This window comes from Saccopteryx leptura, chromosome 6, assembly GCF_036850995.1.
Source record: "Saccopteryx leptura isolate mSacLep1 chromosome 6, mSacLep1_pri_phased_curated, whole genome shotgun sequence".
NCBI lineage: Eukaryota > Metazoa > Chordata > Mammalia > Chiroptera > Emballonuridae > Saccopteryx > Saccopteryx leptura.
In genome coordinates this window covers 48,342,468-48,483,587 of record NC_089508.1, presented here as the reverse complement: position 1 = coordinate 48,483,587, position 141,120 = coordinate 48,342,468, and the positions used below count along the sequence as shown (strand labels likewise).

General features: G+C 42.0%; 1 protein-coding gene across 14 annotated transcripts; it reads right to left on the bottom strand.

The window, feature by feature from the left end:
* Positions 1-19,624: 19,624 nt before the first annotated feature.
* On the bottom strand, positions 19,625-133,000 carry TRIM9 (tripartite motif containing 9). Of its 14 annotated transcripts, none has more exons than XM_066342197.1 (14): positions 132,031-133,000; positions 72,226-72,321; positions 68,979-69,101; positions 54,190-54,300; positions 52,777-52,930; positions 46,344-46,388; positions 43,260-43,417; positions 41,339-41,477; positions 28,708-28,896; positions 26,198-26,239; positions 25,756-25,779; positions 24,609-24,912; positions 22,080-22,242; positions 19,625-20,130 (listed from the first exon to the last, which is right to left on the bottom strand). In XM_066342197.1, the coding sequence occupies exons 1-14, from the start codon at positions 132,850-132,852 to the stop codon at positions 20,068-20,070; spliced, it is 2,433 nt and encodes an 810-aa protein (XP_066198294.1). In that variant the 5' UTR covers positions 132,853-133,000; the 3' UTR covers positions 19,625-20,067. The 14 variants fall into 14 exon arrangements, with proteins under 14 accessions (XP_066198294.1, XP_066198298.1, XP_066198296.1 ...); XM_066342201.1 differs by having other exon boundaries at positions 24,663-24,912; XM_066342199.1 differs by having other exon boundaries at positions 43,260-43,405.
* Positions 133,001-141,120: the final 8,120 nt, after the last annotated feature.

Here is a 141,120-nt window from a genome sequence, read left to right as displayed (position 1 = left end):
CCAGTCGTCCTCCTTTAGGGAGGATAGTCCTTCTTTTGAAAGTTCCGTCCTCCCTCCAAGTGTCCTCCTACATGTCCTCCTTTTTGCTATTGGAAGACTAATTTGTAAATGTCCATATTTGATCAATGCAGAGTTGATCCATTGCGTGTGATGTGACTTATTTGTATCTAAATGAGTACTTTTTTCTTTTAATTATTATTAAAAATTAACAAGCATGTAAGCATAATTATAATATAAAATATTATAAATGTTTTATTATGCATTTATCATATTATAGTGTATTATTGTTGCAATGAATAAAATGTTTCTTTTATTTATGATATTGTTTTCTTCAATTTATTTTTGTCCTTTTCATTGTAAAAAAGTTGGTTACCTTACTGGCAAACGTTTATTGTACAGCTGTTTGTTTGCTGTGCCATTATTATTGTTATTTCTCACCTGGGAGGGGTTTATAAAAGCATCGGAAGGGATCTTGGAGTGTCAGTACACTTTTACCTATTTGTCCTGCCGCCCTTGTCAGCCCTTGACATTGGCACAGGTTGGATCTCAGCCCTCAGAAAGGAATTCCCCTGCGCTGACTCTCCTTTCATTTATTTTTTGAGGACTCAAACATTCGGTTCCCCGGCTCCTCAGACTCACATTTGCCTTGTCCAAAGCACTTTAATGAGCATCTGTAGAGACTGGTTAGTAGAGCGGGATCTTCAGGATGACTGGGAGGCAGGGGCTTTTACCTTGAATTACTTTTGAACGGAAGTGGGGGTGGATTGGGCAGAAAAGGAGGGTGTGTATGTGGAAAAGGAAGGGATAACTCACTGAGCCAGTTGCCTTGTTTACATGAAACAAAGCAGCCTGTGTTAATCTGCAGTACAGGCTGATCTTTGCACCGTTCACCTCCGGCTTTACTGGTGTTTATTTTTAAGTGTGGATTTTTTCTCCCCAAAACGTTGGCAAAGACAAACGCACGGTAGTTTAGGATGTTAGAGGCTTTTCTTTTCCAAGAAGTAGTATTAATCTATTATTTTAGAAACAGTTCATTGCCAGAATTGAGTTAAAATCTTAGTATAACTGACAAATAGACTTCACATGTAAAAATAAATTAAAGCTGATTATTTTGAGTTGATACATTGGTGGTGGAGTTGTTGTTGTAAAGTAGTGTACTTTAATTCCACGGGTTACGTAGAGACACCAAGGCAGGATACAGAAGAATTTTTAGGAGGAGATATATTAATAAGCCGGCTGCATATGACTTACACAGGGTATAGCTGACCCAAATCGTGTGTGTGCAAAATAGCCCTGCAGCTCGTTATATAGACTTGATCACACACAGGTTGGGGGGAAAAGGAAGGGGAACATGATACAATAATCAATCATTAACAAACTTACAACATTTGTCTATAGGATCTATAAAAAACATTCCTACATATTAAAACTTACAATGTAGCACAATAGTGATGCCATTTTACAAATCAAAGACATTCACAAATCTTTTAGTGTCTACCTCCTTTGTCTAGAGGTATATGTTGCTCTCAAGATTCCAGGAAGGGAAGAAGAGTTAAAATCAGTGTAGGATATGTAAACATTGTTTCATATTGAAAGGGAAAGGAAATTCTTCAGATAACCTTTATTCTTTCAATGCCTAACTTTTCCTCTTTAAAATGGCGTTGCCAATACTAAGTTTTACAGTTCTTTGGTACTTTACCACAGTGGGGCAGGATTCCTTGACTCAGGCTAAGTGCAGCTCTCACCATAAAAATGAAAATTAAGATCACATAGTCTGGTAAAATATCCAACCTCTTGTACTCCAAACTTAGGGTTTTAGACCCTAGGCCAGGGGTCCCCAAACTTTTTACACAAGGAGACAGTTCACTGTCCCTCACACCGTTGGAGGGCCGGACTATAAAAAAAACTATGAACAAATCCCTATGCACACTGAACATATCTTATTTTAAAGTAAAAAAACAAAATGGGAACAAATACAATATTTAAAATAAAGAGCAAATAAATTTAAATCAACAAACTGACCAGTATTTTAATGGGAACTATGGGCCTGCTTTTGGCTAATGAGATGGTCAATGTGCTCCTCTCACTGACCACCAATGAAAGAGGTGCCCCTTCCGGAAGTGCGGCAGGGGCCAGAAAAATGGCCTCAGGGGGCCGCATGCAGCCCGTGGGCTGTAGTTGGGGACCTCTGCCCTAGGCCTTTGAGGCAAAACTGAGATTGATCTGGGCCTCATGCAATACCTGCCACACAGATGACTTGCATAGGAAACATTTACAGGACACCCAAGGTGGAGTTTGGGGATGTATGTGGGGGATGAAGTGTGGCCATCTAGATGAGGCCAGAAATACCTTGAGTGAGAGTGGAACCACATCAATCTTAAAAATAACTAGGCCTGTGTGGTTATGTTAGAGGTGAGGTCTGAAGGAGAAGGTCCTTTGACATTGTTTTTAAAATCAACTTTTAATACCCCTTGGATGGTCACAGTGTTAAGCCAATTTTGAGCCATTCACTTGGTGTGAAATAGCTCCATCAGCTATTGATGGAAGAATAGGGTGGAACAGTGGAGTGAGGGGAAGGTCTGAGTAGATCTTACTTACAGGGAGACCTATGAGCAGCAAAAGGCAAAATAATGTACTGGCACTTTGGATGGGTTAAGGAATTAAGGGGTGCAAGAGAAGAGATGGAAGACTCCGAAGGTACTGGGCAGATAAAATATATTATGCTCACTTTGTTAAAGATGGTGCTGCCCACGTGGAAGCCCATCACCCAGGTGATGGTATTGGTTGCCCTTCTTGCTTGGGATGGGTTTGATTATATTAATGTGTGTTGGGGGCGGGCTATGGGCAGGCAGGTTCCTTGTAGCTTGGGGCTTAGTTTTAAGACTAAGCCTTTCCCACCCTTTTTGATGTAGGGTGGTATACTCTCATGAGGAATCCCATTATGCCTCAGATAAGTGACTTTGTATCAGAGACTTCCTTGTTTGTATATTGGATTAAAGGTTTTGGTTTCTACACTATAAAGTGGGGCAGACCGGGAGCTTGCTCTCTCTTGGTTCCTGAGATTAACATTAGAGAGGAGAGCAGAGAAAGGCCACATGGAGGAGAGGAGAGAAGCAGCCAAGATGGCGGAGTGCTGAAGGAGAAGCCAGTTTGTGTAGAGTTTGTGCAGGGAGAAGGAGATGGGGAACAGAGGTGAATAAGGCTAGTGAGCTAGAAACCTTTGATTCTAGGAAAGTTGGATAAGTTAGTAGCTTTGTGAGCACTGAATGAGTGGGTTTTGGAGCCCAGTGTGTGTTTTTACTTGCCTGCCAGTTGCAAACTAGGATTAAAGGTAATGGCCCTGGCTCCGTTTTTTCATTACCGACTGTTCGAATCAGATGCAAAACTGCATGGGCCAGGCTGCTGTGATGGTGGCCATGCCTACTGGCTTTACAGAAGGCAAACTTACTCTTCCTTAGTTTTGCTTAAGACATTTTCAAACAGGTGGATCTTAGCCCCACTATCTACGAGAAGTACTAAATTCTTGTTGGAAACCCAAGATAATGAGCTAATAAACACACTATTTACTTGATTCAGTACCTGGTCAGTGAGCCCACGTCCCTGACTTGAACATCTCTCAAAGGGAAAAAACTGAACTATAGATGCCCACACTATAGAATGTAGGGAGGGACCAGCCAACGCCGTGTTAAAGAGAACGTGATGGTACCAGGAGCTTTGGGTGCTCCACAGATCCAGTCTTAAATGATAATAAGTCACATGATCAGATAGTCATTCCCTTTTCATGTCTCTTTTAGTCTTTCTGTAAAGTCTTTGATGTTAGCATCCCTTTGACACTCATTCATCTATCTGTACTTTTAACAGAAAGCAGGCCCAGGTTCCAGACTCACTTCAGGTTCTAGCATCTACTTAGAATTTAATAACATTGTCTCCCCTTTATGATAAATGATACTTTTCCAGTTAACGTTTTGAAATAAACTTTAGTTTTTTAATTTTAAAGTTAATTGACTTAAAGAAAAATAATATAGTCTGAGTGGTACACGAACTGGCCAAAATGGGCAGTGTGTCAGTGTAACTGAAGTTTGGGAAACACAGCTTATGGTCTCCCAGGTCTGGTTGAAATCTGATATCAGCTTGTCCTGTGCTGGTCTGGGACACTGAGGACTAGAGGGATTAAGTTGCTTGACCAAAAACATTACCTTTAAAAACCTTTCCTTTCACCTCTCCCTGACCAGAAACACCAAAAATCTGTGATTCCCTGGGAAGGCATGAGGTAAGTTGCTCACATCTGTTTATACCGGCCTTTGCCAGAAAACCTGTGTTGTTTCTGTTTCTCATCTGCTTCTGCCCTTGGGCGGCTGTGCTGTAATGGTGCTTGTGAATAGCTGAGCAAGCGACCCAGACCTCTTGGGACAAGTTTAAGTGCCCACTATTGGAAAAAAAAAAAAACCCTTTGGAAAGTGTGTTAGTCCAGGTCTTCAGAGAGGCAGATCAGAAGATGGAATTAAACGTGCCAGGATTTCATTAGGGCAGATGCCTGTGGGAGAGAAGACAGGGAAGGAGCCACATTAGCCTGGGAGAGTATTGGGATATGATGAAGTGTGGCCCCCAGTGAAGGACAGCAGGGGGGAAGAATGGGAGCGAGCATCTCATACTGCTATGCAGTCCCAGGAAGCTCCAGCAAGACCCCTGGGCGGCTACGGAACCGAAGTCCGCCATCAGGGGAGTTCTCATGTTCTCTTACTCATTGGTGGGAGCATCCTGGAAGGCGTGGCTTCTCCACAAACATAGGAAGGAATGGGGGGGAGGCTAGTTATGCTCCCTGCAGGGGGAGGTCTGTGAGACCCATTCTAGTGGCCGGCACAGAAAGAACTAGAGAAACAAACATAGGTTAGCAGCCGCTGCGTTTCAGAGTTGGCCTTATTGTGTTGGCATACCACTTCCAGGTTCAACAAGTCTGCCACTAGCACTGTCCCAGGGCTCTGGCTTGGCCCCTACTATGCATTTCCCCGGGTAGTCCTCTCACTAGCTCTCTGAGGCAAGTTCTGTTATTCTTCCCATTTTACAGATGAAGAAACCAAGGCTTAGAGACATTAAGTAGCTTGCTCAAGATCACTTAACAAATATAAGTGACTGAAGAGGTTTTCAAATCTTTTCATATTGTTTTTCCTCCTCTGTAACAAGGTTTGGGATATGTTAACTAAACCCGGATTCTGCCTGCACCTCAGCTGACCTACTTACCTTGTTCACTCGGCTTGTTTTATACTGTTCTCTGGCCTTTTGGCCTACTTTTAATCAGTTCTGAAGTTCAGGGAAATGCCAGAGCTCCGAAGTGGCCCCACAAACAGATCATTTGCACTCCAGAGATGGGTGGTGAGCTTCCAGCTCAAGGAGTTAATTTCGGTACATTCCACACCAGGGGTCCTCAAACTTTTTTTTTTTTTTTTTGTATTTTTCTGAAGCTGGAAACGGGGAGAGATAGTCAGAGAGACTCCCGCATGCACCCAACCAGGATCCACCCGGCACGCCCACCAGGGGCCACGCTCTGCCCACCAGGGGGCGATGCTCTGCCCCTCCGGGGCGTCGCTCTGCTGCGACCAGAGCCACTCTAGCGCCTGGGGCAGAGGCCAAGGAGCCATCCCCAGCGCCCGGGCCATCTTTGCTCCAATGGAGCCTTGGCTGCAGGAGGGGAAGAGAGAGACAGAGAGGAAGGGGGGTGGTGGAGAAGCAAATGGGCGCTTCTCCTGTGTGCCCTGGCTGGGAATCGAACCCGGGTCCCCTGCACGCCAGGCCGACGCTCTACCGCTGAGCCAACTGGCCAGGGCCTGTCCCCAAACTTTTTACACAGGGGGCCAATTCACTGTCCCTCAGACCATTGGAGGGCCGGACTATAAAAAAAACTATGAACAAATCCCTATGCACACTGCACATATCTTATTTTAAAGTAAAAAAAAAACACAAAAACGGGAACAAATACAATATTTAAAATAAAGAACAAGTAAATTTAATTCAACAAACTGACCAGTATTTCAATGGGAACTATGCTCCTCTCACTGACCACCAATGAAAGAGGTGCCCCTTCTGGAAGTGCGGCAGGGGCCGGATAAATGGCCTCAGGGGGCCGCATGCGGCCCGCGGGCCGTAGTTTGGGGACCCCTGTTCCACACTGTGTATTTAATGTGTGAATCTGTCAATCAAAATTACTTACCTAGGCGCTGCTGTTTTAAATATTTAGAAAGATGACTGAGAGCCCGGATTTATTATACAATTGACTGCCCTTCGAATCTGTAGGCAGCCTTGCTGACCGCATTGCCATCTCTATAATTGTCTGTGACTGCGAACATTTGCTTGTTACGCTGAATATATTTGGCTCGTCTTGAAGCAAGTGGGTGTTCCCGGCACTTTCAGGTCCTGTCATGAATGTGATTTTTCTCATTAATACGGTCGTTTGACATGTTAGGTGTGGTCCAGTGGGAGCTCCTGAGAAGCCAGAAATATTTAACAACCCATTTTCTCCCTGCCTTTCAAATCACTTACAATTTTAATATGGAGTATACTGAGACCAGGGAATCACTTAGTGCCTTCTTTACGATGTCTGCAAATTAAGGATAATATTGATACTTTCTGTCCTATTCCTTCCATGAGATGGCTAAGCTCAAAAAATAAGTATGAGTAGACAAGTGCCAGGAAACATTAAAAGCATTATTAAGATGTCAGCTTTTGGGATGGGATTATATTTTGAAATATTTTGAAAGGTCAGTGTTTGACTTTTCTCCTGTAGTTTACTTTTTCCCTACCTACCTTGAGGAGCCATTCCAGCACTTGTGCTTTGACTCTCCGAGGGAGGGTGTGAGACATCCTGGGTTTGGCCTGCTGGCCAAGGTTGACATTTGGGAGACACACTATGAGTGAGGGCCAAGGGTCGGAGAAGATGACACAGTGGGTGCGGGGGGAGTAGAGATGTCAGTGGTCTTGGAGGGAGGAGCCTGGAGCCTGCCTTTCTGGGGAGGCCCGGGGAACCCTAGGTAGCCCGAGTACCTGAGGGCAGCCTGGGACTTTGCTCTGCTTTCTTGGGAAGATCCAGGAAGCAGCAGGACCCCAAGGAGAAGCAGCTGCTTGGTGGCTCTTAGCTGTTGGGTCTTAGATGTATTCTCAAAGACTCCCCGTGCCCAGGGAGGTGAGAGAGAGCCCTTAGCTGAACAGTGAGTGCTGAAGACTGACTCAGAGAATAATACCCAAGGGGAGAGGCGTCAAGCTCTGGGGCTTCCCACCCCCCACCCCACCACTTGTGCCTTGGTCTCCAATTGAATGGACCAATTGACTGAGATCACATGTTCCCCCTTTTTGGAGGAATGAAGCTTCAATTTAGAAATTGATTAGAAACTTACATATACATATAATAAAGCTGCATTTCTTGCACACCAAGTTGATATACCATTTTTATTTGTGTTAACTTCTGGTATTATTACTAACTGCCACAATGCTTGTGTTTCAGAAAAGACTTTCAACTTGTTATGGGAATGAATGAGGAGATGAACTCTGGGAAAGTTTTGCCAAGAGATATGACCCAAGGCTGACAGAGGAAGGGAGTGAGAAATGTGCTAAGCACAGGGTTTCAGCAGGTAATCTTGATGCAACATGCACTAGTGACAGCCTCTCTGTCACCTTGTCTCAGGGCCTTTGTCATACAGACCCTCGCGGGGGCTCACATTTTGACTGGCCCTTTGTGTGAGATTGATTTGTTGCAAGATTGATCATATAAAATGTATACTTCCCACACAAATATTATTGGGTTTGAGAATTTTGTTCCCTTAAGGAGTAAACCTAAGGAATCACAAACACTACCTCCTCAAATGCCAAATACTTCAACTCCTCTGAGCTATTTAATTGCCTAGCTTTAAAGCTCTAACCAGGAAGGTGCTGAGATAACAAGGGGTAACATTTATTAGCTTAAGACATATAATACAGAGGAAAATAGCTTCCTTTTCATTCAGTATTTTCAAAAACAGAGCCTGGGAGTCTGGATGATATATTGAAATGCAAGGCTTTTCTTTTTGCATTTCTTATTGTCTTAGGTGTATTGTAATTCATTAAACAGAGTTTTGCATAGCATAAGCTATCTCTGTTTTTCAAAGTCAATGTTTTAATTTACTGACTTATTAGAAAAATATTTGTTAAGCACCTACTATGTGTCCAGCATTGTTCTGGGTACTTGGGATACATCAGTGAACCAAACTGACCCTGAGTAGCCAGACACACTGTTCCCAGTGCCTTGTTTTCTGGGAACTGACTCCCTCCCCTGCCCCTTACTTAAGTATAAGTCCATATACTTATTGTGGGAGTGGTCATTTTCTAATCTGAACAAGGCTTTACAACCATGATTAAAGGACTCCCCGATGGTCCTGTGCCTGGTGAAAGAAGGACCTGGAAGTGTTGGCTAACTTGGAAATTCAACAAAACATCAGAGAGCCCCTAACTGTATACAAGTTACTGTGCTCACTGCTAATGGTACAAAAATATAAAGGCTATTTACTCCTCGACCCTCTTGAATAACAGTATCTTAGTTATTGAATCATTATACATTTCCAGTTTAAAATGAAATTTACTTTCTAATTTTCATAAGAAATTATCTTGCATGTTTGAGGAAGAGATTCAGTGTGAGAACTGCAGAGACAGGCTCACACCAGCAGGTGGAGGAATTTTTCATTTGCACTTGACATCTCAAGCTTTTGAGGGGTTTAGCAAAGGATGTGATCGCAATTTTAATTACAGCTTTCTTTCTTTGCACCGGATCTTTATGCACCAAAAACACTGTGAAAAAATTGCCCATGTTCTGAAGATAAATCAAAATGGATTATTCTCATTACTCTAGCCAGAGCATAAAGCAGATAACTTCTCCCTTTCAATAACTGGAAGAGAAATATATTGAAATCTAAATAAATAATTTATTCTGATATAGAGCATTGGTGAAATCTTAAAAGTAAACAAACAAGAAAAACCCCATGGGATTTTAACGCTGTTACGCTAGATTTGGAACACACGCAAAGCTGGGTCTGCTAGCGGCTTGGGCGTTTCCCAGTCAACCATATGAACTTACTGTAGCAGAGTAGATGGATCTCTGCACTGGTTTATCTGGGGTGTCTCACAGGTTTTCAAGCCTGTGTGGGCATGTTGGCAACCCGGTGAGGCATGCCTGAGCGAAGTCAGTGTGCCCAGGGGAGTTGGAGTCATCCGGAAGGAAGTCAGCCCTTGCCCATTGCTGGGGTTTAGGTATATACAGACTTGTCTAGCAGACTTCCAGCTGTTGGGTGGCTGCTGGAAGCTGAGAAACTTCTTGGGTGAGAACTCACCATAAGGGTAGAAAGAGTGTTGATTAGGTGAGCCAGGAAAAAGCCTTCATTGTCAGAGGATAGAGGCAAGTCTGGTTGGGGTTGTAGCAGGGCTTGGTTCTGTTCTCTGGTCTGTCTACCTAGCTAGAAGCATGTGTTTGTCGTATTGGACAAAGAAGCCTGTCAGTAAAAACTGAAAGAACTTTCTAAATGTTTTATTTTTTTATTTATTTTTTATTTTTTATTTTTCTGAAGCTGGAAACGGGGAGAGACAGTCAGACAGAATCCCGCACGCACCCGACCGGGATCCACCCGGCACGCCCACCAGGGGGCGACGCTCTGCCCACCAGGGGGTGATGCTCTGCCCCTCTGGGGCGTCGCTCTGTCGCGACCAGAGCCACTCTAGTGCCTGGGGCAGAGGCCAAGGAGCCATCCCCAGCGCTCGGGCCATCTTTGCTCCAATGGAGCCTAGTTGCGGGAGGGGAAGAGAGAGACAGAGAGGAAGGAGAGGGGGAGGGGTGGAGAAGCAGATGGGCGCCTCTCCTGTGTGCCCTGGCCGGGAATCGAACCTGGGACTTCTGCACGCCAGGCAGACGCTCTACCACTGAGCCAACCAGCCAGGGCTCTCACTAAGTTTTATAAGAAATACTCAGATCCCAGAAACACTGTTTTACCTTATAACATGACCAGGTGAGTCATTCTTGCATGTCATTCCTGGACAGCGTAGAGGCGGGTCTGGTGGAATCCCTGTGTTGTCAGCTGGATTGTGAGCATGTAGAGACACCTTCTGGAGACTTCCGGAAATGCAGGACTTGGTGTGCAGGGGTTGGAGGTTTGGGAAGACCAGGGACATTTATGTTGGATTAATGAGATGTCCTCTGACTCAAAATCTCTTAAGAACTAGAGAAAGAGTCATTATATACATACTATTAATCAAGTTCTTAGATTTATTGAATATTTACTAAAAGAACCTTAATAACTGTTATTCTTTTGATGTATAGGGTGGGACAAAAACTGGTGTACAATTGTTCATATGGAAAATAATACAACAGTTGACAAATTATACAAGAATAACCTCTGTGTTTTGCATACTCACAACTGCAAACCTACTTTTGCCCCACCCTGTATAAGCTCTTTGAAAAACCTCTTTTTTGGATAATGTTTATATAGCAGTAAAATATACTTACAGACAGATGTATAAATCTTAAGCTTGTATTAAACTGAATTTTTACAAATGAATAACTTGTGCAAAACCCACTCAGACTGCATTAGAGAACATTTTGAGCAGTCAGAAGCCTCTTGGACCCACTTCTAGCCACTATCCCATCCTAAAGGTCATCACTATCCTGAGTTCTAATACTACAAGTTACTTTCAGCTGTTTTAAACCTTGTATAAATGGAATCATACAGTACATCTGTTTTGCCTGACTCCTTTTACTTAACAACCGTAAGTTTCATTTATGCTCTCGCCGAACATCATATGTTTTCATTGTTGTCTCACAGTCCATTATACAAATGCCGCACCATTTTATTCTGAATAAATCCTGGGCATTTTGGTTTACTCTCCAATCCCCAAATCACTTAGCTTCAAGTACAGAGGCACTTTTCACTTAAGACTGGCCCTAGCTGATGTAAGTTAAGAAACCCTTGGCTGGTATGTGTGTGCGGGTTGGTAGTAGAGGAGAACTATGTCACAGCAGAGGAATGTCTTGAAACTGGATCTTGGGCATCATCGTGCATAAAGTCCATTAGGCAAACACTGTCAGAGGGAATTCCTTGCGAGCTATTTCTTTCCTTGGGTCCTATTCTGTTTTCCTGTTCCTGAAGACCACCCTTTTTAGAGTGTTTTTTCCCTACCTTTTCATTCCCTTGAGACCCTCAGCTGCAATCTCTGGGCTGTCAGGCGGAAAAGGAACTCCCTTAAAATGAACGAACAAACAAACAAACAAACAAATCCTGTGCCCAAACCCTATGCACAAAGATGAAATACTCGCATCACTGAAAACAATTAGCTCCATATTTCTCAGTCACAATTAATAGCCTGGGCTGGACTTTTCCTTTCACGTAGTCTGAGATCTCTTTAAAGCATTTTAACAAAAGAAGGCGGGGGGGAGGGAAATCCAGAAAAAAAGCAGTTTTCCCCAAAACAGTCACCTACAGCGTACTCAGTGCAGCAATGGCTGCAGTTCTGAAAATTCTTACCTTCCAGCCACCCTGTTCCTAATTCCCACGCCTAACTCCTACCACCCTTAGCGGCTGGCCTCTGATGTTCCCTCCTCAGCCCTCACGTGCCACACCCCCTCCGCTTGCAGCAGCTGTGGACCTGAACGGGCACAGTGAGAGTAAGTGGGTGTCCTCCTGGCTGCAGCAGGGCATAGCTGCCTGGGTATTAGTTTGTGCAGACCCTGTATTTCTAAGCTGGGTGCTGACGGACGTGGCGTGACCCAAGCATCCTTTTCTCTCCTTTCTAGGTGATCTGTCCCAAAGGGTGGAGTCTGTTTATTTCAACAAGTTCCCTTTGTATCTTGACCATGAGTATGTTTTGCAGTTCAGCCTTCTTTATTTTGACGTTAGTCTAGATTCTTTTTAGGCGCTGTAAAATAATGGACAGGATTTCCAATGCTGTTGAAACCCTTGTATTTTAAGAAGCTTGTGTGGATATCTTAGTGGGGAATTGTAAGAAACTGTATTAGAGATTTTACTCTGATAAAGCAATAACCCAGAAATTGAAAACTGAAACATTTGATTAATGAGGGGAATGGAAAAGAGATTGAGTCGAGTACGGGTCCTGAGGCATGAGGTAAGTTGTAGCTGTTGGAAGCTTTCAGTACTTTGGATACTGTATTTGGGATGAGAAGTGGTGTACCCAGAAAGGAAAGTGGGAGGGGACCGAAGAGACACTTTGTTTATTTTGAAATTTTGCCTAGAGTTGACTTTGTTCTCTATCCTCCAGGCTACCAGATGGGTAATAAAGCTTAGGGAGCCTGACCTGTGGTGGCGCAGTGAATAAAGTGTCAACCTGGAAACCCTGAGGTTGCTGGTTCAAAACCCTGGGCTTGCCTGGTCAAGGCACATATGGGAGTTGATGCTTTCTGCTCCTCCCCCTTTCTCTCTCTCTACTCTCTATAATGAATAAATAAAATCTTTAAAAAAAAAGCTTAGGGAAGAGAGCCTCCTTCCCTCAGCTGGGTGATCATCCGAGAGGGCCAAGGTCAAAGGCCAGGTTGCAAGAAAACTAGGTCTCTATCAGAATTTCTCCAGGTCCTGTACATAAACCTTTAAAAATACATGTATTTTTTAATTGTGGCAAGAATACTTAACATTAGATCTATTCTCTTGGAAAATTTTTGAGTGCACAATGTAGTAGTGTTGTTCACTACAATACAAGTACAGTGCTGCACAGCAGATCTCTAGAACTTACTCCTCCTGCTTAGCTGACACTTTATGCCTGCTGATTAGCAATTACCCGATCCCCTCCCCCAGCCTCTGGCAGCCACCGTTCCACTCTCTGATTGTATGTGTTTTATCATCTCCATGTTCACTACAGAATTATTCACACTAGCCAAGCTATGGAAACAGCTTCAATGTCCATCTGTGGATGAATGGATAAAGAAAATATGGTATATACATACAATGGAATATTCTTCAGCCTTAAAAAAGAAGTACCGTATTTTTCACTCCATAAGATGCACCTGACCATAAGACACACCTAGGGTTTTAAGGAGGAAAATAAGAAAAAAAAAATTCTGAACCAAATGGTGTGTTAAAATATTTAATAAAATATCATATTTTTTGCTCCATAGGACGCACGGGCATTTTCCCCTCCAATTTTTTTGGGAAAAAGTGCAACTTATGGAGCGAAAAATATGGTAAATGTGATAATATGTAACAATGTGGATGAACTTTGAGGACATTGGGTTAAATGAAACAAACCAGTCATATAAAGGCAAATACTGCATGATCCCACTTACATGAAGGATCTAAAACAGTCAAATACATGGATTTAAATCTATTCTAGGAAATGAGAAGACCTGTTTCCCTGTACTTCCAGACCAGTGTCCAATCCCAATTGATAACATCTGCTCCCTGCTGCACATGACACTCTGATGAACAGATGGAGCTGAGGAGCTTGACCAGTACCCAGTGCTGAAGGCATGTGCATAGGTGGTTGTGGTTGGTTTGCTCACACTTACACGAAACAGCTCATAGGGAGCAAGGGACACAGCGTAATATTGAAGAACACATGGTCCCTGTCTTCAGAAACCTCATATTCACAAAAAGTACTTTTCCAACAAAACTTAAAACTTGAAAAAAATTTAAGTTTGTTTTTGGAGAATCAACAAAACACACATAATTTAAAAATTGCGATTTTAATTTGTTACACCAAATGGACAACTTTGCATGCAAGGGAGGAAGTTGAACAGCTCATGGGGAGGGGGTATGTGTGAATTAGTGCTTCTTTGCTCTTTGGAGTGTAAAGCAGAACAGTTAGGAGTGAAGGCCCTAGAACCAACCTTTGGGGGCTCACATCCCAGCCTGGCACTTACCTGCTATGTGACCTTAAGCAGATTACACATACTTGATTTTTAAAATGAAGGGTAATAGTAATGCCATCTCAGAGAGCTATTGTAGAGATTAAATGAATTAATAAATTTGAAGTATTAAGAATAGTGCAGGACACATTGTGAGCCCTAAGGTAACAAGAGCAATTATTATTACTTGCCCTAAGCAACACTGGCGTGAACTATGCTTGAAGAATAGAAATCTTTTATAGTTATTCAAGGCCAACACCTTTTGTAAATCTTTTCCCCCTCTACATCCACACTGCAGACATTCAAACAGTGTGTATTTATATACTGACCACTTCCCATTGCAAAGATCAACAAGAGCTTAATTAAGAGGAATCCTGATGAGGTGTTGCGTCAGGCACTTCACATTATTTTCTGACTTAATCCTCACAATCACCCTATTTTGTAGGTATTATTACCTCTGGTTTGTGACAAATTAAGGCTGACTGAGGTTAAATTAACTTGCCTAAACTTGTATCTAATAAGTGGTTGACCTGGGCTGGGAACCTGGGTTTTTTGACTCAGAAGTCCACAATGAGACAGATATTCAGATCAGCAACATCCAAAGAATTATTATTTTTTCCTATTAGCTGTGTGGATCTTTATGTCATGTAAAAAAATTCCCAGTTCCATTTTGAATAACTTAGAGGCAGCAATTTTTTGTGTTTATTGGTTGGAAAAGATGTGCTAGGTAATATTGGCTGTGACTCCAGTTTCAACTTGGTTGTGGGAGCTCTGTTGTTTTTAAGCTAAATCGGTTGTGAGCATTTGGTATTCTGAGACGTGCAGTCAATACTAAAGAAAATTCCTCCTTCACTGTTTGCTGTCTGCAGAGATTGAAATTGAGCCTACTTGCTTCCTGCCATTTCTAAAACATTTGCCTTTGTAAAACAAAGAACACATCCTCGAAATTAGAGGCACAGACTCAGGAGCACTCATTCATTTAAAGTGTGACAGAGATAGAACCTGTCAACTTTGCTCATTTTGCTGCCAGCACCCATCCCTGCTTTTCTGGAAATGGCAGTCAGATTGGAAGCAGTGGTTGGGGTTCTAAGTCATGATCTTGTCCTCCCTTCACTAGGAGGCAGACACAGGAACCAAGCAAAGTCAGACCCTGTCTTTCTGGAATCATACCTTGAGCAGAGACAAAAAGACGAAGAACTGGGGAGCTTCTGTGAGGCCGGAGCTGGACAGTGGAAGGGATGGAACTGTGGTACCATTCCCTAGTTGCATGCAAATAAAATAAGTGCTCATTAGGGGCCAGGGACTGTTCAGAGTGGTTTATGTATGTTCTCTGATTTAATCCTCAGAAAATTTCTATTAGTCTCTCCACTGTAGAGATGTGGAAATGGCACGTGAGTTGTCATCGCTTGCTGCAGGGCACACAGCTGGCGCACCTTGGGGCCAGGACCAGAATTCGGTCCCTGCCAGAAATTGTGCTCTCAACTGCTACACTAGGGCTCTCAGGGGTGTCTGAAATGCAGAGTGCAGAGGTTACAATAGTTAGTACTCGGATTTAATACGTTTTTCAGCTTTCTTATGCTAAGCACTGTCACATGCTTTATCGCGCTTCGTGTCCCTTTCTTTGTGCAGAACGTGTAGAAATGCGTGGTTGAACAGACTGCCCTTATTAGAGAATTTTAGCTCTGGGTGAGAAGCAATGGCTTATACCTTCGTGCAGTTCCTCTCTCCAACATGGTTTCTTTGTCTTTATGGTTTCCTTCCTCAGACGCATTAAAAATCATGGTCATACATCAAAAGATGATGTGTAAGTTGATAAACAGGTAATTAAAATTCAACATTCAACCATGCTTATTAATGAAATTATTTTTATTATCTTCTAATTAGTAAAAAATTTTAGAAAAAAATATTAGGAGAGAAAAAGGGTAAGGTTATCAGCCACAATATTAACCCTTTTAGATTTCATGGTGTTTATTTTTACTTGGTGGGAGAAGGAAAAAAAATATGTGAACGAGATTCATAACCACAGGGAGTATGTAAGAGCTATTTTGAATTGCTTCCTTAATGGTAGCCAGGTCTCCTCTCTCCACCATGAGGGCTTTCAGGAAAGGGGCAGGTTAAAGTCCCTGTCAGAAAGGCAGACAGCAAAATGCAGAGGCATCGTCACCAGAAGGGAAGAGGAAGCAAGTCAAAGCCCTTCCAGTGACTGTGGGAAGGTGGGAAGGGAAAGAAAAGTTAGGGGCGGAAGGTCAGCTGCCAGGCCCTCCCACCCCTGGCTTTGGGCTCTGCCTCAGAGGACAGGTGTGGTACAATAGAAACAGACCGTTAGGTGTGGTGCGAGGGGGCTATAAGGAGAGTCTTGGTCACATCCAACATGGCCCCTCACCCTTTTAAAGTGTACAATTCAGTGATTTTTACTATATTCACAAGGTTATGCAACCATCTCCACTTTCTAATTCTGGGATATCTAATTTTATACCTGCAGCTTTTCTTAGCATAGCTGTGGTAGAGTGGAGCGGATAATAATTTCAAAGGACCAGACTGATGTTTCTGTGTATTTAATTAGGCGCTTCCATTGTTCACCCTCATTCCATACCCCACATTCTGTGTGTATCCAAAAAGCTGGTTCTTCAGATAAAGATGAGATTTAGGCAGCCTCGGTGACGTGTGATGTATGTCAGGCCTAAGGGTCCTTAAACACCAGCCTCAGTGGAAGGTGCTGGCACACATATTTGAAGAATATATGCAGGAGTCTTTAGCATATTCATATAAATTATAAAGTGGTGTGATCTGAGAACTTCTCTCCTTACTACAGTTTCCTTGATTCATAATCAGAAATCCTGATTTGACACCAAGCCCTCCTTTCATGTCAGTCCATTGACTAGACGGGCAAAAGATTAACGCACACATTAGAGACAGAGAAAAAGGGTCTCATTTCCAGAGAATGGCTGATGTTTGTAAATCACTTCATCACTCCTATGAGAAAATACCAGGAATCAGAAGTTCCATTAATATAAGAAGAGTAAAAAAAAAAAAAAAAAATAGCCAAAGTGTTCCATTAGGGAGTGAACAGAAGAGAGAAAACATGGAAGAGAGATGAAACCAGTAGAGGAAGAAGGGAAGAGCAGCAGGGTGGGTGGGTGGGTGGGGGTGATGAGGAACGAGAACTGAGCAGGAACCTGGAGGAGGCCAGGCAGCGGCTGCTCCCAACCGCCTCTCGCTCCGCTCCGAGATAACAACCCAGATCGTGTGCTCTTAGGTGATGTTTTTATTTTAATAAAAAAACAAAGGCAGTTTATTTTAAGAGGCCATTGACAATGTAAAGGAGATCAGTAATGTTATAATTATTTAAAAACAATCGTATTGTTTAGCCATCTGAATCTACAAAAACAACAACAACAAACAATTGTGTTATTAAACATACAGACATTCAAGGAAATGTTGAAGGAATGAGGTTTGAAAAAGTCAGGGACACTACACTTTGCAGTACAAGTTTTGTGGCTTCTTTAGGAGCAGATTTGTTCAAGTCGGTCCCCAATGGTCGGAGGCAGACCCCACCTGCATCTGTATATATAAGATTTCACAACTAAGTACTTCCAGGAGGGATGAATAACACGTGCTTTCAAGAGCTCTGGGGGACTTTCCTATCACACTTTACTGAAGAAACATTGCTTTGACAAAGGTGAATTGTCATTCCTAAATAGACAAAAAATAATATATTCTAAAGAGACATATGATGTTCTCTCATAAAAATCATTTATTGGCACAACAGAAATATCCATTTTTTCTAGTACAGTAGCTTTATATATCTATAATTGCAATTCTGTGTAAACTACATGTTACAAGTCACTAGAAATCTAATTAGTGGGATGAATTGAATAAAGAACAAGAGAGACTGTGAGTCTACAGCGGCCCAGCCATCGAGTCTCATTGGAGAGTAAATCAAATATCGAACTAGTGTTGCCCTGCAACAGAGTTTTTCTGTGGCCAAGAAAAACCAGGACAGACATAAACAGGATAGCACCCATTCAATAAATTAGGTCCACGTAACTAGAAAAACTATAACTGATAGAAATAATCTAAATCAATTAAGCATAAAAGTAAATAATTACCTATTTACATCTATTATTTTTTGCCAAAGCTTTGTTAGCTTTTATATCCTACCTCTTCCTTTTTTATTCATTATTCTTGCTTTTTTTCCATGGTGAATTTCTTGGGTCACAGGCAAATATTTAGACCACTAATCAGAACCACTTTCCAGGTCCTACATTTTCCAAAATGTCATGTCAAATGAAAGAATCTGAAGGGTAGCTTACATACAAATCTATCTCTAATTAGAAATAATAATAAGCATTATTATTTTACTATCACTCATCGCAATGACATACAATTTCATTTTCTTCCAAACAGTGTTTGAACTGCTCCAGAAAGTTAGGTTGTAAATGGCAGCAGAGCGGATGGTGGATTCTTCACTTGTTTTTTGTTTGTTTGTTTATTTGTTTGTAGGTGAGAGGAGGAGATATAGTGAGGCAGATTCCCACATGTGCCCCGACCGGAACCCACCCGGCAAACCCATCTGGGGCCAATGCTTGAGTACCAAGCTATTTTTAGCACCTGAGGCTGAGAGGCTTGGACCAACCAAGCTACCCTCAGCACCAGAGGCCATGCTCGAACCAATTGAGCCACTGGCTGTGGCGGGGTTGGGGGAGAGGGAGAGAAGGGGGAGAGAAAGGGGGAGAGAAAGGGGGAGAGAAGCAGATGGTCGCTTCTCTTGTGTGCCCTGACTGGGAATCAAACCCAGGACGTCCATGTACCAGACCGAGGCTCTATTTACTGAGCCACTGGTCAGGGCTGGATTCTTCACTTGTAGCAGGCACAGAGAGTGTACATGGAGACGAGTGTGTTTATCCTGAGAATGAGAATGCTGTGGACTGCAACTTACGACGTCCCATTACTGAGGATGGGTCCTCCTCCCTCTGGCCACTATTTTTTTTTCACATTCATTTTTAAGGCTTAGTATTACTGCAGTATTAATAAATAAGAATGCTGACACCATTTCTATCAAAGAAGGGCTCTGTGATGAATGGCAGCAGGTACCATAATTGAAATAGCACGGTTGAAAAGGCATTGAGCTGGTATGCTTCTGGTGCTGCGGCCAGAATATGTGGATTTTTAACATCATTCCAGGGGATTTAAAAGATCTTGCCAATGAGCTGTTCCCTCCGTCATGTATTTCCTTTCTACTTAATAACAATTTTTTGTTATTTTATTTTTGTTTGTTCTCCTAGGAGACTATAAGCTCCAGAGGGCAGAGACCACACCTGTGTATTCACCATTGCCTACAGTAATGCCTGGTCCATAGCAGGCTCTCAATTAAAAGCTTGAATTCAATAAACAAACCAAATTATTAAGTCCCCTGGTCTGCTTATGTCTAGAAACTTTCCAATTCAGTAACTGGCTTCTGGCCTGTCCTAATGACCCAGCTGTCCTGATGCTCCTACCCACCGTGAACCTTCGGGTAGCAGTGTAGCTGCTATTGTTGTGCTTCCATGGATGGTAAAACTTTTCAAGGCTACGTTCACTCTGTCCACCCCCCAAAGGTCAGCTGTGCAGAGCTACCGCTGCATGAAGGTAACAGGGCAAGGACATTGCAGGAGGTAACTGCAGGCTCCCCAGTCCGCTCCTTCCCCTCAGCCTTCCCCAGTCCGCTCCTTCCCCTCAGCCTTCCCCAGTCCGCTCCTTCCCCTCAGCCTTCCCCAGTCAGCTCATTCCCCTCAGTCTTCCCCGCCACCTCTGATACAAAGCTGAAGGAGAACGTCATCAGGAGACTTCCCTCTGGGCGGTGCCCGTTCCATATGTCATCAACAGCATGATCAGAAAGGAATCAAAATAGAACTCACCTATGTAAAAATTAAGTTCAATAAAAGCAAAATCGGAGAGTGGAAATGAAGTGACCTGGTGGGCTGTCTAGGTCCTTTGTTGGTTGGAATTGCTGAACATGGAAGCGAATGCAAGCGTTAGGGCAGGAGAGAGGTCGGCAGGGACAGGGGTGGAGCTGTGGGGTGGAGACCATAGAGGACCAGCTTTCCTCTCCTCCTCGTCCCTCTCCTTCTAGCTCTCTGGCATCCCACCGCGCTCTGGCTGAGCTTCTTGCTGTTGCTTCTCAGGCGGAGGTAAGAAGAACAGGCAGCTGGCGCCTCCACAGCCCATCCTTAGGCGATTGATGCTCTGCTGGAGTAGAAGTCAGGGACTGGGAGCCCCGTGTGCAGTGTGACCTGGGGGAAGAGACTGTGAGTCCTGGAGGCTCTGCGGAAGACCCTCACCCCTTTCCCCCATCCTCCTCCCCAGGACACGGTGGGTGTGTTCCTAATTCAAAAGGGGATCTGTCCACTTTATCATCTATTGTAGAACACATTAATGAGAATTCTAGTAGAACTCTGTCTGTACTAAGCACCTGGACATCATGGTGGGCTCCCAAATCCTGAAGACACTGGACAAATTGGTTCTCATTTTAAGATTCTGAGGATATTGTGTTCCTTATGACTGAAGACCCACCATTGATCAGCAGGTAAGCAAAGCCTGCTGGCCACATTCTAGTGATTACTGCTAAACCCACAGTCAGAGAACAGACGAGCAGTCAACCCTTCCATTTTTAGTTGTCCACTAGTTATTCCAATAGGATAAACCTTCCCTTTTGGGATTGCATAGATGATTGCCAGGTGTGAGGAAACCTGAGCACTTATGCAATTTCACTGGTTTCTGCCCAACCTCATACCTCAGTGGACAAGCTAGGACCAGTTCACAGAGGCCTGTCACCTCTCCCATTCTTGTTCCCATCTTCACTAGCCCAAGAGTCTTTAACTATAGATACTTAGAGCTAAAAATGTGGAAGACTTTGAGTGAGGTTTTTCTAAGGCTCACTTCTAGGGTATTTTATGGTTTTCTTTCTTCCAAATGTAGAGGCTGAACTTGACTGATTAGATGTCAGCCTCCCAGAAAACCCCAAGTAGCTGCATGAAGAGAGGAGGGCCGAGGTCCCTGCATTGCCATCACTTTTACTGTACAGCCTGATAATCAACCATGGATTTTTTTTTTTAATAGCACCCAAGACTGTGGTTCTGAATACAGGAAAAAATCACCTGCAGTGTCCTGAGCCTCAAGCCCTAACGATCTTAAGGGAACCGTTTGCTGAATGAGATTCACGGCTGACAAGGAGAGTTCCAGCTCAGGAGGCAAACGGCTGGGTGCACACGGCAGTGGCTGGCTGGGCACCCCCTCCCTGTACAGCTCTGACTGTCTCTCCCACCACCCCACCCTTAGCTGCTCCTGCACAGGGCCCCTTGGCCCTTCCTTGACTGTGTGAAGCCTCTCACGCCTCTGAAGCTTTGCTCTGGCTGTTTCCTCTGCTTGGAAAGCTCCACGCAGCTCACTCCCTCACCCACTTCAAGGCTCAGCTCACCTGTGACTGCAAGAAGGCCTACCTGCGCTGACCACCCTGTTTAGGACGGCAACATCCTCCCGGCCCCAGCACTTCTGATCCCCTTCTCTTACTGTGGGTCTTTCCTCCCTTTCACGTATGGCCTTCTAATGACTTGTCTGTCTCCTACAATTAGACTGTGAAGTCTATGAGGGCAAGATTGTTTTGTTTTCGCTATAAACAATACTTATAATAGTGCTTCACATTGTAAAGGCACTCCACAGATATTTGTTGAATGAACAAATGAGAAGAACCTATTGTTTCTATATACAATAAATCAGAAGCAATTAACTTTTGGGCTGGGACTGTTTTCCACCCCCCCCCCCTAGACTCTAATAAGAACACATAGAAGATGCTTAACCTTTCTGAAAATAGTGCAAATACTTCAGTCTTACACCTTCCCTTCCCCGATGCTCACAGAACTGTGTGAATCACTTGTTTTCACACCAGCTGGGTCAAGAGTTTCATTTCTACTAGAGATGAAACCAGGGCTGGGAGCAATCATTAGCAGATCATGATTAGAATCCCAGTTTCCCACTTGCTGTTAATTAGACTGTGTCCAAAATAACGCAGGGGGTTAGGCTGGTTTGGAAACAGGTCAGTTGTCAGTGCGATCCCTTTCCTTCCTGTCTTGGCCTGGCCCTCCCACCGCCAGCTTCCCTGTCTCAGCAGTGGAGTGACTCGCCCTGGGCGGCCGGTGAAGCGGGGCCCGCAGCAGCCTTCCACGCTCAGGGGCGCGGCGCTTACCTGCACGTTCCTGTTCAGGCTGACTGCCGGGAAGAACAGGCCCTCCACGTTCTCGAAGGCGATGGGCCCTTGCTGTTCATCGTTGATAAAAAATGTCAAGGTTTTTCTATTTAAGTCGAGGAGGACTCCGATTGTGGCCCCTTTTGTGATCCCTCCCTCAGTTCTGTGGGGAAAAAAAGCAACAACAATTGGATGTCACTTGCCGGTCATTCTAGAAGCTTCCCATTTGTATGGTTCAGCCAGTGTTTCTCAGCTTGTTTAAAGTAGCATCTCCTCAACCCCAGGAGCCTTTTAAAATAGATCACTCCTCCCTCATTACTCCTCCTTACGTGAAATTTTAAATACCACAGATATACTGTGTGTCTGCTTATGTGCTAGATGCATACCTGTGCTTTATAGATAAAAAAGGTAATATATTTTTGCTTACTCCCCCCACCCTCAAACCAACTTCCACTCCCTTGGGGGGGTACCCCCCTGTGTTGAGAAGGTATAGGTCAACCACGCTGCTCTGCTGTTGCTGAGAGTGAACTCATTCATGTAGGGTCACTACCCCTGTGACACAGCTCAGAAAACAAAGCACTAAAGACCAAGAAAGTTCTGCCCAAAAGCTATGTCATGCACTTTGCACGGAGGGTGTGAATTAAAGAGCATTTAATCGAAAGAGATTTAATTTAAAAACCAAGTTAAAGAACTTAAGCCAAACTTTGTGCCTGAGAAATTGGATTTGTGGCATGATGCTACCCATTACATAGGAAAACTCATTCCAGAAAGATGGTAATTTTGGACGTGTTGAGTTTGAATTGAGAAGTTGGAGGCTCTCTATGAAATGACAACATTGAAGATGTTGTCATTTACCTGTAAAGTAATTATATGGTCGGAGATAGGTTTTAAAGAATCTGCATTCAAATGGTATTTTACAATGAACTGTGTTTTATACTTCAATTGATGATTTCACAAAGGCCAGTAAGCATGGATGATCAGATTTGTCATTTCCCCCTCTTTGAGACGTAGCCATACTAAATTCCATCCTCATCCAGCAGAGCTCAGAAATGTCAGAGTGTCGCTCTTTTCCTCTGGCATGCAGAATACACACTACACAAAGTTGTTAAAAGACAAGCTTATAAATTGTGTCTTGTTAATTCACACCTTCCATGACAGCACAGTGACATGTAGTTCGCATGCAAACAGGCGTGTTCGGCTCTAAGGGTGTAAGTTTCTTTGCATAGTGTGACAATATCATTATTCACTCCTTCGCTCCGCAATAAAGAGGCTAAAAGGGAAAAAGTGAGCCTGGTATGTGGGGGATGGATTCCGACATCCCATTCCAGAGCTTTCCCCCTAAATGTATGTAGATCACTGAAAATAACTGCTTATCTGCATGCAGTAGGATTTGATATCAGGCTGAAATGGCATGTGCGTTCACTTAAGTGATAGTGAATAATGCACACCAGCATGGAGGTGTATAGAAAATATGCAAGGGAACAGGAAGTAAAGGCTCTAGGAGACCTACTAGCTAGAGGAGGGGCAGTGATGAGCAGTAAGAAAAGGCTGGAACAGTGCGGCCCACTATCCTACCATAGCCCGACTCACTTTCCTTTTGATTTGATTGACTTTTTCCCCTCAGAGACACCAGGGAGAATGTATCGTGGAGAACTCATTGAGAATAAGTTGGACCAGGGTCCACAAAAGACACTTACCTATCTAGAAAATTTGTAAACTACACATTTGAGGAAGAAAATACAAACCAAAGGAAAAAGGAAGTTTAGGGAAACTAATTGCAGTGTGGGCTAAATTATAATTGCTTACATTTTGGTGCGTTCAGCTTTAAGGAGGTAACTTTCTCTGCAATGCAGTGATTTGGTGGTAGAGGAAAAGCTAAGGAGATCACCATGTTTTTTCCTCTCAGCAAACTGGGTAGTCTGAGTTCGTACAATTATGAAAGAGTTCTCCAAGTACAAAGCTATCCAAACTGGCATCTGTAAGACTTAATTTATTAAATGGCTTCTATTCAGAGCAGCGGCATTGATAATGATCATAATAAGAAGAACAGTGGCTTCTGTTTTCAGGCACCTCTGATGTGAAACATTTTTGCATATTCTGTTTAATCTTGGGTACACTCTTGCATGGAAAAATATTATTATCCTAATTTGGTGGATTTAAAAATTGAGGTTTAGAAAAACTAAGGACCTTGTCCAAAACTGCTTTTCTGTAAAGGTTTCCTATAATGGCTATCTATGCATTGGGATTTTTCATTTCCAGCCATGGGTGGAATATTACAATGAAGGGCCTAGGAAAGAGCTCACATCTCTGCCATTATGCAAAAACAAACAAACAAACAAACAAACAAAATAAATAAAAGACCCACCAGGATGGGATCAGTTAAAGACTAGTAGATCTCCTGTGCTACCAAGTGAAGACCGCTTGCCCGACTTCCTTAGCAATGCCTATTGAATAGGTCTTTGAACTTAGGCTCTCGTTCTTAACCAGAAGCCAACGTGAAGAAGGCCTGGTCTGGGGGCTGCAGGGTACCTGTTGGTGTGCGAGTTGTTGTGCATGAACCAGCTCCGGTTATTGTCCACATACATTGCCCAAGCTTTGTCGTCCTTTCCTAACATCACATCCTTCATCACGTCCATGCGAGCCACGCCAAAGGCAGGGTCGGGGTGGTTATCGTAGCGATCCACAGTCAGCTCCCAGTAGTGGACACCCTTGGAGAAGCCGGTCTTGCCCAGCACCACCCGGTCATCGTAGCTACTGCAGGTCACAGTCAGGTTGTCATTGGAGAAGATGATGTCCGAGTGCGCCGAGCCAGGGTCAAAAGCAAACCAGGCCACTGGGAACAACAGAAGGGAACGGGGTTACTAAGATGGACCCAATGAACCCAACACCATAACAGACTCCTGGGCGGCTGAGGAGTGTGGTGGCCCATTTTCACGCTGCCATGTAGGAGGGAGGCATCCAAAGCCAGAGAGGCTGTGAGTGAGCCGACAGGGGCCACATCCTGGGAGTTGGTACTCTCTGCGCCCAGAGCAGACGAGGAACACATGAGCGATTCAGCAGGGGTTACCTGGCTCAGACTGCACTCCCCACCAGGTGATCCTGGAGTGAAGTGGCATCGATTTTGGAAGGTGCAAGTCCCTTCACCCAGTGACTGGCAGAACAGTACAGACATAAAGGGAGAGGGATGTGCTAAGATGCCTGTGTAACCCTGAGCAAGGAGGCTAGGATCTAGAGTCCTAGACAGAGGAGAGATGAAACACACCGTGAAATCAGGAAATACTCCTTCGGCAGAACTGCTAAATTCTGGCCGTTTTGAAAATGTCCTCAGTGCCAGTGAAAGCTCAAAAAAGCTGCGAAGCTCTCCGCAACATAAAGGAGCTTGCATGAGTGATTGTGACTTGGCCGTAAGACAGCTTGCTGCCTTCAGAACTTGAACATACAGTTTGTAGGTTACTTCTAACACTAACGTGTAAGATATTTTACTGGAGCAGTAGGTATTTTGGACATCAGGTACAGAAAGAATGATGTGCTTGTACACATTGTTATGCTCCGAGTTCTAAATGCTGCCTACTAATAACACTCTGGAGAGACGTCACTGCTGATTTATGGAACCTGTGAGTCACCTCACATGCACTTCGGTCTTTGCTATTTGTAACAGAATAAGGATATTTCATACCTGCCAACAGCTTTTTAATGTCAACTGTTGTCATTCCAAGTGAAAGGCATGGGAGAGAGAAATAGGAAGCAAAATTGACATTGATAAGAAACCACGATTCTTCTAATAGGCTACCACAAAAAAGGGCTCAACTTAAAACACTACAAACACTACAACAGTTGGTCTGATTACACCTTTACCCACATTTAGCGCTCATAAAGAGTGCTTTGCATTGATGCATAAGAAAACTGGTCAGAAAAAGTAATCTTCTTTGAGTTATAAAATTAAAACACAGGTATGTTTTCCATTTTTCTAAATATTTGGGAAGTGGATATAATGGGATCTGAATGACAATTAGACAATTTTATTGACATAAAATAAGCTACTGCCATTTATTTCATGAAGGAAATTGAGCATACCAATCACATAAGTAAAAGGTAACAATTACAATAGATATACTTGCCTAATTGAGAGTAAGGTGCAGACTGTGGCTCAAAATTGCATCCTACAAAGAGATACTACACATCAAAGCTATGAAATAACAACAACGTTGTTAGAAATTACTTGTATACACTTAAAAAGCACCAGTGGGACAGAGTCACCAGAGGCCTGATTCATGAAAACCAAAAGCCCTTTTTATGTCAGTTTACTTTGCTGAGTAAAGATTGCTCCTCTGCTTTTCTGGAATAAAAAAGTACCTCTTTTTCTCCATGTAATAAATCCTCCTCTAATAGATTCTATACTGTACAGCTTAAGTTTTCATCATCTCCCAAATTCAATTTTTTCCGTGTTAGGAAGGCTTATTGTTTAAAAATTAGAAAAGTTCATCCAATTGAAATGGAGAAAACACTGGACCTTGATAAAACTCCATTCGACATCACTTGATTCTATGCACTTCTAACCTGGGGTAGGCCTTTGTTGTGACTTGAGCCCAAGTTAAATGATATATATATGACTAAACGTGAAATGTAATCTATATGCTAATGAATGCATCTGATAATTATTAATAATGACATGAATTAAGTGTTATAAAAATGACCTCACCTCCTTCTTAGATTGCTTTATATATCAATCCTTCTCATCTAAGGGAGAGGAGGGGGAACAGTGGATGGTGGGGGTGAGAGTGGTCTCAGAGATGTAACAGAACCCACTGTGGAACTTTCCCAACCACCCCCTGTCCTTACGATGTGGATACCCCTCCCTGCCCCATGTGAAGTTGCATTGGGGTGGGGAAGCAGTCTTGTCTTACTTAAAATATTCAAAGATGTGAGAACTATGATTACAAATGGTGCCAGGGAAAGCTCTAGAAAGAGTGTTTTTAATGAGCACTTAGGGTATCCCCAGGAAGGATCATTTAATTTTTTTTTCAACTCAGTTAAGACCCTTGTTTGTCAATTTCTAAAACTGTTCAAGGATAGTACACTAAATTAAAATAATCCCAGAAGAATTAAGAAAGCAACTCAGAAAGGACTAACAATTGAGTTAAAGCAAAATTTAAAGGTTTTGACCTTACTTTTAGTTACTTTATTTTATTCTGGGATGAATTCACATACAGAGGAATCATTTCTCCTGCTAACACATGGAGTTTTAAAAACCGAATCTCATATCCAGCTTTGGAAATACATTTGTAGAATCTCAGTAGGGCTTTTAAAATGTTTAAATGAATCATGCCTTGAGCAAGTCCTTTTCAAAACAAGTTTTCTGAAATCTTTTTACACTACTGTAAACACACCCTCATACATTCAAGATTCAGCAGTACAACTAGAACACGGCTGTCAAACACAGCCATCAAAGATCCCCAAACCCACATTTCATTTTATTCTTGAGACAATATACATTACAAAGACCATTACAATAGTTCAGTACATCAGACACAAGGGAAAAGAATTCCATAACAAAGCATGTCCGAAAGCCAGTAGTGCACAGAGAAACAATAAGAAACGTAAAAACACAAAGGAAAATGTCATTTTAAAGAGAGCTTGAAGTCCCTGCATCCTTTTTGCACTGTCATGCTGTGGTCTTCTTCATTCCAGGATGTGGGATGAGCAAAAAGAATGAACTAAAAAAATAAAAGAAACCTTTGGAAATGTGAAATGTGCGTCACATGTATCCATGATTACAATATAGTCCTGAAGAGATCAAATAAGTTTGCATTCTAGATATTTAAAGGTTCTGTTTGCTAGACAGTCCACTGCATGGTAACACAAGTCTAGCTTCTCTGAAATTGGCCTGGAGCCCTGTCACAACCTGCTTGGCTGTGGGAAACTCTGGGGAGGCCAGACTTTTCAATAACTCAGATCTTGGGCCTGAGGCTAGTTCAGGGTATCTGATTCAGCTAGTGGTGGTCCCTCCCCTTTGCTTGGAAAAAAACAACAACAACCCAGTCTTGAGCTCAACTGTCATACCAGTGAGCACACGCTTTTACAGAGAAAACTTTTACTTTCTGCCCTCTGGTTTGCCTGCTTTGTATGCTGCGTTCTGCTGTTGGCATGTTTTGACTTTTATTTTTTCAATAAAGATCTCTTGAGTCTATGTTTAATCAGACCACTCCAGGCTGGATGCACTGATCCAGTCCCCCAGACACAGCTGGTTTCCTGGATACAGCAGGGTTGCAAACCTTCAAACTAAGGCCTCCACTCAGCCAAGCGCCTGTGCCGTGCTAGGCCACTGCATGTGATGACAGAGCAGGCTATCCACAGAGGTAGCAGCTTGTGCAAAAAGAACAACTTCACTCATCGCTTTCCAATGCCATTGTACACTGACCACAACTCAATGGTGGGTCCTCACACCACACAAACAAGAACGCCACAAAGTGCCATCATCCAAATGCCCCTTACAACGAAGCAGGCCACAAACACAGAGACTAGCTCATCCCCTTCTCCAAGCACATGAATGGCAAGACCAAAACAAGTATTTCAGAGATGCCTTCAAGGCACAGAGATCAAGGGGAAAGGTCAGAGGAGCTCAGCTCACCGGGTGCATTGAGAGACTGTAAGGAGGAATGCAAACTCAGCTGGTGGGGTGAGGATCGGAAATCAAGGTAGGATCTCCCGGGGAAGCTGGGCTGTAGATTAAGGGTGGAGGAGAAAGGACTCATTCTACGGAGCGGCAATCTTTCCGAAGGCACTGGAAAAGGGAGTGTCTGTTCTTCTGAATCTGTGTCTAAATGTAAGATCAATGCAAACTAGAGATCAGAAATCTGCCACTTGCCCGTGCACAGTCCCCCAAGACCTGCTTAGCAATGCATCTGTACAAAGTCTCATCCAGCCCGCAGTTGCCACAGCCATTTACTAAAACCACAGTGGCTTGGGCTAGGAGGGAATTCTTGGCAGGTCAGGACCCAAGACCAGATAAGAGGACACCACAAATGTCACAGACAGTCGTTTTCATTTCTCTCTATTTTTCTTGGTAGAAAAAGTATTCTGGTAGAGAAAGTTTCCTTTTAATTGAATATTTTTAGAGTTGAGTTTATAAACGTTAGAGGTAAATTCTACCCACTGATCACCAAGAGATTTCATACTTCACCCCCTTCAGCTACTTTTGAAGTTACTACCTGTCCAACAATAGCTTCTTAAAATAGTGTCCTCTTAGGAGGTGATGATTTTTACCAACTCTTCTCTGTTCCATGTTTTCTCTTTTCTCTCTGCAAATATATTTTCATTTAGACATGGATGAGATGATTTTTCTGTATCAGCACACTTGAGACTTGCTCAGAAAATCAGGCCTGAACAGGTAATCAGGGAAGGAGCCTTACTTTTGTTTCTGTATTTTGATCAAACCCTAGGATGGCACTTGAACATCTCTGGTTCTCTAATAATAAACAGATTGTGGGCAGTGGTGAGGTGCTTTGGTGGCAAAAAAATGTCTTTATTTTCAGATAGTCAGGTCTGGTGTGAAGATCACCATTATACCAGAGAAAGGACGGATCAATTACTCAATCTGGTTTTAGGAGGGCTTGTGAGGTATTTTCTCTAAATTACTAAAATCACTCCTTTCTCTCTTGTCAATAACTGGTTCTTTGCAGTAGGATGGTCTGGTTAGAAGTAGGTGATTTCCTAACTGGAGCCTTCTGAGAACTTAGTTTGATGGTCATAATTTAGGAACTACTGGTGACATGATGGTTAACAGTCAATATCCAAAACCAACAAGGAACTTTCTTCTCATCGAAAAGATCATTTTACTTCAGTGGCCAGAGGGTGTTGTTGAAAATATTTTTCTGGTTTGAGCCTGTTAGCATGCTTCTGCATGTTGAACACACCCTTTGCCCTGTGAAAATGCTACTATGGGTATGTTTAAACAGAAGTGACATGTTTAATCATGTGTGCGGAACGTGATTCTACTTGAGGGCTCAGAACAAGGGCATTGGTGGGTTTTAATTTTAGAATTGCCAAGAGTCAGCCTCATTTTCATTTCTGACCTTAGAATATTAAAGTTAGCTTTTTAGGTTTTAGCCTTATTCTTGAAGGGAATTTTTTTTTTTAATATACACTTGATCTCAGAAAAAAAGCAATACTACATATTTATGGTGTTAAAGCATTGTGGTCCCCACAATAATATATTTAACATTTTTTCTACTTAAACTTTATATGGTTTGGATGACTTGACATATGTGATAATTTCTTTTTTTCAGAAATAGTGAATCAGAAATAATTCCTGTTACAATTGTCTCAAGGAGAACTTAGATTTTTTAGTTTAATGGAAAAAAATTGAAAACCAGTAATATAGCACCACAAACTGCTGTGGGCTTCTTTTAGGGAGAGAAGGCATTTCTAGGGATATATGTCAGTAAAAGGTTTTTTTTATTAACAAAAATTTGCTTGCAAATGTATTTTTCACCAGGTGGTAACAATCAACTGATTATGTTGAAAATACTTGTTTCTTTAAAAATTCAGAGAAAGGACCTATATAGTAAAATTAATTTCAGAGTATAGTGAAACCCCAAGTAAACATTTGAAAACCAGTGAAGAGATATGCACTGAACCCAGACCTTGGGGAGCATAATAAGAACCCATCAGGGACCGTACTTACCTTTTCTATTCTCAGCACCAGGAAGAAACACTTAGAGTTGGTGATGACACCACTCTGTGGGGTGGGGGCCAATGGTAGCTATGGTTATTCATGGGATTAATAACTTGACACTAAAACAGTACTGTTTTTCTATCCTTTTATGTGGACTCACTGTTTATTGATGACCCAGCTTTCCTTGACTCCTCTCACTCTTGAGGTATGCCCTCTATTCAGGCAAGAATATTGAATAGCCGCATTATCCACCATCCATTTCTGTCTTTGAGTTTTTCCCACTTACGGGCTCCCGCACCCTACCAGCTGAGATCTTATCCCATTTTCTCTAAGCAGCTCTTAAGATTGTTTTTTTCTACCTTGTCATGAAAACTTCCCAACTGAATTACAAGAGAGGGAACATGGTCCACCTGATCCCAGCCAGACTAAAAAAAAGCAGTGCTTCTGATGCCCATCCTCATGAGCACAGAGTGCAGATGTTTGGTCAGTGGCCTATACAGGCCATCTCTGCCCCTTGATATTATCTTAAAGTGCAGAAATCTTAGAGGGAAGACACATCTTGGTAATGTCTGAGGAGCAATCATCAAACTTCCCCTTGAACTCGCCTGGGTGGAGAAACTCATCACCCCAAGGCAGCCCCATCAGTATGTAGTTATTGCTTATGTTGCTCTGGATATGTCTCTTTGGGAGCTCCATTCATTAACTGAAGCATTACTACCTGTGCCCACACACAACAGATCACTAAGTCTTCAAGTATTTGAGAGCAGTTACCAATCCCCTTAAAATCTTCTCTTTTCTGGGGTAAATAGAATCTATTTCTGATCTTCCTTCTGTGGTAAGGATTTCAAATCTTTAATCTCATCATCCCTCTGGACATGTTCAAAGACATAAACCTAAGGCAATAATACACTACTGGGAACAGTATTACAACTTCTTGGTTTCACCAAGTCACATACCTCACACCGTGCATGCACACAGCTATGCACGTGTACGTTTTGTGTTGTACCATGGAATGCAGGAAGTATGTACATCCCACGTCCTCCCCTCCCCTTCAAAGCACAAATATTGAGATCTGGAGAAGGCTTCTCAGCCATTGATATTCTATTAGTCAAGACAAATAGGAATGAGAAATGAGATTATCTATTTTTTTCTTCTTCTCCAGAATACATGATACAAAGCCATGTTTCGGTTCATAGCTAATAATCAGGATGATTATCACTAGTTTTTAATGTGTAGACCACTAGAGAAAGACAAGTAGCTCCTTAAAAGATTTTTAAGTTCTTGTCATATTTCATTCTGTGCAGTGATCCTATCTGCTGAAGAGCTTTGCTGGTAAAAAACAGGTTAGCAGGAAAAAGCAATGGAAAACTTATGTCAGCTGAATACTGGTGTGGCCTCTCTAGGCATATCTGAAACTCTGGGATGGGGACTGTGTTCATAATGCGAATGGGTCGCCACACACTTGCCATCAACTCTGTCTTCTTGCCCTTGTCTGGATTGCTTTCCCTTCTCACCTGGGATCGCTGGATTCTGGATTTGGGGGCTCTGCTTGAAAGAAGCCATCACGGATTAGCAAAGCAGAGTTCGGCTGGGTGATCCCACTTATTATTTACTGACTTTTGTCTTTGAGGTGAAAAAGAATATCTAGGCGGTACTTCTGTGTGGCTAACTGTATAATTCTTTTATCCATTAACTAACATTTATTGAACACCTACCATGGGCCAGACAGTGCATTAGAACTGAGTAGCTGGGAAGCATGAACTGTTAGGAGAGCTGACCCTCAGAAAAATAACAATTCAGAGAACATCTGTGTCATATTACTGATAGATTTTTACTCTTCTGGGAATAGAAATTCTTGACTGATTCCAACATATACAAGTACTAAAGACTTCCATGGATGTTATAGACTATTTTGGAAACATAAAGTACAATACTTGAGATGTTATTTTTGGGATTCAAAGAGGAAAGGCAAACTGACAGGGGTTTTCCTTATGACAGCGTATGCTAACCCAGCTCCTCTGTGCCCCTGGTAGACTTCTTGGTTATCTTCCTGTCTGGTAGTGAGTGAGCAGCATCTTAACTGAAGCAGCCCTCGGGCACTGGTCCAACAAGAGGGTTGCATTTCTGAGCACAGTAAAGCGAGACATGTCATTAGCTGCATGAACAGCATTCAAGGTGAGTTTCAGTTCAATTGTAAATCAGCTGGAAAAGGAGTTGCTTTTGTTGGGAAGATTTAAAAAAAGACAAATAAATGAATGAAGGAGGCTGAGTATCCTTCAGTGATCTAATAAGCATCCAAAGTCACAATTATGTACAACTGGTACATAATTTACAGTGGAAGGTAGTATTCTAAGCTTTCTTAAGTGTGGCATTAATTGCAGCTGAGATGTAAGGAACAAATACATTTTGAAACCTTGTAGTAGAAGAAATGAAACAGCTAACACCCCTGGGACAGGTGCATACTTTGTCACCAAGTCCTCCATTCCAACTTAGAATACCATGGCATTATTTATAAGGAACTGTCATCAGGAGAACCAAAAATTCCTATATTTCAAATAGATAAAAAATATTTCAAAGGACTAAACTGCTCCCCAGAGTATCAACCGCAAACCAAACCAGAACCAAAAATAGGGTCTGGATCCAATTCAGTCCTATGTAAAAATTCAGGAACTTCCCTGGGATATCACGCATGTGGTCAAAATGAAAAGGAGCAAAGTATCTCTCTTTTCTGGGCTCTGACCTATCAGCATGCCTCTTGCCTTGGGTTTTATAAAATTGACTCGAATTTGTTCAGGTATGATTTACCTCCCATGAAGATTTGTCCTGAAAATGCATATTCTTCTAACTGAATTATTCTGGGGGAGGCTTTTAGGCTCTAAGTCAGGAAGAGCAAAGCAGAGGCATAGGAAAACCATACTTTCCTGATGTGACCCTTATCAGATATTTCCAGGCTGACCTCTAAGACCCACCAAGACCCTTAGAGGAGAAAGGAACTGTCTACACCTGTTCATAGCATTTCTGAATTAGTTAACAGCTTTCAGTAGTAAATTTGAAGAGAGAAGCCAAGAAGAAAACCAGAGGGTACTAATTATTATAAAGAACTTAGAAGTCACCTGCTCTATGTCTATAGACAAACATCAATAACAACAAGACACAATAACAACAAAATAAAATCCTGAGAGCTTAAGGGACAAATCAGAGCCACATGGCCAGCTGTGGTGGGACAGGAGAGGGACCCAGGCAGGATCGAATCCTGTTGGATAAACTTTTGAGGGTGACAATGCTGTTGTTGCTCTTTTGTGCCTTGGAAATGTATAAAAGGTAAAATGTATGCCATAGGCCATAGGACACATACCAGTTGTCTCAGGGATGACCAAGGTTTGTGTAATGACTTAACATTCTCCAAACTTTGCACTATACTAAGGAGGAATCTTCCTTTTCTAAATAAAGTAATTCCATAGATTGTGGTGGTTAGGGTTTGAAAGGCAAACACATCGGACTTCCCTTTGGGACTTTGGCTACAGGGGGTGGGTGGGCTGCGGCATTCAGTCCCTGTTGTCTCTGAGATCAGATGAGGTTACTGCTTCTCTGGGGCTGGTGGGGGGGTGTCAGGACACCAGGGTTTAAGAGTGCAATACTTACGCTGGCCCCAAATGACTGTGAAATTTCTTCAAAGAGATTTAGGGCAGATGCATTGGAGGCCATTCTGGAGCTACATTCTGTCTGCACTGAATATTCTCTGGGTGATTTCCTTTGATGTGTGGGAGAAGGAGCTATCACATTAGAAGGGTTGGTGTGATGCTAAATCTAATGGGGCAAAAAAGCATTTTAATCTGTATGAATAATGCTTTCTATGTCCTCTTTTAGAAGGCAATTTCTGATATGTAATTTCAAGAATCCCAACCCTTCTATTGTCATTAGGTAAAACAGGCTTGGAAAGTGTTAGGGAGATGGCTCTTGTGGACATTTAACTAAGAGACCTAAGAACACTTTTTTTTTTCCTCCAGTGGTCTGAGCAGCTATTTGCTGAAATGCTGAAATTTACAGCCTTATCGATTGCCTGATTCTCTAATTATCACTGATTACTTTCTCCCCACTTTTCCTCCCAGTTGAGATCTGGAGGCCTGAGAGCTTTTGTGAATAAATAGCTCTGTGGTTTCAACATCAGCAGGGCTCCTAGTCCTAGAGCTCATTTGGTGTGGCCTTTCAAGGACCTCAAAGGTGGAGTTCCAACATTCCTTTTCCTTCCCAGGCAACAGAAGAGCCTGTCTTAGAGGAGGGCTTGTCTGGTGGAGTGCTCACCTGGGTGGAGGTGGGGACTAGAGGAAGTGCAGAGACATGAAAACAGGACAGGACTTGAGGAGGAGCTCGGATATTATGCTGGAAATGACAGCTACTTCCATACCTCCTTTTAAAAGCAAGAATGTTACTCTTTTCGATAAAACTCTCACGTAACTCTTTGAAAGCACCGAAGTCTTATTTCTGGCTGGGGTCTCTGGATGAACGCATGAGGCGCAATACAAAGCTGCTTCATTTTGAGAAGATGTTTCAAACACCCAAAGGCAGACTTAGGGTTGTTTTCCCACTTCCCTTCCCTTTGAGTGCGAACAGCACTGTTCTGTTGTCAGCACCAGAGTACACGGTGCTGGGCATTGTAGGCTGAAAGGCCTGGTCTGACATGTTACATAACTTTTCAGAGGCTCAATTTCCCCATGTGTAGAGTGGTATATAATAATAATAATAATAATAATAATAATAATAATAATACTTCCCTCTTAGATTGTGTGGTAGGTAAAATCATGGCATACTCCAAAATGTCCACATCACAATCCTGGAAATCTGTGACTGTGTCACCTCACATGGCAAAAGGAACTTTGTAGATGTGATTAAGGATCTTGACATGGGGAGATTATCCTGAACTATCCAGGTAATCACAGGGCCCAAGGTTATCACAACGGTTCTTAGAGAAGGAAAACAAGATGGTCAAAATCAGATATTGGGAGGTATTTTGCTGCTGGCTTTGAAGATGGAGGCAGGAACCATGACCCAAGGAACAGGTGGTTTCTAGAAGCTGGGAAAAGAGAGATTGGATTCTCCCCTAGAACTGTCTGAAGGACCGCAGCCCTGCTGGTACCTCACTGTAAACCCAGTGAAACCCATTCAGGATTCTGACCTCTAGGACTGTAAGGAGTTATACTGGTGCTGTTTTAAGCTGCTAAGCTTGTGGTAATTTGTTAAAGCAGCAATGGGAAAACAACACACGGTCAATCTGGAATGTTGCAGCAGCAGAACGAGTGGGAGGTGGAGCTCAGACATTAGCGATGGGTACAGAGCTGTAGTCTAAAGTCTATATAGCTGTCATGTCTCGTGGAATATTTTAATGGACAATGAAGAAAGTTCTTGGGAGCCTGACACAAAATGAATTAGGGTTTAGCATCATAGATTTTTGGGAAGATGGGGGACTTATTTTATATTGTGATTCCATAAAGCCTTCTGAGGTATACCTAATACCTCATTACCAAAGATAATATACTGACTTTTAAATGTGCTTTATGGAAATATTTCTAAAATGCATTATACAACTTCTTAATAAGAACATATGCCATAGAATGTTCTCTTTTGATTTTTTTGTCTGTTCAGTTTCTCCAGTCACCTCTCATGTTCAATGCTACCAACATCCATGACTCACTTCCGTACCAGATCCTTCTTCTCCCCTCGGATGTGGTGCCGCAGGGCTCCTCGTAAACGGGCCAGGAGGTGAGTGGAACTGGGTGTAAACTAAGAGTGACTGAGAACTGAAGGGGACCAAGGACTCTGCTGTGAGGATAACACAGAGCTTCTCTGCCTGAACTTTGTCTTTCTTTTTCCCCCAAGCAGAGGTCATTGTGACTTACTTCTTGATTGTAAGGTGACTAGCTAGATTGTAGGGTAGGTATCTCAGTTTTAGAGAGGTCAGGTGGTACCGTAGTTTTTAGGCGCTGAGTCAGATGCTGCGACGTTCAGGAGGGAGGAGGGGTAAAAAAGCCACACACCATATAGCAGGGACCTTGCCCTATGCACCACTGTGGTCCTGGGACCCAATCCTGTGCTTGACAACATCGAGGTGCTTAATTCATGCTTTTGAATGAATGCTGTCCTTCTCATAGTCACCTGAATGCAGATTTTGAAGTTTTTGCCTTGCATACAGTTATTCCCTTTGTTTGAATTTCTTTCTCTTTTCTGGGAAGTCGTCTCTCCCCTTTAGATCATATTTATTTTTCCCTGCAATATGTTGTAATGTATTTTATGTAGCTCCTAGAGGTAAAACAACCAGATTATTATTCCCATGAAAATATACTTTAAAAACCCTCTTTGAATAGTAAGTGAAATAAGTCAGAGAAAGACAACTACTGTGTGATTTCACTTATATGTTGAATCTAAAAAACAAAATAAACAAACAAAAGAAAACAGAAACAGACTCATAGATACAGAGAACAGAGACTGATAGGGGCCACAGTGGAGGGGACTTGGGGGACTGGGTAAAAATGTGAAGGGATTAAGTACAAATGGGTAGTTGCAAAATATTCACTGGATGTAAAGTACAGCATCGGGAATAGAGTCAGTAACATTGTAATAACTGTGTACAGTGCCAGGTGGGTACTGGGAATATCAGGGGAATATTTTGCAAAGGATATGACTGTCTAAGCACTACTATGCCATACACCTGAAACTACTACAAAGTCATATCGAATGTAAACTGTAATTGAAAAATAACATTTTTATTAGAATTTTAAATTTTAATCAGGTACAAAAATAACAGAAGAGTAAACCTACCTGTAAAGCCTTGCTAAAATCCTCTTTTAGGAACGTTTTTACTTTTAGAAGAGGCTGCTCATAGGTCAAAATTAAACTCTAGATAGTGGAATTAAAGTGGTGAAGAATGAAGTGGTTTGTACATTTCTGGTATAAAATCTATTTGAAAGCACAGAGCAAGGGCCTTAAGAATGTTCACGCTCTTTGGTCCAGACTTTGCCCAAGGAAAATAATCTTTACACACAAAGATTTGTATTAAAGAGTATTTATTGCATAGAGGAGGCAACAATCCCCTGAAGGCTGGGTGGGCTGCAGCGCCACCTCTGCTGAGACGGCGGCACTGCGGGGAGCACTTCCCTGGCTGGGAGCTGACGCCCGCCAGAAAGACCTTCTCTTTCCAGCCCATTAACAGTCTCTCTAAGTTATGTGACCTCAGGATTTTGATTCTTTTCTACTCCCTTTGGTCTATTTCTATTCTCTTTAGATTAAAGAAAAAGAAAAAGGTGCAGTCTGTTTAGATAGGCAGAGGGAGAATAGGGAAAAGGAAACAGAAGAAATGTCCTCTCCTGTCCTCATCCTTGTCTCCCAGACACAGAACATCTCTATGTACTAAGAATGTCTTGTCACATAATGTTTTTAATGAATACTCTTTTGCAGATGGTTTCAAAGACTGTAACACAGACATGATGGCTAATGAATCACTTTAAAGATATATACAAACCAGGGTTGTGGGCTGTATTTTCAAATGTTGTTGCCATTCTTAATTGCTTATAGTTATAACTCTTCTTAAATCAGGGTTACTTGGTTTAGACTACTTATTCGCATGACTGTTTTAGCTATGTCCCCAAGAACTCTGCTTTTAGGAAACTAACCAAACATGCATTTCTCTTTCCTCTTCTCTTTTAATGACGCATTCTTTATAATTTCCATTAAATTAAATTATTTTTTATTGCTGACCAATTCCCCTATACAAATCATGTCTTCCTGCTGGTCCCCTTTCCCTCTTTCACACTGTTTATCATAACTTGTAAATACGCAACTTTTTGTGTGTCTGTTTCTTTAAGGCCTGTCTTGTTTCTTAGGCAGCAATGGCGAGGTCTGCTTCCTACTCTGTACCCACAGCCGAGGACTCAGTGGGCACTTATCAAACACTGCCCAACCAAAAGATAAATCAATAGACAAATTTGTTTTTGAAAACAATGATGAGAATTTATAACAATGTGGACATAGGATCTTCCCTGCTAATGTTACTTTTAGGTTAGCAGAAATTTTGTGATAGTTCAAAGAGTATAAGTGATAAGTGACTTAAACCTCAGACTAAACGCATGTAAATACAGGTTTGACTTGCTATCACATATGAATTGCACCCTTATGTGATTAGACATTTTGTTCTGATCTTTGGAAAAGGAGTTAACTCTTGCTAAGATGAATGCAAAAGATTTCCTTATAGTAGAAAACCAAAAACCAACCACCATATCACCCCCAATAGCAGCAAAGAAAAAACAATCTCCAAAGCAAACTTTTCCAGGAACTATAGGTAATAATATTAATAAAGCTCAAGTTCAGTTAATATAACAACACTCCATTAATGGCATTTTCTTTCTCACTGATTTCTAAGAAGCAAACAAAAAAAAGATATAATTCTTTAATTCTATAGGCTTTCTGTATTGTTACAGATTGATTAAAACTTTTTTTTCCTCAAAAATAATCTATTCATTATATTTCTTTTTTTTTTTCTTTCTAAATCTGGTCTCACTGTTTGAATGAATTAGAATGAGGAAGAAACAAATAGAACAAACCAAAGTTATGGAGAAAGTATGTGTGTGAACTTTATTTCATCATGAGAAAATCACTTCTGTGCAGTAACAGAGAATACTGATATCTACACGATAATAAGGTTGTCTTTGTATTTAGATACATACCTTCTATTTGTACACAATATATAAAATTCATGGAGGAAATGATTTTCTACAGTACAGTTTCTTTGTTGGAAGAGGACTTGTTCCGTTAGTTTCTGTTAGAGAACGACCCCCAGTGCTGTGACTGTGGTACCAAGGATCGCAGTTTCGATTTTGTAATTTATTAGACACCATAATCTCATATGAACATTAAGTGAAAGCTAGAAACTACATCCTCCTGCAGGATGGAAAGAGAGATGTAAGTACTCAGGTTGCTATGCCAATAACTGAGTTTAGCAGAGTATGATTTCCGTGATGTGTTATGAATAGACATAGTTTTCCCGAGTAAGTCTGATGATGCCTATTAGTAACATTGCTGCAAATGGTCTCCCTGCTCTGACGGCATGCACCTCATCTTCAATCAGACATCCCTGTACACACATGGGAAATGAGGCTACCACCACGAAGGGCCTTCTGTATTGTAGCTAAGAACTTGTGGAGGGCTTTAGCGGTTAGCATGGTACTTTGGGAAAAGAGGCAACCACTCTCAAGCAGACAGCCCATCCCAGGGAGAAGCTGCTAAAACAGTAATTCCAGGGGAGGCTCTATCTACCCCATCCCTGTAACCCAAATAGAAATAGACTATGTGGGTATTTTTCCCTTCAAGAAATTCTTCTCTTTGAATAGCATCCCTCACAGATTTACGACTGTGCCCCACACATGGTTTTTATGGCCAGGGGCCTATCAACCTTGCTGTGGGATTTGAAATTGTGCTTGTTTTTAACCATGTGAATCATTTTAGGGATAATTGGCACAGGCTGAGGTTTGTGGGAAGTAGGGGGGAAAAAAGAAAATACCAGCATAGTTCTTTTAGCTAACATCTTGAATTTGACCCAAATGAACATAATTAGCTCTGCACAGGGAAGTTATGGAGAATGCCGGTGGTGTGGGGATGAACTCTACGATTAAAATCACACCGAGAAAGTCTGAGACTGCGTTGGCACCAACCACAAATACTTCTTCATAGGGTTAATTTCATGTGTTGCAGCTGCTTTTAAAATAAAAATGTTAAAAGCCTCAGAGGTTATACCTGGCCACCAAATTCAACTCTCTCTTCTGAGATGGATGGCATGGCTTGCCTTTGATGACCAAAATATTTAAAGTATAGCTGAGAAGCAAAAGTTCTCTAGAGAGTGACCTTTCCTGGTGGCTCAAGGCAGCCTAACCAAGCCTAGAGGGACAGGCAAAGATGCAAATGGTGAGGTAATGCGGAGTTGCTGGTCTCTTCCTGTCTGGTGCCCACAGGAAGCCTCAGTCCTGGTGCCGCCGGCCTGGGTTTTGGGTGTGAAATGGAAGCAGTCCACGCTGGTTAAGCCAGGAGTGGCCGACGGGCCCTCTCTGAACAGCTCTAGCACGCACACCCATTGGAAACACAGTCAGTCAGGCAAATCCACAGCTGGAGGGAACCTTGGCCCCACCCTCAGGAACAAGCAAGCACTAAACGGCAATTTAGAATCATTTGGGCAAAATTGGCAAATGCTGTGTGTGGTGGAGAATAGGAGCCTGCCCTAAAGCTTAGACACATTGGTCTCACACACCGGGGGGCATTCAGGCCTTCATTTCTCAGTTTCTTCAACTGCAGCTTATTTAGAGTGTTATCAAAGGAGGCCGGCGGCCCAAGCCATTTGAACTGCCACTGTGGACTCTTTGGTTTGATACATCCACATGCCATGGGCTCTCTAGCGGCGGGAGAGGCACAGCGGCCCTGTGCCCAAATGCAGAGCAAGTCATGGAAACACTGCAGAGCGTGGGCAGTGGTGGGGTTACCTCCGGCCTGCCAGCCACTTAGACGCCTCGCAGCTCTCGCTCTGAGGGATACTGCTGAAGGGCCTTACCCTCGGACGTTTGGAGGACCAGGGTCTTGCTGTACTGGCTGACGCCTGTTTTGTTGAAGGCCTTGACGCGAGCGTTGTACGTGCTGTTGAAGTGGAGACCATCCACGGTGCACATTGTCTCCTTTCCGACATACACTTCCTGGGGGTCAACAGAAAACAGGCCACCATTTAATGGGAACCCTTGTTAGGAATTAGGGAGGTAGTGTTTTTCAGTGGTGCTTTGGCATCAGCCTGATCTGGATTCAAATCTTGAGTTACTGGGCCATTTAATTGACTTCTTTTTAGTTTCAGTTTCCTCATCTGTGAAATGGTATAGTAATACCCACCTTATGAGGTTGGTGTTAGGATTTCACAAGGTCAAATGGGCAAACTGGCAAGCATAGTGCCCTGTATTTATTTATTTGTTTATTTAATTGATTGTGTTTAGAGAGACAGAGGGAGGGGGAGAAGGGGAGAGGTAGAAAAGAGGAGAGGGAGAGGGGGAGAGAGAGAGAGAGAGAGAGAGAGAGAGAGAGAGAGAGAGAAGCACTTATTTGTTGTTCCAGTTAGCTGTGCATTCTTTGGTTGTTTCCCTTCTGTACCCTGATCAGGGATCAAACCTACAACCTTGGTGTTTTGGGACAACACTCTAACTGACTGAGCTAACCAGCCAGGGCCCATAGTGCCTTGTATTTAGGATAGGCCTGGCAGTTTAGTGAATGGGAGTTGTTAGTAGCTAGGTCTTAAAAAGTAAAATTGGGTGTTACAGGTAGTCTTATACTTATTGTTATTAACATGGCATTTATACACTGTATTATACCTACAAGCTCTTTATCAGTGTGATTTGTAAAAAAAAAAAAAAGGTTTGAAAACATGAGGGTGGTCTCCATGCTGTGTTTCTAACTCCACTAATGACTTCAGGAACTATTATAAGATGATACACTCAAAGCCAGAGGAGTGTAGGTTTCCATCCCCGTATAGAAGGAAGGGGGAGGAAACAAGGAAGAGAGGAAGAATGACATTTCAGGGCTTAAAATAAATTCTAGCACAATGCATCTTTAGCATAGGTTAAGCATTTGCTTCCCTCTTTAGCTGTACCCTTTGCAACGTTATGCTGATGTAATGAGTAAAAATAATTCACATTCAAAGCACAGCCTTAAAACAACAACTCTTCTGTGGGACACGAAGAAGATTGGAGTCCGGGATGGCAGTATGCTAAGAATTTCACATGGATTATCTATATGACTCTTCACAATGCATGAGGTACATGGTATTATTATCATCTCCATTTTACCACGGAGGACGTGAAGGCTCAGAGAGGTGAGAAATGGGCACAGTCACACAGCGAAGTGGTGGAGTTGGGACCTAAATGCAGGCATTCTGACTCCAGAGCTCACAGTAGTGCCTGTACTCTCTCTTAAGAAGGATAAAGACTACCTCACCAGGCAGTGACGCAGTGGATAGAGCATTGAACTGGGACACAGAGGACTCAGGTTCGAAACCCTGAGGTTGCTGGCTCGAGCGCAGGCTCATCTGGTTTGAGCACAGTTTATCAGCTTGGACCCAAGGCCACTGGCTTGAGCAAGGGGTCACTCAGTCTGCTGTAGCCTCCCAGTCAAGGCACATATGAGAAAGCAATCAATGAACAACTAAGGTGCTGCAATGAAGAATTGATGCTTCTCATCTTTCTCCCTTCCTGTCTGTCTGTCCTTAGCTGTCCCTCTCTCTGTCTCTCTCTGTCTCTGTCACAAAAAAGAAAAGAAAAGAAGGACAGGACTGTTTCTATTCAGAGACTCCTTCATCTATCTTTGATATGGAACAGGAGAAAGGAGGCCGCAGCTGGAGGGCAGGCCCCTGCGGGTTGGCCTGCTCCAAGAGAGGGGGTATGGTTGAGCCTGAGACCCCTCAGAGGTAGCCGACCAGGAGCAGGTCCCCTGCTTACCCGGAACTGACCGCCATTGCCGTCATCCAGCTCCAGAATGTATCCTTCAGCGGGCACCATGGACAGAGGCGGCTGTTTCCAGGACAGTGTAGCGCTGTTGTTGTGGGTGCAACACTCCTCCAGCTGTAGGATGGGGGTTGCTGGGACTGGAGAGGAAGCTAAACAGAAATTAGTGTAACCCTGGCTTCTGTTGAGTTGCAAACACTTCAGTATCTTGGAATGATAAACACTCCTCTGATAAACCTGCAAGCAGACGAAGTAGCTAGCCCAGGAGTGCATGGGCAGGGGGGCGGGGAGGAGCCCTCGCAGTCTCCACTCCTGTGCTGCCTTTGCCCAAGTCCATGGTGTACTTCCTACCTTAATGAAAGGGAAGGCAAGTGCTCTGTTCTCACTCCCTTGAGCATCAAAGACATCATCCCTAAGGGAAATATTTTACACGGGGGATTGATTTCCAGTCCAGCCCATGGAAGCCTATTTAACCCACACCATGGCTGATAAATTTATCATAGAATTTATTCTGAGCCCTAAACCCCAAGTTTATAAACTTGGAATTGCCTATTCTGAGAAATATCTCTGAAACAACTACCATATTTCCCCATGTGTAAGATGCTCCTTTTTCTGAAAAATTTGGGGTCTAAAAACTGGGTGCATCTCATACAGTAGTTGTAGAGTTTTTTTACTTGCATTTCTTGCTTTTTCATGTTTGTTTTTGCGCTCATTGCTGTAGATGAATAAAACTTGAGTTCAATAACTTTATGTAATACATTTTTTTTTCAAATTTCAGGCCCCCAAATTAAGGTGCGTCTCGTACATGGGAGTGTCTTATACATGGGGGAATACGGTATATTTCTAAGGTCCTACCATTTTTTTTTAAACCAGTGATTCTACTCAAGGCCTTATGCATGGAAGTAGCTAAAACACTGTTTTGAAAATTTGGTATCAACGGACTAAAATGGTGATTTTTCAGTTTTGAAACTTCTGAGGAACTTGACATCATTCTTTCAAGGGAGCTAGCTATACCTTGAAAACAGCACTCAAGTCTATTCTTTCTGTAGGTATAGAATGTCAACTGTGAGCCTAGAGAGTAGTATGGGAGAAGACAGGGCCTGGCAGAGTAGGTCGAGGTGTCCTCACGACCTGGCGGGAGTCTGTCATAGTGCTGCTAGCCACAACATAACCCGGTCTGCACTCTGTGCCGAGTCTTCTCTATTACTTAAAACGGCAGATTAGTTGAGCCTTCAGACACACAGCCACAGAAAAGTTATGTAATGAATAATCCAAGTTCCTAAATATAAACTCAGTATATGTATCTGAGAACAATGTTTTTACCAACTGCTTAATATTATTTTTTTCAGCACCAAAATATGAATTTATTTTTGGAGCACTTGAACAACAGGAGAGCACAGTTCGGATCCCATCCAGGGACAAGCAGGTGAACAAATGCCCACTGTGGAACACCTGGTATGTTGTACCGAAAGTGGATCCTGAATGTCATGCATTGAATTAAATCTGTTCCTTTCCAGCACCCCCACCAAGAAGACGGTTAATTTAACAGCAACTTAGGAAACAGGTTGTGTAGTGGATGACCGAGAAAACAAAAGCAGCGACTCTACCATGAGAAATGTGACAGTGAAGCAGGTCAATGATCTTATACTTAAGAAAAGACTGTGATATGTTAGATAAAACCACACCTGAGTTACAGGATCAAACACAATTAAATTAAAATTATGACTGGTTAATTGGAGATGATCAGTTTAGGAAGGGACATCCTGTTTCCAGTGTCAATGGCATAGAGTTCAGGTGGAATTTTATTAGAGAACAAAGTCTTCTGTAGCCCCAGAAATCCTAGAAAAATCTGGATGCAAAGAAAAGGAGATGCATTCATTGCCTTGTCCCATAAAAAGACTACAGGACTGGATGGAAGAAGGAAGAGAGAAGACATGACTCCATCTAATGATTCTAACAGTCCTCTCCACATAAGTGGGCATCACTTAGGAGTTGTAATTAGAGGGTTAACTTTAGGTTATTATATATGTTAGGAACATACTTTGTCATTTCAACATTTTCCTCATAAAAAGAAAACATTTTAGCATATTAACTGTGGAGTAAACTATGACAAGTTTAAGCAAACCATTCTTCAAAGGGCTTTTAAAGACATGGAATGATTCTCCCTTGGGATATTTGCTCTTTAAAAAAATTTTTTAATTGAATTTATTGGGGTGACATTGGTTAATAAAACTACACAGGTTTCAGGTGTACAATTCCAATTCTATAACTCATCATCAGTACATTGCATTGTGTGTTCACCACCCCAAGTCAAGTCTCCTTCCATCACCCTCTATCCCTCCACATTCCCCCTCCCCCTTCCCTTACCACCCTTGCTCGTAACTGACCTTATTTCTTAGGGCTACCATAAATCAACAATTCCTAGGACTCTATTTTATTAGCTCCCCTATCAGTCCTCATTTTTCCTTTGTTCATGTTTCAGGAAAGACTACATTTCATTAATTTTAAAATCAAAGAATAAGATCACAATAAGAAACCAATAAGATGGTTTCAACCTGAATCATACAAATATTGCAATGTCTCTGATAAGAAACTCAAAATTTCTTATATAGATATAAGTATAATTAAAAGATTAATTGAAACACCTGGTGTCATGTATAATTAAAATATGTGAACTTCATTTATAAGTCCTCAGTGGATACACTTTAAAAGACCAAAAGTATAGAAAAAAGTCTAACCATTCACTAATCTTCAGATCTTAATATTGCCCCAGGTTTAAACAAATAAGCAAAAAACAGGGAGCGAGAGAGAGAGAGAGAGAGAGAGAGAGAAATTAAATGAAGGAACCTAGAGACATCTGTACGATTAAATCTATTTCTCAATGTGCTCAGAACTATTTTTTCTTTTTCATTATTTACCCCAAAGTGATGTTGCATATAAAAGGCAAGTGTGACAACATTCAAGCTGACATTTAAAAAGAATACATTTCATAGTGGGGTGTTATGTAACCCCATTTTACTTTATTAAGTATAAAATCAATGGTCTACGAGAATCCAAAGTATTTCCAAATTAATTTACCTTTTGTGTTTTGGAAATGGATAGCATCACAGTTCCTGGGCTGAACTACAAGAAAAAATGTTTTATTTAAACGCCTGTCACTGAAGTTTTCATAGCTATCTTAATCTTAACATTTTCATAATCATTCTTAGACATCATTATTTTTTTTTTCCCCTAAAGAACTAATTTCTCCTAGCTGATAAGAATTTAAACACCTGGCATTCTTTTAGCTGGTAAAATCAAGCTTCTGGCTCAAAGTCTCCTCTTGGATAGAAAGGGACAGCTGTTTTTACTGACTTCCTTGAAGAGACCTGGTAGAGCTATGGCTCAAAAATTACATTTTGTAACAGGGTCTTCTTATGTTTTAATTTTTTTTTTTAACAGAGACAGAGAGAGAATAAGAGAGAGGGATAGACAGGGACAGACAGACAGGAACGGAGAGATGAGAAGCATCAATCATTAGTTTTTTGTTGCACATTGCGACACCCTAGTTGTTCATTGATTGCTTTCTCATATGTGCCTTGACTGCGGGCCTTCAGCAGACTGAGTAACCCCTTGCTGGAGCCAGCGACCTTGGGTCCAAGCTAGTGAGCTTTTTGCTCAAACCAGATGAGCCCGTGCTCAAGCTGGTGACCTCGGGGTCTCGAACCTGGGTCCTCAGCATCCCAGTCCGATGCTCTATCTACTGCGCCACCGCCTGGTCAGGCTAATTTTTTTTTTTTTGGTAATTTTCCAAAGTTAGAGTGGGGAGGCAGAGACTCCCACATGCACCCAACCAGGATCCACCCAGCATGCCCCCTAGGGGGTGATGCTCTGCCCATCTGGGGCATTGTTCTATTGCAGACAGAGCCATTCTAGTGCCTGAGGTGGAAGCCATGGAGCCATCCTCAGCACCCAGGCCAACTTTGCTCCAATGGAGCCTTGGCTGTGTGTGTGGGGGAGATAGAGAGGAAGGAGAGGGGAAAGGGTGGAGAAGCAGATGGGCGCTTCTCCTGTGTGCCCTGGCTGGGAATCGAACCCGGGACTTTCACACGCAGGGCAGATGCTCTACCGCTGAGCCAACCGGCCAGGGCCTGTTTTAACTTTTAAGCCCATTCCAGTTCAGATTATATCTCAGATTTTTCATGTTCATTTCAGATTTCTCCCCTAATCCTTCAGATAGTGCCACCCAGAATTCCTCTGTGAAGGATAAGAGGAGTATGGTGAGGACATGTGAGGAAGGGAAGCTGGCCTCCCACTGTTGACAGGAAAAAACAATGACAGCTGATGCCTTTGAGTACTTACTGAGTGCATGGCAGTGTGGTGAAAAGTTTTACATGTATTCATTCATCTAATTTTCACAACAATCCCACCATGACTAGTACTGTTACCATCTCAACTTTGCAGATGAGGAAACTGAAACACAGAAAGGTTCCCTGGCTAGTGAGTGGCAGTGATAGGATTTAGAGCCAAGGTTACATTGCATCCTATGGTCTCTCCAGCCTGCTGTTCAGTCATAATGCACTAGAGGGAAGGCCCCACACCTAAATCCAAGGGGAATGTTCTTTTTGGTTTCCATATGGGAACGATAAAGCCTCCCAAGAATTGATGGCATGGATTAATGAAATATTTCGCTGCAGGACCTATGGTGGTTGGGAATGCATTTTACCGCCACTTTTCCTGAAGGTTCCTTTGTGAACTCTCATTTTTGGTTATGGTGGCTGGACAGTACAAATGGCATCTGAGGGAAGTTCAGAGGAATACTGTAATAAGCTATTTCTGCCAAGCTGTCAGTAGCACACTGTTAAGGATAAACACGAACACAGGTTTTGAGAGCATGCCTTTTAAGTCCCCAAACCATGAACCGATGTCATGCATGAACAGATTTCATGCATGAACAGGTTACATGCATGAATAGGTTACATGCAAGTCATCATGTGTACTCATTTTATCACCGCCAAACCCCTGGGCACACTTTCTCCATCGTTTCTATAGGAGAGTCTGTTCAGATCACACTGTCCTTGTCCATGACCTTGGTGCATACTCAGAGCTCTTACATTCAATATGAGTTGATAAAGATAAATGTGTCTTAGGTGAGTAGAGGCACTTAAGGGATTAACAGCCATTGGCCTATGCACTAAATAGGCTTGGTAGGGTGTTAAGTCATTATTTTATCCTCATTCAGAATGAACACACTGGGGTTTCATTTCAGCACCCTGACCAGTGAATCTTGGGATACTTTGTATGTTGTACTTAGACGATTCTGGGGTAATTTTTTTCTGGGCTGGGGTAGGTATCTGAAATCTAGTCTGAGCCAAGCAGCAGAGCCCTTGATGGACTAGGAAAAATATCTTAAAATTTCTTTCCTATGTCCTGGGAAGAGTTAATAATACCAACTTAGAATTAAAGAAAAACTTTAAAAAAAAATGAAAGAAAAAAACCCCCAATAAAAACAGAAAACAAAGCTTAATCTGTTGTTTTTTTTTATAAATGAAAAGTTTGAGAAAGAAAATACCACTCCCAATAGTCTAGAAAAAGAGTAATGATGATTTTCTAATCAAAATGCAATCAGAAAACATGTCATTAAAATTTAGGGACATTTGAACAAGAAAAGTACCAGCATTCTCCACTTAGATGTCAATTGCTTGGGGGTGATGTGAAATCAGAAAGAGCAGATTAGTTACATCCTTAGTTAATAGCTGTGCATTCTTGCCGAACCTTAGCTGGCCTAAATGGAAACATGTAAAAACCAATAACAGAACTATTTTCTTTTATATCAAAAAAAACCCCAAAAGGCATCTGAGATGAAATTTCAAAACCAGAGAGTTGCTAAAGTTTTGTTTCAAGACGTAAGCAGAAATTTTAGTTGTCCGTTTGAGTCATAACTTTAAATGCATATGTTAAGTAATTTTGAAACTATTTTAACTCCCTACTGTAATCCACAATTAGAAGACAAGTGGAACAATTAGAAAACATACTGAGGGGCCCAGACGGGGTTGCTGGGTGGATTCCCATCTGGGCGCATAAGGGAGGGAGTCTGTCTCTATCTCCCCTCCTCTCACTTGGAAAAGAAGAAGAAAAAGAGAAAACATATTGATTTACACATATTGTTAGTTTCACGATGGTCAGATTGCTTTAAAATGCTCCTTAAATTTTGGTCATTTATACATGGATTTTGGGTGTAGTTTCTTGAGATATTTTTATTGATAAACTGTGAAAGTGCAGTTTATTAAACTGACTAAAAATACTCTTAAAAAAATTAAAAGTCTAATACTACCCTGATGCAGTTGTGCATATGTTAACAGCTATCAGAGAGGCCAGCAGAAGTCTTCACTGCAGCCAGTCAAGTTCCAGTACCTCATGAGTTTTGGCTTTTACCTTCCATCGCAAGCATCTGACGGATAAAAGTGATCCAGATCCTAAAGAGGACTGGGCTCTCCCTGAAATAATTAAACTCAATGGCACAAAACAAAGCACGTAAACCAACTCTGCAGAGGGATACTAATCAGAAGTAAATTAAATTACGATGAAGTGTTAAAAAGAAAAGAAATATGGAACAATCCAGTCTCGTACCCAATGGCCTGTTTTATCACCTTCATAAACCACTGTTCTGGATAATTTTGTGTTCCGGGTGAATTTCTGCAGTGCATTCTGCATTTTGGCCTTTAGAGTGCTAGGCATTCTCTGCTGTGTGTACAGACTGACGGACTGAACACACAGCTGTGGCCATGCTTCTCTGTGTGCAGCCTACACAGCCAAGTGACAATGCTTTAGGAATGTGGACCGCGATGCACACACAGCACATTGAACCTGAAGTTCCCATACCAGACGAAAGGCCTGTTCACTCCAACACAATGGTTACCCTCCTACCAAGTGGCCTGTACGCCAGGTTGGGCAGACAGACACGGCTCAGAATGACAGTGAAGGGAGGAGGAGTGGATGGAAGGACTTCAAAATCCTGAGGCTTTTACTCTCTACCTGCCCCATCTCTCCTGCCCTGTCACCATGGCTAATTGGGTTGGCTCATTTTTTTTTTCTTTTCCACCGAAAGCCCTTACATAGCCATTCTTAGCTGCTCCTGACATAACCGTTCACTGATTTTAGCTCATTGAAAGAACTGGGTACAGAGAGAGGCTGACGGAGGGGAATGTACCTGGGGCTCTATACACTACTCGGGCAGCTGTATTTCACAGGCCACAGCGTAGGTCTTAAAGAAGATAAATTTAAATAGCAAGAAAAATTTGCTGGAACAAAATAAGAAATTTCTACGTTTGAGAGAGGAATTCAGTTATTCCTTAGAGCAGCGCGTAGTAAGGCGCTAGCTTCGCAGCACTCACTGGAAGCTGTCGGTGTGGGTTCTGGAGCCATGCTCCCCGGGTTTGGGTCCTGGGCCTGGCACTCACTAGCTGTGAGAGCTCAGGCCAGTAACTCAGTCTTTCTGTGCCTCAGTTTCCTCAGTTGCCTACTAGGGCTGTGAGACTAAAATGAGTTTTTTTTTTGTTTGTTTTTTGTATTTTTGTATTTTTCTGAAGCTGGAAACGGGGAGAGACAGTCAGACAGACTCCCGCATGCGCCCGACCAGGATCCACCGGCACTCCCACCAGGGGGCGACGCTCTGCCCACCAGGGGGCGATGCTCTGCCCCTCCGGGGTGTCGCTCTGCTGCGACCAGAGCCACTCTAGTGCCTGGAGCAGAGGCCAAGGAGCCATCCCCAGCGCCCGGGCCATCTTTGCTCCAATGGAGCCTCGGCTGCAGGAGGGGAAGAGAGAGACAGAGAGGAAGGAGTGGAGAAGCAGATGGGCGCTTCTCCTGTGTGCCCTGGCTGAGAATCGAACCCGGGACCTCTGCATGCCAGGCCGATGCTCTACCACTGAGCCAACCGGCCAGGGCCTAAAATGAGTTTTAATCCACGTAAAGCACTTAGGAGAGTGTCTGATTTGGTAAGCGGTCAGTAAATAAGTGCTGAACGTTTTTGTTACTGCAACAAAATATTTTTGTTTGCAATCTATACACTACTTACTTCAAATATGAATTAAGGCATCATCCCAAAGCAATACATATTAAACAAAAAATGAGAAAATTGAAAATAAAAGAGGGCAAAGGTCCACTAAAAGGATGAGAGATGTGCACGCCCCAGGTACAGGGTGAGTTTAGCTGCGTGATGTGCGCCAACAGTATGTATATAGCCCAGAACTTGCTGGGTTATATGGTTCTAGACAGATAAAGTCTAGTCTGATAAGGGAAGCATGTAGATTTTTCTTAAGAAACACAAATTTTAAAGCACTGACTTCTAAGTCATTTATTATGTGGATGCTTAAATTGGGAGAAGCAAAGACCAAATCAATTTCTTCAAGAAACGTCAGAAAATGACTAAATTATAGAGACAGAGAACAGATCCGCAGCTGCCAGAGGTCGGGGATGGTGGAGGGGAGGGGTGTGGGTGTGACTGAGGGAGAGCTTTGTGCTGATGCAATAGTTCTGCATCTTGATTGCAGCGGTGGTTAGACACCTGGCAAATGGCATAGAACTAGCCACATGTCAGTTTCCTGGTTTTGACATTGTATGATAGTTACCCAAGTTGTAACCATTGATAGCACTGGATAAAGAGTACACTGACCTCTCCTTACTGTTGTTGCAACTTCCTGAGACTATATAGTTATTTCAAAATAAAAAATAAAAAGACAACAACAAACCTATCAGAAATAATTTTCAGATCAATATTACTTACACTGCACAATTGGTTTGAGTTTTTATTTTGATTTGAAAGGGTTATTCCTTAAGGTAATTTAAAGTGTTTTTATTTTCTCTTACCCATCTCAAAATCTCAGAGATTTCGCCATATCCTATAATCACATAAACCAAAAAGTTTAAGAGTTAAAGTTTATTTCAAAATTTCGTTTTCTTTGTGTATCCAGGCTCGCATTTTCCTGACCATTACTGGCAAGCCGCTGAGCCTGTCAAATTCCCGCAGATCCACGTGCAGCTGTTTGCTCACTGTCTCTATCCACGTGGAAGCAGTCATTTCAGTTCTGAACTCCCTTGATTTTCATCAATATTTCTGGGTTACTTTCTGTAACAAGATTATATTTGTGTACAGCAATGCTTGCTGTCTCTTCCTCTCTCTCTCTCTCTCTCTTTTTTTTTTGTCAGCTATTCTCTGATGCTGAGCCTCTGAAATCTAAAAGATGCTCAAAGTGACAAACATAGAGTTTATCTGAATTTATCTGACATTCTGAGAGGTAGGCTACAGAGCTACAAGGTATATTTCTATTACATGGTGAGATAGGAGCCATTTCAAGCCTTTTTTTTTTTTTTTTTTTACATTAACCAGAGGGATGTGTGTGTCCACCTTCCAGCCTCTCAGGTGATTCAGGTGATTTATAAACCTGATAGCTGCCTTTCTTTGCCTATATCCTGCTTCAAGCACCAGTCTTTACTCGGCTGGAGCTAGGCCCGGGGAGAGCGGGGCACCCACCTTTCATCTGCACGAAGTCCAGCTGGTGAATGGACTGCAGCAGAGGGCTGTTGTCCAGACTCAGGTCGAAGTCCGTGGTCATCCTGGGAGTGAGCGTGCCTTTCCCCCACTGATCCTCCGTCAGGTGCACTCTCCTTATGAGGGCGTCAGAAATCTAATCACATCAAAGACCACAGCCTAAGAAACACACCACCACACTGGGCCCAGACCACTGCTCCTCCACTCTCCTGGAGTGTCACCACCAAGCTTCCTGGGACTTACACCTTCCTGTCTCTACGCAGGTGGTGACCCACTCTTTATCATGCAAATCTAAACACTTTTGTGAGTCAGAGGGGATGATTTAAATAATTAGCAGCTATTCATTGCCCTAATATTTGGATATATGATCATGATATTTATGATTGAAAAAATACTTATGACTAACAGCCAACATTAAATAATGATATGTTGGTGATTAATTAATCCTACCAGAACCAATAACCCTGATTCTAAAATGAGGTGTGGGTATCCTGTCAAGACTTACAAATGAGGTTTACAAATAGTTTAGAGAGGCTGCATATCGTAATCTGTAAAAGGTCCCCAAGCTTTTTACACAGGGGGCCAGTTCACTGTCCCTCAGACCATTGGAGGGCCGCCACATATAGTGCTCCTCTCACTGACCACCAATGAAAGAGGTGCCCCTTCCGGAAGTGCAGCGGGGGCCAGATAAATGGCCTCAGGGGGACGCTTGCGGCCCCCAGGCCGTAGTTTGGGGACTCCTGCTCTAAGCCATCATCTTCATGGATCACTCTATGCTTTGGCAGAGGATGCTTTCATTTCTTATATTTCTCTGTCTTTCTTGGCCAGCTTGGTAGAAGGGATCTACATATTCCTTAATAAAAGTTCCCTTAATCATTGGGATTAAAACTTAAGTAAAATTCAGCTGTCATCATGGCATCTCACTAAAACAATTAACACTGAAGAAATCATGAGACAGCCAAGGAATGAAAAGCTTCACTTTATTTGCGAAATCACTGACTTGCTGGCAGTAGGAGGTGTCAAGAAGATAGAAACCTTGTACACTTAGACGTTTAGCATCAACACTGTCCAGGTGATATTAGTGGAAAAGGACACAATTCTTAGGGAAGGCAGTTAGTCTGCTTTGGAGGAACTTAGAGGGAATTACGTTTTCATGATTAAACACAAGAACAAAAACAAACACAAAAGCCCGTGCACTCGTCAATCTTGTAGCACGAGGTGGCAGAGACTTCCAGGAAGTCAGTGGGGTTTAGCAGGCACCCACATACACACAGCAATGCAGGCAGGTTCTGTTATAGAGGGACCCACATCCAGCCAGGGCCATTGGGAGTCTGGCCTTGGTAGACTCAGTCTCATGGGATAGAGAATCTGAAGCAGAAACTAATTGATACTTGCCTGCAAAAAGCCACTGGGATCATTTTCCTTAATCACCTCCAGGCAGTACTCCATGAGACCCGTGGTCTGGCGCAGTTTCACGGTGCAGTGAGAGATCTGATCTCGAACCACCTATGAGTGATGACAGAACAGAATGGTCCATAATGGCAGAGGGTAGAAAAGAAGCAAACTGGGACTTCAGGTCACTTCTTCAAACCAGAATCCAAGAGCATCACGGAACGAAACTCAGTTTATGCATATTTTGTGGCAATGCCTGCTGTGGACAATGGCCCCAGAGGACAGGTTGGATAATGGCTCTTACAGGAACTTGTAACAACAGGACCCATCAGAAAGGCTTGCAGATTGAAATCATGAGAATCTGGTTATATTAGCACCTCAAGGGACATCTTCCACAGCCCCGCCCCCCCTTGCTCCCCTCTTCTGGGAGCTGCTCTAAGTGGGAGGTCTTGGAGCTGAGCAGCCTGAGGTCCAGCTGCAGCTTCAGCTTCTGCTCTGTGACACAGTAGCCCACCTTGTCCCACCCACGGCCTGTCCCTTCTAAACAGCAGGCGTCACCATCTGAACCCAGTGCCTTTCTCATACTGATTCTCTTTCTTCAGGTGGGTGGTAGGGTGGGGCTAGAGGTGGAACTTGCTGAAAGACAATCAGCTGATGTAACTAAGCCAGAGAACCATGGATGCAGAGTCAAGTTTTAAGAATAATCCACTTAGAATCAACTCATTTTGGAAAGCAGTTTTAAAGGCTGTTCTATTTGCCAAGCTGTGCATCAGCTTTAACCTAGAAAGGCAGTTTCTGCCTCTGGGAAGTTGTCTTTGCCCAGTGTTAAACACTGGACTGTCCTTGAAAAGTTTCTTTCTTCAGAGATGTTTATCATCTGTGTCCTCTGCTCAGTGACCCACACCCTGAAGTGGTTTCTGAAGCAGAATTGAACAACAGTTTTCTAGGAGTTTCAGTCACTCACATCCTAGTTGTTTATAATACTTTGCAAAAGCCTCAAAAACATCCAGCATTCCATACTTCACAGATAATAACAAAAGAGGTTTTTATAATGATTAAATTAAATATTAAATAAAATATAATTAAATAATATTAAATAATAATTATTTAATAACTTTTCCTTGTCCCTTCTTTTCATTTATTTATTATAAATTTATATTCTTTTACATATACTTTTGGAAAACAAATGGGGGAAAAGGCAAATCATCTCACCTCTCTGATGCAAAATTTTAAAGCATTTGATACTTCCTTTTAGTTTTTTTCTTTGAGCTAGATTTATTTATAGTTGCAATCATAGTATGTAACAATTTTACCTCCTTCCCACTGAACACCTTACCATAGGCATTTTCCATGTTGCCACCATCCATAAATGTTATTGGTTACATAAACATCCCTTTGAGTGGGTTATCATAATTGATTTTACTCTTTCTGTTCCTCTACTTTTGAACATTTAAGTTTCTTCCTAATTTTTTTTGACTATTCATTCATTATTACTGGTCTTTGTTTCTAATTTTTTTTTATTATGATAAAATACACATAACATAGAATTTACCATTTTAACTGTTTTTATTTGTACAATTCTGTGGCATTGAATACATTCACACTGTGCAGCCACCACTACTATTGGTCTCCAAAACTTTTCCTCTTCTCAAACAGAAACTTTGTACCTATTGAACAACAGCTCTCTCTTTTTTCCTGCCCCCAGTCCCAGGCAAACACCATTCTACTTTCTGACTGGATTTGACTGCTCTAGGACTCTCATAGAAGTGGAAGTAAACAATATTTGTTCTTTTGTGACTGGCTTGTTTCACTTGGCAAATGTCTTCAAGGTTCATCCGTGTTGTAGCTGGTGTCAAAATTTCCTTCTTTTAAAGACTAAATAATGACAAGTGATGTTGACCATCTTTTCATGTGCTATTGGCCATTTATATATTTCCTTTTGAGAAATAGCTATTCAAGTCCTTTGCCCATTTTTAAAAAATGGGTTATTTGTTTTTCTGTCGTCTTTTGATGCACAAGATTTAGAGATTTTCATGAAGTTCAATTTGTCTACTTTTTCTTTTGTTGCTTGTGCCTTTGGTGTATATCCAATAAATTATTATTGTTTATTGTTGTTGTTTTTAAGTGAGAGGAGGGGAGATAGTGAGATAGACTCCCACATGTGCCCTACCAGGATCCACCCAGCAAACCCATCTAGGGCCGATGTGCAAATCAACCAAGCTATCCTCAGTGCCTAAGGCCAACACTCAGACCAAGTGCACTATCCTCAGCACCTGGGGCCGATGCTCAAACAAGTTGGGTCCTGGCTGCGAGAAGGGAAGAGAGAGAAGGAGAAAGGGACGGGAAAAGAAGCAGATGGTTATTTCTCATGTGTGTCTTGACCAGGGATTGAACCCAGGACATCCACATGCAGGGCTGATGGTCTATCCACTGAGCCGACTGGTGAAAATAATTTCAGGGCCAGAAATTATTTTCAAATCCAGTGTTGTGAAGTGTTTGCCTTATATTTGCATCTAATAGTTTTATAGTTTCAGTTCTTACATTTAAGACTTTGTTCCACTTTGAGTTAATTTTTATATATAGTGTTAGGCCCAATTTCATTCTTTTGCATATGGATAGCCAGTTTCCCCAGCATCATTTGTAGAAAAACTGCCTTTTCCTCAGTGAATGGTCTTGGAACACTTGTCAAAAATAATTTGACCATATATGTGAGAGTTTATTTCTGGGCAGTCTATTCAATTCCAGTGGTCCATGTGTCTAGCTTTATGCCATTACTATACTGGTCTTTTTAAAAACATCTTTTATTTATTTATTTTTCTTTAGTAAGAAGTGAGGAGGCAGAGATATAGACTCCTGCATGCGCCCTGACCAGGATCTACCTGGCAGATCCCCTACTGGGTGATGCTCTGCCCATCTGGGGCTGTCGCTCCATTGCTTGGCAACCGAGCTACTTTAGTGACTGAGGCAAGGCCATGGAGCCATTCTCAGTGCCTGGGACCAACTTGCTCCAACAGAGCCATAGCTGTGGGATGTGGGAGGGGAAGAGAGAGACAGAAAGAGAGATAAGGGTGAGGGGTTGGGGGGGGGGAGGAGCAGATGGGCACTTCTCCTGTGTGTCCTGACTGGGAATTGAACCCAGGATGTCCATACACCAGGCCAATGCTCTACCACTGAGCCAACTGGCCAGGGTTACTATACTATTTTGATTACTGAAGCTTGGTAGGTAAGTCTTGTAATTAGGAAGTATGAGAATTCTAATTCTGTCCTTTTTCAAGATTGTTTTGGTTATTTTGGAGTCTTCTAATTTTTTGACAGATGATTTGCTATTGCTTTTAAACTTTCAATATAATAAAAATAAAATTAAAATGTGGGATTTAAAATTTTCTTTATTGGAATTAATGAAAGAAAGCAACTTTGATGTGAAGATTATTTGGTTTGTGATTTTGGTGGGGAGGGGGAGGAGATCAAATTTAAGATTGACTTATTTTCTTCTGGCATCTAGTGTGTTTCTGTCAAACTTTTACCACCATCTGTCGGTCTGGGTTCAAGAAATACAAATAATTTTATTTTTTAATCAGAAAAGAAATAGGAAAGTTAACTTTCTATTTCTTGGGTGGAAAATAACCACCCACAAGTAAAACATTTTAAAATGCCAAGACAAATGACCTACAGAAAATATGTTACCCTTCTCTGCTATGTGAGACTCATCTAAATTGTTCCGAGAAGATGTTTTTATATTTCGGTAGCCAGTGCATCAACGTTGCTAGGTAGCAGAAATCTCAGCAGGTATTCTTCACTACTCAAATGTCACCCGCCAGGAACATGCCTGACTGACTAGTAGTACTAAAAGTCCGAATAACGACCGTGAACCTCATCTGAGCACAAAGTGAGTTTACCATTGAGGCAAAATAGACTAAATTGTGTTTACTTTCCAGGGCATTCAGCTCAATGATAATTTTATGACCTTAATATGCTGAAATAAATACAATACTCCAGCCTTATGAAATTCTGTCTGCTTCTATAAATTTCCTTCTCAAGCAGGGTTTATTCGGTGCCAAAGAAGCTATCTGAGTGTTGGGACTGCCTTCTCTCTCTTTTTTTTTTAATTTTTATTTTATTTATTCATTTTGGAGAGGAGAGAGAGAGAGAGAGAGAGAGAGAGAGAGAAGGAGAGACAGGGGGGGAGGAGCTGGAAGCATCAACTCCCATATGTGCCTTGACCAGGCAAGCCCAGGGTTTCGAACCGGCGACCTCAGCAATTCCAGGTTGACGCTTTATCCACTGCGCCACCACAGGTCAGGCCTCCCTTCTCTTAAGAAGCTTCCCTGTTGCCCTGCAGATGGACGATTCTCTGTCTCAGCAGGGGTTTGCTGGCTCCTGAGCTTCACAGTTCAAGCTTCCTGGGCGGACTCACAGTCCCCAGAGTTCCTGGTTCTCAATTCCCACTGTTGCAACAATTGATTTTGGTCTATCTTTTTACATGTTTAATTGACCATTTCACAATAATCACCATAGCCTGTTATAAAAATCACTGTTAAAAATTAAACTACAGGGTCCCAGAAGTAGCATTTTTGGGTGTGTTATAATGGACTTCTAGTTTGTGAAGTAATTTAGAAAGATTTCCTGTCTTACAGAAATTGGCCATATATGATACTTAGAACTTTTAAGAGTATAAATATTTTTTTCTCTGAGTGTCTTTATCAGCTCTCTTACTTGCTACCTTCTTCACTCCGATATTTCTACCCCTTTTTATTATTATTTACTTCTACATTGTATTTTTTATGAAAAACAATTCCTAGGAAGCCAAGCCATGTTCTTTTTCTGTGAGTTTCAGGTTTCTTTGTGGTGGTTCTGATGCTCTAGGGACAGTCCTGGCAGCCTGTCCGCCGCTGGCTGGACTCAAGAGTTCCTTTTCCTCGGAAAAGTGTGAGGTGCAGGAATGACACCAATAGGCACCAGGAAACAACCTTCCTGCTTTTCATCTGCATTAAAGCCCAAGTAAGCCAGCTCTCCAGGGACAATGCATTAATTTGTGCTCCATAGTTTCAGTAAAGGTTTTCACCATTTTATCAGCAGTCACCATCTGTTCCGGATGGCAGTGCCTGTTCATTATTTGAGCAGTTTTATACTGTTAAGTGGCACATTTATAAAGGTCATTTCTTGAGACAGGATGTGACACTAACACCTATTCGGAAAACGAGAACCTGAGGACAGACTGTTGTGTCCCTTTGAATGCTCAGACATTTTCCATAGCATAGAGCAACCCATGAAAGCCTCTACCAGACAAATAAAAACTTTTGTTCTGCCCACCCACAACGACATTTTCCCATTGCACCTCTGACAGGCCAGTCTCCCTCCATGCATCTCATGTGACATATCCAGCAACAAGAACTGGTGTTAAGTAAGGGGAATTTTCATTATTTCAACTGATTTCTTTTTTGACCTTGGCACCCTTCCTCTACCTCTATTCACCTCTTCATCTAATAGGTGGCTCTTCAAATTTTTCTTTGCTTCTTCTTTATTACTTTTATTTTTATTATTATTATCTTAGGTGAGAGGAGGGGAGATAATGAGGCAGACTCCCACATGTGCCCCGACCTGGATTAACCTGGCAACCCCGTCTGGGGTTGATGCTCAAATCAACTGAGCTATCCTCAGTGCCAGGGGCCACACTCAAACAAATTGAGCTACTGGCTGCTGGTGTTGGGGCAGGGGAGAAGGAGAGAAAGGATTAAGGGAGAGGGGGAGAAGCAGATGGTCGCTTCTGTGTTTCCTGACCAGGGATCGATCCCAGGACGTCCATCACTGGGCCGATGCACTATTCACTGAGCCACTGTCCAGGTCTGTTTCTTCTTTTTAATTTTTATTTGTTTATTCATTTTAGAGAGGAGAGGGAGAGACAGAGAGAGAGAAAGAGAGAGAGAGAGAGAGAGAGAGGAGAGACAGAGAGAGAGAAGGGGGGAGGAGCTGGAAGCATCAACTCCCATATGTGCCTTGACCAGGCAAGCCCAGGGTTCGAACCGGCAACCTCAGTATTTCCAGGTTGACACTTTATCCACTGCGCCACCACAGGTCAGGCTCTTCTTTTTAAATTAATACTTCTTCTCATAGTATTCTCTCTCATTTTAGCATCTGGAAGAATATCACTAATGAATTTTTAGTCTAAGTAAATACATTCTTTTTCTCCTATTTCAGAAATGATTTTTAAATATAATCTATATTTTCCCTTCACAGTTTAAAACAATTACCCACAAGTAAAAAGTAACCTTTTTTTTTTTCTTTTCTATTTGAGATTTATGTGCTTTAAAGATGCAAGCTTGAATTTATTCTTCACAGGTCCTTTTGGTCAGTGGGGGGAGTTCCTATGGATTCCATCATGTCTTAAAGCAAGATGACCAATTAATGCTTGGAACTGACTCATCTTTGAGTTATAGGTGAAGTGCCATGGCTATTAGATTCATCTAGTAAAATAAAGAATTCTCCTGTTTTGTTTTTTTTTCCCCCTGGAGTTGAATGTTATCTCCTATAGAACTATGATTACATTCACTGAAACTTAGAGCCATTTAAATTAAGAAAGAACATCTTTATTTTCTCACAAGCCACCATCCCTTCACTCGGTTTTCGGCAAATGTTTTCTGTTCTCTTGCTATTACCCTTTGTATGGGTGTCATCCACTCACTTACATTGGCAACTAATCATTTCAAAGACAAGTCTGAGCCTTTGAGTTTTTAGTCAAGAATAAGGATCATTAGGCCTATTAAATATATAAAACACTACCTGTTTTGAGGAAGGTTTGAAATGTTCACAGTAAAGCACTGAACTGTCTATTCTAGAAGTGTAAGTGCCGTCAACAGCCTCACTGATAAACATTGAGCGGAATATGCAAAGCATGCTCCTAGCGTATAGAATACTGTACCCTTGTACGGAACAGTGAATAAAGGAAAAAGTACCAGCCATTCGGAGAGAGAAGCATGTTACTGTCGTCCCACCCACACAAGAGAACATTTACCGTTTACGGTGGGCCGTAGTAAAAGTGACACATGCAGTAGGGTGCTTTGTAAAATATTGTATATGAGGCACAGTGGGGTGCGGGGGATTACTCCATCATCTTCAAAGTATGCGTTAAGTCTTCGGGAGCTAATTAGTGTCATTCATGTCTGAGTTCAGGCAAGGGTGTCAGAGAAGTTCTGTGACTGTCCTTCGCTAGCATGGCCAAGATGTGTAGGGAGGATTCAACGGTACGTCCCCAAACCTTGGTGAGCTCCAGCTCTACGTGATGGCGTCCTGTTGATTCCGGGGGCACCCTGAATGCTCTATTTCACACACACAGATCTTCTGTGACTTTGGCTCCTACACAGTGGGGAGCAGAGGGCCACAGAATTTGCCAAATGAAACTGAAAGTAATTTCCCATTAATAACAGACTTGTAATCAATCGTAATTGTGGTTAAATTATTAGATCAGCCCCCTAAAAAGTTCTGATGAGGGTAGTTGAAGGTTTTAAGTTGTTACAGTGTGACTAATTTTTCCAAATGTCTTCACTGTGACAGACTAACTGAACTTCTTGCCAGTAGTTGTATTGAATATTAGGATTTATCTGATTATTGGCTTAAATTTGTTGCTTTTTCTTTCTAGTAATGGCTGTAGCCAGTAAAATACTATATAATTATTTTAAAATTCTTTATAAGCTTGAGCAGGACTTCCTTCCTTCCTTCCTTCCTTCCTTCCTTCCTTCCTTCCTTCCTTCCTTCCTTCCTTCCTTTCTTCCTTCCTTCCATCCTTCCTCTCCCCCAACTCTCTCTCTCTGGATTACTTGCCTATTATGAAGCAATGGCAAAATATCTGAAGTAAGCAGTTTGACAAGCCAATAATGTCCCTAGTGTAAATTTGTACTCAATGATACAGCCATATGATTTTTTTTATAAACATAATGGGAACATAACAGGCAATACATAGTAAATAATAACAAAGATAATGATAGCAATAATAATAATAATAATAATTCTAACAAAATCCAACAGTATATAGTAGGATTCAAAATCTAGCATTCTCTAGATAATTATAATTGGGATAGGAAGACCTTCTATAAATATGAAAGGCCCTACAAACAGTAAGCTTTATCATTATCTTTTAGCATTCTCACTGAATAATTTTGTTGGTAGATTAATTTACCAACCACATATGGAAATGAAAGGTTAGACTTTTTCAGAATTTTTTTTTCATAATTATAATTTTCTTCTCTCCAGAGGATCTCAGAAAAATGTACTATTCAACATATAAATTCATTTAAAAATATTGGAGAGAGAAAACATTTAAAATGATTGTAGAATTATTTCAAATTTTGAATATTATATAAAGTAAAAGAATTCTCAGATATTTCTTTGGGTTTACCAAAAGAAAAATAGCATTTTTAAAGTTCCTGAAAAAAAAACCCCCACATAGATCTCATGATTGACACATTTTAATATAAGTGTTGTCACAAATTCCCTGTGAGGATCACAGACAGAGAGGACAGTGCTCAGGGCCTTACTAAGCTAAGACAGACAAGGGAAGGATGAGAACAAAACATACAGATAGGACAGGAAGCCTGGAAATCTAGTCTACTTTGTTGGTCATCAGGATATTGACCAGGAGTTCCCAGTGAGACCTGGTAATATTTCTTGAAAGCTCAAAACCTGTTTTTCTCTCTAGTAGGTTCCTGGCATTTGCTTTAGTTCACCACATCCTGAAAACAGATATTTGGCTCTCAGTGTTTTTTCAAACCACAAAATAGTATTAACTGTAATTTATATTTCAAACAGTATTCCTAAAATATGATCACATCTGTGTATGTCTCAAAGCCTTTTTTTTTTTTGGCTTTTAAAAATAGCTCACCAAACTCTGTGGACTATTTTGTAAGATGATCAATTATAAACTTAGGCCACTGAGGAATTTCTCAGGTTCAGAGACAGTGACACACCTGCATGGGCTCATTCTACACCATGAACTATGATTTATGAAAAAATAAGCCCGTAGGAGCCCTTCTTCAATGAGCTGAATAAAACCAGATCTCCAGTTATTCTCTCTCAGTAACAACACCAATAATAACAGTGAGTATTTATTGAGTGCTATGGTCAGTGTTTTCCAGCGCCACACGAGGTGATGATGACTTCTAGCCTTATTTTACACACAGGTAAAAGAAACTGAGACATACACTTGCTGACCGTTAGAGACCCAGTAAATGATAAAGCATGTGCTCAAATCTCCTTCTCTATGACACGGAGTCTGGCCTCATCACCACTCAGCTCCATCCTGCCTCGGAACCAGAGCTATTCAATCTGCTCAAGCCATCCGAGCTTGCAGAGAGGGGCATGAGGGGACTATAAAGACTGCATTTACACATGCTCACTGTCCCGCATCCCTAGCCTTTTGGATTGCTCAGGCAGAGAAAGTTGCCAGAAAAATACACAACACAACTCTCCTCTTTGTCAGCAAGAAAAGCAGGCCCCCAGAGGACTCGGCCAAAGGAAGCGGAAGACCATAAGATTATCCAAGCTGGACTGTGAGTGATGGGTTAGCCAACAAAGACAGAAAGAAGAACTGTGCTTGGCAAGTGATGTCTATAAAAGGCCAGTCTTTTCTCACAGATCTGAGTAGCAACAGAAGTGACAAGAAAGGGAAAAGGCAGGAGGAGAGAAGCAGAGAGAGGGGGACGTGGAGGTTGGCATTAGCAGTCGCGGCATCGGCATTGCTGACTGTTTTTAGAAGCAGTGACAGATACAATCAGCTGAAACAGCAGAGGAACAAATTGCTTGAGACAGAAGACAGAACAGCTTTGCTGCCATGGGGGGACAACCAGCCACCTGTCTCTGGTGTCCATAGCCCTTTGGGATCTGGGGCAGGGAACTCCACCTGGGGCAGAGTGAAATGAGGGCAGGCAGCTGCCTCTGCTCAGCAGCCCCCCCAGAACATCAGTGCGCCCGTGGGGCAGGCCACCGATGCGCCATCGCGGGACTTGAAGTCCCGGTGATGCATTAGAGCCACTCCTGCACGGTCTCCGCCTGCAACAACGGCACAGCCCGTCACTGATGTCCATACAGTCCCTCCTGCAGGGGCAGCACTCGGAGGGGGCCGGGGGAGCTTTCACGCCCCTCTGCTACTTTTTGATATAAATAAGTAATACTTTCTCAAGTTTTGATTTCCTCCTCCATCCAGAGCCCTGCCCTTATATCGCTCCCATATAGGAAACTTGGAGTTGCCACTAAGGTCACCCACCCCATATGACTTATCACAAACTGTTTATTGTGTTCTCTTTAAAGATGCCAGGAAAGTGACCACAGTATTTTTAAAAAGAGATTTCCATTGAGAAAAAGTTAAAATTTTATGGCCAGATACTAAAATGGTTGGCCCCCTATTTAGAGGGAAAATCCCAGCTGTCCAGCTCATTTCCCAAAGACGACTGTGTTTTTGTTTTAGATTGCTCCACGCGATTCAAGGGGTATTTTGAGTTCTGCTATAACAATAAAAGTTCTGGGTTTCTGAAGCACGCTAAAATGAAGGGCTATAGTGATGATCTCTTAATAGTGTCAGAGCAGCGACAGAAACAAAGAAACACCCGTCGGTCCTCACGACTAACTGGATGGAGCAAGACCAGGTGCACTGTGCTAACCACCATCTTCCGCCCTCACAGCTTTGCCGAGTCCTGCAGGCAAGAATGTAAGCCACCATCAGCACACACATCCCGAAGTTTGGGCTACTCCAATGCCACCTCTCCCCCGATCCACTGTGACCCTTTCAGCTGGAAGCAATTTTACCCTCCTTCCAGCAATTTTACCCTCCTTGTATGGCCTTGGCCACCTCTCCTCTGGAAGCTCACTCTCTACCTGTATGGGACTCCTCTGTGGGTGTGACTTATCTCATCCACTGAAAGAAGGCTCCGTAAGGGCAGGACTCATCCTGAGCCACTATCTCTCTCTCCTCCCCTGCTCCTCAGCCCAGCACTCAGCTCCTAGCAGGCGTGCATTAGGCGCTGGCTGACGATGAAAGGGTGAGGGTGGGAACAAGCCCTCTCTGAGCATTGTACTTCTACCAGCCAGAGGCAGTCAAGTGCCACGGTCCAGATTCTGGGCTCTGAAGCCGGTTATCAGCACTGGAATTCCGGATCCTTGCACCAGCTCTTAATATCATGGTGCCATGGTTTCCTCATCTTTAGAATAGGGACAGTAGTAATAATGACCTTGTAGAGGTGTTGTGAGAAACGGAGGAGTTGATCCCTATAAAACAATCTGTTATGTGCTGCCTCAAAGCAAGTGTCCCCGAGTGTTAGTTATTGCTATCAGGAAAGCCAGGGCTTGGTTGCCAAGGATGTTCATCTTGTGTTGCTCGCTGGGCAACTGCAGAATCACATCTCAGAGCATTTCAAGGTTTTAATTCAGATTAAAACAATGATGACACTTGAAGAATTTTTCATTCAGACCTAACCTGACTATCTTGAATGAAAATGTTTATGAACTAGAAATATTTTCCAGATTATTGCAGCTAAATCTACAAGATTGATATCCAGCCTGACCAGGTGGTGGCGCAGTGGATAGAGCGTCGGACTGGGATGCAGAGGACCCGGGGTTTGAGACCCCGAGGTCGCCAGCTTGAGTGTGGGCTCATCTGGTTTGAGCAAAGCTCACCAGCTTGGACTCAAGGTTGCTGGCTTGAGCAAGGAGTTACTCAGTCTGCTGAGGGCCCACGGTCAAGGCACATATGAGAAAGCAATCAATGAACAACTAAGGTGTTGTAACGAGAAACTGATGATTGATGCTTCTCATCTCTCTCCATTCCTGTCTGTCTTACCCTATCTATCTCTCTCTCTGACTCTTTCTCTGTCTCTGTAAAAAAAAATAAATAAATAAAAATTGATATCCACATGATAAAACTTTTAGGGATTTTTTTTGGTATAAACAGTAGCTTTACTACTACATTTTGCTCCCCCATATATTAGGAATTACTACATACATTGCCATGAGACACAATCCTGTTGTCCCTCAGGAAATTCGAAAGCAAATAACTTGATTTATTCTTTGACAGTGTGATACTACAGAAAAATTATTCTGCTGTCATTGTTCAGCTTAATCTTCATATATTCTTGGTCTTCATCATCATTAGTATTATTTCATTTTCTTGTTTTCCAGTTCCCTTGGATTATTCGTGTCTTTGTAACTGGTTTCTAAGAGCTCATTTATGGCTAAAGATGTTAAACCTTTCTCATGCATTGCAAATGAACCATGCTTTTTTGTTATTATTTTACTGTGGTGTTTTATTTTTTGGTTGTACAGAAGTTGAGTACTGAAATATAATTATGTTCTGTTAAAAAAAGAAGACCACAGACGTTAGGAGAGTGGAGCCGGGACACTGATGAGCTAGGGAAAGCCATGTAAGTAAAACGTGCCGTTATTCAGCACTTCGTGGACTGAGGTGCGTCCTTTGAAAGTGCCTTTCCGCCTACCTCTGGTTCCAGTGCAAAGACTCCACCAGGCAGGGTCAGTGTGGTGCCCCCCAGGAGCCTGAGTTGGTTCGAGGATGAACCTGAGAGGGTCTTCTAGTTAGACACACCACCAGGAAACAGTATTGGTCTCTCTGGAAGGAGTGTTATAATTCCCAGCCTTGGTTCACTGAACACTAGAGCCCTGGGTGCTTATCTTTCTGAACTGGTTCAGATTCAGCTTCAAGATACGCAGTTTTCTTCATCGCGGGATCTGCTGAGCCTCTCTTTGCTCAGACTGTGCTTTTGCTGTCTCAGCAGGAACGCTGAGACACATGGTTCCGATACTGTGCCCGAGGTGGTCTCCTGGCCAACGTCAGCCTGGGGCACAGCTCTCACTGGCCCTTTCTGGCTTGGGCCCCCTTGTCATACTCAGTCTCCATCTGCCTCCATTCTACAGGCCCCTGCAGAGTGACAGCTGGGCGGGTCACAAAGGCAGGGGGGACAGGTTCATACTCCAGACACATGATTGCACTGGCTTTGGGGACGGAAGCAGCAGAGGTGTGGCTCTCAGCGTCCTTTGAGGAGCAGCAGGTGGGTAGTGCAGGAGGGCGCCTTGGAAAGGGCAGCTGGAGTGGGGGTTTTCTTCATCTTTGGGGAGAAATGGAAGCTGCCCCGGGGAGATGAAGCCCTTTATCATGCTGCCCGGCTCCCTGTCGCCCTGGGCTCCGGGTCCTGGTGCGTGGTGGGGCCCGCAGGAAGGCCTGGCGCCTCTGCTGTGCAGGGCTCAGCACTGCCAGTCTTGCTGCAGGTCTCGCTCAGGCCACGTGCCCCTGGTAGCCCCTGGTTTCTTGCCTTGTTCCTGGTAACCACGAACTGGCTACTGGCCAGGCTCGAAGCTTCCCTGACACCAAGCTGTCGTCTCAAGTCCTGTCAGCTGTGTTCTTTCATCCTTCATTTTCAAACCCTTGGTTCTCCCCCTGGATCCTAGTCTTTTAGGAACAGGGCTTTCTCTTGTCCTTCAGGGACGAGAGCCTGTTCCACACCTGCAGGGTATCTGACACTGCCCGGACTGTTCACCAGCTCCCAGCACTCCCGAGGGAGTCCACCCATTGCTGCCCACTACTGAAGCTCCTGAGGCTGACCGCCCAACAACAGCCACGGCCAGGCCCCATTTCCTCCTCCATCCCGAGGGAGTCCACCCGTTGCTGCCCACTACTGAAGCTCCTGAGGCTGACCGCCCAGCCCCAACGACAGCCACGGCCAGGCCCCGTTTCCTCCTCCATCCCGAGGCAGTCCACCCGTTGCTGCCCACTACTGAAGCTCCTGAGGCTGACCGCCCAGCCCCAACAACAGCCACGGCCAGGCCCCAATTCCTCCTCCATCCCGAGGGAGTCCACCCGTTGCTGCCCACTACTGAAGCTCCTGAGGCTGACCGCCCAGCCCCAACGACAGCCACGGCCAGGCCCCATTTCCTCCTCCATCCCGAGGGAGTCCACCCATTGCTGCCCACTATTGAAGCTCCTGAGGCTGACCGCCCAACAACAGCCACGGCCAGGCCCCATTTCCTCCTCCACCCCAGTCCCAGGCTGACACTGCACGTTCCCCACCCACCATCCACCATGACTTGCGGCTTACTGGGCAATGTATGGGGGCCCCGTGGACTTCCTACTTCAGAGCTCCCCTCTGCCGGGCTCTTCCCACCTGTCCAGCCTGCTTTCAGATGTTGCTGCCCTGCTCCAATGGGGCAATGAATGGGGTATTGGACGTCTCCAGGACGACCAGTCCTCCTGCCAATAGAGACCCTGCCTTGTCATCAGTTGATTCCGCTGCGTGATGACAAGTCTGTCCTGCTGTCCAAATGAACAATTCACTTGAAAGCTAAGGCAGATCTCATTTGCTTTCTGGAAAGTACAGATTCCATTTCCCAATTCAATGAATACATGATGTCACTGTATGGTCACTCTGACCACCCTGTCTAAAATTTCAACCCCACCCCCCGTACTTCCCATCCCCTTTTCCTTATTCTTCTTCTTAGCACTTTTTACTAATATACTGGATATTTTACTTATCTTGCTTATTTTATTTATTACTTATCCTTCCTGGTAGAATATAAGCCCCATGAGGGCAGGGATTTTGTTTACTTTATTATGCCTATACCCAAAGCAATTTCTGGCCCAGAGGAGTCACTCAACAAATATTGGTGAGTTAGATGAAGAAGTGCGTGGTGGATAAAGGGCTATGCCCACGCCTTGCCACTGGCCACCCCGGGCTGCGGGCATCCTGCTTCCCCCACCCACCCACCCGGCCAGCCTTCTGAGCCGCCCACCGCGCAGCACTCACCTTCAGCTTGTGCTCGTGCTCCTTGTTGACGCGGGCAAGCAGCTGGGCTTTCCTTCTGTTGAGGGCGTCGATGAGGGCGTCACACTGGGCCACCAGGCAGGCCTCGAACTCCACGCTGTTCTCCTGCGGGAGAGAGCACACCTCCCAGCCGTCAGGAGCCCGCGCCTCGGGGGCTGCCGGAGGAAACAGCTGGCCCGTCCGTCTGCGGGGTGGAGGTCCCCGCTGAAGGGAAGGAATAGGGACCCTGTCCACAATGCACATCTGACATCTTAAAAATTACCGGATACATGTGATTCTGTAGCGGTTGTGTCTTGCTTTCAATTTAGATGAAAAAGGATAAATGTCACTTGATAAACTTATTTTTATTAAGAGGGAATCACCTGCAAGGCTTGAGTTGTATTAAATAAAATAAAGCTTTGTTTGCAGAGTTGAACGTGAATCCTTTTGAGGGCAGGCCTGTGTCCGGCTGTGTGTGGTGGCAGGTGGCCTGTAGAAAGGCTGGTGGCCTGAGGGAGTGGGGTATTGTTAAGGCACAAGATATGGAAGAATCAACAAATTCAAGAAAAGAAAGAAGAGAACTGCAGTGCTTTTCAATAGTAACCAATCATCCAACGACACTGGAAGTTTACAAGAATAATCGGGGGCACAAGGACTCGCTCCTTTTGTTAAGAAAAGCAAAGTGAGTGCGAAGAGGTAGGTTATTGAGGTCGGACAGGAACCAACAGATTGTGGGGGAAGTGTAACCGTGTTCTAAATGAGCGATAGCTTCCCCATGATGTTTAAATTGAAGGCTAGATCTCAATTTTTTTTTTTTTTAATTTTTATTTTTTTTTTATTTTTCTGAGGCTGGAAACGGGGAGAGACAGTCAGACAGACTCCCGCATGCGCCCGACCGGGATCCACCCGGCACGCCCACCATGGGGCGACGCTCTTCCCACCAGGGGGCGATGCTCTGCCCATCCTGGGCGTCGCCATATTGCGACCAGAGCCACTCTAGCGCCTGGGGCAGAGGCCACAGAGCCATCCCCAGCGCCCGGGCCATCTTTGCTCCAATGGAGCCACAGCTGCGGGAGGGGAAGAGAGAGACAGAGAGGGAAAGCGCGGCGGAGGGGTGGAGAATTTGCCCTGGCTGGTTGGCTCAGCGGTAGAGCGTCGGCCTAGCGTGCGGAGGACCCGGGTTCGATTCCCGGCCAGGGCACACAGGAGAAGCGCCCATTTGCTTCTCCACCCCTCCGCCGCGCTTTCCCTCTCTGTCTCTCTCTTCCCCTCCCGCAGCTGTGGCTCCATTGGAGCAAAGATGGCCCGGGCGCTGGGGATGGCTCTGTGGCCTCTGCCCCAGGCGCTAGAGTGGCTCTGGTCGCAATATGGCGACGCCCAGGATGGGCAGAGCATCGCCCCCTGGTGGGCAGAGCGTCACCCCTGGTGGGCGTGCCGGGTGGATCCCGGTCGGGCGCATGCGGGAGTCTGACTGTCTCTCCCTGTTTCTAGCTTCAGAAAAATGAAAAAAAATAAAAAATAAAAAATAAAATAAAGTTAATTTAAATCTGTATATGCCACAGCCATTCATTTAAAGTAATTCTCTCACTAAATGATAAACTTTCATTGAAAGTAATCCTTTCAATCAATTGCATATATCATTTTGACTCTCAAACTATAATCTGAAAAACTATTGTAATTAAGTGAAAACTAAATACTCGTGTATAACACAACTGAGTAAACTGTAAACTTGGGGACTAGCAGGGAAGAAATAGCTTAGCTTATTAAATTTTAATTTCTACCAAAGTCATAGAGATCTGCATCTCTCTCTTAATAGAAGAATCTACTGATACATACATATTTGCGATTGTTTTCAAAGGCAAGGTCTTCTTCATGTAAGACGTGTATTAGTAATTGCTTGAGGAATGACTTCATGGGCAATTGCTTTTGAGTTCTCGGAGAAGTCCCCTGGAAAACATCACTTAAGAGCTCTCTATGTCCCACACAGGGCAATATTGGGAGGGTGGGGAGCTTTTTCCACATAGGCTCTGATTTAGACTGGAAAGAAAGCTTTGTCTGATGAAGAGGGGAGATTCAGAGGTGAGCCTGGGGCTGCATACTTTATGCCAGCAAAAGCAAAGAAGGAACTTTACTGCTCTGGAAAATGAAGGGAGTGTACATCTGTTAGGTTGTTAGGGAATCAGAAGTTTGAACATAGGCATATATGCCAAAAATAGGCAAAGAAATCAGTGACATGCTTTGGAAGGCTGGCTTACATTGAAAAAGCCATTTCTGTCTTAATGTGGGTTAATTCTTTGCTCAGAAAGACAATTTACTGGAGGCCAGAGCTCAGGTTACCTCTGTGAGGCAAATCTCAAAACATAAGAATGGTAAATAGTGCAGAAAGTCTCTTCAGCATCTCATGCGAATTATGGCCTCTCCCCTTTAGCTACAGGGAAGAATTCACCAACTTCCAAATACTGGCTGATCTGTTGATAATTGTGTTCAGATTAAGCAATCTGAGAATATAACCACCAGGAGATTATGGTTGAAAAATACTTAAGTATCTAAGTAGAAGAGAAGCCTTACTATGGGGCAGGAAGGAAGGAAAAAGGAAGAAAAAAAGGGAAGGAAGGAAGAAAAAAAAAAGTGTAGCTTGTTTGTTACCATCAGATAAGATATAATCATTGCAAGGTGCTTGGGGAAACTATAGAGTTTAAAAAAAAAAGATTTTATTTATTTATTCATTTTAGACAGGAGAGAGAGAGAGAGAAAGAGAGAGAGAAGGGAGGAGCAGGAAGCATCAACTCCCACATGTGCCCTGACCAGGCAAGCCCAGGGTTTTGAACCAGTAACCTCAGCGTTCCAGGTCGATGATGCTTTATCCACTGCGCCACCACAGGTCAGGCACGGGAACCTACAGAGTTTAAAAAACTCAACGACAATGACTCTAAATTCACACACAAAAAATCGACCTCTTTCTCAATACAGAGCAGAGGAGAATTAGGACCTCTGTGTGGAACACAGGAGCCACTTGGAAGATTGGGCTCATTCTAGCTCGTTAGCAAGCATAACCACCTTAAATAGGGATATGCTTGAAGTTGGTCTGTATGTGTGTTTGTGTGTATTAGAAGAGACAAAGCAGAAGAAAAGAAATAGGATTTCCTCTACAATACATAAGAATAAAAGAAAAGAAATAGACAAACTCCCCCACCACATAGTGACATCTCAGCTCATGGGGGTTTGCTGTCTGTCCCAGGGGCTCTGGTACCTGGATCTGCTGGACCATGTTTCGGAGCTGCACCAGAAACTCCTTGGCTTCTTTGGCCCTGTCCGACAGCCCGTTCAGCGCCTGGGAGAGCTGGCTCTGCAAAGATGAAGAAGAAAACCATGGAGCTATGATCACACAAAGTAGCAGCAAGATCACACGGGCTTGTGTTGACCTGAGACCCAAGAGTCCTCAGATTCCTCTTGTCTGAGTCCGGCCACTTAGGGGACATTTGCACATGTGGATTAGATAACAAGGGCCTCCAGGTGCCTTCTGCAGGCTCCTCAGTAGTTTCTCCTCTGAAGCAGTGACAACTTTGGCCATAGCAGTCAAAGGCCCTCATCAGATGTAGTTTCCTCATCTCATTAAGTAATGAATTCAGCAATAGTTTATTTAATACTTATTATTTGCAAGAATTTAAAAAATAGAGTCAGGTGATCTGATAATTATCAACATTATTTAGCCCAAAGGGCTACTGGTCTGAGGTTGGGGCAGAAAATGAAGAGAATTGAGAACAGGATGAGGGAAGGAAGGAAGCATCACAAGTGTGATGCCCTGGGGCCATTTAAATAGAAAAGTAGATACAAAGGGCACCGCAACATTCTTCCTCATTAACATCCTCCCTCTCCCAAGTCCAGCCCTGCCGCTCCCTGGTCTTCCCCTACTGTCTTTGTGATTTCCCACAGGGCCCCATCCGTATAGGGATGTAGTTCTGCAGTGGGGGGTGGGGGTACATGTCATGTCCAGGGAAGCACTTGCTTTCTCAGCCTCCCTGTCTGCTGGTAGCCACAGGACACGTTACTGATGGGTGAGACCCAAGTGGAAATCAGTGGGGAGCCGGTGGAGTCTGAGAAAGTCTCTGCTTTTCTGCTAACACGGTCCCAGTGTGGCAGGTGCATTCTTCTTCCCTTTTGTTCCTGACTTAATGGCAAATGCCTTGTGATTCTGAAGAGGAGGAGGTAAACATGATAAGGGAGCAGGGGTGGAACGAGAAGCAGACTAAGTTCTAATGGCATCTTTGGGCAGCCAAACCAACACTTGACATCTCCTACCACCAGGCTTCTCATGAAAACTAACTCCTAGTTAAGTCCCTGTACTGGACCTTTCCATTACTTGCAGCCATTACCATTACACTTGATAGAAAACTCCATCACCGAGCAGCTTGGGCGTATCCTTCCATCCCTCCTATAAACTATAGACCAACTCCCTTTCCCTCATGCCTTCTTTGGAAACTAAAGTCCACTCTCCTCCTCTTCAACACAATGCCTCACCTACTCTTCCCTTTCAGTAAAAAAGGCAGAATCTTAAAATTATATCTCTTGGTCCTATGCATGTTTTCCTTTTATATTTGTTTTATTAAATACAAAGTTGGGCATCAAATCTCTGAGCTTATGCATGCCAAACGCTTGGTGGAAGCAACGTGGGTTAGTAGAAAGAACAAAGTCTTTGGGAAGGTTTAAATTCTGGCTCTGCTTTTTGCTAAGAGTGGCCTTGAAGAAGTTCATTTCTGGCTGAATTATTCCAGAGGACAAAACTGGAAATAATAATAATACTTTGCAGTTGGGTTATTGTTGAGGGTTTAGCGCATTCCTTAATGTGAAAGTTTCTATTAGTTAAGGGTAGTGGTTAAGGGAGCTATTCTGAATTTAAATGCTGCTGGTTACTGGCCATTCAAACTTTTACCCATACTTTTACTTTACCCATGAAATGAGAAAAATACTGATACTCTCAGGTGTTGTGGGCATTGCATGATATGCAATACCTAAAACCCAGAATCATGCTGGTGATTGGTGCGTGTTAATAAATGTTGGCTGGCCTGACCTGTGGTGGCGCAGTGGATAAAGTGTCGACCTGGAAATGCTGAGGTCGCCGGTTCGAAACCCTGGGCTTGCCTGGTCAAGGCACATATGGGAGTTGATGTTTCCTGCTCCTCCCCCTTCTCTCTCTCTCTCTGTCCTTTCTAAAATGAATAATAATAATAAAAAATCATCTAAGCTCCCTAATTAAAAAAAATGTTGGCTGTTATTAACTGTTATTTACCTTCTTCCTTCCTGTTCACAAATACCTGCTGATCGTCAGGGGGCCTTTGAAGGGAAGATTTCTTTAGGAGAATATCCTTTATCACTTACTTGTGCCTTGATTTATGTACTCAGACTTTGGGAAGGACCAACAACACAACTGAGTGAGAAAAAGTATAAAATGAGCCTACATTTGCTGAAAGGGCTACTCAGTTTTTTATTACTAGGTCCTGGCTACACTATAATTTGGGGTAAAGGTTTTCTCCTCAAAAATTTTTTCCAGGAGTCCAGGAGATGAAGGGAGAAAGGAGGGTCTGTCTCGTTTGGAAAAACAAGCAAGGAAATGAAAGACATTTTCTTCTAAAGGAGAATTTGTTCACTGTCACTTTAAAACTCATAGTCCTTCTTTCTGAATGAGCAAAAGCAGGCTGGCGGTTTTCTTCCCCCTTTTATTTATATTATAAACTATGTCTTAGTATGGAGGCCGGAGTATAGGAAGCCAAATTCATTCAGCTGCACAGAACTGAAGCTACCTGTTTTCTTGTATTCCAGCTTTGCAATTAATGATCAGTACAGTGTAAGTCAAACCTCACCTCTCTAAAGAATTGTTGACCAGGTGCTGCTGTATATAATACTTAGAAAACAATTACGCTGTAGTTGACAAAGAATGCTGGCCTCATCCGCTCAGGATTTTATATGGCACAGCAATAAGTGAACTGTAAAAATCTATTTAGCTGCAGATTTCCTCTCTCTGTCTCTATGTTCAGTCCTAAGGATGGCTTCTGCCTGGCAAATGACTGTTCTGGTATTCGATAAACAGCTGTATTATAAGATAAAAGATCTCTGAAGCTTTGCTAACTTGCAGAAATTGAGCAGGAGACAATGAAAAATCCTGGAAGCCGTTTATCACTAGAAAACACTCTGATTGTAAGGATTTACATGTGTGTTGTTTTTATAGGATTGTCTTTTGATCACATTTATAAACCACATCTGATGCAGAAGAACTTTATTATTGATTGATTTTGTTTCCCAGAAGCCTTTAAATTCCTACTCTGTGCTAACAAAGATGTTCTGTATTCAAGACCATAGAGCAGCCCTGCAAATTTATACCAGCATACTGACGGTGTAAATATTTAGTGTGTGTGTTCATTATGGCATCTTTGGCTGCATATGCTGTTGGAAGCTGTTTATAATATCTTAGCGATGACATTCTTATTTCTTGGACATCTGTTTTCCAACGTACTGAAAAGGTGTCATTATCAGAAAGCGAATGAGAGTGAAAAATGATGTAGAAGAAACACTGACAAATTTCCAGTCAAGTGCTCAGAGCATGCTCTGAATAACCAAGATCTCCCAGAGCAATGGCACGTTGTCTGGAGCTTGGGGAGAAAACAAAGAACTCCACCTCCTTCCCTCCTCTCCTGATTTCCCCCTCTAGTTTCCATCTGAACTGGCTCCCCTTGCTGCTCAAATGACAGAATGTTACAGAATATTGGGAGCTCAACCTGGGAGTGCATATGGAGGATGTTTCAAAACCTATTGTTTAGGCTCAGCAAATGGGTAGTGCAAGTCTCTGCATCCCGACCAAGTCCTTATTTGCCTGTGCATACACCCAGCCCAGCTGCTGAGCATGCCCAGAAAGAAGGCAAGGTCTCCTTTCCTTTTCCTGCCATGAACGTTAGTCATGTGTCATCCTCTCCAATCCCTCCCTCCCTAATTTACTACGATTATGGCATGGAGACAAATGAAAGGAAGCATCCTGGCCTACTGGGATCTGAAGTTACAAACACAACCTGGCTGCCTTCCCAGAGGAGCTCTGTGGCAATGCAAGCCACTCGGGACCGTGGCCCGCTCCACCTCCTTCCCAGGCACCCAGGTCGATACGAAACGCAGAAGCAAAGTGACAAGTCATGCAATTTTTCTTGAATAATGATTGTTTCTTGAAGAGATATTGATTTTTGAGTCTCACTACCTACTGGCATTATATAATTTAAGAAAAGCAAAAGCAAGAAATTCTAACAGTTACAATATATTGGCCATGTATTCTATGCCAGGAACTTGATGGGTGCTTTTACTATGTTCCCAGTTCAGTCCCAATCACCTTCCTGCCATTTTGCAGAGGCTCAGGGAGGATACACCTGATTTCAGTTTGACCACTCACATATGGAACAGCCGCAACTCAAACCCTCGTCTGATTCCAAAGTCGTGCTCTGTGCTTCTCCCTCCCAAAGAAGCAAACCCATCCCTCAGCCGAGCAGGAAGGAACAAAGAGGCCCATGGTAAGAGCCTGTAGTAGAGCCAAAGAAGATGAGGTGGTAAGGGATCATGAGTGATTATGAGGGAATTTAATGATGCTCAACTACCAGACAGTATGTAAACTGTAGCATGGCTAGTTTTTTTTCTTTGTTTGTTTGTTTTTGTATTTTTTCTGAAGTTGGAAACGGGGAGGCAGTCAGACAGACTCCCGCATGTGCCCGACCGGGATCCACCTGGCATGCCCACCAGGGGGCGATGCTCTGCCCATCTGGGCGTTGCTCTGTTGCAACCAGAGTCATTCTAGCACCTGAGTCAGAGGCCATGGAGCCATCCTCAGTGCCTGGGCCAACTCTGCTCCAATGTAGCTTTGGCTGCGGGAGGGGAAGAGAGAGACAGAGAGGAAGGAGAGGGGGAGGGGTGGAGAAGCAGATGGGCGCTTCTCCTGTGTGCCCTGGCTGGGAATCGAACCCGGGACTCCTGCACGCCAGGCCGACGCTTTACCACTGAGCAAACCGGCCAGGGCCTTGGCTAGTTAACCTATGAAATGTTCAACTTTCTTTTTCCTGCGTAAAGATTTTGGTGAATTTGAAAAGCATCCCTGTCACAGAGAGAGGTCTCATGGGAGAGGGCAAGACGCTTTGGATTGGGTCCAATGCTGGCTTTGTCACCTACTGACTCGAGACCTTGGCAGAAACCAGGCTGAATGTGGAGTGAGGTAAACAAGTGGCAATTCACCAAGGGAAGCGTCAAGCGGAGGAAGCCTCCAGCTGAGCTGCCCAGCACCCCGATTCTCCTTCTAGCTAAAACTTCTATTCCTCCTGCCTGCACCCCTTCTGCCCCCCACAAAGGGATCTCTCTTCTGGTTTCTCTGGTGGTGGGGGTTTCTGGATCAACCGGAGTCCCCGCTCACTGTAGTTACGGGGGAGGGAAGCCTTGGAGGCTGATCTGCCTGGAGGTGCCACCCTGTCTGCAAGCCCAGCAGCAGGGCCAGGGCAGTGAACAGGCTGTGGTCTGCCAACTGAGTAGCTGAGCGTGGGGACTGAAACACACAGTCTGGGGCGAGAGCCCGTGTGTGTGAGAGTGGCTGGCACTGTCTGTGGTTGTATGTGTTTAAGTGTGCAGGTGAATGTAAGCATAGGGTGTGTAAGGGTGTGAGAGAGTATGTGAATGTGTGTGTATAGGATTTCTGATTAGTAAGGTAGGCTCCTGGCTTTGGCTAAGAGGAGTATCAGAGGAGGCTGGTGGGGAGGGATTTTGTCCGCCAAACTGCTGTTTATTTCTCACTTGCTGCGACAGTGATTCTCTCTGTGGCCAAACTCTAGCCAGACTCCTCTGAGCTGTGTTCTCAATTAGGCCTCAACTTTGGCCTATAAAGATTTGAACAAAATACTAACAGTTTCTAACAGCTCAAGGCAACATCCCTAGGAGGACACTGCCCCCTCCCCAAAGTGCCTGTCTGAGAAAACTCAAGGCTGCCCAAAGAATTTGCTGTTTGTTCCAAGCATTACCTAAAGATAGGGCCCCGTCTCCCAGTCTGTGGGAGGGTAGGAGCCTAACCTCGAGGAGCAAACCCAGATGGGTGTCACAGGAGCCAACTCCTCCTCCCCCCTTTTTGTAATTTTTCACTCACTGATTCAACTGAGTTCCTTCCCACCCACCTCCCTCCTCCATCATTCTCTCTTTAAAAAGCCCAGTCACCTCTGTACAAATTAAAGTTGAGATAGCTAATGCTAGAGTCTTCCCTATTGCAAAAGTATATCACTGATTAGAATCTGTCCTTGCCACTTTACCAGGTCCGGGTTTGTTTATCTTTGGCACACCGGCTCTGACTTACGGAGGGCTGGGGCAATGCCTGGGCAGTGGGCAGTCCCTGCAACAGGCCCAGGTCAGCTTTAAGGATGTGTCAGGAAGCATATTACTAGCAGATCCAAGTTCCCCTGCCTTAACTGGCACATCTCTCACATCTGAAACAACCTCACCCATTTTATTGTGAACCTGACCCTGTAAGTTGTGTGGAGGATGGAAAGAAGGAAGACAGTATGTATTTTTAATCTAACCCTGTTACTATAAGGCCCTTTCCCACTCCTTGGGGCTAGCCCTGCATGCACAAGCACACACCCATTCACCCCAAAGGCCTGTGCAGAAGGCCATTTCCTCCTTTTTAAAATGTTAAAAAACAATTTAAGTCCAAACATTCTGTTCTAGTCAATCTTTCAACTGTTAACATGTACTAAAAATGCCATTATTTCATCAGATGGTAGCAATTGAATGAGATAGATAAGGCAATGGGACCAATATAGCATTGGGGGTAAGAGACAAACTTTGAGGTTAGATGGACCGAGGTGTAAATGCTAGCCTTTGACTAGCTGTGTGATCATGGACATACTACCTAACTGTAGTGGATAGTGTGGTGCTCTGCCCAGATCCCTGTTTAAAGGCCCATGCATGCTTTAGCCAGCTGCTGGGATGTCACTATGGATAGATTACACTAGACATCGCTCTTGCCAACAGGCAACTGCATTGTTCAAGGCTATGTCCCCTTCTGGGGTATACCATGAGTATGAGTGACTGCTGGGGCCCCCTTGCCTCAATTTTTTTTTTATTGTATTAGATTTATTGATGGTTATACACTTCATAGGCAGAGTACATAGTCTATTGTTTTTAATATATTTTTAATTATTTTTAAAATTTATTTTGTTAACATGGATTCAAGTAGCCCACCCTCAACTCCTAACAATGTGCCCGACATTATACCCCCTTCACTTTCCTCTCCCTGACACCCTCCCCCCCTTCCCTCTGGATTTGCTGTCCTGTTATCTGTATGTGTGTTATGTAAAAATAATTTTGCTAATCCCTTCACCTTCTCTGATCCTGTTCCCTCATCCCCCTTCCCTCTGACAGCTGTCCCTCCGCTCCCTGTGACCCTGCCTCTGCTTCTATTCTATTCCTCAGTTCACTTTGTTCATTAGATTCCACATACAAGTGAGATCATATGATATCTGTCTTTTTTTGCCTGGCTTACTTCACTTATGTAATCATCTCCAGGTCCATTCATGCCATTGCAAAAGGTAAGATTTCCTTCTTTTTCACAACCATATAGTATTCCATTGTGTATATATACCACAGCTTTTTAATCCACTCATCCACTGATGGCCACTTGGGCTGTTTCCAGATCTTGGCTATTATAAACAATGCTTCAATAAACATGGGGTGCATATCTTCTTTTGAAATAGTGTTTTGGGATTCTTAGTATATACTCCTAAAAGTGGGATAGCTGGTTCACAAACCAGTTCAATTTTTAATATTTTGAGGAAACTCCATACTGTTTTCCACAGTGGCTGCACAAATCTACATTCCCACCAGCAGTGCAGGAGGGTTCCCTTTTCTCCACATCCTCGTCAGCACTTGTTGTGTGTTGACTTGTTAATGAGCGCCATTCTAACAGGTGTGAGGTGATATATCATTGTGGTTTTAATTTGCATTTCTCTGATGATTAGTGACTTTGAACATTTTTTCATTGGCCATCTGTATGTCCTCTTTGGAGAAGTGTCTGTTCAGTTCCTTTGCCATTTTTTAATTGGATTGTTTACCTTCCTGGTGTTGAGTTTTAGAACTTCTTTATAAATTTTGGTTATTAACCCCTTATCAGATGTATTGTCAATTATGTTCTCCCATTGTGTGGGTTGTCTTTTTATTTTGTTCATGGTGTCTTTTGCTGTGCAAAACTTTTTTGGTTTGATATAGTCCTATTTGTTTATTTTGTCCTTTATTTCACTTGCCCATGGAGATATATCAGCAACAATATTGCTTTGAGTGATATTGAAGAGCTGACCTCCTATGTTTTCTTCCAAGATGTTTATGGTTTCATGATTTACATTTAAGTCTTTTATCCATTTTGAGTTTGTTTTTGTAAATGATGTAAATTGGTAGTCTAGTTTTATATTTTTGCATGTGCCTGTCCAATTTTTCCAACACCATTTATTAAAGAGACTGTTTTTACTCCATTGTGTACTCTTGCCTTCTTTGTCAAATATCAGTTGACCATAAAGGCATGGGTTTATTTCTGGGTTCTCTGTTCTGTTCCATTCATCTGTATGCCTGTTCTTATGCCAGTACCAAGCTGTTTTGATTACAATGGCCTTGTCGTATAACTTCATATCAGGAAGTTTGATACCTTCCTCTTTGTTCTTCATTTTCAAGATTGCAGAGGCTATTCAGGTTCTTTTTTGGTTCCATATAAATTATTGAAATATTTGTTCTAGATTTGTGAAGTGTGCCATTGGTACTTCAATAACAATTGCACTGAATTGATAGATTGCTTTGGATAGTATAAACATTTTAAAGATGTTAATTCTTCCTATCCACAAACACGGTATATGCTTCTACTTGTTTCTATCTTTCTTGAGTTTTTTTTCAATGTCTTATAATTTTCCGAGTACAAGTATTCTACCTACTTGGTTAAATTTATTCCTAAGTACTTCATTTATTTACTTATTTTTGTAATAGTGAAGGGGATTGCTTTCTTTTTTTATTAAATTTAATGCAGTGACATTGATAAATCAGGGTACATATGTTGAGAGAAAACTTCTCCAGATTATTTTGACATTTGATTATGCTGTATGCCCCTCACCCAAAGTCAAATTGTCTTCTGTCACCTTCTATCTGGTTTTCTTTGTGCCCCTCCCCTCTCCCCACCCCCTCTCTCTCCTTCCTCGCCCCCTCCCCACCCCCCCGTTACCATCACATTCTTGTCCATGTCTCTGAGTCTCATTTTTATGTCCCATCTATGTATAGATTCATATAGTTCTTAGTTTTTTCTGATTTACTTATTTCACTCCGTATAATGTTATCAAGGTCCATCCATGTTCTTGTAAATGATCCAATGTCATCATTTCTTATGGCTGAGTAGTATTCCATAGTATATATGTGCCAAAGCTTTTTAATTCACTCGTCCTCTGATGGACACTTGAGCTGTTTCCAGATCTTCGCTATTGTGAACAATGCTGCCACAAACATGGGGGTTCATTTCTCCTTTTGGAGTAGGTCTATGGTGTTCTTGGGGTATATTCCTAAAAGTGGGATAGCTGGGTCAAAAGGCAGTTTGATTTTCAATTTTTTGAGGAATGTCCATACATAGAGGCTGCACCAGTCTGCATTCCCACCAGCAGTGCAGGAGGGTTCCCTTTTCACCACATCCTCGCCAGCACTTATTCTGTGTTGTTTTGTTGATGAGCGCCATTCTGACTGGTGTGAGGTGATATCTCATTGTGGTTTTAATTTGCATTTTTCTAATGATTGATGATGTTGAGCATTTTTTCCCTTGCCTCAATTTGAGAACCCTAATGGGCAATCTCAACTCCAGAATTCCCTGCAGGACCGGCTGAGGCCACTGCAGGCCACTGTTCTCTCTGCCTCCTCACTTCTTACTTCCTTACAGGTGGATCCACTGAGAGCACCCAGCAACTAAGCATTCCTATGCAACTGAGTCTGTGTCCTGGAATCCAACCTAAAATACTAAACTTTCTGGGCTTAGTTTCCTCATCTGAAACATGGGGATAATAACAGTACCTATATTATAGGACTGAGGTAAGGGTTACATGAAATCATGGGTAGAAAGTTCTTCTATACAACACCTGGCATATATAAACATTTATTTAATAAGTAGTATTATTTTTTATAATAAAAATTATGTTAAAAATATACATATATATTATTAGAAAAGCCTGTCATACCGCATATCCCAATTTGGAGTTTGGTCAATTACAGTTACTCAGACAGTGGGGTAGATTGTAGTATTGTTCACAATGTTTTGCCTCCATCCCCATTTTTGCCACATGACTGGCAGGGCCTCCTGTAAATGGAACATGTGTCCCTGGCCCATTGTCATCCTCCCCCATGTGATCTGCTTTGGCCTAAAGAGGCCTTGTGATTTTCTGCCAGCTCCTTTGCTTTTCTTCTTTGTCACATGAATCTGGTAGTGTGTTGGTAAACTGGCTCTCAAAAAACAAAAATACTGATTTAAAGTGCTTGCCAATTATCATGGTGTAAATACAAAGTTCATTTTAGGTCACCGAAATGACATCGTGGAACATAAAGTTGGGAAGAGATGGACACCATCAATTCTTCTGTGCTGTGAGCTGGTATGAGCCAGGCCAGCAGTGCACTGGGCATGCCCCACCCTGTCTGCAGCCCTCAGAGGGAAGGCATGTAGAACAGAACTTTTACATTACCACCTATGAAACTCATAGGAACAAGAAATAAACCTTCATTTTACAAGCCACTGAGATTTTGGGGGTTGTTATGATGTAAAACTAATATAGATAATAATTATAATTTTTCCCATCATGATTTATTAATTTAATCACTATTCATGGAGTTTCACCATGGGCCGGGCACAGTGCTTCATGCTAAGAAAATCATGATATAAAGAAAGTAAACACAATCCCTTCCCTCAAGGAATCATCACTGCCCTGAAACAAACCCCTCTTTTGAGCTGAGTATGTCCATTTAAAAGTACTCTCCTATAGGATTTTTAATGAAGCAGAAGAAGACTTGAATATTCCAACCCACAACAGAAATGTAACTTCTCCACCTCTCAGAGCAAAATGTGAAATATCTGCTTTACTAGCAAGATCTGCCACAGTTTAATTTCCAGAGATACTCTGACAGCTTTTAAAGTTCATCAAACTGAAGATGTTTCTCTGCCTTAGATAGGAAGCTCTGAAACTGGAAATGCAAATCAACAGGGCAGGTTTTTTTCAGCAGTAAGATAAAAGAGCCACCTTTTGCCTTACAGCATAGCAAAACAAATAAATAAAAAAAGAAACAAACCCAAAATGAAAAAACTAGCTTCCCCCAATGATCACAGTTTCTTAAGAAAAAATTGATTTGCCATGTCTCTGTGGCTTTTTTTTAGAGTGCTGGAGGCTGTAAAAGAATTCATGCAGCAATTGTGATTGAAGGCATGAAACTTTAATAAAGCGGGAGGCACACAGGCTGTAAGGTCAACACCACCGTGCCCAAGGCTCTGTCAGGGAGCATGCCTTTCTGTGGATATTCTAAACCATGATATGTCTGTTGTTAGGCAGTTACTAAGTATTTACAGCCAAGGATAAAAAATATGCCTTCCCTGGGCTAAGCCTTTGTGTAAATATTGGATTTCACATCCCGGAGAGGTACTATAGGATAGATCTCCTTTGTGCAAATGCTGCCTTTCCTCCGGAGAATTCTAGGCCAACCAGCGGGCTCTGGCTCCCTTTCCGGAAGGTTGTTTACTCTATGGACCCTTCTGGCTGTACCCCTTCACATACACAATTCATGCTCCACTGTGTTCTTCCAGGTGCTGTAGCGTTCTGCTTTGTTCACTACCACCGGTGAATGGTGTGAAAAAGAAAAACAGACTGGAGATCTATAAATTTTCAGTTCTCTATAGTAATTAAGTGCCCCAGATAGAAACTCTGTCACAAACTGAATAAAAACATGCTCTTAGAAATATGTATATGTGGGCCTGACCTGTGGTGGCGCAGTGGATAAAGTGTCGACCTGGAATGCTGGGGTCGCCGGTTCAAAACCCTGGGCTTTCCTGGTCAAGGCACATATGGGAGTTGATGCTTCCTGCTCCTCCCCCTGTTCTCTCTATCTCTTTCCTCTCTCTGTCCCCCCTCTCTCTAATAAAATGAATAAATAAAATCTAAAAAAAAAAAAAAAAGAAATATGTATATGTGATAAAGTAAAAAATCACTGAACTATTTTCCTATAGAAATGTTTTTACTATACTCTTTTGGAGACTCAAATGTTAAAGGCTAAAGCAAAAATGACTTTTTTTGTTTCTTCTTATTTATGTACTGGTTATACAATAGCTCAAATGAAAACTTGACAGGAGTTTCCTCCCTCCCTCCCTCCCTCCCTCCCTCCCTCCCTCCCTCCCTCCCTCCCTCCCTCCCTCCTCCCTTCCTTCCTTCCTTCCTTCCTTCCTTCCTTCCTTCCTTCCTTCCTTCCTTCCTTCCTTCCTTCCTTCCTCCTTCTCTCCCTCCCTCTCCTTCTCTCTCTCTCTCTCTTTCTCTTTCTTTCTTCCTTTCTCTTTCTCTCTCTCTTTCTTTAATTTATTGGGGTGATATTGGTTAATAAAATTATATAGGTTTCAGGTATATAATTTTATAATATATCATCTGTATATTGTATTGTGTGTTCACCACCCCAAGTCAAGTCTCCTTCCATCAGCATTTGTCCCTCCTGTATCTACCCTTTCCTTACTCTTTCCACGCTGGTGATCACCATGCTGTTGTCTATGAGTTTTTGTTCTTTCTGCTTAATCCATTCACGTTTTCACCCAGCCTTGCCACTCCCTGCCTCCGACAGCTGTCAGACTGTTTGCTATCCAGAAATGATTTCTTCCTCATCCCCTCAAATTTCCAGTGATGAGAATTAAATAACTGGTGGGAGAAAGACTTTCTGTTTGTTTTAAGAAGCAACTTTTTACCCCTTATTTCAAAAGCAGAATATGCTTATTTAAGAAAAATTGAAAAATAAAAAGACTTAAAAAAACCCCATCAATATGTCCAGAGACACATTATTTAAGTCATTTATAGATAATGAATGCTTTATGTTTATCTTGTGAAATCTTGTATACATTTATAGGCAGATATATATGTCTTTATATAATGTAAATGAACACAATTGAGATCATGTCATATGCCCATTGCTCTCTTAAAATCCACTCCTTCCTTAAAATTTTTTATAAACTTATTTATTGATTTTAGAGAGGAAAGAGAAAGAGAAAAGGAAAAGGAGAAAAAAGGAAAGAGAGAGAGAGAAACATTAATTCATTGCTCTACTTATATATATATATATACATTCATTGGTTGCTTCTTGTATGTGCCCTGACCAGGATTGAACCTGCAACCTATACATATTTTTTCATCTCTTAAATATACGATTACTCCATTTATAGTAGCTATATAACACTGATGAAATTTGCTAAGTGGTAGGCACTGCTTGGAATGTTTTACACATATTAACTCATCTTTTCCCACAAAACAACCCAGCAAAGGTGGGTACTATTATTATTCAGTTTTTTTTTATAATGATAGAATTAAGGCATGGGAGGTTAAGTGGTCCAAATTCATAAAGCTGTTAGAAAGCAGAGCAGAGATTCAAATCCAGGAAGTCTGTGGCCAGAATATATTCTATTAATTGCTAAGCTGTAGGGGAACCCCTGTGTAGGCACATCATAATTCATTTAACTCATCTCTTATTTTAGGATATTTAATTTGTTCCCATCTTGTTGCAAAGAGCTGAAATAAAATTCATGTAGTAAATAACTGAACACATCCTTGATTATTCCCATTTCCAGAAGTAAAATTGCTTGATCAACAACCTTTCAAAATTTAGAGTTTTAAAAATCTTGTTATCGAAAGGTCCCTCTGGGTGGCTATTAAATTTATACTCTTGCTCAGGGTGATGAGAATAATACTTGCCTGTATAACTTACTCCAAATGTAATTTATATTTGTTTTTGTAATCTGATAAGTAAGAAATTGAATCTCATTTTTTAAATCTGCATTTTAAAATTACCAGGTGGTGTTTTTTTTAAAAAAAAACTTCTTATTGATCTTTTCTTTGTAGTTAAGGTGTAAGTTCTCGTTGGTATTATTTTCAAAGCACTTGAAAGAGGTACTAGACCATAGTGTTTGTTAAACAAATTATTTTCTTCTGATGACTATCTGTAGACATGGCTGGCCTCATCACATGTGTTTGTTTACCAAGAAAGCCTTAGGGACCTCAGATTGGAAAATGATCTGGAAATTTTAAGGTGGTCTGTTGAAGAAGTGAAAAGTCATCAATTGCTCTTTAGAATTTACTGTATAATCATTACTTTGTGGATAGATGCATGTGTATGATAGTTTCTGGTAAATATTCAATGGGTGTAAGAGAAGATATATTCTCTTCTTATAGGAGAGGAAATAGATAACATAAGATGATATTTATAATATAAACCTTTGTATGTAATACATTTGTAAACATAATTGAACTTGTTAACTGGGTTATTCAGAAACCCTGTAATTTTGTTTATTATTTGTCTACTAGACTTACAGTATTCTAAAAGAAACAGGTGATCAAATTTCTCACAAGGGTTGTGCTTTGATTATATTCTCCTTTATTTCTAGGAGTCTTTGCTTTGTGTAATCTGTGGCTTTGTTCCTTGTTATATCTTCTTTGTGCATTCATTTTATCTTTAACATTAGATCTTATCCTTTTATGTTTCACTTAGTTCTTTTGGTCTTGAACTTGATTTCACTTGATACTATTATATATACCCTCCTCTGTCTTTCTATCTCTCTAGCATAATTTTGCTTATGTTTTATTTTAAACTACAGTTAAAACTACATTTGTTTTAAACTCCATCTAACGGTTTTTTTCTTTTATCATAGGGAAATTGGGCTATTTACATTCATTGTATTAATTGACATAGTTGGCTTTATCCCATCAATACTGTTGATAGAGGGTGGGGCAAAAATAGTTTTGTAATTGGCTGTATAGATTTGTATTGCTTTAGTAATCAATACTACCAGTCCGGATGGCAGAAGAGATTGACAGCCCCATCACTGTAAGCACCATGGTAAGAACTAACAATTGCTAATAGCATGTATTCAGAAGGTTCCAGGGAACCAGCAGTTTTCAGTTCCCGTCCCAGCTAAGAACAGAATGGACAAACCACAAGAAGTTGGCTGACACAGCTTGACCTTCGTCTGCTGGCTCTGACAATTATATAACTTATAGATAAACATCATTTTCGTTTAAGAATTCTAGGAACTAACGTCAAAAGATCCTGATTCTGACCTTTAGGCATTCCAGCTTTGGGAGATTTGCTGAACTTCAACTGTAAAACCAGAGTGACACACACCAGACCATCACTTGGCCAGTTTTGAGGCCCTTATCAGAATAGACTGTGCTGGTCTGCACGTAGAGAACTTGTCAGCCCCCGCCCCTTGATCTCTTTGTTCTGCTTTCCCTCTCCCTCCTTATAAACCCCTGCCTGCACTGAGAGGGGAAGGCGGGCTTTGAGATGGGAGTCTCCCATCTCCTCAGGCTGCTGGCTCTTTACTAAGCCTCTTTCCTTTGGCACCAGTACTTGTCTCTTGAGTTTGGCTTTTGTTATGGCAGGCAGTCAGACCTGAGTTCAGTTTCATTTTACAGCCGTTCAGATGGAAAACAATACAATAATTATTGGCCCTGGCCGGTTGGCTCAGCGGTAGAGCGTCGGCCTGGCGTGCGGGGGGGACCCGGGTTTGATTCCCAGCCAGGGCACATAGGAGAAGCACCCATTTGCTTCTCCAACCCCCCCCCCCCCCCCCCCGCTCCCTCCTTTCTCTCTGTCTCTCTCTTCCCCTCCCGCAGCCAAGGCTCCATTGGAGCAAAGATGGCCTGGGCGCTGGGGATGGCTCCTTGGCCTCTGCCCCAGGTGCTAGAGTGGCTCTGGTCGCAACATGGCGACACCCAGGATGGGCAGAGCATCGCCCCCTGGTGGGCAGAGCGTCGCCCCTGGTGGGCGTGCCGGGTGGATCCCAGTGGGGCGCATGCGGGAGTCTGTCTGACTGTCTCTCCCCATTTCCAGCTTCAGAAAAATACAAAAAAAAAAAAAATACAATAATTATTAAATAATAATACAAGAATAAACTGTGTTTCACATACTCAACACTAGGAACCTACTTTTGCCCCATGCTGTATATCTGTTTGTTAGAATTCATTTCTCTTTTTTAGAATTTCTCTGGCTTTGTCACATTTCTTTTAATATCTAAATCCCACTCAACAATTAATTTGGATGTTTTGCTATGCTTTTTCATTTTGCAAGCAATTACCTTCTTGTCTTTCATCACAAACCTACATTTGTCCATTACTTATTCAAAATTAATTAATAATTTTGACCCTCCTACTCTACTACATTCCCTAAAGCATTCCCTAAAATGCTTCACTTAATGTTTAATAGCTCTTGTCAATTAAGAAATTCTAAATAACCCCTAGATCAAACTAGAAATTAAAACTGAATTCATAAATTATCTAGATATTAATGAAGAGAAAGTTTATGAAAATATACTGCTTTAAAAATATGAAATTTAGGCTAGATAGGATGCCCAAATGCTCTTTATAACATTGTTCCCACTAGAAATACTGTTTTTAGATGAAACTTGAAAAACCAGGGACATTTTTTCCCTTCTTCCTGTCCATCCACCTTCTAGACCCAGAATAGTATCCTTCCTATCTCTCTATACTTTCAAATCTAAATCACAATGGTGATCAGGTCATAAAAGAAAGATGACTTTTTGCACTTAAGTGCTTGCATTTAGGATGCCTCTTGTAGACTGTTCTTATGTTCTGAACATTCAATAGTTTCAGTCTTTTTTTCCAGTATTAAGTTATGAGTTTCATGGAAAGATACAATGGCTTCTGTTTCTTTACAAAATATTTTTCATACCATCAAAGAATAAATCCTAGCTAGGAAACACTGTCTCCCAGATTGACGTCACAAGGTTCCTTTAAACTTTACTGGGAGACAATTAGAACTGGTGGCATTACTATCTGTTCCTCAGCCTCTGAGACACCTTGGGAGGGATAAAAGCCACACTTTTGGCATCTACTCTGATAAACAGCAGTAATGAATGTGCACTTCAAGGGAGCATCTGTGCCTCAGCACTGTCACTGGAGCAGGGCTCCGCCACTGGAATTGAGGTGATCAGGTTCAGTTCCTGGATATTGATTTTTTTCTTTTTTTTTTCTTTTTTTTTTGGTATTTTTCTGAAGCTGGAAACGGGGAGAGACAGTCTGACAGACTCCCGCATGCGCCCAACCAGGATCCACCCGGCACGCCCACCAGGGGCGACGCTCTGCCCACCAGGGGGCGATGCTCTGCCCCTTCGGGGAGTCGCTCTGTCGCGACCAGAGCCACTCCAGCGCCTGGGGCAGAGGCCAAGGAGCCATCCCCAGCGCCCGGGCCATCTTTGCTCCAATGGAGCCTCCGCTGTGGGAGGGGAAGAGAGAGACAGAGAGGAAGGAGAGGGGGAGGGGTGGAGAAGCAGATGGGCGCTTCTCCTGTGTGCCCTGGCCGGGAATTGAACCCAAGACTTCTGCACGCCAGGCCGACGCCCTACCACTGAGCCAACTGGCCAGGGCTGATTTTTTTCTTGATACAGGAGGCAAAATAATGTCCCCCAAAGATGTCCACACCCTAATCCTCAAAACCTGTGAATATGTTACCCTACATAGCAAAAGGAATTTTGAAAATGTAATTAAAATTATGAATCTTGAGATGAGAAAATTATCCTGGATTATCTGGATGAGATCATTCTAATTATATGTGTCCTTAAAAGTAGAGGACCTTCTGGGCTATGCCAATGGGAGAGAGAGAGAGCTGTGACTACAAAAGGATCAGAGAGAAGTCACACTGCTGGCTCTGAAGCTGGCCATAAGCCAATGAAAGGCAGCTTCTAGAAGGTGGAAAAGGCAAGGAAATGAATATCCCCTCAACATCCAGAAGGGACTCAGCTCTGTGTATTGGACTCCTGACCACAGAACTATAAGATAAAGATCTGTGTTGTTTTAAGTCACAAAATATTTGGTAAGAGAATCCTAACACACCTGAAAAGGCAGTCAGTTAAGAGCGGGACACTTACCCCCTTTAGCAATGGCCAGATTGCTTCACCTTACATTTTGTAAATCTGTTTAGAATCTGCATCTTCTGGCCCTGGCCTGTTGGCTCAGCGGTAGAGTGTCAGCCTGGCATGTGGATGTCCCAGGTTCGATTCCCGGTCAGGGCACACAGAAGAAGTGACCATCTGCTTTTCCACCTTTTCCACCTCTTCCCCTCTCCCATCTCTCTCTATCTCTCTTCTCCCACAGCCATGGCTCAGTTGGAGCAAGTTGGCTCTGAGTGCTGAGGATGGCTGCACGGCCTCACCTCAGGTACTAAAATAGCTCAATTGCCAAGCAACAGAGCAACAGCCCCAGATGGGCAGAGCATCCCCCCATAGGGGGCTTGCTGCATGGATCCCTGTTAGGGAGCATGTGGTAGTCTGTCTCTCTGCCTCCCTGCTTCTCACTTAAGAAAGAAAAAAAGAATCTGGATCTTCTGCTTTCTCTTTGAATTCAAAAGCTTTAGATTGACAGCAACATGACCTCAAAGAATAAAACGAATCTAATCTATTGCAATCTGTGGACACATTTCAAAGTTGAGTAAAGGACCAAGAATTGGCCATTCAGCTCTTTTCATACACATGTTTAGTATTTGAGGCACCTAATCTCCTGATAAACTAGAAATTCTGTGAGGTTGAGCTGGCTCAACAGTCCTACAGCTAATCACCAACAGTGAAGCTTCCCCATTACTGGAACCAGAGACTGAATTTCAATGACTTAAAAATAGGAACAGAAAGAGATTTTCGGTATCTTCACAGCAAGTGGCTATTGTTCATTTTAGAAGTCTAAACTGAGGTGTGTTTCGAACACCAAAGTATTCCTTTGCAACTTAAGTCTGTCTAGTCATCAGTTTATAGTGACCCTGGAATTTCAGCTTCCTCGAACTTGTATTTCTCTTAGAAAAGCTATATTTTTCAAAGGTATTAGGTCATTAAGAGCCTGGCAAATGTTAATCACAATATCTGAACTTTTATTTTGATTCCAGACCCCATTTCAACATTAATGCAGACATTAGCATAGCTTCTCTAAAGACAAAGGGCACACAAAGATAGACCCCTACACACCCACTAGACTGACAACACTGAGTGCTGGTGAGGATGTGGAGAATCACACATTGCTACTGGGAGTTAAAATGGTACAACCACTTGGGAAAACTAGAGCTTTCTATATAAAGTTATATATACATCCATCCTACATGACAGCATATGCCCACCAAAGACTTGATAAGATGTTTATAGCTGCTTTATTTACAATAGTCCTAAGCTGGAAACAGTCCAAATATCTATCAACAATAACATGAATAAATAAATTATGTATGTTCATATAATAGAATACTGCTTATTAATAAAGTACAAGCTAAGGATATATGCAAAACATAAATGATTTAAAAAATATTTAAGCAAAAGAAGCCACATACAAAAAATTCTCTGAGGTAGAAATAGGTTCAATATCTAGATCTGGGTGATAATTACATATCCATATATTGTACATACATACATATATATGTATATATGTAAAAGTTTATTGAGCTGTAAATATAAAATTTGTATATTTTATTGTAGATAATTTATGCTTTTTAAAAATGGATTTTTTTCCCCAAGGGTAAATACTTCTTATGTATTTTAATATTTGTTTGCTAAGAATTCCATGCTGTGTAGGGAAAAAAAGTGGTTGTTTTTAGATGGTCCTGTTTTTTCCAACTAAATTTAAATAAATACCCACAAACCCTCAAGCATCTCACACTTGCTGTTGGGAGCCCTGCATTCAGAGGCTGTTTCTCTTGTGCCCTTCCCCTGGTCGTGTTGCCATTTTTCTTTTGTTGCAGACACCCAAGCACACCTGAAACTGCAGACTCTGTTCCATGTGCTCTCTCACAATCACATAATTTCAAATTTACAGATGTGTCTGGCTGAAGGTTCTTCAAGAGGAAATGGATACCTAATTTGAAAAGTGGCGATTCCTCAGAGGGAGCAGGAATGTGTCAGGGCCATAGAGTAAGAGATGGATGACACACAGCCACTTCCGCCAGCACCTTTGCCCATCCTCAAACATGTCCCACGCTTTAGGAAGGCACAGGTGCCACAGGCTTGTAACATGTATTTGCCCTTCCTGATCAACTCATGATGCCATAGGTTTGGCCATAAAGAACTTGGGCCTGGCCTGTGGTGGCACAGTGGGTAGAGCTTGACCTGGACTGCTGAGGCTGACAGTCTGAATCCATGCACTTGCCCAGTCAAGGCACATATGAGAGGCAAATGCTTCCCTCTCCTCCCTCTGCCTTTCTCTCTCTATCCTCTCTCTAGAATTAATAAATGAATTCTTTTAAAAAAAAACAAACTTGGGTGCAGATGTGCTGGGTTTCTTTACTTTGACTATGAGTTTGAGAAGCATGTGATCCTTTTGTATGGATGATAAATCCACATATTCCTCCTCTGACAGTGCTCATACTTAATTTATAAAGCCTGAATATAAGAAAAATATATTATCCTTAGCATAACTCTCCCTTTCACTATCATGGCTTTAATTACTCTGGGAAGAAAATAAAACACAATCTTATTATTGTAATAAATGATCTTCGTTGGCAAAATCGAAACCCTTTGGGGTGTCTTAAATAGCTTTTAAAACACATTTAGGAATTTCCTCCCTGTATGGAAAGGTTTTATTAGGATCCAGTATTTATAGGTCAACTTCTAAAGTAACATCAATATTGTTCAGGAAAATGGACTGAAGCCATGTCTGATTTCTTTTCACCCTTTCTCTCTGCATCTTTGTTGATCCATCTCCATGCAAGTGAACTGCAGCTCCAGCCCAGTGAAATGGGAATGGTTGCCATGACAACAGATTTTTGCTCTGCTCGTTAGAATGTAAGATTTGACTCCCACAGAAATAAACCTCATCATGGGAGTGGGTTGATTTTGTAAACGACTTAATAACTGTGCGAGCATTTCCAAAGAAAAGCTCGTTATAAGCTTACACGGGCAAGGGTAGGTTACGGGAGGTGACTGAATCGCAGCTAACGTCGCACAGACAGCAACGTGCAGGAAGTGCCTGTTTTGACCTGCTGCACTTGCTCTGCTCTGCACCTGCCAAGTGTGGGCTGCACAGCCTGGCCATCCTGTGAATTTCAATGATGTTTTAATCTGAGGGGCAGGGAATAGCTTTTAGAGCACCTCAGTGCAAATGACGAGTGTTCACCTCCAAATGTCTTTCCCCTTAGTTTGAGAAACTATTAGTTACCTGAAAAGATGAGAGTCCAGAGCTGTTGTTAAGGCATCCATTATGGTGTGAATTTAATTGCTTATTATCTATTTTTCTGTTAAAATTAGGTGCAGCTATTGTACCTGTTTACCATCATTTTCCCTTCTTAGTAATCTATCTTGTTTTATTAATTAGCAATTTTCATTTAAAAATCTAACATGATGTTCCAAACAATGCTTTATAGACATTTTCCCAATAACATTTATATAGATCATAATGATTAATTCCAATCTGTAAGAAAAAGATCGCTATCCATCTAGTGCAGGGGTTGGGAACCTTTTTGGCTGAGAATCATGAACACCACATATTTTAAAATGTAATTTTGTGAGAGCCATACAACCACCCGTGTATGTTACGCACTATCCAATAAAAATTTGGTGTTGTCCCGGAGGACAGCTGTGATTGGCTCCAGCCACCCACAACCATGAACATGAGCGGTAGGAAATGAATGGATTGTAATACATGAGAATGTTTTATATTTTTAACGTTATTTTTTTATTATTATTAAAGATTTGTCTGTGAGCCAGATGCAGCCACCAAAAGAGCCACATCTGGCTCACGAACGATAGGTTCCCGACCCCTGATCTAGCGGGAGATAATTAAAGTCAATTCCATTAATTTCAGTCGTGAACACAGTAAGCCGCGTTTATGAGCAGTGGGACACACTGCTGAAGCAGGAAGTTCTGTCAGGGTGAGGCTGTGTCCTCAGCAGAGCTCCGAGGGGGGGGAATGGGCGTGCTGCCTTGAACAAGGATGCAAACAGTCAAGGTGTGCTGGAGAACCTCTGCAAAGTGCAAACTTCATAGCTAGATCAACCCCCTCTCACCCCAGCTTGGGATGCATTCCGCTGGGTGGGCTGGTTTTTAAAAGCCACCGCAGGTGCTAGACAGCACTCTCTCAGTACACCGCCTGTCATTGTCCCCACCCTGCAGGAAATAATTAGGGCCAAATCTAGTAAAGCGTTCATCTCTATGTAGTATATAGCTTCCTTGTCCCCTCAGCCTCTCCCCTGATGCCAACTCTCCTTCGTTCTCTCAAGGCTCAGGAATGATCTGATACCACTGACGTAAGAATAAACTGCCGAATATCCCGTTCATTATCCTTTCACATTGACACTCACTCACATTACATTTTTAATCCAAACCAAAGATTTCTTTTATTTATTTCTTTTATTTAAACCTTTTATTTCTAGTTGTCAAGCGAAAGACTTTGGCTCTAACTAAGGGAATTTTTGGTAATGCTAAGAAAAGTAAGATTAAAACGAAGAAATCTGAATAAAATCAGTGGATTTCATCAACGTCATGTGATATTGTGATATTGTACTATAGTTTGTGCAAAATGTTGCCACGGGCAAAACCGGGAAGAGTGCAGATGGATTTCTCGAATATTATTCCTTACAATGCACATGAATCTACTGCCCTCTCAACGAACAAAGGAAGAAGGAAACCACTTCAAATGTGAGATACCTGAAAAATATTCTTGGTCTCTGTCCTAGGATAAAAATGATTATTTTTTCACCCTCACAAAAATAAAATAACAAAACAAGGTGGTTCTCTTTAATAAAGTTATTTGAAAGCCAAGTGGAAAAAATTCAGACTTTGACACCAGACGCCTGGGATTGAGTCCTGGCTCCCTCACTTGTCTGTGAAACCTGGGACCAATGAGAAAACCTGGAGCCTCAGTTTCTTTTTTAGCAAATTGGGATAAATGCACAGTATATGCCCTCATTTAGGCACTGAAGAGTAACATTTTTCTTCCTGATAATAGCTTGTTATGAATGTCATTTCTTAAATTTTACTCACGTAGACTCTGTTGTTAATGTTAGAATGATGACTATTCAAGTAACTAAATTAAATTGCCTGATGATTTTGCAGTGCAGAGGTTTTCAGGGTTGAAATGGTTGTGTAGCAGCGTAGGGAAGAATCACTACATGGGCAGTCTCTGCCTTGTAATGTTTAACGGAACGTGCTGTGCTGGCCAGGCTGACTATCATGCAGCTCTGTCCCGAAGGGCAGTTTAGAAAATTCTCCTTTCACAGAACTTACAGACAGGAGCCATATTCAATGTGACAGTCCAGGAAGAGAGCCACCAACCCTTTCCCTCGGTGAGAATGATATTTTTACTTTCAAGAGCCCTTGTTAGTTGAGCACTGTTATAAAAGTTCACGCGTTTCTCTGTTGCTTGTCCATCCATCAAATCCTTCTGTTGAGTGTGTTATGTAAAAAATATTGGTTTGTTAGTAGGGGCACAAAGACCAACATGACCCAGACTCTGCCTCTGAGAAGCTGGTGACTCAGGAGAAGGCACACATGCAAACTGTTCAATAAATGCAAAAGAATGTTACAGGTGTGTACAGGGTACCACAGAGTTAACAGAGGAAGCACCCAGTTCTACTTTGGGGTGGGTGTGGGTTGAGAGAGAGGCCTCAGAGAAGAAGTGAAGCTCAAGATTTGTAGGGAAGAGTTGTTCCGAGAAGCAGGAACGTAGTGAGCACAGGCATGGAAGTGTACGATGGCCTGGCTTGGTCGGGAACTGGGAGCACTTCAGCATGGCTGCGCTAGGGCAGTGACAAAACATGAGCCAGAGGTTTCTTGATGCTTTCTCTGTTTCCTGCAGCAAGCACGGCCATCACTGGTCAAGCCGATGCTAAATTTCTCAAGTTAGCAGGCATAGGCATTATGCTTGGCTTTATTCTGCTGGCTTTCAGAAAGGTCTGACCTATCATCTCACTAGCAGTATAATTTACCTTGTACCCAGTGATATGCTTTTAAAATCCATTTTAGAGTCCTATTTACCCTGAAGTTTTTAGTCCTTTGACATATATCATCATTAAAACAGTGCTAGACTGTTTCAAAAAAAAACCTCAAAAAAACTGATTTTGGCAGGCACAATCAACAAATTCAAAAGCAAATGGCTGGGTTAGATATTGAATGCATGAATTAGAAATCGTTACACCTCAGTCCTATCATTTACATTAATATAGTTCAGTGTAGGCACCATCATGGGCTTTTATTTTTCCTTCGAGACTGCGAAGTTTGTACTGGGTCTCAGTGGGACTTTCAGAGTGTGAATGCTCCTCAGCACCCGGACTCTGTACATGCGGCCGAGTTCTGCCCTTCCTGTTCTTCCCAGATACATTCATTACAGTGCTGCTGCCACCACTGGTCAGAGCAACTGGGAAATGGCCTTCACAAAGAGTTACTATTCATTTGTTACGTTTTTCCCATTCCATCATTTCCCCCCCTTCCCCCCACACACCCTGAGCCTGCACTCTGGGGTAGACACTGTCCGTGCACTGGAAATAAGAGGGCGAACAAAATGAGGTGCTGCCCTCCTAGAGCTCACTGTCTGATGGGAGGCAGAAAAACAAAGATAACAATAGACATATAACGTATGACATTATCTAGATAGAGATGTCCGTCTATCTGGCTCTCTCTCTATCTATATAGCTATCAATCCATAATGTCAGGGAGTGGTAATTGCCTTGAACAAGAACAAAAGTAGAGCAGGGTAAGGGGAGAAGGAAAGAAAGTGAGTGTGTGCATGGGCACTCTAGGTAGTGAGGGGTCCCAGAGAAGGCCTTTCTCAGTGGGTACCTTTTAAATAGGGTTCCACATAAAGCAAGGGAGCAAACCATGTGAACATCTAGGAGAGAAACAACCCAGGCAGAGGGAATGAGCGTAGCAAGTGTGAGAAATGGCAAAAAGATGAGTGGGCCTGGAGAGGGGTGTGGTGGGTCAACAGTGGTAAAAAAAAGAGGTCCAGAGTGAAAGGCGAGGCCATGTAGGCTTTGTCGGTAAGGAATCTTGGAACTGATGGGAAGAGGCAATGGTCAGATTTATATGATCTGATTTACCAATTATATACAATAGTTATAACTATACAGCCACAGAAAACCCTCCCTGCAGAAGATCGTATTCTCCCAAAATAGTAATATCTAGATACTTATCTCTTCCTAGGTGTACTTTTAACAATGTGACCACCAAGAAAAGGGTTCTATGTTCCCCCTCCTTGAATCTGGGAAGAGGGTTGGGATTGTCCAAACCAACGGAGTATGTCAGAATTGATCTTAAGTGCCTTCCAAGGCTAAGTAGTAAAAAGGATAATGTTACTGTCTGGCTTCAAATCTCTGTCTCTGTCTTTCTCTCCCTCCACCTCCTGCCTCCTGCCAACCCTTCCTCCTTTCCTGTTTCTTTCCATGAATGATCACCATCAGAACCCAGCTACCAGGTTGTGAGGAAGCCCAGCCCACTTGTGGATGCTGACACACTGGAGAACTGAGGCTTTCTGCAGATGGCCAGCACCAGTTGGCCAGCTGTTTGAGTGAGGCTCCTTGGAAATCCAAGCCTTCAGATGACTTTGGTATCAGCTAACATCTGACTGCAACCTCACAAACCACCTAACTAAGCCATTAGTAACTAAGCCATTCCTGATTCCTGACCCATAGAAACTGTGAGATAATGAACTGTTTTCAGTCTCTAAGTGGTGTCTAAGAGCTAGACCATGTACAGCTTTGTAGGTCATCGTATGGACCTTGGATTTAATTCTAAGTATGATGGAAAGTAATTGGAGAATTGGGGTTTTTTTTGTTTGTTTTTACTTTCTGGAGAGTTTTTTAATAAGGAATTGATATGCTCTGACTTACCAGTTACAAAAAAATAGTATCATAACCAGATAACCACAGGAAACCCTCTTTGTCCCTAAAAATTTTATTTATCTTTTTTCCTTCCTCCTACCTATTTCTCCATCTCTTCCATCCTTGCTCTCTCTTTAATGTCTCTATCTAGCTCTCTTTGTCTCCCCCACTCCTTGTTGCTTCCTTTCTTTCTCTGGCTTATTCTCATTTCTTCTCTCCTTGAATTTCAGAGGAGCTGTGATTCTGTTAGCCGAACCATCACTGTGAGGAAAAGACTGAAGGGTAATTTGGAGTGGGTGGTGTGAAGGCAGACAGGTCTTACCTGGCAGGCCTCTGCCGCACATTGAGGTTGAGAGATAGGAGATTTTACACAAAGCACCTAGGAAGAGATGCATTTGTATAACTTGCTAGTGTGGATATAATTAGCAGAGGAATATAAGGAATATAATGCAAATAGCTAAATGATCCTAAACTTGGATTGTCAGTGAGGTATAAATGTGGGTCCCTGAAGAAAAAGATGGAACAGTACAGTAAACCATACTTACGGTTTTTTATATGACAGGCATAATGATCCAGCTACTACATTTTATTAATGTTCTTATCTGGCTTGTCATTAAATTAATTATCTCACATATATTTTCCAGTGGTGGAAAAAAGACCTATAAATGTTGTGAAGCAAACTATCAATTCCGTAACACTTAAGAAGCCCCTTTAAAAATAACAAAAGAGACAAAGATTAGAAATTATTATTATTATTTTCTTCTTCTTTTCCAAGTGTGTGTGTGGGGGAGACAAAGAAACAGATCCTGCATGAGCCCGACCGGGATCTACCCAGCAACCCCATCTGGGCTGATGTTTGCAACTGAGCTTTTTTTAGCACCTGAGGTGGAGGCTCCACAGAGCCATCCTCAGCGCCCGGGAAATGTGCTGAAACCAACCAATTGAGCCTTGGCCGCAAGAGGGGGGGGGGGGGGAGAGAGAGAGAGAGAGAGAGAGAGAGAGAGAGAGAGAGAGAAGGAGGAGAAGTAGAGAAGCATATGGTTGCTTCTCCTGGTTTGCTTCTCCTGTTTGCACTGACCAGGAATCGAACCTGGGACATCCACATGCCAGGCCAATGCTTTACCATTGAGCCAACCAGCCAGGGAACAAGATTAGGAATTATTTTTTAGTTAATAATGACTCTTTAAAATCTTTTTATTCCCATGGTGTGTCTGCTGAAATTCCTCTTCTTCTGGGAATTAAATTTGATCATCAATAGCCTCATCTTCTCGTACTATTTATTTCTAGCTATCTATTGTTGCTATTAGGAACATTTAATTTGTATTTAATCCCTACAGATTTAATTTTTTTTAATAATTTTATTTTTTTAATGGGGTGACATCAATAAATCAGGATACATATATTCAAAGCTAACATGTCCAGGTTATCTTATTGTTCAATTATGTTGCATACCCATCACCCAAAGTCAGATTGTCCTCTGTCACCTTCTATCTAGTTTTCTTTGTGCTCTTCCCCCTCCCCCTTTCCCTCTCCCTTTCCCCCCTCCCCCCGTAACCACCACACTCTTATCAATGTCTCTTAGTCTCACTTTTATGTCCCACCTATGTATGGAATAATGCAGTTCCTGGTTTTTTCTGATTTACTTATTTCACTTTGTATAATGTTATCAAGATCCCACCATTTTGCTGTAAATGATCCGATGTCATCATTTCTTATGGCTGAGTAGTATTCCATAGTGTATATGTGCCACATCTTCTTTATCCAGTCATCTATCGATGGGCTTTTTGGTTGTTTCCATGTCCTGGCCACTGTGAACAATGCTGCAATGAACATGGGGCTGCATGTGTCTTTACGTATCAATGTTTCTGAGTTTTGGGGGTATATACCCAGTAGAGGGATTGCTGGGTCATAAGGTAGTTCTATTTTCAGTTTTTTGAGGAACCACCATACTTTCTTCCATAATGGTTGTACTACTTTACATTCCCACCAACAGTGTATGAGGGTTCCTTTTTCTCCACAGCCTCTCCAACATTTGCTATTACCTGTCTTGTTGATAATAGCTAATCTAACAGGTGTGAGGTGGTATCTCATTGCAGTTTTGATTTGCATTTCTCTAATAACTAAAGAAGATGAGCATCTTTTCATATATCTGTTGGCCATTTGTATTTCCTCCTGGGAGAAGTGTCTGTTCATGTCCTCTTCCCATTTTTTTATTGGATTGTTTGTTTGTTTGCTGTTGAGTTTTATGAGTTCTTTGTATATTTTGGATATTAGGCCCTTATCTGAGCTGTTGTTTGAAAATATCATTTCCCATTTAGTTGGCTGTCTGTTTATTTTGTTTTCAGTTTCTCTTGCTGAGCAAAACCTTCTTAGTCTGATATAGTCCCATTCATTAATTTTTGCCTTCACTTCTCTTGCCTTTGGAGTCAAATTCATAAAATGCTCTTTAAAACCCAGGTCCATGAGTTTAGTACCTATGTCTTCTTCTATGTACTTAATTGTTTCAGGTCTTATGTTTAGATCTTTGATCTATTTTGAGTTAATTTTAGTACAGGGGGACAAACTGTAGTCCAGTTTCATTCTTTTGCATGTGGCTTTCCAGTTTCCCCAGCACCATTTATTGAAGAGGCTTTCTTTTCTCCATTGTGTGTTGTTGGCTCCTTTATCAAAAATTATTTGACTATATATATGTGGTTTTATTTCTGGGTTTTCTATTCTGTTCCATTGGTCTGAGTGTCTATTTTTCTGCCAATACCATGCTGTTTTGATTGTCGTGGCCCTATAATATAGTTTGAAGTCAGGTATTGTAATGCCCCCAGCTTCATTCTTTTTCTTTAGAATTGCTTTGGCTATTGGGGGTTTTTTATAGTTCCACATAACAGATTTAATTTTTAATGAGGAGGAAAGAGTGATTCTGATGGCCTGAAGCAGCATAGTCGACCTGACATATCATACTTCAATGATATGAGCCCTTGATTTCAAGGTAGGAGTTTTGATGGAGGCACAAAAATTGCCAAGATTCTATAACATTCAGTTAAGCAGCTGCCACTAAGTACTCAGACTTTCTTACTAAAAAAGATCCTTCTTCCGTCCTCGTTCTAGACTTCAGGCACAGACATTATGGCCTATGTTGGTCAAATAAGTTTGTAAAATGTGATTTTTTTTTTTTTTTTCTGAAGCTGGAAACGGGGAGAGACAGTCAGATAGACTCCCGCATGCACCTGACCGGGATCCACCGGGCACGCCCACCAGGGGCGACGCTCTGCCCACCAGGGGGCGATGCTCTGCCCCTCTGGGGCGTCGCTCTGCCGTGACCAGAGCCACTCTAGCGCCTGGGGCAGAGGCCAAGGAGCCATCCCCAGCGCCCGGGCCATCTTTGCTCCAATGGAGCCTTGGCTGCGGGAGGGGAAGAGAGAGACAGAGAGGAAGGGGGGGGGGGTGGAGAAGCAAATGGGCGCTTCTCTTATGTGCCCTGGCCGGGAATTGAACCCAGGTCCCCCGCACGCCAGGCCGACGCTCTACCGCTGAGCCAACCAGCCAGGGCCTAAAATGTGATTTTTATGTTTGTTTGCTTATAGTTTACATTGGGGGCTGGGCAGTGCCAGGTATATGTCTGTGAAATTGCAAATTACCTTCCAGCTTGGGAAGGGCCATTGTCTAGCTAATGTTTGCTAGACTAGGGGTTTTTGCTCCAGAAGGAGAGGGGAAGGGAGAAGCCATATTTGCAGAGTGAGAACAGAGAGAAAGCAGAGTGCTGAAGAAGCCAGTTTGGCAGAGAGAGAGAAGGTGTGCAGATGGGGAACCAGAGGTGAGGGACTTTTGCGAGCTCTGCTGAGACTGGTGGGGCCTTTGGTTCTAGGAGAAACCAGAGAAGATTTTCCTGGTTGTGGAACTGGAGAAAGTGTCAGTGGCTTTGTGAGGTCTGAATGAATGAAGAGGGAAGTGTTTTCCTGGTGTGTTGCTTGTTGGCCAGTGCGAAACTTTAATAAAGGGATGGTCTACCATATTTTGGCTCCACTGTTTCTTTACCATGTGTCCAAATTCAGTGGGAACCTGCATGTGCATGCCGCAACAGCGGCGACCCTTGGCCATACAGCCTATAAATCTCTAATTGTTGAGAGTTAGGGTTCAGTAGGTCACCTCACTTTATTGATGCATTGTAGTAAAAACTCCATTCTTCATTCCTGGCATTGATGGAGAGAACTTGTCATTTTACTATATTTAGATTTAAGACAAAACAAAACTCAGAATCAAAAAGAATCTTGAAGAAGGACTTGTGCAAATCACTTTTATTTATGAAATGTTTTATTAATGACAATAAGATGAACTTTATTTTAGGTAGTCTCACAGTATTTATCAGAGAGCCCCAAGAGGAGTCAAGTTTCAATTGTCTATTTCCTCCCAAGGTCCTGAGGGAAATTCTGTGCTTCTACCAGTACTTTCTTTTAAAGAGCTGAGGCTTTTTTTGGGGGAGGGGGGGAAGGTGTCTCTGATTGAGTAGTACAAATGTTCATGTATATCTTTGTGTCTCCTGACCATCCAGAGTATGATCGTACATGTGTAAGGCAACATTAAAAAAAGGAAAATGTATGTTCTTCTTGTTTCCATAAATTGATTATCAAACAAACTGATTTTAAGTTAGTAAAACTGTAACTGGAATTAATTTCATTTTTTGAAAAAAAAAAAAACCCAACTCACTCCCAGGGGTCAGCGAGCATGAAAAAAACTCACTACTCAAAGGGTTAAAGAGCAGAGGCTTTATGGGGGGGGGGGGGGGAGAGTGTCTCTGATTGATGGGGAAGTGGTGCACAGTGCATACTGACAACAGAGGATACCTCAATTCAAACGCAGAAACGTTCATTCACCACTGCAGTGCATGGTTCACACTCTTGGGTGGGAGTGTCTCAGACACACAAGTTCAACTGTAAAATTGATGAGAACAAGTATTCTTATGGATGGAAAGGGTTATAAACTATCCCCCAAAGATAAAGACTATAAAGGAAAAATTTATGGGTAAGGATAAATCTACAATGGTCTGCTGTCTTAAAATCTTTAATAAAGTTGTCAATTTAATCAGCTATGATCTTGAAAGAAAGATGAATGGTCAAACTGAATTTTAAAAATTCATTATCTTAAAATGTAGTTATTGAAGTCCAGAAACTGTCACAGAATTAACTGATCTTTCTCTAGAAATCATTTTGACATCATTTTGAAAGTATGATTTATGACTCACACAGAAGACAAAGGATTGGATCAAATACTCATTTGGCTTATTCCTTTGAAGTTCTGAGAAGTTATTTTATTAACTTTAAATACTATCCATTGTAAAAACACTATTATTTTATGTTCCAATAAGGAAAAAAAAGCATTGCCAATTAACTATAATACAATGCTTTCTTATCACATTGATTGTAAGACATATCCTGATTGCCAATATCATAAAATGTGAAAAAATGTGTGTGGTAGGCAGAATAATGGTCCCAAAACATGACCACATCCTGATCCTTGGAACCTATAATATAAATAATTAGGTAGAGTGACAAAACAGAATTAAGGTTGTTAATCAGCAGATGGGGAGGACATCAACAAGGGTCCTTAAGTTGGAAGACAGAGGCAGAGAGGTTAGAGGGAGATGCGATTACAGAAGAATGGTGAGAGAGGAGCAAGGTTGCTGGTTTTGAAGATGGAGAAAGGGACTATACATCAACAAATGTGGGTGGCCTCCAGAAGCTAGAAGAAACGAGGAAATAAATTTTCATTTAGAACCTCCAGAAAGGCATGACGCCCTGCTGACACCTTGATTTTAGCCCTCCAGAGATCCATATCAGATTCCTGACCTACAGCACTGTAAAAGGTAATCAGTTTATGTTGTTTCAAGCCACTGAATTTGTAGAACTTATTATGGCAGGGATAGGAAGCTAATGTAATATATATCTTTGAATCTATGAATATAACTTATACAAATTTGAAATTATATATATTTTATTAGATACAAAAATTCATGAGAATTATTCAACTATTCTTCATAAATAAACAATTTTAGACCATCCTGAAACAATTAATTGTGTACTCCTCTGCCATAGGAAGTAACCTTCATTAAGGATGCATACATTCAGAAAAGTATGTCCAAAAATTAACCTTATTACTCAATACTGCAGCCATATCTCTGATGTTTCATTCATTTCTATTTATTATAGGTCTGGAAAAGCAAATCTTTACAATAGGACAAAAATTATGCCTATGCATTCAGCATCTTTGATCTAGCTAAAAATAAATTAGAATATTTCAGAAGTATTAAAAGCTCTCTAACTAGACCAGAAATTAGCTTATCATCAGTGAATCGTTATCATGTAGTGAAATGAAAAACATGAACATTTATTTTCTTTAAAAATTTTTAAATATCAAATTCTTTGTGTTAGCCCTCAATCCAGCACATAAATACATTGATTCTATATAAATGCATAGTTTGCAACTGTATTACCTAAATCCAAAGCTGAATTTCCAATGACAAAATAAACGAACTTATTGTAAAATCATCTCTAATGCCAGATATTCTACACTCTAGATCCCAGATCTCATAATCTCACATATAAATTCATGACATTAAACAAATGAGGCCAACATTTGTCATGCAGCTTGGAAATGTCACTTCACTGGTGCGCAGCAAGCTATCTATCAGAGGGCACGGTATTCTGAATACAAAATAGGTGACTGAGGTATTTGGTGTGGATCAACAGCTCAGCAAACTGTCAAAGAAAGTATTATTTTGTTATTCTGCCATTATCCTTCCTTCCAGTGTCACACCTTTAGAATCTTAATTGTAGCTGGTCCAAGATCTTGATTTTTCTGGAAAACTGTTTTATTTTTTATTTCTGTTTCCTTTATCATTGCTGTCTTGTCCTACATAGCAATTTGCCTAAGCCTTTCCCTTATCTCCTTCATATCAAAGGTCAGTGTTTCCAGCTTCTGGAATCAAAAAGCAAATACTAAAGTGAGATAGAAATTTAAGACAGAATCACGTACCTGTAACCATGGCTTAGCTTCTGCCCAGCAGATAAAATAAATAAATAAACCCATCTCCCATTCATTAACCCAATCAATCTGGAGCCTTTTATTTTTATTTATTTTTTTTTTTGGAGCCTTTTACTTTTTAAAGTATTCATTGATTAATCCTCTTTGGGTAGCCAGCACCGGGCCTCAGACATTATATCTTCAAGTCCACAGATGCTGTGCTCTAAGTCTTCTGGTTCCACCCCACAGCCCCACTGTACTTTGATAGGAATTGCTGCTCACACTGTCAAGGGAAGCAAATTGCTTAAGTGGCCATGACAGCAAATGACTGAGCTAATGAATTGTTCTGTTAGTGCTATTAGCCTGATTATTAGGAGTGCTGCACTTTTACTGAATTAAAATGTCTCTGTCTTCTAAATTTACAGATATTCCTTTAGTTGTATTCAAGAAAGTTATAATGGAAGCCTTACTATTTCCTCTTATAGATCAAGGGATTTGTTTTCTGGAAGTCATCACAATTAATATTATTAAAACTTGACTTCCCTATTTTTTATAGTAATAGTCTACCTGCTAAAATAAAATACACTAAATTTAAAACTTAAAAAATTTGAAAATTTTTTCTTAGATTTCTTTTTCATTTTTAAAATCTGCTTGGCAACTGTTCATTTGTGACCCAATATAAATATGATATACACAGGCAGAACAGCATTATATATCAGCAATTTTCAAGAGGTATGAAAATCATGTTTTTATTTTTGTCATAAAATTATAATTGTGGTCTTTATTTTTTTAATTGAGTTTACTAGACTGTCACTAGTTAACTTAATTATACAGGTTCCAGGTGCCCAATTCTACAATACATCTCTGTATACCGTATTGTGTGTTTACCTTCCCAAATCAAGTCTTTGTCTCTCATGGTCTTTTCATCTGAATTTATTTATCTTTTAGTGGTATAGTCTATTGATGAAAAAATAGGCCAAACTTATAAAACCACAAATTAAAAAAATTTTTTTTTGAGACTGAAACATTTGTATAAGGCTAAACCATCTCTCTGGAATTCAAGTAAGAAAGAAGTTGATATACCAGTTTAAATACCAATTAAAGATAATTTACTCAAAGGAGAGAACTCTGGGGCCTGATTGCAAGTCAACTTATTCTGATTTTAAATTAAATTCTAACAACCTGATTATTTATTTAGTTTCTAAGTCTACAACTCATTAAAAGTAATCCTTTTATCAACAGATGGCAGCAAGACGCAACAACTGATAGCCTATCAGTAAAGAGACTGAAAAATTAGAAAATTAAGTCTTGTGGTATCTAGAGACCTAGACTGAGGCATTTCAACCTCCCACAGTATAGCTGAGGGCATCATTACATTACGGCACAACACAGTCATGCCCTGGAACTCAGAGTTGAAACTGGAGTCGAGTCCAGACTTAACAACTTACCACCTAGTGCCCCTGAGCTACTCAGGTGCTATGAGCCCCTCATCCCACAGAACAGGGAGAGTTATTCCTGCCTTGCCTACTCTATCAATGTTATTGGTTGGGAAGACCAAATGAGATCATGTATGCATTAGTTAGGTTATTGATTCAGCTGCATATGAATCTGAATTCTCTCCACCAGACTAAGGACTGTATTTCTTAGCCTCTATTACAGCTAGGTGAGGATCTAGAACTCCTTTCTGGCCACTTGGATGTGAGAAGTCATATGTGTGTCCTCCAGGACATGCCCTCCGTTTGCCTTTTCCCACTGTGGTGGTAAGAATGCAGGTGTGGTGGTGAGCCATCCTGGGCCATGAGGATGATGGCAACAAGACCAAAGATGCTTCGGTACCTGATGACTGCTTCATTAGAACAAATACACTCAGCTCAGACTGTTATGTGAAAGAAAGAAATGTCTATCTTCTTCTAACCCTTTCAATTCAGCTGCAAGCATTGTATTTCTATCACACTAATTCAAAATGACAAATGCCATGAAAATTCTGGATAGGATTTGTTATGAGATGTTGGAAGAATGAGAAAAATATTGCTGATTCTCAAGCTTAAGAAATATATTCTTAGTTCTCCACACACAAGTAAGAATTCTCATGTGATGATTTGCATTTCTCCTCAGAGACTGTAGCAGGAAACAAGGATTTTGGAACCCTTGGACTGAGTACCCAGTTCTCCAAGTTCTCTAGGGCAGGTTCGAATATGTTTGTGAAGGACGAACTGATAAAATGGAGGCTTAGTTGGCCAGGCTTAGGACCAACAATATTACACACTCAGCAGCTCCTCCCCAATTCTCCTCATAATAGTTCTTGGGAAATCAACTCCTTCCTCCTGGGAGTGAAACAGTGGATCACAGAAGATCACAGAGAAGAGGAAAGGCAGAGATTTTTCATTTCCACTAAACACTACTTCCACAACTTTGCCTCATGTTACCATGATTAGCACATGACTTATAAATTAATTTCTATAGAAACAGCAAATGTAGAAACAGACAAGCATAGCATTCAACCAGGTAATTCAACCAGAAATACAAATAATTTGCTATAAAAAACAATAATGGGTAGTCTTTTCTTTCAACACTTACTTTTAATTGTCCATCAATATACAAACTGGAGGAACAGAATTGCAGGCACAATGAAAAGAATGGGAAAAATACAGCCCAATGAAAGAATTTAATATTCCTTTACTATGGCTTTGGACATCTAACCATCAGTATAGCTTCTTTAGCATATCAGTCATTGCTATGCTGACTGCTTCTGGTCTTGACTATGGGTTGTATTTTCTGAACTCTTCATCTGTTTCACAATTTTTGATAGTATGTCGAATATCACATTGAAAAGAATAATGCAAGTGCCAGTTCTGCTAATGGTGGAGTAGATTTTATTGAAATAACCCTCATACAAGAATCAATTATAAACCTTGGGCAAAATATATATTTAAAAAGGAAAGCCACAGCCCTGGCATGGTAGCTCAGTTGGTTAGAGCATTGTTCCAATACGCCAAGGTTGTGAGTCTAATCCCCAATCAGGGCACATTCAAGAATCAACCAATGAATGCATACATAAGCGAAACAATAAATCAATGTTTCTCTAAAATCAATAAATTTTAAAAAGTAAAAAAAAAAAAAAAAAGTAAAGGCATTAAAGAGCAACAAAAGCAGACATGAACTGGAAGGAAGTACATGTCGATCAGTGGTATAGGGATTGCCTTTGGGGCAAGGGCAGTTAGAATAAACTGAAGTCTTACTGGCCTGTGGTTAGGGAAGACAGAGTTCATATATGCCAGAGTGGCTGAAAATTAAAGGGGAATATTATAAAGGAGAGTGCTACAGAGAGCAGATCCCTAAAATCTGCATTTAAATCCCTACTGAAATGCTTTGCGAATCCTGAACTGTAGACATATGGGAGAGACTCTGGAGAGCCTACAAGAACCTGATAACAGCTATGAGGGTGAAATGAGTGAGCAGAGATGTTTGAATAATGAAGAGGATCTAAGTTTGAATCCTAAAAATATGAACCATGTAGAGAAATATTAAATGAGATCTAGCCTGACCAGATGGTGGCGCAGTAGATAAGAACATCAGACTGGGACGCGGAGGACCCAGGTTCAAAACCCTGAGGTCGCCAGCTTGAGCGCGGGTCCATCCGGTTTGAGCAAGGCTCACCAGCTTGAGCCCAAGGTCACTGGCTTGAACAAGGGGTCACTCGGTCTGCTGTAGCCTCCAGGTCAAGGCACATATGAGAAAGCATCAATAAACAACTAAGGTGTCACAACAAAGAATTGATGCTTTTCATCTCTCTCCCTTCCTGTCTGTCCCTATCTGTTCCTCTCTCTGTCTCTGTCACACACACACACACACACACACACACACACACACACACACACACACAACACACACACACAAATAAATAAATGAGATCTAGTTGAAAAAATAAAAATAAAAATCTGTCAGCAGAAATAGAACCCGAGACAACCCAGATATTGGGATTAGCAGAAAAAGACTTCAAAAACAACTATTATAAATATGTTTAATTCCTTTTTTTTTTTTTTTTTCATTTTTCTTTAGCTGGAAACAGGGGGAGACAGTCAGACAAACTCCCGCATGCGCCCGACCGGGATCCACCCGGCACGCCCACCAGGGGTGACGCTCTGCCCACCAGGGGGCGATGCTCTGCCCATCCTGGGCGTCGCCATGTTGCGACCAGAGCCACTCTAGCGCCTGAGGCAGAGGCCACAGAGCCATCCCCAGCGCCCGGGCCATCTTTGCTCCAATGGAGCCTTGGCTGCGGGAGGGGAAGAGAGAGACAGAGAGGGAAAGCGCGGCGGAGGGGTGGAGAAGCAAATGGGCCCTTCTCCTGTGTGCCCTGGCCGGGAATCGAACCCGGGTCCTCCGCACGCTAGGCCGACGCTCTACCGCTGAGCCAACCGGCCAGGGCCTAAAAACAACTATTATAAATATGTTTAATTCCTTAAAGGAAAAGATAGCCATTAGGTATAAACAGATGGGGAATTTAAACAAAGAAATGGAAGCTATAAAAAACAAGCCAAATGAAAATACTAGAACAGAAAAGTACAATATCTGTAATAAACATCTGTTTAATGGGCTTACCAGTATACTGAAGTATGCAGAATAAAGGGCTCTGAAAAGAGAGCAATAGCAATTATTTAATCCGAAGGAAAAAAGAGAAAAGAGAAAACAGAGCTTCAGTAGCTTTCAGGAAAATATCATGTGACTTAAAATACATTAATTAAAATAGAATAAGGAGAGGAGACAAAAAATAATGCAAAAAAAATTTGGTGAGCTAGTGATCAAAAATTCTCAAAATTTGGTTTTTAAAAAACTCAAAAATTATAAGCCAAGAAGTTCAGTTAAATCCATGGAAGATGAATTTTAAAATAAACAAACAAATCAGCCACACACAGCTAGGCACATGATAATCAAACTCCTAAAAGCCAAAGATAAAGAGAAAATCATGAAATTAGCCAGAAAAAGACACATTCCACAAAGGGAATAACAATACAAGTAACAGCCAATTTCTCATCAAAAACAAATAAAGAAAGATGATGATAGAACATAATTTTTAAAGTGCTAAGAGGTAAAACACCCAAAATTTTACATCCATTAAAAATAACCTTCAAAACTTAAGGCAAAATAATTATATTTTCAGATAAACGGAAGCTAAGAAAATTTGTCTCCAGTAGACTTACACTACAGGAAATAGTACAAGAAATTTTTTTTTAGGATGAAGTGAAATAATATCAGATTGCAATTTGTATCTGCAGAAAGGAATAAAGAGCACCTGAAATGGGGGTAAATATATATGTGTAACATATAAGAGACTTACCCCTTTAATTTATTTAAAAGGCACATGATCATTAAAGGCAAAAATTATAACTGTTCTGTGCAGTTTACAACATGTAGGTATAATATATCTAATAATAGCAAAAAGTAAGAGGTGGGAGAATTAAATTACACTGTTGCAAGGTTCTAATATTTTATCTGAATGTTAGCTCTGAGTACAGTGATTACTTAAGCATGCATATTAGATGCCTTAGAGCAGCCACTAAAAATAATGCTAAGAACTTTAGCAAAAAGACTCAATAAAGAAATTATAATTAAATACTAAATAATACCTTATAACCCCAAACAAAGGCAGGAAAGAAAAATAGAGAAACCACCTGACCAGGTAGTGGTGCAGAGGATAGAGCATTGGGCTGGGACACAGAGGACCCAGGTTCGAAACCTCAATGTCGCCTGCTTGAGCATGGGGTTGCTGGCTTGAGCGTGAGATCATAGACATGACCCCATGGTCGCTGGCTTGAGCCCCAGGTCACTGGTTTGAGCAAGAGGTCACTTGCTCTGCCACTTGACCCCTGGATCAAGGCACCTATGATAAAGCAATCAATGAACAACTAAAGAGACTAAGGAGCTGCAATGAAGAACTGGTGTTTCTCATCTCTCTCCCTTCCTGCCTGCCCATCCCTCTCTCTGCCTCCCTCTCTGTCTCTGTCACACACACACACACACACACACACACACACACACACACACACACGAAAGAAAAATAGAGAAACCAACAAACACTAAGCAGATCTGACAAACAAGAAAATGATAGACCTAAATCCAACTTTATCAATAATTATATTACATTCAAGTCTAACAACCCCAATTAAAAGGCAGATGTTGACAGACTGAATAAATAGGTCCTGACTATAAGCTGTCTGCAAGAAATGTACTTTAAATATTTGTACTTTAAAGATACAAAAGTAAAAAGAAAAGTGATGGAAAAAGAAAGGGAATATTAAAGACTAGAAGTCAATGAAATTGAGAATAAACAATAGAGAACAGCTTGATCAGGCAGTGGCACAGTGGATAGAGTGTTGGACTGGGATGGTCAGGGCCCACATTTGAAACCCCAAGGCTGCCAGCTTGAGTGTGGGTTCACCAGCTTGAGCACAGGATCGTTGGTTTGAGTGTGAGATCATAGACATGGTCGCTGGCTTGAGCCCAAAAGTCGCTAGCTTGAAGCCCAAGGTCCCTGGCTTGAGCAATGGGACATGCTCCGCTGTAGCCACCCCCCCAAGGTCCCTGACTTGAGCAATGGGACATGCTCTGCTGTAGCCCCACCCCCACCCCGTCAAGGCACATATGAGTAAGCAGTCAATGAACAACTAAGCTGCCACAACAAAGAATTGATGCTTCTTGTCTCTCTCCCTTCCTGTCTGTCTATCCCTATCTGTCCCCCTCTCTCTTTCTGTCTCTATCACAAAAGAGTAATAAATAAACAAACAAACAAATAAATAAACAACAGAGAACAATTTTAATGTCGGTAGTTGTTTCTTTGAAGAATACTAATCAAGAAACCAAAGAAAACACACAAATTACTGTGTGTTTTAAAATAGGAATAGATAATAGGAATGGAAGAGAGAATGTCTCTTCCATTAAAAATTCTAAAAACATTAGAAGGACAATAAATAAATACTATGAATAGCTTTATGACAATGAAATTATCATGTGTTAGATAAGCTTCATTCAGACATGAGTTATAGTGCTACTGGCCCTGAGTTTGATGATAATGAATTAATGATATGTATAAAATAAGGTATCTATAAAACAGAAACATACATAAAACAAGGTTATATATTGATCGGCAGATAAAAATGTTGTGACCCTCTGGTAGGAACTTAATTCCATATTTCCCCTAGGAGCAATGGTTCAGCATTTGCTAATTCAGTGTTCGTAGTTTATAGGACTTAACTACCTTGAGTAATGAGAATACATTATATGCTTCTTTCAAAATTGGACAAATCAAAGACAGACCAATGGCCACATGTTATCTGAAAAATGGACAGCATTTCTTTCTAAAGGTGAAAACTATTGTTATTATTTCTATTCCTATAGACTAAATATTAAATGTTCAAACTTTGTTATTTTGTTTATATCATCTATTCCCGTAGGCCAGGGGTCCCCAAACTACGGCCCGCCGGCCGCATGTGGCCCCCTGAGGCCATTTATCCGGCCCCCACTGCAATTCCGGAAGGGGCACCTCTTTCATTGGTGGTCAGTGAGAGGAGCACTGTATGTGGCAGCACCGCAAAGTGCGGCGTCGCTCACGTACAGTACTACTTCCAGTGACACGGGACGCAGGCGTCACGGCTCCAGAAGTGCATCATATCACTTGTTACGGCTAGCAGTGACAAATATGGAACTGGACATTGACCATCTCATTAGCCAAAAGCAGGCCCATAGTTCCCATTGAAATACTGGTCAGTTTGTTGATTTAAATTTACTTGTTCTTTATTTTAAATATTGTATTTGTTCCCGTTTTGTTTTTTTACTTTAAAATAAGATATGTGCAGTGTGCATAGGGATTTGTTCTTAGTTCTTTTTATAGTCCAGCCCTCCAATGGTCTGAGGGACAGTGAACTGGCCCCCTGTGTAAAAAGTTTGGGGACCCCTGCTGTAGGCATTTGGCTCACAGTTCTAGGCATAAATGTGTGTGTGTGTGTGTATAAAATATATACTATATAATACATATATTTTTATATGTGTGTAAGTATATATGTATATGTGTGTGTATGCATATACATAATCTTTTGTGTATGTAACTGGAAATTATCCAGAACCATGACAGAAAGAGTCAGAGATTCAGACAACAGGGACTCCAATACAAGGTAGTGTTAATAATCTTGGGAAAAGTAATACTTTACACTTTGGGGCTGATAGGAAAGATGGAATAAGAATTATATCATTTAAAAAAGTAATGATGCCAGGCCCTGGCCGGTTGGCTCAGCGGTAGAGCGTCGGCCTAGCGTGTGGAGGACCCGGGTTCGATTCCCGGCCAGGGCACACAGGAGAAGCGCCCATTTGCTTCTCCACCCCTCCGCCGCGCTTTCCTCTCTGTCTCTCTCTTCCCCTCCCGCAGCTAAGGCTCCATTGGAGCAAAGATGGCCCGGGCGCTGGGGATGGCTCTGTGGCCTCTGCCTCAGGCGCTAGAGTGGCTCTGGTCGCAACATGGCGACGCCCCGGAGGGGCAGAGCATCGCCCCCTGGTGGGCAGAGCGTCGCCCCTGGTGGGCGTGCCGGGTGGATCCCGGTTGGGCACATGCGGGAGTCTGTCTGACTGTCTCTCCCTGTTTCCAGCTTCAGAAAAATGAAAATAAATAAATAAATAAATAAATAAATAAATAAAAAAGTAATGATGCCAGACCTGTATTGGTGCAGTGGATAAAGTGTCGACCTGGAAAGCTGAGGTCGTGGGTTCAAAACCCTGGGCTTACTTGGTCAAGGCACGTATGGGAGTTGATGCTTCTTGCTCCTTCCCCTTTGTATCTCCCTTCCCCCCCCTCTGTCTTTTCTCAAGAAAGAAAAATAAATAAATAAAAGTTATGACAAGTAAGCACCATCTTAAATACCAAATCTGAGAGACTGCTGCTATTGGTCTCTCAATGTGACGTGTTAAGAATTCTGAGCTGCATTTGGATTACACCTGGACTCACTGTGGAAAAAGAGCCCTGATTGATGGTGAAGACTGCCATGGGGCTAGAACAGAGGAGTGGCAAGGCCCTATAGATCTGCCAAGCCTGGCCTCAGTAATGTGAGGGAGTACCATGAAGGGACAGCACAGAGACAAGGGAGCAGAATGCATGGAAGGGGACTTCCCTCTCTTCCCAGTTTTGCTCTGGTCTGCCCATGCTGCATGTAGTGAAGGCACACGTGGCAGGGTCTGGCCAACCTGGGCGTTGGGAGAAATACGCCTGGACCTTCAGAAGGTCCTGCTTCTTTCTGGAACATTCAGGACATTTCTTTCTTCTTGAGGAGATTTAACTCTTGCTTCTATAATAGTAGTATCATACTTTATCTTATTTTATTACATGAAAAAAATACAGAGGAATAGTAAAGCGATTAGATTTCTATGAAAAATCTGTTTGATATAATTAACCCACATTCGTCATTCTAGGTGAAAGTTCCTTAACCTCTGAAATAGTGAGCTATTCTTTAAATTTTTATATCTACTTGCCATAGAATCAGCTATGGATGAACAGATTGCACTACCATATCTAAATAAAGATTAAAAAAATAAAACAGCTCACACAATACATAGAAGGAATTCAATTTTTAGTTGGACAAGGTTTTTAAAAAAAGACTTGTAGATAAGGAAGAAAGTCTTTCTATTGGGATAATGGAAAGGAAAAAGGAGCCTTACCTCTGGAAACATTTTGAAATTCATATTTCATATGAAATCAGAATTACTTTTTTGAGGTTAATGAGGTTTCATTTTTTTTTTTCCTTACAGACTATTTGAACAGCTATTACTTTCATTTAAGAAAGACCTGTTCTCTTGGCCCTGGCCGGTTGGCTCAGCGGTGGAGCGTCAGCCTGGCGTGCGGGGGACCCAGGTTCGATTCCCGGCCAGGGCACATAGGAGAAGCGCCCATTTGCTTCTCCACCCCCCCCCCTCCTTCCTCTCTGTCTCTCTCTTCCTCTCCCGCAGCCAAGGCTCCATTGGAGCAGGGATGGCCCGGGCGCTGGGGATGGCTCCTTGGCCTCTGCCCCAGGCGCTGGAGTGGCTCTGGTGGCAAGAGAGCGACGCCCTGGAGGGGCAGAGCATCGCCCCCTGGTGGGCAGAGCGTTGCCCCTGGTGGGCGTGCCGGGTGGATCCCGGTCGGGCGCATGCGGGAGTCTGTCTGACTGTCTCTCCCCGTTTCCAGCTTCAGAAAAATACAAAAAAAAAAAAAAAAAGAAAGACCTGTTCTCTTTTGAAAATGTATTTGCATTTGCACTGTGTTTGCTCTTATAAAATCCTTCTCTCTAAATTGCTTTGTATTTCTAAGCAAGCTATGAAATATGCACAAAATCTGAAAAAGACTCAATAGAGAGCAATGCAGAAGCTCTGCGTTGAGCGAAAATTACAAGAGAAAACAGAGGCGACAAATCTTTTCTAATTAGTACTTCTGGCCCACAAGGAAAAGCAGTCATTTCAGAATTAGGATTTTTTTTTTTTTTTTTTAGTATTTGTGGATTAAAAAAAATTTAGAAGACGATTAAGAAAATGCCAAACAACACAATGGATAAGTGAGCAGATGATTTAGCAGATTCTGCAAAAAGGTGACCAGCTTATGAAAACATACTCAATACCAAATGAAAAATGAAAGCATATACTAGCAAGCGTTGGTGAGGATGAGGAGTACTGCTGGTGGGGACGCACCATGGCGCCACCACTCAGTGACACTGTTTGGCACCATGCACTAATGCTGGGCTTATGCACACGCAGTCATCCAGAAATTCCCCTGCTGGCGATACACCCACAGAACTGCTTACATTTGTGCCCCAAAGGACAAGCACTATGTTTATTGTTGCATTGCTCACAATAGCTAAAACCTGGAAACTGCCCAAATGCCCACCCATGGTAGGATGGATACATTGTGAAATAGTCCTAAAATGGAATACTATCAAACAATGAAAATGATCTAAAACTACCCGCAGTAATAAGACAGTAATATGGATGGATCCAACAAATATAAAAGTGAGCAAAGAAAAAGCCATGCATAAGAGTGCATGCAGTTGGCTCAGTGGTATAGTGTCAACCTGGCTATGGAAGTCCCTGGTTCTATTCCTGGTCAGGGCACAGAGGAAAAGCAACCATCTGCTTCTCTACACCTCCCCCACCCCTCTCTTCTCCTCCTGCAGTGATGGCTCAGTTGGTTTGAGTGAGTTGACCCCAGACACAGGATAATTCCCTGGATTCTCCTGCTTCAGGTACTAAAAATAGCCCAGTTGCCAAACAACAGTCCCAGATGGGCAAACATTGCCCCATAGGGGGCTTGCTGGATGGATTCTGGTGGGGTGGGGTGCATGTGGGAGTCTGTCTCTGTCTCCTCTCCTCTCACTTAAAAAAAAGTGCATGCTGTATGATTATGTTTATGTGAAGTACAAAAGCAGGCAAGATTAATTTGTTGTTGGAAGGCAGGATACTGGTTACCCTTGGCAGGGGTAGATGGAGACTGTTGTCTGGAAAAGAGCATAAGAAGGGCTTCCAGGGGCTGATAATATTCTGTTTCTTGATTTAGTACTAATTACACAGATGTGATCTGTTTGTGAAAATTCATTGAGCCATTCATTCATAATTTCTAAACTAAAAATTTATGTTATTTTTTTATTTTACAGCTGCTGGCTTAAATAGTTTTAGAAATTATTTTAGAAAACTTACAACCTTGCAGTTCTTCCTGTCTGACATAAAGCGACAAGCTAAAACAAGCTGTGGGATGCTGGAGCTGGCTTGTACTCACTCTCTTCCCATCTCCGAGGTCAGTGCCCTCACCACGGGTAGCTGAAGTCAGCCATGACAAATGCTGAAATCAAGCTTTACATAATTACCAACACATCGTTGAATAACTGCAATACCAACAACAAAACCCCCACACATCTATTTCTTCTGAATAAATAATAATCACTTGATATTGAAGAAGTCTGGCATCAAAATGAACAATACGTTACTTCTCTCAGAAGTCTAGCACCGAATGTGGCTCTCGCTGTGAGTTAAGGAACTCCAGGCCTGGTTCACATCTCAACTCGAGTTTCAAAATCCCCAGGATGAGGGAGTGAGAAGGCATGAACATATTTGCCCTTCGTTTTCACCTTTTATTTCAATCAAATATTACTTCTCATTTTAGGAAGTAAATATCGAAAACAGCTTTTTATGCCTTTCTGACCAGCCCCCTCTGCCCTGCCCTTTTCTTTCTCTCCAAGTAAAAGACAATGAGTGCCATCTATAGACTAGGTCATTACAGACCTACCCATGGGTTGCTCCACTTGGAATCTGGACGCAGAGCTCAAAGCCGGGCAGCAGGTGCTCTTCTCTCCTCACTTAGAGGTTCCTGTGCTGTCAGCCTCCCTCTTACCTGGCTCTGGAACCTCCTGGCTTCCAAGGCCAGGGTCCAGTGAGGGGAATGAAAGATGCTGCAGTCACCTGGCCTTTCTTCCTTGGATCCCCAAAGGTTGAAGCCCCAACTGAGAAACTTGAAACAAGGAAAATTAAAGCTTCTCTTATAAAGGCACAAGCAGTAGATAGCAGATAGTTTTATCCAAGAAACTCCTGTCAGGGACAGAATCACAGAAACATCAATAAATCTGGGTCCCAATTAAATCTGCCACTGACTGTGACCTTAGTTGTCATTTAATCCTACAACCTTATCTACACAGGAGAAGGTGGAAGTCCTGGGGAGTCAAGTAAGTAGCCCAAGAGGTGGACACAAGATCAGAACCGAGGCCTCTAACTCTATCTCCTGCTTTTTCTGTTATGCTTGGTCACCACTATGCCAAATTCCTTGATGAACCCCCCTCCCCAACTCTCACTCTGTGTTAATGTTTCTGAAATTAGGATGTACCTTACAATACTTTAAAAAGAATTATTTTCCTTGAAACAAAATAAAAAATATGTTATTAACTTGTTGGCATCTTAGAATCTGGGCAATGTGGATTTACAACAGATATTTACATTTAAAAATATATACCAGAGATTTTTTATATTGAAAATGTCTATAGTACATTTAAAATATGATTTGGTTTACACAAAGTTTTTGGAAACGCATGCCCACATGGGGCTGCGTTTTGGAAACATTCCTTAGTAGTTTCTAGTCTGCTAATTATTTTTTCATTTTTGCTGCCCTCCTTTAAGTCATGGCCTGAATTCCCTGCAAACCCCCAGTAGTGATGAGAGTCAGAAAGCCTTGAGCAGGCCCTGCGGAGGAACAAATGGCGACGCAGATGGCTGAGCTGTCCTACCGAACTCTCAAGACTGGGGGGAGGGGTCTGATCCAACTGAATTTCTCACTGCTCTCGGCCAATTTCTAATGTGATAGTTAGTTTTATGTGTCAACCTGACGGGGTGCCCAGATGTTTACTACGTATTCCCTCAAGTATAAGACACCTTTCTCCGAAAAATTTGGGGTCTAAAAATTGGGTGTGTCTTATACAGTGGTTGTAGATTTTTTTACTTGCATTTCCCGTTTTTTCGCCCTTGTTTTTGCACTCATCGTTGAATATAGTGATTCGTCATCAGACACTGATGAGGACAAGCTAATGGATGGGAGTTTTGACAGTGATGAGGAGTTGTATGAATTTTATGATGAATAAAACTTGAGTTCAATAACTTTCTGTAATACATTTTTTTTCAAATTTTGGGCCCCCAAATTAAGGTGTGTCTTATACATGGGAGCATCTTATACATGGGGAAATACAATAAATGTTATTTCTGGATGTGTCTGTGAGGATGTTTCTGGATGAGATTAGCATTTGAAGTGGTAGACTGGGTAAAGGAGATCTCCAGTGACCACAGCCATCATCCAACCCACTGAGACGTAAGCAGAACACTGAGGAGCAGGAGGATAGAATTTGTTCTCTGTGCCTGCCTGCGTGAGCTGGGGACTCGGTCTTCTCCTGCCCTTAGACTGGGAATTACACCATTGGCTCCCCTGGTGCTTGCGTGGGTCTCCAGCTTACAGATGGCAGTTATGGGACTTCTCAGATCCCAAGTGCACAAGCCAATTCCTTATAATAAATTATATATCTCTATAACACCTCCTATTGGTTCTATTTCTCTGAAGACCCCTGGCTAATGTACCCAACTTCTACCTCATTTGTTGCAAGATGCATTGAATGTAAAAAATCTCTGTGTGCTCTCTTCTCAGAGAACATAAAACCTAAAAGAGGATCACAGCAAGAACACAATGTTTCATTAAAAAATGTTAATTTAGCAAGCAGGAATTTCTAAATGTTTTTTTTTTCATTGATATATTCCCAGCACCTACAAGAGTACCTGAGGACCAGAACAAATAATTTAATGACTTGAATAATAAGTTATTAATTATCGAAGACCTGCTAACTCTAGGCACTTTCCAAAGACAATCTCATTGAGCTTGCCATACAGCTAAGGAGGTGGGTGGTGTGTTCACAGATGAGGGAACCGGGTCACAGATAGATTAAATAATTTACCAAAGATAAACTCAAGGAAGTGAAAGAGAGTTATTCTGGCTTCAAAGCCTGGGCTCTTTCTCAGGGCCCTTTTTCTTATGGAATGATATATCAAAGTCAGGAGTGACTCTAAGGGAATGTCATAATCTCCTGCTAAAATTTTCTATCTCCTAGACTTGCCTTTCCTTTCTGATTCTTTATCCTCTGCCTCTCTGTGAAAGGCACTATGTCCTTCCCTGGCTGCTTGGCTTGCCCTCTTCCCCAGGGAAGAGACTGATGTGTAAGGGAACCAGTCTCCATGCACTGTGTAGCCCTCCACATATATAGATGAATAATAATAATAATAATAATAATAATATCTAATAATAAAACCTTGGAAAGGCTTTTTCATACATTCGTTCTGTCATCCAGTCCTTATCACCAGCCCAGGTCTGGGCAGAAACTACCAGCCCCCTCTAACAGGTAACACTAGCACACATGAATCATGCACTTACTCCGGCCAGGCTCTGTTCCAAGGGCTTTGTGTCTGCCATTCCTTTCATCTTCACAACAATCCCTGGAGGTTAGTTTGATTATTATCTCCATTTTACAGATGAGAAAAGGAAGGCGCAGAAAGGTAAAAGGGAGTTATCTAAGTTCACACAGCTAAATGGTGAAAAACTCAGGGATTGAACCCAGGAGGTCTGCTTCAGGCCCAGGTTCTGAACCCCTCCACTTTGTTCCCTGAGTAATAGTAGAGCCAGGAAGAGAACCCAGCTTTTCTGGCCCTGTACCAGTAAGCTGCACCATACCGTGCAAGCAATCCCCACAATAGCTTTATCAAGGAAAGGACTTTTTAGCTGAGCTCACATCCTTTGGCCCTCACTCTCATTTTAGTGCTTGCTACAAAAGGGCTTAACCAGAGACTAGTTTTCGCATTTCTGCCATGTTCAAGCTATTTCCTGTTTTACCTGTTTTATTGTCTGTTACCTGAATTCCTGCTGTGCATCTCAGATTCTTCTAGCTTATATACCATATTTCTTCATGTATAAGACGCACCCTTTTTCAAAAAATTTGGGTTCTAAAAACTAGGTGCGTCTTATACAGTGGTTGTGGCATTTCAAATGCCATAGATGGAACTGAGGACGAGGCAATATATGAAGACAGTGATTCGTCATCAGACACAAATGAGGACAAGCTAATGGATGGAAGTTTTGACAGTGATGAGGAGTTGTATGAATTTTATGATGAATAAAACGAGTTCAATAACTTTATGTAATACATTTTTTTTTTATTTCAGGCCTTAAAATTAAGGTGTGTCTTATACATGGGAGTGTCTTATAAATGGGGAAATATGGTATGTGTCAAAATGCTGTCATCATTTGCTCTCAGCCAGTAAGGCACTGTTGAGGTAGCAACATCATGGTGGCTTACGTGGTCAACAGCTTTTAGAAGCAAGGAGGAGGAGTCTCATGTTTCCTGTAGGTGTCATGGTTGCCTTGATAGGGTATTTTAAAGTTTAAGGTAAGGTGATCATGAGCTGTCGGACTTATATCCTGGCCCCCAGTCTCAGCTTCAACACGCATAATGTCCTCATAAAGCAATTTTAATGATCTTCACTGTTAAAGAAAGAGTTCATGGTGGACAAAACACTAATATGAAATCACAGCTCACAGCACAATTTACACAGCAAATCTTGTTCTAGCAACAGCTGTTCCATGACCTTGGTTTTAATATGTTACAAGAACCAGTTTTTCTCAGAGGCGCTTAGGAATAAAAATGGTCACACACTGTTATCTGTGTAACCATTATCTTTTCTCTGGGCACATAAAAGTGCTTTGTTTATGTGATCAAACTGGAAACCTCCCTTACTGTGTGAATTTCCCAAGTTGAGCAGCTGAATACAACCGGAGCTCAGTATCAGCCAAATAGCCAGTGATCTCACGCTACATCATCAGTATCCTGAGTCTGACTCAACAGTAAGGGCCCATCCAAGCCACACTGGGCCTTGAGGTAGTCAGAGTGGGGTTGGAACTCTGAACACAGATCATATAAATTCCTTAAAGGGGCTGGGAAGATTAAAGAACAATATGACAAGAGGGAATGTAGTGGGTTTAATGTACCAATGATAAATATGATTTAATGCCTGATGAAAAATCAGGAGATGTAAACAAATATTAAATTAAATTTAAAGTCTAATATTTATGCAAATCTGTTCAGACAAACTAATTTAAAAATGACTAAAAACACTGGGTTAATTTGTAACAGAGACAGAGAGAGGGACAGATAGGGACAGACAGACAAGAAGGAGAGAGATGAGAAGCCTCAATTCTTCGTTGCTACACCTTAGTTGTTCATCGATTGCTTTCTCATATGTGCCTTGACCTGGGGTGGGGCCTACAGCACAGTGAGTGACCCCTTGCTCAAGCCAGCGACTTTGGTCTTAAGCCAACGACCCTGGGCTTCAAGCCAGCGACCTCTGGGCTCAAGCCAGAGACTATGGGGTCATGTCTATGATCCCATGCTCAAGCCAGTGACCCCGCACTGAAGCTGGATGAGCCCGTATTCAAGCTGGCAACCTTGGGTTTTGAACCTGGGACCTCTGCGTCCCAGTCCAATGCTCTATCCACTGTGCCACGACCTGGTTAGGCAACACTGGGTCAATTTTTTTTTAACTGAGTTAATTTTTGATGGCTATATTTCACAATAATAACTTTTTGTACACATAGTTTTAGAAAACTAAATAGTTGACCATAACTCAAAAGCTATAACAACAAGCAAATTAAATAACATAAGTGGTAAATTGATGATTTTGTTCTCATAAAAGTAAACAGAAGACATGAGGGATTAAAACTATAATGTAATTGAACTATTTGGCTCCACTCAGAAGAGAGTAATTGACCAGTCTTTGGTCAGCCTCCAAATTGGGTAATAATCTTCTACCTATTAAATCACTCCTTCCCTGTTTTGCAGATGAAAATTTATAAATTATTCTGCACTTTCTGTTCTCAACATAAGCAGAGCTTCCAAGTTCTACTAAATATCCACGATATTTAATTTCAGTGGTAGCTTTATATCAATAGATTTTATGTTTGTACTTAGTTAAATCATTTTATGGCATGTTTAAAAAGAAAAGAGTTATGTGAATGCATTTTTATACAACCCAGATGTACATGTTATAATCTTATTTTACCATTATAGGTGATCAGCCAAGTACATTATAGTAATCTATTGTTGGGATCAGTGCCAGCCCTGAAGCTGCTGCTCACAAGGTATGACTTGAGGAGCTGTCAGTACTGGGACCTTCACTGGGAAGAAAGCCAGGGCTGGGCAAGCCAGTGTTAGGCGCTAGGCAGAAGGTGCACAAGCCAGACGGACTGGGCAGAGAGACTTCCCAGAAGTTGCTGGTCAAGGTTCTGGAGCTGGATGAGCAGATAGGACACATGCTCTGGTCAGAACAAGACACAGAGATGATGAAGAAAGAAGGCTCATATTTTGGAACTAAATCTGGGCTCACAGACAGAGAAGAATCACAGGAGACCACAGATAGAGAGGAGAAGCAGAGAGTACTGATGGCTAGTAAGGAGCCAACAAAGCTGCCAAGCAGCACACCAGAGCAGAGAAGAACAACAGGAAACTCTCTTTTGCTTCATTCCATAAACTTCTTTTGTGCTTCTGATTAGAGCAGGAACCAGTCAGACTGCCACTCCAAGGGAACAGCCATGCAATGCAGTAGGTCCCCCCCCCCCCCCCCCCCCGTGTGAGGTTCAAAGCAAAACCTAATCTCTACAGATTTCTCCATTTCCATCCTTATGCTGATATCCTACCATGAGATCGGTCCTTTGAGCAAAGGCACTATCTATTGAAGTCCAATGTTAAAAAACCAAAATCTATTTGTAATGAAGGAACATTAATTCAATTGTATAGACAAATAAAACACTCTCTTAAAATAAGTTCTAAGAAATCAATTTTAGGGGGGTAATATGTACTATATGGCTTTGGTAATTTACTGAAGTGTTCTTGGATTTATTTTTCTTATTTTGAAGGAGGTTGGGCATATGATCTCAAAGATCTAATGTCCCTTTTATCAATTCATAACTTTTAAATGTAGTGGAGAAGCCACCATCTATCTTGACACCCTAAAGTGACTTTTTTTGAATACCACATTGGTAAGCCATAAGTAACAGAAATCATAGCCCCACTGGAAATTTATACTATTGTATTCCATTATCAATGTCAGGAGAAGTGGAACTAGATAAAGGCAAGGAGGAAGCACAGCCACTATATCCAAGGACCTTGATAACTAAAGCATTACCCCCCCTCCTCCTTTTGGACTTTTCCAGTTTTCTATTTGTCAAGAGCCAATCTTGATAGAGCTTATACAAGTTCTGCCTCAGAACTGGATAATAAAGGTTTTTAGGCAAGGAATTAGTAGTAGGTCCTACTGGGCCAGTCTTGACAAGTTTTTCCTCATGCTCAAATCTGTGACTGTTTTTTAGTCCTTGTAAGTATCTCTCACAGATAAGAGGCTCACATCTCTGTCTCTTCAATTTTAAAAGTAAGTGCCCAAAATAGAAAAAGAACTCTCACAACTCAACAATAAAAGAGAAGTAACCCAATTTAAAAAGGGGCAAAGGATTTGAACAGACATTTCTCTATAAAAGGTCTAAAAATAGCCAACAAGCACATGAAAAGGTGCTCAATATCACTAGGCAATGCAAATCAAAACCACAGTGAAACACCACTTCTCATTCACTGGGATGGCTCTAGGCAAAAAGACAGACAGTGTTGGGGAGGCTGTTGAGAAACTGAGCCCTCATACACTGCTGGGAGAAATGTAAGATTGTGCAGCCTATTTGGAAAATAAGTATCAAGGATATTCTCAATGCTAGAAGCATTAGATTTCTTTTTGGCTTTATGGTTTTAAAAATTCATGTGAAATATTTATGTGCTGATTTGCCAGTTAATAACAATAGTTTTAGTAATATGTTTTATATCTACAAAGCAGGACCTTACTATCAATTCAAACTTTTCCACAAAATTATTATGGGCTGTGACCAGAGGAATTAGAAACCCATGTCCTAGTACAGGTGTAAAGGTGCCATTTTGAACTGTAAGGCAGTGGTAGTTACATTGTTTATCCTTATTGTGTGGTTGAAGCCAGCTTGGAAATCAGTGGTTCTACAAGTCTTTATATACTATATGTCTTGATCCTTAAAGTAGAAAGTAGATAAAATTTTATTTAATACTGAATAATGTTTTAATTCCACCAATGTCAGATTCAATTCCATCATGGCAGAAGATAGTCAGATAACATGAGTTGAATGAAAACATCAACTTCCTCATGTGGCATTGATTGTGTACTGAAAGGTGTTTATCATATTTCTTTGCTAAGCCTTGGCCAGAAGATTGATTGATAGTCAATAAAGTCAATACAACTGCTTGTTAAAAGCACCACAGATATATCTGTACCATGTAAGAGGTATTAAATTGGATGGAAGTCCAATTTTACACTTGATTTTATGTTACTAATGCTCTTGGGATAACATTTCATAAGGGGGGTGGCATAGCATAAGTGACACCATTTTATCAGTTTTATAAATTGGTGTGTCTGGGTGATGGAATGAATATCATCAGCAGTACTATGTAATGGACTACACATATCTACAGTAAAATCAGCTGTTGGTTATTTGCACTGAAGAAAAGAAACTAAAATATAGATGATCAAAAATGGGAGATTATGTTAATAGAGTCATTTCCCTTTGGCTTTTGGTGAGTTGTAATTAGTTGAACCTGTGTATATTTAACCTTCCAAGCATTTGCTCCCTACAAAAAATCAGAAAGCCTTATTAGGTAGAAGCTGTTTAACTGCCAATATTCACACTTATTTCTCTCTGCAACCTGCTTTTTTTTTTAATAGACTAAGTAATGGTTTAGACTGATGTACAGCACAGGTCAGAGTAGCTTGGCCTTCTTGCAGGCTTGTTCTGGAGCATGGGAGAGAGAGAGTAACAAATATTTGGTGTCTAACAGTGGCTTCTTAAAATGCAAGCTGCAAGCAAAGTAAGAGTAAAAATAGGATAAACAAAAATCTCAATAAAGCTGAATTGATGCTATCTTGCTGGAAAATCGGTTTCCCATGAATAACTCAGCAGCAGATCAGAATTAACCACCTATGTGTACTGGCTAATGACAGAGGTGGCTATTTCCACACCAAACACTGTTAAGCATCCTACTTCCAATGCTAATTCTTTAAGAAACAGTTTCTTCTTTGACCAGAACTAATCATGTAAAACACCCAACGCTTATGAGAAAATTTTTAATTTGGCAATTCTTAAATCCATTCTTAAACAACAGGCTTTTCCAGTTCATAGATTCCTTTTTATATTATGGTAAAAGGTGGGCCAGGCACATATTCATGAATAGGAACACATGTATTTTCTTTCAACTACCTTGGCAAAATGTACAAGAAGAAAACTGAAAGTAAACCTAAAGCAGATACTTGCTTACAGGTTTAAATATATTTTTATGTTTTCCACGACAGACTTATACATGTTTTAGATCTGCAGAGATAAGAGATACTTAAAATGCCAAAAAACTCTACTTATTCTTTTATGTCATTTCTATCAATAAAAAGGAAGCAAACCTATAAATAGTTTTTGGTGCCCTCTTAAGTCTTACACCTGAGGTGACCGCCTCACTGGCCTCTCCCTAGTCTTCTGTACCCACCTACCCAAAGGGGTGGGGTCATGACCCAGACAGCCATCAGGAAATACATGACTCAAGTTGAGCCAATTGGATTTTCTCTTTGAGCTTGAAAATGAGAACTAAGAGACACAGAGACACTAGTTAGATGATGGTGCACACTTGAACTAAAATATCATGCTGAGTTGGGACTGGAGGAGTTAGATAGGGCCTTGTGTAGGTCAAGGAGTACGATACTGAGAAAGAAGTACAGATGAGAGTTAAGCATGTGGCAGATTGTATTATTTGTTCAAACTCTTCTCTGCCCACTTCTACAGGACTCTTCTCCCGTGCCTCTCTGCTGGAAGAATGTATTTCCCATAACACAAACATCGAGTTTGACCACATGACTTGTTTTAGCCAATGGAATGTAAGTGGAAGTGACATGCCACAACAGAGTAGGATCTTTAAGGGCCCTTGAGTGATTCTGCTTTGCTGTCTTTCCTCTGCCATAAGTTTGGCACAGGAGGGCCACAGCTGATTCTCAGTGAACATTGACATGAGTAAAAAATTAGATGTTTTTGTAATTCATTGAGCTTTGGAAATTGCTTGTTACTGTAGCATAACTTAATCCAAGCTGACAAATACAAAGACTAACTAAGTTTCTAGCTTTCCAGTTTCATTCTTCTTGTGAGATGATTTTGTTTCATTTCCATTGAATTGAGATCAGTGAGGTGGGTTTACAACCAACAATCCCTGACAAAACTGATAAAATTGATAGTATAGAACTAATTTGCTCTTAAACATTTATCTTGTAATGAATTCTATCCTCTGTGCCAAAGTTAAGTTACATCAATATATGATATTTACTTTGAGGAGTGTTCAGGTGAGAGAAGTGCAATTCACTGTACTGATGGTAAAGGTAATTTTTGTCCAGGTATTATCTTATTACTGAATACAAGAGGGCTGTGATCATTTTCTCTTATTTTATGCAAACTGTGATTTGACCCTTTTCTTGGTATATACAGGAAAAACAATTTCTAATACTTTAATGTGGTAACAATAGCTTCACTGGAAAACCTGAAAAAATAAACTGAGTCGTTTCAGTTATTGTTTTAACTTTGTTATTAAAAAATAAGATACCTTTGTTTAATATGTACATTAACCTTTGTGTAGTACTCTTATTCCCTGAGCTTAATTCAACCGAGTGTTCTCTCCGAACCTATAATGATGTGGCTCCTTCTTTTAGGCCACCTCCCACAATAGCCTTTGTACTGCACTCTGTGCTCAGCAAGGAGCCAGCGAAGTACCCCAAGCTGGGGGAATGAGATTTTATTGTTGACCAGTGAGACAATAACTTCTATTTTATGTAAAATCTTTCTCTTGGGTCAAACTGAAATTAGTAAGTTATAAACATTTATTTTTTCAAAATACCACCACAATATAGTGTTAGCTCCTTTTCACCCTTGTGGATAGGAAGCACAGAGAGCTTATGAGACCTGCTTAAAGTAACTAGCAAGTAAGTGGCAGCATCAGATCTGAAAGCCAGATCTCCTGTCATCTAGTTATTTCCATTATATCAGTAGGAAGAGGAACAATTAATTTCTCTGTAGCATTCTCAATGCCTGCAAGAATGTTTACATTGCAAAGAGAATGTTCTGTTTGAATTAGAAATAAACTTTAAAAATTAAAAAATATGAACATATGCTACATATTATATTTACCACAGGAACATTTTTTTTTTCCCCTGAAGCTGGAAACCAGGAGGCAGTCAGACAGACTCCCGCATGCGCCCGACTCGCATCTACCTGGCACTCCCACCAGGGGGCGATACTCTGCCCATCCGGGGCGTAGCTCTGTCGCGACCAGAGCCATTCTAGCGCCTGGGGCAGAGGCCAAGGAGCCATCCCCAGCGCCTGGGCCATCTTTTGCTCCAATGGAGCCTTGGCTGCGGGAGAGGAAGAGAGAGACAGAGAGGAAGAAGAGGGGGAGGGGTGGAGAAGCAGATGGGCGCCTCTCCTGTGTGCCCTGGCTGGGAATCGAACGCGGGACTTCTGCACGCCAGGCCCACGCTCTACCACTGAGCCAACCGGCCAGGGCCACCACAGGGACATCTTATCTAATATATTGTGTTTACTGCTGATATATAGTTAACTGAATATCATTTTAGTTACATTAAATAATATATTTTGCTACAGAAATATTTAATGTCACCTCTCTACAAAGCAAATGTTTTTTTCCAGAATAATTTAAAAATCAAAGCATAACAACTGACTGTTTAAAAATGTTTAAATCACAAATCTTCATAAAAAAAAGAAGAAGAAGATAAGAAACAACATTGAGACATGATTCAGAAAGAGGAGTCAGAGTTTAGGATAAAAAGGAAAAGAAAATCCTTGCTCAACAGCACAAACACATTATTGATTCAATGACTGATAAAACACATCAGGAATTCAAGGATAATGCTAGATTTAGGAATGTAAATTGCTAAACCTACAAAGTAATAATAATGGTTTCAATTGATCATTGAAAGTGTCTACAAAGTCATTTTTGTGTGTGTAGCAATTCTTCATACCAACTTAAAGCTGGATAAAGGAGTATAGCAAGTACTGATATCAAATAAAAACTGTTACCAGATATTTATCTTATAAAGTCACTTTGTGCATTATTTTTCATAGATTTTGAAGATCAAATATATCTGAAAAGTACTTTAATTTGGTAGGTTGACAACTAATGAATTTTACCTAGTTGTTACTAAAACCATTTAAAAAGAAACTTTAGTCATTTTGTCCTGAGTGTGTAAGATAATGACTTAGAGCCCAAAGACAATATTCATTCACAAGATTTTCTCTGTTTTTTAAATAGAATTTATTGGGGGTGACATTGGTTAATAAAATTATATAGGTTTTAGGTGTACAATTCTACAACACATCATCTGTATATAGTATTGTGTGTGTGTTCACCTCCCCAGGTCAAATCTCCTTCCATCACTATTTACCTCCCCTTTACCTTCTTGTACCTCCCTCCACATAAGATTTTCTTTATCACTAGAAACAGCTAATTAATATGGAAGACTATTAATGAAAACTTTTATGTTTAGTAATCACCTGCCCAACTTTGGGAGAATACTTAGTGTAATTCTTTGTTATCCTATGTTTTAAAGGGCATAGAAATTCTGGCCCATGAGCTTTTGTGGGAGTAGAGGCATCATTAACTAGAACATAAATAGACATATGAGAAAAATAGAGCGTTAACACATTAACTACATTATTAAAGAGATAAGGCAGGAGAGTAATGTTTGTTGTTCATCAACAGATGGTAAGTGAATGCTAAAATCTGTCATCTTTCCACCTTATTTTTTTTCTGCCAGTTTAATAATCCTGATAATGACTGGATAAAATTACATCTACATACTCTTTTGGAAAAAATCTGCACAAGATGAGAGAATACATGATTAAAAAACAATAAACCAACTTTCCCTTCCTAACCTACTTTGTCAAATCTCAAGGGCTCTAACATTATTCTTTTTTTTAGCAGACATCCAAATTTCAACCTAGTGTACAGTACAAGTCTATTCACAACTTCCATTACTGATAAAACAAATGGTTTAATATTTCAAATCTACATAGGGCTAGACAGATTTAAAGGTTGCTTTTAGTCTTAATAGGTAAAGTATAGGCTCTAGTCCACAGAACAATAATGCTATGGTTTGACCATCTTCATTAGTGTGTGACTCTAAGTTTGTTGTTTTTTTTCCAGCCAGGGTGATTAATGTCTTAGTTCCAAGGATAGTTTTACAGGGAAGTTCAATAGTTAGCAGTTTAAGAGTGAAATCACAAAATAAAATAAAAACTGACTGTGAAATAAATTTTTGCGAAACTTTCAAAAACATTTAAAAACATTTAAATTGAGGCATTCTCAAAATAGCGGCTTGTGCCTAGCGGGGCTCAAATTTGTGCTAAATTAGATCTCCATCAGGACTGATACGGTTTAATAGGTTATATGTGAGAACACAAATGACTATACATGTGGATCACATTCAATTAATATTGAGTCAAGAAACCCTCCCTGATTGCTGAAAGTGGTGGTTTTTTTCTTTCTGTAAATAAAATATCAATGGCTTTCCTCAAAGGCCAGTCTCCAAGGAATGCTGGGAAACCCTGAGTGGGGGCATATCTGAGGACTGAACACTATCTTCAGGCCCTGCCTTACCCTTGGGCTTGCAGTTAAATGCTGTGAAGAACCCCCTTGCCCCGCCATACACAACAATCTGGAACCCCTGCCCGGCCTTGCCCTTCACACCCCCAACTAAGTGGATTAATTACTTAAAAAGTAGAAGTCAAATTTATGCACATCTCTTCAAGAGTGGTTCCCTGTCTTCCAAGCCCTGCGGAGATAACATTATAAAGTTCTCTTTCCTCTTGAAAATAACAGAATTAAAATATATAGCATGCCAGATAGTGATAACTACTACTGAGAAAAATAAAGTAGGGAGGAAACGAAGGGGTGTTTGAGATGGGTGGCAGCAATTGTGGTCAGGAAGATCTTGCGCAGGTGGTATCTGAGCAAAGATCTGAAGGAGGCAAGAGAAACGGCTATAGCATTTTGGGGAAGAGCATCCTAGGCTGACGGAACATCAAATGCAAAGGCACTGGGGCAAGAAGGTGTCTGGTCTTGCTTGAGGAAGAGTAAGAGGGGCATTGTGGCTGGAGCAGAGGGAATGAGTCAGAAGAAATGAGATGGATGAGGCTAAAGGGCAACAGGTCATGTGGGTCCTGGTGGATCATTCTAAGGATTGTATGAGAAACGTTGGGGATGACTGGAGGATTTTGAGCAGAGGAGTGACATGGCCTAACACGTTAAAGGCACCCTGCTTGCTTGAAGCTAGCTTTGGTGGAGGCGCTATCAAAAGCGTCCAGAAAGATAAATTTGGTAACAGGTGTCTCAAAGTTTGCACAGACAACTACTGAAGGAGGAAAAGTATGGAATCCTAGACAAATGGGTGTGTGGGTGGTCGGGAGGGCTGGGTTACCCTGGGAGACTCGCTTGCCTACCCCTCAGGCCTTGACTTGTAACACAGAAACCGCGGGTCCTACTACTCCAGCCCCAGGTTTCCTGGAGAGAGTCGGGATCTAAGTCTGCAAGCCGAGTTGCCAAGACGGTACAGGATTTCCTCACCCCACACCTCAGTCTCTTGGGCGAAAAACACACGAATCCGCAACCCCTCCAGCGGGTTCGCGGGGTCTGGGCCAGCACGGGCTCATCAGTATTCTGCCTGCGGCGTTTCTTCCGCCTCCACTGTGACTCACGGCGCCTGCCTATCCAACTGCTCCAGACCCCCGCTACCCGCGCCACCCGACCGCCCCCACCTCTTCTTCGGGGACCGCGGCCGGAGCCCCACAGGATGCTCTCCCCTGGAGCGACCTTGGCGACCCTGGGCACTGGTGCCACTTTGCCCAGTTACGCAGCGCATTCCAGTATGCTGGCCTCAGCCTCGAGCTGCACATCCGCAGCGGAGAGGGGGCGCCCTGCGCCTGGCTCACAGGCAGCGCCCCCCAGGAGACCCGCTCTAAGGCATCCGCGCAACAACTGTCTGGAGATAGTCAACTCTCCAGTGCACCGTTTAAGATCCCCCTGCGTTTCCTGCAATGCACCAGATGGGGGAAGCAAATATTGTAGGCACCTGCATTGGGCGCCCGCTGGGATGTACTGTGCGCAAAAAAAAAAAAAAAAAAAAAAAAAAAAAAAGACAGACTGCTGCAAAACTGGAGGGTCAGAGGCGCGGGGACTTGGGTATGGGTTTTCTAAGGACTCACCTTGTGCAGTTTCCACATGGCCCCTAAAGCCTTGACTTCGTGGCTGGAGTGTTTACCCTCCTCCAAGCACTGGTAGCACACGGGCATCTTGCACTGCACGCAGTACATGCTGTGGTTCTCCAGCTCATGGTCGGTGCAGGTCGAGACCTTGCGCGGGCTCAGCCGTCGGCTAACGCGGCCCTGGGCAGGGGGCACCAGGCGATGCTTGGCGAGGGGACCCCGGGGCGGGTGGCAGCGAAGGCGGCATGGATCGCAGTAGAAGACATCGCACTGTTCGCACATGACTGTAGCCTCCTTGGGCACCTTCTCGCAGAGCTGGCACTTGAGGGCCGCAGCTTTGCTCTGCTGGTAACGATCAATAACCCCTTCCAAGACGCGGTTCTTGGGGAAGCCACGGAGACCCCGGTCATCCAGGATGAGGCTGCGGTGGCACTGGGGGCAGGTTATACAGGAGTTGCGGGGCACCGGAGCCAAGGCCGGTGACAGGTGGGTGGCCGGTGGCGGCATAGCCGGGGGGAACACGCGGACGCCGTTGGGAGACTTCTGGCACGGGGTCGTGGGGGCGCTGGCAAAACCCCCGTAGGAGCCATAGCCGCTGTCCGCTTCGCTGTACAAGCTCATCTTGTCCAGGTCCAGGTAGTCATAGTCAGAGACCCCAGAGCCCGAGGCCCGACGGCTCTGGGGGGACTCAGACTCCGGGGTTTGCACCAGGATGTTGCGGGCGCACGCCTGACATAAATTGTGAGAGCAGGGCAGAATGATGGGCTCCCGATAGAAGGACCCGCACACGGGGCATTTTAGCTCTTCTTCCATCTCTTCCATGGGGACCGGGATGGGAGCGAGGCAGTCGCGGCTGCAACGGGTGGCTGAGTTGGCGAGAGAGCCTATGGGTCTACGGTGGCCAGCACCTTGGCCAGTGGCGGCGGCGGCTGCAGCCGTGGCGATGCCTTCCCGCGTTGTCTGGACACCGACTCCCTCCCTACCAGGCGCACTCTGTGAGCTCCAGCGTCGCGGCTCCGCGCGCCAGTCCGGGCCCGCCCACTTCTTCCCTCCTAGTCCCGCCCCGGCCTGTGAACAACGGTCTATTGGACGTCGAGCGAGGAAGCGAAGCTCTTATTGGCCAAACACCCCGTCTTTCTCCTCTCGCCCGCAGGCCACAAGGGGTTTGGTGGAGGACTGTGAGGACGAGGGAAGTCTAGCTCCCCGCTGCACGATCTCGGGAGGGGGCTGGCGTGCGTTGGCGAGGGGACTCGGAAGGCTGAATTAGGCGGTATGACTCATCCCTCGCCCCGCTTTCTTCCGACCTCCGGTGCAGTCACCCAGGAGCAGGGGGCGTGAGAAACCCCTCCCCGCAGAGAGTGGGCTGGCGGAGGTGCTGGTGCTTCTCGCCAACTGTCTGCGTTTGGCTTGCAGCTATGCTCACCGCGCCGACCAAAGCAGACCCCTTCTTCTTCCGCTGCTGGCAGCCTTGGCAGGCCCTCGCTCGGGCCTAGGCTTCTGTATGGCAGCCGGGCTTTTGTCCCCCTCAGTAACCCGCGGAAACCTGCCCCAGGCGCTACTCTATCCCGGAGTCTGACGGCGCCGGCGGGCGCCCGGGCAAGCGTCTCTCCAGTCTTTCATCCAGTCCTTAATCCAATCTTTCACCCTGTCCTTGGTGTCGAATAATTATCGACTTCCTAGAGATTTAAACTAGGTGACCGATGTAAAGGCTCATTCTATTTTTTCAAATCTCTGCCCCGTTATTTACCTCTTAAATTCAGGGTGGGCAACAGGCTTCTAAAGGTACGGCGTGAACACGCCTCTGTCCCCCTTGCCTCTCCCCGCCTCCCACAGACTGTGCTCTCACCCCCATCTCAGCACCGGTTGAGAGCCAAAGGCTAGCAGGACCTTTGGTTCAGTTGAGGTAGGAGTGGGTTGCCCATTTCCGAGCGCCCATAGTTCAGTAATGAGCTCCTGATAAATCACTGCGTCGCTGTGGCGTCTCAATATTTGACTCCAAACAGCTTTATTCAATGTCACATGGCCTGAGCATTTCCCACAGCTTCAGAATGGTTCTTTCTCTCCCTTCCTTCCCTTCCTTTCCATCCTTCTCTCCCTTTCCTTCCCTCCCCTCCCCTCCTCTCCCCTCCCCTCCTCTCCTCTCCTCTCCCCTCCCCTTCCTTCCTTCCTTCCTTTCAATGAAGATGGCAGGAAGGTGATGAAGGGGGTTCTAATGTTATCCCTCATATATTAAGCATCCTTCTTCTTCCTCTGGAGAAAGCATTGCTGGAGATATTTGGTCCTACCCCTTGCCTCCTGTAGAACTGTTGAGTTGATTGAGGACCAAATATATATATATATATATATATATATATATATATATATATATATATATATACACACACACACACACACACACACACACACATACACACACACATACACACACACATATATATACACACATATATACATATATTTTATTCAAGTGACATTTGTGACATTTTTGAGGTAATAACTTACTTGAAATAGTACATGGTTGCCTTTGGTTGAATGATTCATGAAATAAATGACAAAACTCTTAAGTTCTAAGAAATCTTCCAATTTTTCATCTTCCAAAAAAGAGATAATTTGGTTATATGCAGCAACTACATTTATTGTTTAAAACCACTTTACTTCCCAGAAAAGAAAAATCGGACTCTTCATAACCCTGCCCTTGGAGAAAGAGTCCAATAAACTAGGTTATCTTTCCAACATTTTCTTCAATGAAAACAGCACTTGCCCGCTGTTTGGAGGAAAATGTTATCATTGATATTTAAAGTTACACTAATCACAAATGCTATGATTTATTTATAACCTGGCTTTTAACTGGTTGTGTGGAAAGCATTCACAGGCATATGTACTCTGTTTATATAGAATTTCTTCATGTGGGTTTGGAACATCTGTATCTGCAGGATATATCTAATTTAAAGATCCTATGAGAATTGCCAATAACAAGTAGGTAATTTAAAAATTTTTTACTGATTTAAGTGAGAGAGATAAAACATCAATTTGTTGTTCCATTAGTAGGGATTGAACCCACACCTGAACTACCCAGCCAGGGCTACAAATAGATAATTGTTAAGAAAATGTTAGAAGTGTTAGTACCATTCATGATTTACAATCCTTTCTATGACTTTTGTATGCATTTGGCCAAATGTCACAGTAGATTTGGGCCACGGCCTTGGATGTTTCAAGGTGAACAGCTGTTATTTTTGTGAGTTTGAATTTTATCACAGTATATCATCTAGTATAGATTGTGTCTCCCTCAATTTTATATCTTGAAATCCTACCCCCCAACATGATGGTATTAGGTGGTGCCTTTGGGAGGTTTAATAAGTCATGAAGGAAGAGCCTTGATGAATGGGATTAGTGTTATATATAAAAGTGGCATAAGAAAGCTCCCTTGCTCCCTTCCAACATACTATATGAGGAGGCAGGCCCTCACCTGGTACCAAATCTGTTGGCACCTTGACCTTGTATTTCCTAGCTTCCAGAACAGTGAGAAACAAATTTCTGTTGTTTGTAAGGTACTCAGGCTATGGTATTTTGTTATTGCAGCCCAAGCAAACTAAGACACCATCTAAGAATTCTGCTTATTAGCAGAAAATGTATACTTAGCTCAAAATAAAGGATAGCCTTAGAGAATGTCAGTAGTGTAATATGGTATTGTTTCACAGAAACTCAATGGAATACAGATTTATAATATATGCAAGTATACAAATATTTCATCTATTCTGAAATATATTGAGATGATTTAATTATTAGATCTATCTGGTCAAGAATTAGCTAAACCAATACCAGGAAAGCTCTTAAAATGACTGTTATCTGTTGAGTGTTCATTCTATTCTAGGCATTGGATTTATTCATTTACATACATTACCTAGTTCAATCCTGGGTACACTTATCCCCATTTTTAAGATGAGCAAACTGAGGATAAGCAAAGTACTCAAGGTCAATATTGGTAAGGCTGAATTTGAACTCAGGTATGTGTAAATTTGTTTCTTTGTTCATTTGTTCATTCATTCATTCAACAGATTCTGACTTCTCTCTGTCAGGCTCTGTGTGTGATAAAATGTCCCAAATAATCTTTGTTTATTTCTATGCTATTCTGCTTACCTTCCCTGAGAGTTTTTTTTTTTTTGAATTAATTTCTCTATAACATTTTTGTAAACCTTTGAAGATTTTAAAGCCCCCCCATGAGTTGTATTTAAAGGGAAACAAACATTTGAGTGTAATTGATGATATTATAGATATACTATAGACTAGAGAATATCTTCTCTGTTCCAGCTGGTAATTAGCCCATGCCTTGAAGCACAAGGATTCATAGCCTTGTAATTTCCTCACTCCTGGGGTGACTGCAGATGTTCTCATTTGTGTAAAGTGTCTAATTATTTTCTGAAACTTGCCATTCACTCAAATCATGCTCTTTAGCAATGAGTTGAACAAATTTAAAATGTTCTAGCAGCTTTTCTGTTTTTATTTTTATTTATTTTTTATTTTTAGTGAGCGAGGAAGTCAGAGACAGACTCCCGAATGCGCCCCGACCGGGATCCACCCAGTAAGCCCTCTAGGGAGCAATGCTCTGCCCATCAGAGGCCATTGCTCTGTTGAAACTAGAGACATTTTTAGCACCTGAGGTGGAGGCCATGGAGCCATCCTCAGTGCCTGGGCCAAATCGCTCTAATCAAGCCTGGACTGTAGGAGGGGAGGAGAAGAGAGAGAAAAAGAAGTGAGAGAGGGAAGGGTAGAAAAGCAGATGGGTGCTTTTTCTGTGTGCCCTGATCGGGAATTGAACCTGGGACATCCACATGCTGGGCCGACGCTCTACCACTGAGCCAACCGGCCAGGGCCAGCTATTCTGTGTTTGAAAAGGTAAACAAGATTGATGAACCTTTAACTAGACTCACCAAGAAAAAGAGAGAGAGGACTCAAATAAATAAAATTAGAAATGAGAGGGGAGAAATAACAACTGACACAACAGAAATACAAAGGATTGTAAGAAAATACTATGAAGAACTGTATGCCAAAAAACTAGACAACCTAGATGAAATGGACAAATTCCTTGAAACATACAACTTCCAAAAATCAGTCTGGAAGAATCAGAAAACCTAAACAGACCGATTACACCAAATGAGATCAAAACAGTTATCAAAAAACTCCCAACAAAGAAAAGTCCTGGGCCAGATGGCTTCACAAGTGAATTCTACCAACTATTCAAAGAAGAACTAACTCCTATCCTTCTCAAGCTATTTCAAAAAATTCAAGAGGAAGGAAGACTTCCAAGCTCCTTTTATGAGGCGAGCATAATTCTGATTCCAAAACCAGGCAAAGACAACACAAAGAAAGAAAATTATAGGCCAATATCTCTGATGAATATAGATGCTAAAATCCTCAACAAAATATTAGCAAACCGGATCCAACAATATATTCTGTTTTCAAAAAAAACTAATGTTTACCAATGAAAAATTTAAGTGTTTTTCTATTTACTTTTGACTACAGTGCCTAATTATTAACACACAATATCTTTCATTCTAAAGAATGAACACTCAGAGAAGAAAGCACCCTCTCTCATCTTCCTTCATTCTCTCCTACAGTCACCGATCTTTAGTTGTAGAGGGGAAAATCAATGAAAGGAGCTGATTCTAGGCTCTAGCACTTTAAGATTCTCTAACACATAGATAAAAAAAAATCTGCATTTACTTTGTAATTAATGATATTGCTGAATATGTTTTATACACTTTGCATTATTTGAAAAGGGATGAGGGGCGATGTTCTAGTCCAAAAGAAATTCAGAGGAAACTTCTTTTTATGGGGTAATTTAGCCCGTTGATATTTAATTTTATACTTGGCATATTTGTGCCATCCTTGAATAATTTTTATATTTATTGCTATCCATATTCCTTTGTCTTTTTTAATTATGCAATTTTCATAGTCAGTTAAGAGTGTTTTGCTTATTCATTCAGTACTACTGGAAGATGTACTCGGGAAGCAACCACAAGGAGGAAAAGTCACAGATGGAAGAAAAATCACAATTGAAAGACTATTTTTCCTGAATTAAAAAAGATATGAGATTACAGATTGAAAGAATTTTAGAATTACAGAGGACCTTGATGAAAAAAGACCCACGCATCTATAGCTGCAATTCTTGAACTCTAAGGAAAAAAAGAACTATCTCAAGATGAGTAAGGAGAATTGTTTGTATTACAAGTCCAGTAATTGCTCTTTCCCTAGAAGTTATTGCCCAACCTGCTAGAGTTTCATTCTACATGTGCATGTATTGTGTTCAGTCAAAGACCCAAGCAAATCCCCACGGTACCTGAAACTTGTTCTTTGTCTAGTTTTTTCCTCTCTGCAAATCATAGCTTCATTGGCCTTCCCAAGATCTTCTGTCTCTCTCCTCAAGTCAGAGAGATGGGTGGGCTTCGTTTGGGTTTCTCCTTCCTGTACCACAGTCTGGAAATTGCCATTGGGTAGAAAGGTTGGCTGAAGATAGAGCTCACCTCTTTTTCTGCCTTCTCTTAGGAAGTGCAGTCCTATACACACAGGACCAGCAGTCATTCAGATTCCTGTTAGCCAGAATAAAGAAAACTTATGGAATATACAAAAATCAATTTTATCTCTATATACAACAGTGGTTCTCAACCTTTCTAATGCCATGACCCCGCAATACAGTTCCTCATGTTGCGGTGACCTCAAACCAAAAAATAATTTTGGTGGCTACTTCATAACTGTAATTTTGCTACAGTTATGATTTGGAATGTAAATACCTGATACGCATTATGTATTTTCCGATGGCTTTAGGTGACCCCGCTGGGGTCGCGACCCACAGGTTGAGAACCGCTGATATACAAACAATGCACAATTAGCAATTGATATTAAAAATTGTACCATTCACAATAGCATCAATAAACTTGAAATTGAGTTAACAAAATGTGTACAAGATCTAAACACTGACAACTACAAGATATTGCAGAGAGAAATTGAAGGCAGCTTTAATAGATGGTGAGATGTGCCATATTCACAGATTGGTGGACTCAATTGTTTATTTTTATTTTTAACTTTTTATTATTATTAAATTTAATGCAGTGACATTGATAAATCAGGGTACATATGTTGAGAGAAAACTTCTCCAGATTATTTTGACATTTGATTATACTGCATACCCCTCACCCAAAGTCAAATTGTCTTCCGTCACCTTCTAGCTGGTTTTCTTTGTGTCCATCCCCTCCCCCTGCCCCCTCCCTACCCCCTCTCTCTCCTTCCTCGCTCCATCCCCCCTCCCCCCACACCCCTCACCCCCCGTTGCCATCACATTCTTGTCCATGTCTCTGCGTCTCATTTTTATGTCCCATCTATGTATGGATTCATATAGTTCTTAGTTTTTTCTGATTTACTTATTTCACTCCATATAATGTTATCAAGGTCCATCCATGTTATTGTAAATGATCTGATGTCATCATTTCGTATGGCTGAGTAGTATTCCATAGTATATATATACCAAAGCTTTTTAATCCACTCGTCCTCTGACAGACACTTGGGTTGTTTCCAGATCGTTGCTATTGTGAATAATGCTGCCACAAACATGGGGGTGCATTTCTCCTTTTGGAGCAGTTCTATGGTGTTCTTAGGCTATGTTCCTAAAAGTGGGATAGCTGGGTCAAAGGCAGTTCAATTTTCAATTTTTTGAGGAATCTCCATACTATTTTCCACAGAGGCTGCACCAGTCTGCATTCCCACCAGCAGTGTAGGAAGGTTCCCTTTTCTCCACATCCTCGCCAGCACTGGTGGACTCAATTGTTAAAATGGCAATTTCCTCCAAATTGATCTATAGATTCAAAGCAATTCCAGTCATAATTTTCAAAAGGTTTTTTTTGTGTGTGTGGGGAGGGGGAACAGTATAGCAACTGACAAACTGATTCTAAAATCTACTTGAAAAGGCAAAGCAGTTAGAACAGCCAAAAGTACTTTGAAAAAGATCCCACTTGAAAAATGTATGCTGATTTTAATACTTACTATAAAGCTACAGTAATTAACATGTTGTGTAAGTTGCTTAAGGATAGACATACATATATACCAATAAAACAGAATAGAGTCTAGAAATAGACCTACACATCTGTTTTCAATTAATTGTAAGTGAAGATTCTAAGTAAGCTGTATGGAAACATCTATTAACGTTAACAGTAAACATTTAATAAAATGCAAAACTTTAGCTCACCAGTTCCATGACTAGCAAAACTATATGACAAAAAGCATGAGTATGTAAGAATACTTATAGAAAGAGGTTCATATTGTCTCCAAAGAAGAAAAGAAGAACCCCGGAAACATTCAAACCTGCACCGTGGCAGATGCTGTTGGTGTGCTGTTCATCTTCCCTCAGTACGAACCTCTTTGTACTGAAGGCTGCTTAGTGCAAAAAGCTGTGAGTTTTTTAGGTTTCTTTTCCAGCTGAGGGAGCATGCTCAGCCAAGATATGGGGCAACCAGAAATGCTGGGGGAGTTAACATCCCTGGCTGCAGCCCAAGGAATGGTGCTGGGTAGGTGAAGATTTGGGTGGGTAACTACCCAGTTTCCTAACATCTCTTGATTGAGATAATTTTGAAGCATGTTCCTCATTGTCTTCCAGTGTCCCCCAGTAGGATCAGCTCAGGTTGCCATTATTAGCAACCTCTTATCTTTTCTCGCTTCCCTTTCTTAACACAGTTCCTTAGGATCACCCCCTAATTAAAATATTTAAACTTAAATTCATATCTCTGAGTATGCTTCTTGGACGACTCCAAACCAAGATAACCATTTTGTGTGCATAAATAGGCCATGATAGGAAGCTTTATCTCATGAAGTTATTTATTCCTCCACTTTTAGTGACATTCTGCCTATTTTATATTACATAATTTCAGTTCCAGAATTTTAAAAAAAGCTTTCTATCTCTTTGCTTATATTGCTGCAGGGGGTGATGAATACTCATAACTATCTGAAGTTTGTCAATTACTGCACATTTCTGAAGGTACTGACCTGAGGAACATTTTGGTATCTTGTCTTTTAATCTGTTAATGAGTATCTACCAAATGTTTA

Coding starts and splice junctions, on each gene's coding strand:
- TRIM9 (XM_066342197.1), bottom strand. CDS start 132,852: ATGGAAGAGATGGAAGAAGAGCTAAAATGCCCCGTGTGCGGGTCCTTC. Junction 69,102..72,225: donor ACATGGTCCAGCAGATCCAG/GTACCAGAGCCC, acceptor TCTCTCCCGCAG/GAGAACAGCGTGGAGTTCGA. Junction 26,240..28,707: donor ACAGTCTCTCAATGCACCCG/GTGAGCTGAGCT, acceptor ATCTCTTTGTAG/GATGCAATTTTGAGCCACAG.